Raw genomic sequence first — 142,471 nt, 5'->3', positions numbered from 1 at the left:
CCGAAAGCAGGGGGCCGCTCCCTCCCTGCCCGTGTTTGCTGGGGAAACCCAGCCCGCAGCTCTAGCCATCACACCCGGGCGCTCGGGGCTGCTCTGCGGGTGCAGCCTTTCGGGGCCCCTCCGACTGCGGAGCTGCCGACCGCAATGCAGACGCGGCCCTTCAGCCCTTTGAGCTCTGTCTCCCTTCCGCGGGCCTCAGAGATGCCGGGTCCACGCCGCTGTGGGCAGCGCTCCTCTCGCGCCCTGCGCGCCGAGCGGCTTCCCCAGTGGCGCGCCGGTCTGGAGCCGGGGTCCAGCGCGCTCCAGACGTCTCTGCTTTCGCCTCTCCTGGCGGCCGCCCCTCGGTCCCCCGGGGGGTGGGGCTTCCCTTTGCGCTCTCCCCCTCCCGCCCCTCACCCCTGGAGTGCCCTCCCCTCCCCCGCCCGCCCCTATGTATGTGTCACCGCGCGCCATGCCCGCCTGCCCGCCCGCCCACCTACCTCCCCGCGGTTCTAGAGGGGGCTCACAGAGCTGAGGACGCGCACGGCACCGCTCAAGGTCTCTCTCTCTCTCTCCGTACCCTCGCCTGCCGGCATCTGACGCGCCGGGCACCTTTCTGAGTATTCCTTCTCTGGTTCAGTCGGGACTCCGCAACCCAGCCGCTGCCGCTGCGGCCACCGCCCGAGGGGACCTGCGGACAGCACGCCAGCAGGAGGAGGGGTGCGCAAGCGCCCGCGCCGAGTGTCTCCTCCGCTGCGCAGCGAGACCCAGGCCTCCTGGCCTCAGGAGTCCCCGGCTGCCTCTCCAGGTGTACTGGACTGAAGTTCTTTGAGGAGGGAGTCCAACTCTTCAAGGTAACTGTCTCCTTCCCTCCAGAGAAAGGTTCTCTCTGGGCGTCCCGAATCAATTCTGAGGTTGTGCGCCTCTGCCTTGGGGATGCGCTGCCTTGGTCTCCCCAGTGTGTGTGTGTGTGTGTGTGTGTGTGTGTGTGTGTGTGTGTACCCGAGGCGCCCGGCATCACCAACTGCATCCTCAGTAGAGTTGAGCAAACTTTCTCACTCTTGCCCACTCAGAGTGAATGGGGCTAAGGAACACGTGAGAAGGGGCTCCTGTCCAGAATTAAGTAAAGGAACAAGGGAGATTTTGCTGCCAATTCCCTGTTCGTTTTCAAGTCCTAGAATCTGAGAGGATATATTGATGTGTAGTTGACAGAGTAGCAGCTTTAAAATCAAGAAGACATGGGTTCAAATCCCTGCTGTGCCTCTTTGGAGCTGTTAGAGGGGTGCATCTTCTGAGCCTTGGCCTGCGCTCTGTCAGCTGGGGAAGAGGAGGCCTCCTTGGTCCCATAGCCAGGGAATCCACTAAATGATGTGGGCAGCTTGTCAGGTATGCAGAGGTGCCAGAGCAGAGGCTGAGAGAACTCATCAGCTTCATTTCCTTAACCACTTAGCTTACTGCAGGGACCACAAGGCATCTGAGAAGTGAAGAAAAGGCTGGGAAGAGATTGGCAGAATCTGGAACAGGGCTACTGAGCTGCCCACAAGGGAGAGGAGAGCAGTGCTCTGAACATGCATTTGTCCACCAAGAAGGGGCATTTCTCAATGCAGAAAGAGGAGGAGACCAGGGACAGCTTTTTCATCCTGGGATACTCTGCAAATAAAGTCAACAATAGTGGAGCAGGAGCCCTTTCCAATACTAGGGTTGGGTAGGAGGTTGTCAATTATGTTAACTGAACCCACATTCTAGGCCAGTACAAGCTGGAGAGGTGGAGGGTTATCTCCGGGTGGGAGATAGGATTCAACCCCAACTTTTCCATTATTATCTCTGCAATCAGGAGCTGGCTTCTGACAGGAGGGATTCCACTAGGGTTTCACCATCAAGCAGCTCAGGTCCCTGTATTTTGATTGATGTGTAAATTCCAGTTCTGTGGGGGTGGCTGCCAGGAGGAAAAGAGGGAAACACAAAGCTGAATTGGGTTAATGCGCTGTTTCTGGTCCTCAGTGTCGCAGTGGGAAGGTATCTGACAGTTTGGGAGAACTCTTGGCCTTGGAAACACACCCACCTTATCTCATGATAAGGGAAAGGGAACCCAGAAAGGTGCAATGACTTTCCAAAGGTCACACTGTGTCATAGGGGAAGAGACAGGACCACAGTCTAAGTTTTCTGAGGCCATAGCCAGTCACTCCTTCTGATTTAAGAGTCTAAAAGTCTGAATGCTAATCCTTATATCTCTTTCTTGCCTTCTGGGTGCCCATGAACAAGGAGCAGTTAGGTTGCCCCATGTGCCCTAGGCAAGGCAGTTTAGCTGGCACTGTGAAGATGAAGATAGATGCGGAGTGTTGACCTGTCAATCACTGAACCCAGGAAGTTACAACCCAGAATCTGCAGGGCAATGGGGAAGCAATGGCCAAGGCTTGATAGGGGCAGGAGCAAAGGGTGGGGCAGGGGGTATTTCTAACCTATAAGAAAAAAAATATAAAACACAAGATCTCCCTAGTTTAAAAAGTTTTAGATGAAGGAATGGCCCAAAGGAAGAAGATATCTTTCACAGATGCTGGAATTCCTCACATTATGTTTAATTTAGGAAGGTTTGTGTGTGGTTTCTAGTGCCAGGATGTTATGTTCATTCATTCCCTAACGTCTTCTGAGTGCCACCCAGAAGCCAGACTCTGTGCTCAGTGCTGGCTCACAGTAGATACTGAATAAATAGTAGCTGAGATGACTCAAGCAAAGGGCTTAGCAAAGTGCCCACCACAAGACAAGCACTCAGTAGCCACTCAATGTTATTATTAATTTTAATATTAAGTAATTTGTCTTTCCCTAAATTTTTCTATGGAAAATCTTAATTAATTATACTTGCATTAGAATTCTTACTGTTTGGAAGCCCCACTTACCCTCGGGCACACATCCTGTCCGTGCACACATTCCCATCCCAGGCAATCCCCACCCCTGCATGCCACGGTGGTGTGTTCTCCATCCTCATGTGCCCATTCCCCAACTAAAGGGAAGCTTCAAGATAGAGCTCCCCTTCTAAGATGGTGGGGAAGAGCCATGTGTGTGGCATGCAAGACAGACCTGGGTTCGAATCGCAGCACAGCCACTTACCAGCTACATGACTTTGGTGAGGTTCCCGAGTCTCCCTGAGGCTCAGTTTCCTTTTCTCTCAAAAGGGGGAAAATACCTCCAGAAGTGGATATTTGTGAAGATTAAAAGACATACTGTGGGTGCCTTGTCCATGCCTCAGTAGGCACCGTACCCCCAATTCCTCCTCTCTGCCAGCCCCTTGGCCCCCTTGAGGTTACAAGCCGTAAAGTCAGGATGGTACCAAGTTCTGCCTATTCTGTCTTAGTCAGAGAACGCATGTCCCAACTTTTAGTGTGGGTTCATTTTAAATGATGCCTTCTAGAAAAAGATCCCCCAAGACCCTTCTGTTCAGGCACTAGGAGACCTCAGCTGAGCCAGGGGAGACCCATAGGAGACTGCTTAGAGTCTCACTTTTAGTGTGTCTGTAGGAACAGCTAGCACAGGCTTAGTCCAACCGCAGACTGTGACACCAATTTAGTGGGGGCTTTAATGAAATAAGAAAGAAAAATTTTATAGTGCTTCCTATGTAGTTAAGGGTAAGTATTGTTTCCAAAAAGTTTTATTTCTGTTAAATATTCTTCAGTTCTCTATGAGGGTACAAATATTACCATGTATGTGTATATGTGCAAATATATACAAATGTGATGTTTGCGTAATGTGGTTATTACTCCGAGTTGTGGTGGAAAAAGTTTGAAAGACATCAGTGGCAATGATGTTTCTGTCTCTGAGAAATCCCTGCCTCGTGCTCCTGGTAGCAGGCGCTGGGGTGTCCCTGGGGCAGCTATACCAGTGCCCAGCCTGACACCTAGGTGAACGGGAATGAAGGCAGCTAGAGGTGGAGGCAGGTTGAGGGTGTTAGACAAGCTCAAGAAAGAAGACCCAGAGTCAGAAAGGAAGCAGGGTATGGGGGACAGCTCTGCTTACCGATGGAACAGGGGAGGGGACAGAGCAATGGCTGTCCTGAGGGTGTCACCTGAACGAGGAAGCAATTGTTGGAGACAGTAGTGTTCCTCTCCTGCTGTCCCAAACCCATGCTCTAGGTCCAGATGGAAGCCACATTGCTGCCTCCTTCCACAAGAAAGCCCTGTTCCTTGGGGCACAGGGAGCTGTCTCAATGGCATCTCCTTTGGGGGTGGCTGCTCCCTTCCCCCAGATCCCAACAAGATACCCCATCCTTGTGAAGGGGTATGGACCCCTGGACAGGTTAAAAAGATGTCTGCAGAGGAGGGATTCTGGAGGAGGCAGCGTAGGGCTGGAGTATAGGCAGGAGGAGGACCAGAGACAGGGGAATTTGTAGGGGAACCGGTAAAACGGTTCCTTTTTTTCAAAAGTTGAATCCAGGGCAAGAACGGAAATGGTTGAGTTTACTTTTAAAAACTCAGAGCCTCCTTGTAAGCAGCTGTGTGTGTGTGTGTGTGTGTGTGTGTGTGTGTGTATGTGTGTGTGGGCGGGCCCTGCGGGCTGGCTGGGGTGTGTGAGAGGCAACTTCACTCCCTCTCAATAGCCTTACAGTGTATCCTAAAGAAGCTTTTTGTTAAACTCATGAATAGGTGGATTCGGGGTGTGTGATGCTGGGCATCACGATTTGGATATTTGGTTACCTTTGAGGTTACATGTTTTTCCTTTTAAGACATTCACCCAAAAAAAGGGGCCATGTCTCCTGAATAGGGTCAATATTGCAGGTAGGGGTTTGCCTGTCTCTATAATGGATTTGGCTTGAGGGGGTGAGCATAAGAAAGAGAAAGACAGAAGTAGGCAGTTTTGCACTGTCTGGACTGGGGGCAGTCCCTCTTCAGCCCCCTGGTCTCTGGTTGTCCCCAGACCATGGATGCCCAGGGTCTTTGGGGCCTGTGATGATTCTCACTAAAGAGATCACAAAAGGAACCTGGGCTCCAGAGAGGGAAAGGACTATACCCCAAGCCAAAGCAAATTGGTGAGGATCTGTACAGGACGAACCCAGACCTTCAGTCCCAGAATGTGCCAAATCCACAGAAACCAATCATCCATCCATCCATCCATCCATCCATCCATTCATTCATTCATTCTTCTCTCAGCAGTACTTGCTGTGTACCCAGCACTATGTTAGGTATGAATAACACAGCTGTGAATAAACCAATCCTCTCTTCTTGCCCCCCGCCTCCTGGAAGTCTAACAGTAGGGAGAGGCTATTATCAATTTGACCTTGATCCCTTATTTCTATAAAGCAGTGGTTTTTAATTGAGGGCACTTTTGCTCCCTGGGAACATTAGGCCATGGTCTGGAGACATTTTTTTTAATCACCAAAGAAGAAGAGGATGCTACTACTTGCTATGGAGAAAAGCCAGGGATGCTGCTAAGCATCTTACAATGTTTTGTAACACAAAATGTAAAGCTACATGTGCATGTGTATATATATATATATATATCACACATACACACACACAGCAGAGAACCATTCAGCCCAAAGTGTTAGCAGTGTCAAGACCGAGAAACTACTCCAGAACTCCCTTCTGTCATTAGGCCAGGCCACACCCTACTGTGTGCCTGAAGACTTGGGGTTGGAGAGCAAAAGGGCTGATTTGACAGGGAGACAGACAACATGCGGAAAGTGGGGAAAGAAGACAGGGCCACAGAGATAAAGTAGAAAAAAATTTGGCAGTCCAGATGTAGGCTGAAATCCTGGCTGTGTGCCCTTGGGTAATGCACTTATCTTCTCTGAACCTGTTTCTGCATCTGTGAAATGGACTTGTAGGGAAATCATGGGGGTTCAAGATAAAGCGAATAGTGAACCTGGCACAAAGTAGACAGACAGTTTTTAAAAAGCAGCTGTTATTATTACCTTTGAGGCTTTTCAAGGTCCTGCTATGGAAAATTACAGCATCAGCAATTGGGGACATGTGATCTTGAAGCCAAAGAAGGTTGCTGTTTGGGGCAGGGTTGCCATAGTGATGCCTTCTGCTGTGGGAGTGGGGGAGGGGAGTGGGTGCTGTCAGCACCTCCCCTACACACAGCTCCCAGCAAGGAGTGAGGAGCTGGATGTGTTCAATGTGTGCACTGGAGTTGGAGTCATGGGAACTGGTCACTGGGTATCTGCATGCTAGTCAGGAAATGGCTTTGCCTCTCTGAGCCTCTTGTTCAGTATCTGCAAAATGGAGACACTGAGGACCACTCTTCCAGATCAAGATCCATTGGAAACTCACTGTCCATGATGGTTCCTGGTGGGGATGCCTGGAAACCAAGGCAAGGACCTTTTGTATCTGCTGTGTGCTGTAGCTAACCCAATGCCAGGCACACAAAATAGAATAGTTGAATGAGTGAATGAACGAACTAACAGACCATTGCACTCTGAATTCCTTTCAGTTCTTGACAAGGAGAAAACTGACAATACCCCTCAGGCAATCAATCCTTAGCCAGGCCACTACTCCATTCCATACAGACCCAAAGAAACCCGAACAGTGGTTTCCATCAAGTGCTGGGTCTTCCTACAGCTCTGAGCAGCGGCGCCCTCTAGAGGACACTGCAGATATAGCAAATTGTGTGACAGTCCCAAAGCTTGGTCCTCATGGGAAGGGGGAGGTGGAAGGAAGGGGGAATATAAAGCCGTGGAAAGTCCAGTTACTACTAAAAAGAGGATTAAACGTATCAGGAGCCAAAAGACCATCTTACTTCAGGCACATCACTGAGTACCTCCATTTTCCCATCTGTGAAATGGAGTTACAATAAGCTAAGCCCTAACTGAAAGCCACTAGCCATAGGGGTGGAGTTTGGTAGGTCACAAAGATCCCCGAGCCTCTGTCTGTGTTTTTGTAGGTCACCAAGCTTCCCTGGGCTTCCATCTTACATTATCATAAAACATTAGAGCAGAAAGGGACTCTGGGTCACCACATTGCCTTCTCCATTATTCACCCAGGGAGAGGGCACCCCAGAGAGGGAAAGGGCTTGGACCAGGGGCACAGACCGCTCTTGCCAGAGCTGTGGCTTCAACTCAAGTTTCTGGGGCCATTTCCTTCTCACAGCAGGTCACATGCAAGCCAGTAAAGAGAGTGGCAGATCACAGAAACACAGTACCATCCCATCAGAACCCAACCATGGACAGATTCAGCCCTGAGGCCACCCATTGCCACCCTTGGGCCACCTTCTGGCTCTGCCCTTTATGTCCTCACCAGTTCCAGGGCCACTTTTGAGAAGAAAGCCTTTCATAAGAGAAGTGTCCAAGCAAGTGGAAACCCAGCCTCTCTCTCCCTTAGAGAACCCGACTTCCTTGTCCCAGCTGCCACCCTGGGCCTGGGGGGGGGATTTTTCCCAGTAAAGTCTGGCCCCTTAACCTGACTTCCCCCACTCAACCTCTACCCCATCAACCTCTCACTTCTACCTGCACATCCAGATGGCTCCAGGGAACAGCTGGATTTTAGGATGACTCAGGGACCTAGGGGATGTTATAAGAAATGAAAGCCTGGTAACCATCACAGGAGGTAGGTTTCATCCTAGAATTAGGAGTGTCTGAGGTGTCTGAGGCTGCTAGGTGCCTGAATCCCAAAGTCCTCTTGAGAGCATCTGTGTCAGTGGGATTGGGATTGGGGATGATTGTGGGGAATCTGTGTTTTTCAAAATCACCCCCAGGTGATTCCAGGACGATCTGATTTGTGGACAACTCCCCCCCCCCCCCAGTTTAAAGTCCAAAACAGTTCCTTCTGGGTTCTAAGCCATTCCCTCCAGCCCTGTGTCTTAGGGTCCCTTGCCCTTTCCTCCCTACAGGCAGGACTACAGCCTTTGACTCCAGTTAGGAGAGTGAGAAAGTCAAGATTTGCTTTCCTGTCTCCTCTCTCATGCCTGAGATAGGGGCCCTGCTTCCATAGCATAGCTGTTTTTGACCTTGGATTAAAATGCATTTGTCCTAGGAGTTAGGCCAGGGTTCCCCAAAGTGACTTCTACAGAACACACCTTCCAAAGGAGGACAAATAGGCATTGCACATATAAAGGGTCTCAACCCCCAAGGAAATGCAGAGTTAGACAAAAATCAAATGAGTCCCTTCCATATGCTGATTGGCTGGAAATCTCCATCAAGTTGCCCAAACAGAATGTGACCAGGGAGCTCTTTTTTTCTATAGCAGATTGAGGGACTCAGTCTAGAGAGATGCTGATCTAGGCAATCAGCCAGGTCTGATCCTGCGGCAGGAAAGAGGCAGCTGCACCAGAGCCCAAGGGGCAACCCCAGAGAAGGGGGAGACCCACCAGGGGGCCTTAAAATCCTCCATCTCAAATGCAGTGACCCAGCGAGTCCTCTCTACCTCTTTTCACACCAGCAGCCTTCTATTTAAAGGCTGGCTGTGTTGGATGCTCATTTTAGTTCCTTTCCCCACCCCCACTGGATTTAAACGATGGAGCATCCAGTGTAGTATTCTGGGATGGGGACTGTTCCCCTTAGCGGAGTCCTGCCACAGGACAGTTTCCGTCCAAGCCTGGCCACCCCTTTCCCTGCATGTGAGCCGAGGGCTCAACCCGGCTTGCTCTACTTGGGTGACTCTAGGGGTCACCAGTCTCCAGAAAGTCTCTGGGAACAGCACTCCAAGGGTGAGTGGCGGCCCCTGGAGTTGAGCAGGTGCCCTGTCTATTACTTGTCTCTGTCTCCTGTCCTAACACCCCATCCATGGGCTTCGTCCCCACCCCCAGGCCTCTAGGACCCAGCAGGGCCTTTGCCCCTTCCTCAGGCCTTCTGCCAATCCCTTAGCAATGTTCCCAGCTTCCCTTTGCAGTTAAATGACTCCAACAACCCTGGAACAGCCTGGTTCTGGGATTCCCACTCGTTTCCTAACTACCCCACACTGGCTTCCACTGGGATTTGTTTTGTTGATAATTTAGCAGAGGGTCCTCCAATCACAGAGGGCCTGATTACTTGGAGAGTTGCATATCTGTTCCTGAGGACAGGCTGGGGTGGGGATGGGGTGGGTTTAAGGGCCTAGCCCTGGGTTAGAGCTTTGGCTTTCCAGAACCCTCCAGGCCTCACATCTGCCCTCCTCTTGGGAGCTTCACCTGCCATCCCAGGGGCTTAGGGTCTCCAGGTTCAGCAGGACTCTTTCTTATATCCACCAGATAAGCCTCTGGCAATGTTTAATGGTTGGAATGGTACAAGTACTGTGTGGAAAAACCCACCCTTAGATGCAGGCAGCGATCAATCAAGGTTATTTGCATATCCCTCTTCAGCACCGGGGAGATTGCAGAAACCCTCAGAGGTCCTCAGAGATGACCCTGGAATGCTTACAATCCAGCCAATCCCCTCCTTGCCCCACAGGATCTGGTGTGCTTACCTGCCCCATCAGCTCCTGAGACTCCACCTTCCACTCCCCTCCTGCTTCCTTCCAACCTCAGGATCTTTGCCCCCTCCCCTGTCTGGATGTTCGTCCTGATTGGCTTTGCATGACTCATTCTAGTCATTCAAGTTCAAATATCCCTTGCTTCACGAAGCCTTTTTCTGACCACCCCATTTAAAGAAGGCAAACCCCCCTCTGAGCACCTATTATTGAATTTTTCACAGCTCATCACTACCTGGAAGTTTCTGGTTGGTTTCTTTGGTAGCTGTCAGCTCCCATCCCAGCCCCAGTCATTTGTGGATTAAACAAATAACTTCCATCCATTGCTTTTCAAACTGTGCCCCACAGAGTCCAGAGTAGGGGAAGGGGGTCACAGAGGTGGGTGGAAAGAGTCAGAGCCAGTGATTCTGGGGGTCCCTGTACCAGATTCTATCAGAACAACCCAGTTTTCTGTTTCTTAAAAACCAGTGACATGGTACATGCTGTCCTTGTCATAGATGAAAAAACTGAGACCCAGAGAAGAATAGGTCCCACCCCAGCCTCGGCTCAGGGAATACGCAGTCAGAATGGCCACCCCCTGGGCCATTTCATGTTCTGCCCCCAGTGGGAAGCGCAGGGATCCAGCTGAGAAGAAGGACAGTCATCTCATCTCCACATGCCAATCCCTTAGCCGTGTTCCCAGCTTCCCTTTGCAGTTAAATGACTCCAACATCACGGGAGCAGCTGCTTTCAGGAACCCGTTATTATTTTTAGGTTGTTACCCTAACAAATTCTACCACTGGGTTACCCAGCATGCACCATCTCTCATCTCATGGCCTTCCCATCTTCTGGGCCGCAGGGTCCTCTGTGCTGTGGTAGGAGGCAGGCTAGGAATAGGATGGAGAGTGACATGGTTTCCCCGGCTGCATGTAGCTCAGAGTCTCCATGACGACATGGACCTCAAAAGGCAGCACTTCTCACTGTCCATATGGAGTGACATTGCACCCCTAATCTCATCGGCATCCTTCCTTAGGGTCCACCTCCCAGGGGTCCTCCCAGAACCTCCAGGTCCATCTTGTATTTTTTTCAACTGTGATGGACACTCTTCATTTTCATTCCCAGCTACCTCCCTGAGAGAAGTTCACAAAAGAATCCATGAGGCCATTGTCTTCCAGGAGTAGGTTCTGAGCCCAGTTTGGCTGCTTGTCCAGGAGTGTGGCTGAGCTGATGAGTACTGCTCTACCTCAGTTTCGGGCTCTGTGCATTAAGTATAATGACACTCACTCCACAGGTTTTTTGGCAGGGTAACGAGATAATGTAGCTAAGCCACAGTACTTCACATGGGGCATCTGTTCCCAAAGCAGCAGTGCTATTAATCACAAATAGCCCCAGTCTGATTCCTGGTATTGCAGAACCTAACATTTTGTCGAATGATCATATCGTAACTGTGACTTCCTCCTTTGGTCCAAACCAAAACTCCCCAGCTGCTTCTGGCCTATTTATGCTCTTATTATAGCCTTACCATCTTAGGAAGGCAGGGACCTCCAGACTGATAAGCCTAGAAACTGCAGCAGGACTTGTTTACCCAGGGCCTCCATATTACATAACTCCAGGGGCTTCTGTTCCATCACAGTCATGTGAATAGTGACCCCTGAAATTATTCAGCGCACAACCTTTGCAACTTTACCAGTCCACCCTGATTTTACCTCACTCCTTGGTAAAATTCTCTTGGGACTGCACTACAGATGTTGCACTACAAAGGATGAGTTGGCAAGAATTTTTCACTGCTAGCTGTGTGGTTGCACTATCAGGAGTCATACAGGAGTGAGGAGCTGATGCAGAATTGGGAGCTGCCTCTAGTTCTACCCATCTTCCCCTCTGCCCACCATCCTCCTCTCTGGGGAATGGAGAATTCTAAACGTCCCAGAGGAAACTTTAATGATTCTGAACTGGTTACAAAACCAAAAGAGACACTGAGCCCCAAAGGTCTATCTTAAGGAAACTGTCACTTCTGAGGTTTTCCTTAATAAAAGGCAGAATCCAATTAGGATCTGGGATATGTTCCTCTCGTCCTCTGGTTGGGCATTAGGGAACAGCAGGGAAGCCAAGGTCCCATGATAGCCTGAAGGTCAAGGAGTCAGACCAAGGAAGTCCCAAAGAGGTGTCTTCCAGTAGAAGAGCACATGAGAAAGGTGTAGAAAGATCATCAAGAATGATCTCAGGGCATGAAAGGTCTGTCTCTACTGAGAAAAGACAGGCAGCAGAGACATTTAGATTAAACATTATTATGTAACGTATTAGTAACTTGGGCTGGGGTATAGCTCAGTGGTAGAGCACTTGCCTAGCACATGTGAAGCCCTGGGTTTGATCTCCAACACTGGAGAAAAGGAAGGGAGGGAGGGACGGAGGGAGGAAGGAAGGAAGCGAGGAAGGAAGGGGCTTCCCAGAGAATTTTAAGTGATCCTGAGGTTGACTATCAAGTGAGATTGGGGCATCTCTCTTTTTTAATATGTTAACTTCCTAGTGAGCCTAGGTGGCTTAAAACATCAGAAATTGATTGTCCTGATGTTCTGGGAGCTGGAAGATCAAAATCAAGGTGTCAGCTGGACCATGTTCCCTCTGAACCTATACAGAGAATCCTTCCTGTCCCCTTCCTAGCTTTCTGGTGGTGACCATTCATCCTTGGTGCTTCTTGGCTCCCAGCTACATCACTCCAGTCTTTATCTCTCTGTCACTTGGGGTTCATCCCTCTGTTTTCCCGTGGCCATCTTCCCCTCTTAAATGGACATCAGAGCTGGATGTTGCACACTTATAATCCCAGTGAGTTAGGGAGGCTGAGGCAGAAGGATCGCAAGTTTGAGGCCAGCCCTGGCAATTTAGCAAGGCCTTGTCTCAAAAAAGGGGGGGGGGGCTGGGGATGTAGCTCATTGGTAAAGCACTCCTGGATTCAATCCTCAGCACCAAAAATTAAAAAACATAAAAGGACATTGAACATATTGGGTTAAGGATCTATCCTAAGGACCTCTTGATTACATTTGCATAGACCCTATTTCCAAATAGGTCTCCATTCATAGTGCCAGATGGATAGGACCTCCATGTATCTTTTTTGGAGAAGACACAATTCAACATATGTTTACTGAGTTGCTACTGGGTTTTAGACCTGGGCTTCATCCAAGAGACTGAAAGAAAGTTCATCCTGAGAGACAGATTAAACCATTGATGTACTCCCCATCCAACAGTGCATTAATGCTAATGGGAGACTGAACAAAGAGGGAAGGAAACGCCCCTGTATGATCAGAGCTGAGCTCCCGTGTGCACACACTTCTCACTGAGGTTTGGAGAGTTCTAGAAGTAGATCTAACTATTCCAAGTTGATAGATGATGAAGCTGAAGCATAGCTGATAAATGGTATAGCCAGGACATGAACTGGTGACTGACTGATTCCCAGGTTCATGGTTCCTGTGTATTCCAAGCACTACACTCAGAGACAGGTGAATTTTCCCATCTTATGGAAAAGGAAAACAAGAAAAAGAAAAAGAAGCAAAGAGATCTTTTTCCCTCTCTGGTCCACTGCTCAGGTGTGTGCAGAAAGCCCTGTTTATTCTTACAGAGTGCAAGAACTTCAGGTACATTCTTTAGCTCAGGGTCAAGGTCATCTTCAGGAGACATAGCCATGAACTGGAAAGATCTTGGGCCCAGAATCAGTTGAACATTGTAACAAGAAATTTCTTTTCCCAGCAGATTCCCAATAGTTTCAACACATAGTGAACTTGCTCCCTCCCACACTGAGGCCCTCTTTCTCCCTCTATGCCACACTCCCTCTGGCTGCCACCTTAGTCACTGGGGAGTCCAATGGCTTTGACACACCAACCCCAGTTCTCCAGATAACCTGCCAGGGCTGGAATATATTTTCTCCTGTGACTGTCTTGAATGTAGATTTTTAAAAAAAGAATATAAAATCTTTATTTTTAGAAACATTTTTCCTTTAAAAAATAATAAAGGACATGGTAGAAAGTTCAGGAACTAAAAAACACTCAGATGGAAAAGTTAAAATTGACTCTAAATACAGTTAAATTTCTATTTTTGTTTTCCATGAATAGATATATACAAAAATAAAATGGAATTGCATTCTACATCTTATTTTGCAACTTGCTTTTGGTGCTTAATGACCTAGCATGAACATGTTTTGGAGTCAGTACACAGCTTTCCATGCTTGAATATCTATGTGTCAGGCTCTTTATAGGATGGAATGAAGAATACAAAAGGAAGAATAAGTTTTTCCTCTGCAGTGAAAACACCTCATCGTTGTGGTATAGAGAGCCCTAGCTCTTTGCCCCAGTCCTGCTGCTGATAATGCAGCTCTGACTGAATTTTTCCATCAAGGAAAATCAGCACAGCTGCTACCGCCAAGTTCAAATGCATCTGAGGCTCAGCTACTATGCAGTGTGGTGTTATGGAGACAGAACATTTTAGTGAGAAACTTGCAGGTGCTCCTCCTGTTGGGCACATGTCCCCTGTAAGCCAGAGACAAGAATCCCAAATCTGCTATTCAGAGGCAGCCCCAGTTTCCTCCTTCTTTTCACAGTGTGAGAAGCACCAAGCCACGCCTGTATTTGATGACATGTATTTCTTAGACAATGTATGCCCCTCAAAACCACCCAGATAATTCATCTGCTGCTTAGATAAAGAAATAATAGTCCAGCGCAGCAATGGAAGGGGATGGGCTGTGTTGGATTCATTGGGAGATAGCATGGGGGCCTCCAACATGGAGTCTTCCTAGAGGTTTTCAAGGGGAATTTCTATCATACTTGGTTTCTGCCTTGTGTGGGCTTTCAAACCAAACCCCAAGAAGACATAGCTTCTCTGTGGAGCATGCAAAACATCCTCTGCGGAGGCGGATGCTAACAGCAACAAGGCCTCTAGGAGAACTGCATGCCTGTGAGGGCTTCCTTGAATATATAAAGCACTCCAGGGGGAAGGAAATCTGGAAGCTGTCCAGTTGGAATCTCACATAAATATATCTAGCTACTGTGTCAGAGAATGCTATTGATTTCCCTCCTCAGAGGGAAATATTAGTCAGATTCATGGAGACAGAAAGCAGAAGGGTGGTTACCAGGAGCTGGGAGGAGTGAGTCGGGATGATTGTTTAAGGGATACAGACTTCCAGCTTTGCAAGATGAAGAGTTCTGGAGGTGGATGATGGTGACGGCGGCTCAACCGTGTACTATTTAAGGCCATTAAACTGTACACTCAAAAATGATGAAGATGGTAAATTTTATGTTATGTGTATTTAACCACCACTTCAGCGAGGGGAATGATCAATCTTTTTTAAAAGTCAGGGAAGGTCGCTCTTATGTGAGGTCAGTGTGGTTGAAGATCCCTGACTGGGAGGAAGTGGGAGGCAGTACCAGCCTGAGTCCCTTGAAGGCATCTTCTGAAGGCAGCAGCTTGGGTGACCTGTTGGGAGGCTACTGGGCACTGTAATCCTGACAGCCTTATAGGAGACAGTCACACAGCCGGAAAAGGCTGGCAAAGAAACTGGGGACATTCTGGAGATCACTGGAAATGGAGGAAACAGGAAGGGGCAACTTGTCAGGGTCTGCTGCTAACTATTCCAGGACAAGTGTGGGGGGGGGCTCTATAAGGGGCTCAAAGAGTAATTCTCTGCCTTTCTTGGGGTTTTAGGCCTTATTCTACAGCCTGAGGTATTTTGACCCTTTGCATCAAATTTTGAAGCTGAACCCAATTCAAGAAACCTTCAGTATCAGGCACTCATCAAAAATATCTGTTAATTCATGATTTTGAGGGGATGCTTGGAACCAAATCCAGGATTGTAGGCAAGCACTCTACCACTGAGCGACATGCCCAGCCCTTTAATCCATGACTTAAATAAAGCTGGGGTGACAGATTGTCAAGAGCTTTTTCATGACTGGAACAAATGTCCAAAGGATGCCATCTTCAGCACCTAATGCCATTCCTTGTACATACGTGGGAAACAGGGAACTGGTTAGTGTAGTAGAGTAGCTTTTGAAATCATTTTGGGTTTGCATTCTGGCTCTGCCACTCTCTGGCTATGAGATTTGGTCCTCTGTCCTCTCAGTTCAGAAATAGAGCTAGTGAGAATGTGTTCTCCCAAGACTGTATGAGCACTGAACAGGATGCCGCATATGTTTAAACTGCTTGGTGCATGCCTGCAATCCCAGCAACTCTGGAGAATGAGGCAGGAGGATCACAAGTTCAAGGCCAACCTGGGCAACTCAGAGAGATCCTCAGCAATTTGGCAAGACCCTACCACAAAATAAAAAATAAAACTATCTATGCATTTAGTTCAGTAGTAAAGAAGTGTCCCCTGGGTTCACTCTCCAGTACCAGAAAAAAAAAAATCCTGGTGTACTCCTGTAATCCCAGCAATTTGGGAGGCTGAGGCAGGAGGATCACAAACTTGAGGCCAGCCTTGGTAACTTACTGAGATCCTATATGTAAATAAATAAAGGGGACTAGAGATGTAGCTCAGTGGTAAAGTGCCCCTGAGTACAATCCCCAGTACCAATTAAATAAAATATTGCTAGCACCATGCCTTACATGGACTCAAGCCTCAATATATGGCAATCTATTTTTTTACATAATGTATATTTCTTCTTTCCCACATTTTCTAATGACGCATTATAGTCATGCATAATGGCAGGATTTGTTGTTACGTATTTGTACATGTACACAATATAATTATAATTTGGTTAATATCATTCTCCAGTATTTCCCCTTTCCCTTCCCCCTCCCTTCCCCTGATCCCTTTCCTGTATTCTATTGATCTCCCTTTGCTTTTCACGAGACCCTCCCAACACCTTTCCCTCTCTAGCATCCAAATATGAGAAAAAACATAACAACCCTTGACCTGAGTTTGCTTATTTCACTTAACATAATATTCTCAAGTTCTATCCATTTTCCTGATATAATTTCATTTTTCTTTATGGCTGAATAAAACTCTATTGTGTATATAAATCACACTTTTTCTATCCATTCATCCATAGATAGACACATAGGCTGCTTCCATAGTTTGGCTATTGTGAATTGTGCTGCTATAAACATGAGTATGTATGTGTCGCTATAGTAAGATGATGTTAATTCTTTAGGATGAATGCTGAGGAATGATATCATGGGTCATATGGTGATTCCATTTCTAGTGTTTTGAGGAACCTCCGTACTGATTTCCAAAGTGGTTGAACTAATTTATAAACCCACCAACAGTGTAAAAGTGTTCCTTTTCCTCCACTTCCTTGCCAGCATTTATTATTGTTTGTATTCTTGATGACTAACACAAGGTAATCCTTACAAGGAGTAATTGGGATAGGTCCTGAGGAGCAGGGATGACTAAGGATGAGTAAGATCCAATGCACATTCCCCCATGAGCACAGACTCCCTGCAGAGGCACACAAAGGCTCAGGGCAGCATGTGCTGTGATCCAGGAGGATGAACTCAATCATGATGGGGGGCTTTAGTCATTCTCTAAAGCCCTAAGTGCCTCCCCATTAATTAACAAATGGAGCCAAACTCATCAGCCCAATCATGGAGGCCCTTCAGGATCTGGCTCAACTGCATTTCTAACTTTATTTGATCTTACTATGTAGACCTACTCCTTTGTCCACACCTCTGTGTACGCAATTCTTCTTTCTTGGAAGGCACTTTCCCATCTCTACATGTCCATATTGCACCTGTCTGTTAAGGCTCAGATCAAATGCCATCTCTTCTTCGGATCTCTGAATCATGCACTCCCTCAACTCTTGGAGCCAAATCTCAGCTTCTCGCTGAGAGGTTCTCTTGGTATTGTAGGATTTATTCTCACAGCTCCACCCTTGCCTGGGCTAGATCCACAGCTGATCCAGCTGTAGAGCCCCTTGGGCACTCATCACAGAGGCTTCTGCATGGTGGGCATTCTGCAGAGGGCAACCAAGAAGTGCTGGGACTTTTCTAGATACATGATAATTGTTCCTGCCTCATAAAAGCCAGAAAGAACGCTCTACTGAAAAGGCAGCACCACTGGAGGGTGGCCGTAGGATGCAGAGGTCTTGTCTACTCAGTCAGTACTGACCCATTCTGGGCAGCACATGCTAACAGACAGGGATTTGGGGAGGACCCCAAGTCCACCTCTGGCTCACTGGTTTGCTGGAGGGACTCACAGAACTCAGCAAAGCTGATATACTGACAGTTTCAGTTGATCACAGCAAAAAGATAGTGACATCATTCAGCAAAAAGAATAGGCATATAGAGCAGGCCTCCAAATGGATATGGAGCCCAGGCAGGAACTTCAGGTGTCCTCTCCCAGTGGAGTCCTGGGAAAGCACTTACTTCTCCAGCAACAACGTGTGGGACACAGTTTCACTAACCCAGGAAGCCCATGGAGCTTTCAGTTCGGGGTTTTTATTTCAGGTTGCTTGTGTAGACATGGTTGACCATCACATAGCTGATCTTAGTCTGCAGTCCCTCCAGAAGTCAGATTGATACCTTATGGCCCAAGATCCCCACCATGTATCACACTGTTAGTCTAGACTGTCTGGTATGGCCCAAGGCCCCCAGGTAAATATTCGGATCAGGCAGATTATTCCAGGTGTTTAGAGTTCACCTCCTGGGAGCTTATGGCCAGGGCTCAGTCTCGCTGGACAAGGTTAATCCTTGACTGCACAGAAGGGCAGTTCCATGAATACTCTGAAATGATACACAAAATCCTGTGGGTGCAGGTAACATTTCCTAAGAATTATGTTCAGGGCTCTTGTTGGGTGTCAAAGAAAAGTTTGACCCAAAAGGAACTAAGAGGATGTTTCCTGTAAGGTCCTTCTCAGTCCCTGGACCTGGGGGATTCAAATTAGGTTCAAAAGATTGAGGTTTGATTCCAAATAACCCATCCCTTCATGGAATCTTAGGACTAATCAAGAACCTGAGCATCTGTCCCCAAAGTTAAGGAGTCGGGATAATTGCCCCCTCTTTTCTTTCTGCTGATACCTGACACCTGGCCTCTGCTTCCCCAGGAGTTCAGTTGTAGCCCACACGCCTATGGCCATTTCTTGCAAGGTGGTATTACCACCAGGACCGTCCGTTTCCAAAATCCTTCGTGGAAAAAAAAAAAAAATTTCGTACTGAGAATTGAACCCAGAGGCATTTCATTACTAAGCCACATCTCAGCCCTTTTTATTTTTAATACAAGGACTCACTAAGTTGCTCAGGGCCTCGCTAAGTTCCTGAGGCTGGCTTTGAACTTGCCATCCTTCTACCTCAGCCTCCCAACTGCTGGGATTACAGGCATGTATCATTAAGCCCAGCTAGAAGATCTTTCTTTCTTTCTTTCTTTCTTTTTTTAACTTTTTTGTAGTTGTAGACGGACAGAATGCTTTTATTTTATTTGTATATTTTTATGTGGTGCTGTGGATGGAACCCAGTGCCTCACACATGCTAGGCAAGTGCTCTACCACTGAGTTACAGCCCCAGCCCCACAAAGATCACTTTTTAAACCTGGGCTCAATTCCCTGTCAGGAAGGCCACCAAGGAGTCACACTGGGTCTCCTAGCCCATCCCCAAGCTCCTACAGGAGGGACCTCCCTGTCCCGCCAGGTTGGCAGTCAGCACAGCATAGAGGGAACTCAGCTCTTGGCCCATGATCCCTGACCCAGGAAAGGTGCCTGTGCCCAGTGGAAAGTTTGGACTGAGAGATACCCTTTTCCAAAGACCTCGGTCTAATATTTACACAAAGTCTGAAATTTATGCAGAGCAAAACTTCCAAGCTCCCTGGGCTGGAGCTGAAGGCTGAGCACAGGAAAAGGCAGGTCCTGACTATGAGGGTGTTTTCCACCGAGAAGACACAGCAGAGATGAATGTCCCTGGGTGAAGGACTCAAGAGCCATTAATCATGGCCCACTTCTCCATTTGAAACTGGAATTCCTGGGAATTTGCAACTCAGAGTGAGAAGGGTGGGAAGAATGGGGAAAGCAAGAGAGGACTGAGTATGGATATTCCCAGGGGCCACAGGTATGCCTCAGTCCATCCCTGGCAGCCCCACCCAGAGTTAGCCCCCCTCCTGGGGCTTCAGATGCTCTCCAGGACTGAGAGGGTAGGACTGTTTTGAGATCAGGTGACGCTGGACTGTTGTGATCAGTCTTTAGCTTACCACTCCTCCCGTTCCCAAACTGATCTAGAAGAGCCATCCACTCATTCACTCAACAAATACTCATTGAGTACCTACTATGGGCCAAGCACTGTTCTAGGCACTGGGAATATGTCAGTGAGCAAAACAGACAAAAGTCCCCCCCACACACCTTGTGGAACATGTTTTCTACACAGAAACAAACAAAAGGCAAACAGGCAGGAAAGGACGGTCATTTCAAATAATAGTGATGCCATAAATGAGCTGTAAGAGTACGTGATGTAGGCCAGGTGCAGTAATGCATGCCTGTAATCCAAGCCACTCAGGAAGCTGAGGCAGGAGGATGGCAAATTCAAGGCCAGTCTGGGCAACTTAGCAAGACCCTGTCTCAAAATAAAAAATAAAAAATAAAAAGGGCTGGGGATGGAGCTCAGTGGTGAAGCACCTCTGGGTTTAATCCCCAGAACCTCTCCCACCCCAAAAAAAGTGTACATGACAGGAGGGAAGGATGTGGGAGATGAAAGGAGGGAGCAGGGTGGTCAGAAAACGTCTGAACTGAGGCTGGGATGATGAGAAGTGCCCAGCGAGGGGCTGATGGGAAAGTGTGCCCTGGGAAGAAGGAAGAGAAGGTACTAAAGGACATGTTCAAGGCACAGCTAGGATGCGTCTGGAGTTAGGATATGAGGAGTGGAGTATGATGTGTGGTCCAGGCCGGGGGGTGGGAGGGGGCATCAGGTGGGCTGTGGGAAGGAGCCAGACTCCAGGAACACCTGCCCTCTTCCAGGAGTTCTGGGCCAAGCTTCCCATGCTCCTGCCACCCTTCTGACCTGGCTCACTCAAGACCCTTCCTCCCAACCCCACCTGCCATCCACCCAACAGGATCAGACTACCCAGGTCCATAGGGACCCCCTTGAATGATTTGGAGGGAACAAGAAGCAGCTCAGGACAAGCTGCCATGGGGAGTCATCAGTTCCTGCTGCTCATCCTATTTGGAAATTAGCAATTTCCAGAGTCTTCACCCAATGACCTTATGGCCAGAGAAGACAAGAAATTTTCCCAGGGTCACCCAAATAGCAAATTTTGAATTCAAGTTGTGTTCTTAAGGTACCCACCTTCTACCACACTATGTTGTCTCCTAGGGAACTTGATAAGAGGCCATTTCAGAAAATGGCACCAATCCTGGGTTCATAGTGGACCCCAGAGAGCAGATGAAGAACAGTGTATACCTCTTGTCACAACAGATCCAAGTCAAAGAGATATTACCAGCAGGGACATATGGCCATAGGGTGAGCAGCATTGAAGCAGAGAGACTAGAAGAGGGAGAAATAGACGTCATCTTCTAAAATATTTCCTGTGTTACACATCCGGAACCAGGGTCTGCTCCTTCCTCTTCCCCCCCATAGTATCCATCACCTCCACCTACAAGCCCACATATACCTTTAGCAAACCAAGCCCAGCTCTGGTTTTGTTGGTGGACACACATCCTCCTGGCCCCTGGCCAGGACAGTGAGGTTGGCCACAGGCTGGCGCTGGCTGGAACAGCTCCTAGGGCAGATTTCTGGAAGCTGAAGTTCAGAAATGGCTTTGTTCCCTTGGCTCCCTTCTCCTGCCTTCTGTGATCCACAGCTCAGGAAGTGGCAGGAGCTGCCCAAGGCCAGTGCTCTTACGTGGCAGGGTGGGACACTAGGAAGAGCCAGAAGCCCCTGAAAGAGTTCTGTGGACTCTTCCGGGGAGCTGGTACCAGAAGTCCAGATGCCCCCGAGCACAACATGTTCATACCTTGGCAGGTACCACTGAGACCTGGGCCATTTTTCCAGGAGTGTCTTGATTAGAGTTCTGTCTAAACCCACCCTGAAATTCCCTGGGAGGACATTAGCAAGGCCTGTCTGCAGCCCTGCCAGGCAGCAGTAGGTCTGTGGAGTGGCCTCCTTTTGCAGAGATCTTGAGCAACTTGCCAGATGGATGCTGGGGAGAGGTCCAGTGGACCTCTGGGGGAGCAGGGAAAACCAAGACTCTGAGTCTGGCAGGGCCCCTCCCTGGTGACAGAAGTTCCAAGAGAAAGTGAGGATTCCAGACTGGGAGCCACCTCCCCAGAAGGAGCCCTGCACTCAGCAGCAGCAAGATGCCCCCAACTCTGCCGAGATGACAGGCAGACTTGGAACAAGTATTGATTTTCTCTCTCCTGTAAACTAGTTAGGGATATATTTACCCCTAAATCTCTCCAAATCTGAAATATGAACATCCTCATCTCCTCCTTCATTGAAATGTTTGTTGACTAAATAGTGGAATAAATGAGTAAAACTAATGAACGTAGAGGGACTGGAAATGTTGAGGGAAACCATGGAATTTGTAATCATGAGTTCCGGACTCCAGATGAAACTCAGTCACTTACTATTTGTGTGACTCTGAGCAAATTACTTAACCCTCTGAGCAGCTATCTTATTGTCTATAAAGAGAGAAGAGCAATACCTATTTTTGCAAGCTTGGTTTCAGGATGAGAAATGGATTTCAGACAGCTCAGAACACAGTTCCTGACACAGAAGGCCCTCCATAAAGTGATCCGTAAGATTGTTCATGAGCCACTATTGAAGCTGATTTTGGCTATACTCACTGGTCACCTAAGGGTAGAGAGGGGACAATTGTCCTCAGTAACCCCAGAGAAGCTCTGGGACAAACCTGTGTCACTGGACATGGTGAAGACAGCATTAGGCTCTTACATTATAGTCCACAATTTTACTTTATTTTTTTTAAATCAAGCCAAAGTAGTAGTATCATTTATTGAGAGTTCACAAAAATACAAAGCATGCAGAGGGACAGAGTATTGGGATATGACCAGTATATTCTCCATTTATTCAGATCCAATACTTTGCCATTTAAAATTTTTTTTTAATTTTCTGTAAATTAATTTGTAGATGGTTTATATTTCATTACATAATGGCTTATTGTTTTCTATTGTGTTTTCTATGTGGCTACCTAGGATGGAGAGGAACATTAATATTTGTGAGATGATTAATTTCACAATTTTATTTGACTCCACATCCTATACCCAGCCTTGGGGGTGGATGCAGGAAGTGGTCCTAGGCCGGCCAATTGGAGAGGCATTCTCATTGTTTGATATCATTGGTTAAATGACCAATCATTTAACTCAACCATTTAAGTTAAAGAGAGGCACAAACTGTATTTGGGTGTGTCTTCTTAGCAAGTTAGCCCACATTGTCTGAGTGCCTACTATGTGCAGAGGCTCTGGGCTCCATGCCCACAGTAGGTGAGCTGTATTCTACTAGATTAAGCACAGTGATGGGTGTACATGATGCAGGTGTTTTCTCCTTAATGAGGAAGGAGCAAGTGGAAAAGATTTGGGGGGAAAGACAGCATTTCCTGAAGGCCGTAGAGCATCGCTCAGTTAATCCTGTGCTATGCGATCGATCCTGTCTTATCAGCACTTTAGAGGTAAGGAAATTAAGCCTCTTGGAGGTTAAATAATTGGGCCAAGGTTACAGCTCACATGTATGTATCAAAGCTGTGATTGAACAAGACCTATCTGACTGCAAAACCAGTCTCTTTCCCCCACCCAGCCCTGTCCCCAGCATGGCTGTCCCCACTCGCCCACTCTCCCCCTCCCCCGAGAATGTTAGCCTTATAGTTTCAGAAACCCTGAGCTAGGATGTGTTTGTGAGTAAATTGGTTCTAATAGCACGAAATGACAAAAGCCATGGCAGAAAGGTGATATTTCAGGTCATCTCAGACAGAGCCCAGGAGGCAGCATTTGTGCTGAGTCTCAAAGAAGGGTCAGATTAGGTCAGGTGTGGCGCTATGGAAAGCGTGTTCTGGAAGTAATGAAGTGTACAAGCAAAGGGGCCAGGGAGCCCAGGGAGCCCAGGCTTTGAATGGGGCATGGCTGGAGGTGAGACCAACCCCACATTAGCCAAGGGCTCCTGCAGCCAGTTGAAAGTATGGCCTGCATGTAGGCCAGCCCAGCCTGGTGTCACCCTTACAGGTCTTATTTCCTTTTCTCCCAGCTCCACCACCTGAGCCTCGCCCCTCCCAGCAGGGCCTCCCCACACCCCTTAGATTCAGACATGACCCTATGGCTTCCTCTCTGTACCCTTTGCCCCCAGCATATGGAGGGGACAGAGTCATCTTTTCAAGTTGGTATAGCCCTGGCTGTTGGAGTAGAACAAGCAAAAATGAGACAGTCCCTAGCCACAAAGGAAGTTGTGAGGGATGAGACAAGACTCATCCTGTCCCCCGATGTCAAAAAGGTCAAATTTGCCAGGCGCTGTGGCACATGCCTGTAATCCCAGTGGCTGGGGAGGCTGAGACAGGAGGATTGCAAGTTCAAAGCCAACTTCAGCAAAAAGCAAGGCACTAAGCAACTCAGTGAGACCCTGTCTCTAAATAAAATACAAAATAGGGCTGGGGATGTGGCTCAGTGGGCAAGTGTCCCTGAGTTCAATCCCCAGTACCAAAAAAAAAAAAAAAAATCAAATTCTCACCACCTCTACTACGCAGAGCTGGCATTGAGAATCTTAGAGAACTCTAGGACCAATTCTCCCAACCTCCCCCATTTCCAAGATGGAAAATATGAGGCTTAGGGTCATATAGCCAGTTTAATCAGGGTCAAGGTTAGGACTCAGGGCCCACTCACTCATGCAGGTGTGCTATTCCTGGGTGCAGATTTGCCTCCATCCCCAAGGCTATAAGCAGCTCCCAGGGAAACATTCCTCCCCTCACATTGGGCCCCTCTGCCTTAGCACAGAGCTTTCTGGGACCAATCCTAGGCAAAACTGTGGACTGGAAAGGTTTATCTGTAACATCCCCCACACCACTGTCAATGACGTTTTCAGAAAACCTACTTAATTACCTAGAAAGCAGGGAAATATTTGTGAAATTTGATTTAAGATGGCTCAGTGACGAACATTGGAAATAAGGAAATTAAGATATGGACAAAGAGGGAGAAAGAGACAGAAACAGAGGGAAGGAAGGAGAGAGAGAGAGAGTGAGAAAGTAGGGAGAGGAAAAAGAGGAACTGTAAAGAGTATTAGCATCCACAAAAAGTACCTTCATGATTCTCCTGGATGTGAAGCTTGCGTGATGCTTCCAATTTGCAGATGAGTTCCAAAGTGAGTTAGGACAGAACTGGAAGCAGCTTCCCCATACCCCCTTTCCTTGCTAATCACTGTGTCATTTAAAATGTGCATAAAATGAGCAACTGCAATTGAGACCACTCTAGCCAGCTCTGCCTTGGTGGTGGGGGGGTCCCTGTCCTTTCTGGGTGCTGCATTTGAAACCTCAATCTCAAGAGAAAACTTCAATCTCAACATGTCACCATTTGTATGCACAGGTGTCAGGGTGGGTCTTGTCCATGAGTGACAAGACAAAGGTTGTTGGGAGATTCACTTGCAAATAAGTAATGAGGTAGAGGCTGGTGGCTGGCTGGGCAGGGGAAGGGGTGGGTGGGACTTTGGTCCTTGGTCCTTTCAGTTCTTTCCTACAGGACTTGATCCAGGGACACAGATCCATTCCATCACTGGCAAATCTTACTGATCTACTAAATTCCACTGTCCACTAGCTTAGCCAACAAGGAGGTATCACATACCATTTTGTTGTTCCTGGCACTTACTGAATTTAACACATACAGTTTTGTTTTGTTTTAATTTAAATCCTGACTTTCACCCTCAAGTGGGACCTAATCTATGTGGTGAGGCAAAACTGGCACATAAAAAACAAAAAGAGAACATCAAAGTCTAAAGGAAGTAGAGCTGGGAGACAGAATCCAGGGCCAGAGCCCAATCCAGGAGGCTCCCATGGTGGAGAATGGGGCTCCAGGGTCTGGGAAGCCAGAGGGTATACATGCAACCCCCCGTCCAGAAATGCTTACCAAGTCCGCACTGAGGTGGCAGGCTCAGGATAGGCACATGACATGGAAACAAAAGGCCAGCTCTACCTTAGGGCTGGCAAACTATCCTTGGTTTCAGAGTTAGCTTCAGTGGCCCCAGGGACCCATGCAGGGCCATGCTATCAGTGAAGTAAGAAGCTTCAATAGGTTGAAAAAAGAAAAATACCCATTACCCTTCCCCAGCCTTTTTCTATATTTACTATGAGTTACTGTCAGTAAATGTCAAACACACTCTCAAAAAGGAAAAGAAAAACCAATTCTGACCCCGTTTTAGTGCCTGCTGATTACCATGGTGTAAATGCTCCTACCATGACCAATGCCAAGTGACTAGAGGGATATCACTGAATGTGGAGTTGGAAAGCGATGCTTCAGGTTGGCCCTGGTGAGCTGGTGCAAGTTGGCTATAGCACAGCACAGGTTCTCCCAGGAACCCTGGGAAGGGAAGACCCTGAATTTTTCTCCTCTATGCTGCACATAGATCATGACCTTCCCCAAATCACATGCCTGGTTTGGGGAATCAATACAGCCATGCACATGACAAGCAAGCAGTGTCTCCCTAGCCGAGATTTACTGAGTACAAAGTAGGAGTCTACCTCACACACAACACATAGGTACTCAACATATGAGTCCCACCTCTCCCCACCCAAGGCACAAGGCTAAAGGAGATGATGTCACTAAGTTGCCTGGGCTCTCACTTGTTTACGCATTAGTTCAGCAGGTATTTCCTGTTTGCCTTTCTTTGCCATGCTGGGTGCAAAGGAGGCCCAGGGGAAAAAGACAAACACAGTCACTATCTTCTGGAACTAGCTGGAAATTATGAGGAACAGGTCCCTAGAACTGGGGTCTGGTTCTGGCTCTACCTCAAACCTAATATGTGTCTTTAAGCAAAGCATAGTGACCTCCATGGGCCCTAGTTTCCATCAGTAAAATGAAAGAATTAGAGCTGGTGTTCACTAAGGTGTAACACATCTCTGACTTTCTGTGGCTCCAAGGAGGAAAGAAAGATCTGGAAGCCACAGAAGGAAGGGCTGGTTGGACACACCAGGAATGTCTCCTTGGGAGAACAGCAGGTAGAAGTGCAGATTGGAACCCTGGAGATCTGTCATGAGTCTGTGAAAGAGAAGGGGTTGTGTTTTGTGTGGCCTCTGATGGTGGAACCCACGGGCAGAAGTTATGATGGGGGTGGGCCACTTTCACCCCATCTTGGAAGATCCGGAGCAGAATTAGAGCTTCCCAGTGACTAAATGGGCCACCTTGTGAAGGAAAGAGCACCTGCCAATCAGAAAGAGGCTGAAGACCACCTGCCCAGGCCACCTGGGCAGGATTCCCAGCAGGGAAGTTGTGATTGTAAAGCCCTGTAATCATACATTCTGACGGAACCAAAAAAAGCCATTGGGTCCGCTGTGTTCTATGGAAAAGGCAAATAGGAGGCCAAATATGACGTTACAAAGAACAAATAGCCCAGTAAATGCCTAAGGAAAAAGACCAGAAGAAAAACTATGAAAATACCAGCAAGGATTGGATTAGGATGGAGGATTATAGCTATTCTTTTTTTGTGCCTTCCCCTGTTTTCCAAATGTTTGGGAAGATGGTGATGTTGTTTTTGAAACTAAAGCAATTTTATTCTTTATGGAAAGTTAACTGGTCCAACCCTCATCCCGGGACAGGAAACCTCTCTGCAACCGCTAAGCGCTCTTCCAATCCCCAGGCTCTGAGAGGCTCAGTTAGGCCCGACAGAGCAGGAGTCGGGAGGAGAGCGACCACGACGTGGAGGTGCCTGCTGAGTGCCAGGTCCTGTGTGGGAACAGCACCAAAGGCACCGTGGCTGTCCTGAACCGAAAAACAGAATGGCACGTTGTCTCACTGCATCTGTGAGACAGGCAGGGGGCGGATCCTGTGTTGTTCAGCAATAGGTGGGTGGCCTGCCAGGCCTGAGAGGCAGGACAGAGGGTCTCCACTGCACACATTGCTGGAAGAGGAATTCGAGGTGAGCCCATGAACTGCCGGTGCCGTCCTATACATCTGATGGCATCAAGGCCAAAGCTGTGGCCAGATCGACGATAATCAGGACATGGAGTTTACTTTGACATGGAGGGCTGGGTTTCCCTGTCTCCAACTATGGTACACACACACACACACACACACACACACACGCACACCCAGCCTCAGCTCAGGTGAAAAGCACGAGCAAGCTTGCTCCCCTGCTGCTAAGCCTCCTAGTAATTCTCCCTGAGGAAGCCAGCTCCTTCATGATCAGCCAGGCGGACACACAGCATCCACTCCTTGCACCCTGTGCTCCCCCTTATTCTCTATCTTAGCCCCTCCCTTTCTTCCTCCTCCAGGGGCCACATAACCCCCTCACCACCTACAGCCCCTCACCACCTACAGCCCTGAACACCTAGAGCCTTAATACCTACACCCCTCACACCTACAGCCCCTAACACCTGTACCCCTCACCATATACAACCCCTCACCACCAACAGCCCCTCACTAGCTGTAGCCCTCACCACTGCCTTCCTTCGCTTCCCATGGAGAAAGGCCTCCCTGGCCGCAGTGCTTGCGCTGGCAAAGTCAGTTTCCTCACATAAAAGACTCAGTGAGTCCCGGAGACACTTGGAACCCAGACAGAATGGAATTTCTCCCTATTTTCTTTACAGCTGAGAAAACACAAACACAAGAGCATATTTATTACCATATTTCTATCCCAAAGTTTGTCTAAAAAAAAAAAAAAGAAGAAATAAAATTAGTTTCTCTTGCCCACTCCACCGCTCCCCCCATCCCCCCCCACTCCCCTTTTCATTCCTTCCCATTTCCTGGTCTAGGCCAGGGAGCCAAACAGAGCGGACCCAAGCCCCACAGAGAACTACTGCATCCCCAGACAATGTCCGGCTTGTTCAGAGAGCGAGGGAAGAAACACAACTCCCGAAAACATACACAGAACTTCCCAGTGAGCTGTGTTCTGAGGAAAGAACAGGCGGGCCTGTGTCTGAACGCAGATCCCTGAGGCTCTGAGAAGAGGGGAGCCCAGAGTCTAGACCCCCTCCCCAGCCTGGAGAGGACACCTTGCTCTCTGACCCTCCTCAGCCCTCCAAACAACCGTTTCCTAGCAAAGGCTGGTCACACCAGGCTTGAAGAGAGCCCCATAACCCAGCAGCCCCTTCAGGGCCAGGCCTGGAGCCCCAGAGATGGATTTTAAAGGCAGCATCTAAGTAGAAAAATCCTTAAGAAGAAACAAGGGGCTACTTCTCAGAGTTTGGGAATTTTCCAGACTTTCTGTGGTATGAGGGCCATGTGCCTCACGTGTGCATCTCTATGCCCCCAGCAGCACCTACACAGAGAGCTCTCATTTCTCAGGAGACCAGCGTATGTAGCATGAGTGGAGGACAAATGGTAGAAGGATGTCACGCACCAAAAAGGCAGGAAAGGGTCACCCAGAGTCCTGGGTCCTCAAGGTCCCTCCTGCAGGTGTTCCTAGGCAGGACAACTGCAACCCCCCAGTGCCCCACAGGATGCTGCCCTCATCTCCAAATCCATCTTGCCACAGCCTGTGGGGACCGAACCAAGAGCGACATCTACTGGGCCAACAGAGCCGAGGTTGGGCACACCTCAGCTTAGCATGGCTCTCCGCCTCTGCAAACTCCCTTCTTTACCTGAGTTGCAAGTCCCCCACCCACTCCAAGGTTTCCTTTCCCTATGGTGCAAGTGCTCTTAAAAGAAAATGCTCATGGCCAGGAGCAGAGGGCAGGGTAGGTGCCAGCACCAGTCCATCCGACAGGACAACCTGGTGACCATCCTCAGGCACAGGTCATGGAGGGCAGGTCACAGGTGTGCATAGTGATTCCCATGTGCAGCCACTTTGAGAGACTCTGCCCTGGCTAGTGGCTTGTAAATTTAGTTGGGTCTTTTCAGGGTCTACCTGCGCTGGTAGACTAGAATCCCAGTCCCAATTGTGCAGGGGATGCCCTTGACATCAGCTGTCACTGATCTGTATACATGTCATGTCAGTTGTCCAGCACATGACAACGAGGAAGTCTTCTTTCTAATTCACATGAAGTTGTGTTTGGGCCAGCAGGAGGACTTCAAGAATCCTAGATTCCCATTTCTTTCCTAAATTATGAATCTGTTCTTCCCACAACCCACTCAAAATCTCTCTTGCCCTGATAGGAACCAGCCAAGTCTTGCCTGAAACCTTGGAGCACAGTCTATTCTAAAACATGTAGGATGCCTGGATTTTTGTTGTTGTTTTGTACTGGGGGGTTGAACTCAGGGGTACTATACCACAGAGCCACATCCCCAGTTCTTTTTATTTTTCGAGACAGGGTCTTATTAAGTTGCTGAGACTGGCCTTGCAATCCTCTTGCCTCAGCCCCCCAAATTTCTGGGATTATAGGCATGCACCACCTCGCCTGATGGATCCCTGGATTTGAAGTTGGTGGCAGGCTCCATTTCTATTAGGGACATTGGGTGACTTGTTACTTCTCTGGGCCTAGGGGATTGCATTAGAGTTCTCCAGAAAAATAAATCAGAGTGGGAGAGGGAGAGGTGTCTCTTAACAAGAACTCTCTTGTTGGGCAACTTTGTCATTGTGCAAACATCATACAGTGAACTTACACAAACCCACATGGTCAATACTCCACTTAGCCTCTTGATGCAATGAAGGGACACAGTGAAAACCAGATGTATGAAGCTGTGCTGATGTACCACAGCATATTGTTTTGCAGTAAACATATTTTCATATGTAGAAGTACATGCTAAAATACAATTGAAAGTATTATCCAGGAAATAAAAACCAGAAATAGTTATTTATTAGCCTTTTTAAGTATTATCTACCACGCATAGCGGTATTGCCATACTTTTATACAACTGGCAGCATGATAGATTTGTTGACACTAGCATCGTCACTAACAGGTGAGTGACATGCTGTGCTATGATTTTTCACTGGCTACAATGAATTTTTCATCTCCATTGTAATTTTATGGGACTGTCATTGTATATATGGTTCATTAGTAACTGAAATGTTATTATATGGCAGAGGATTCTTTGTGTATGTGTGGAGAAAGAGAGAGAGAGAGAGAGAGAGGAGATTGATTGATTGATTGATTGATGAATTATTAGGAACTAGCTGCATGATTATGGAGGCTGGCAGGCCCCAAGATCTGCAGGGACTTGGTAAGGTGGAAACAGGAGAGCCAATAGGGTATTTTAAGTTGAAAGCCTTTTGGCTCAAGACCTGGGAAGAGCCAATGTTTCAGTTCAAGTCTCTAGGGAATGAAAAAAACAAAAACAAAAACAAAAAACAGTGTCTAAGCTCACTGGTCACAGGAAAGAAGAATTCCCTCTTATTCAGGAGAGGGTCAGTCTCGGGCTGTAGTCAAGCCTTCACTGATTGGGTGAGGCCCATCCCTCTGGGGAAGGCCATTACTTTACATTACTTTATAGATTAAAATGCTCATCTCACCCAGAAACACCCTCACAGACCAGACATATCCTGAACAATGTTTGGCAAAATGCCCAGGCACCCTGTGGCCCTGTCAAGTTGATGCATAACATTAACCACCAAAGGAATTCACTGGAATGAGTCTTCGCTGACTAGAACACGGGAGGTTAGCCTTGTCGGTCCAATGCCTCCAACTAAACAGAAATCTGTAAAGGTGTCATGAAGAAAAGGTTCTTGCAGAGGGCCTCACACAGCACCTCCAGCTTCCTGCCTGACTGTGATTTCAGATCCTGAGATGGGAGGTTTAGCACCTTGCGTGGTAGATCACGTGACTCTCCTCCACCTCATTCATATGCATTAACTGTCCAAATAACGCCTCTGCTGCCCTCTTCCAGGTGAACTATGACCACTTTCCTCTTGCTTTTTGTGACTCTGAGGGTCATCGCTGCAGCCATCTCAGAAGAGGTTTCAGGTGAGGACATTCCCACACTCGTCTCATTCCTCAGTAGGTGCTGAGTACTCGTCTCATTCCTCAGTAGGTGCTGAGTACTTGTCTCATTTCCTCAGTAGGTGCTGAGTACTGAGTTCTGAACACTGGTTACCGAACATGGTGCTGCTAGTCCCAGGGACACAATTCCCCCTTCCCTGGCCTTTTCCTGGTCCTTCCCTTCCCTACCCACACAGTCTAATCACAGCAGGAGAGCACCCCTGTGTGTGTGTACAGACAACCAGGAGCTTCTCTCGGATCACCCAGCTCCTGGCTGCCTTCTAGCAAGGACAGCTGCTGGGGAGAGCTCCCAGCAGGGCCTCTTTCCCAGCATCCTTCTCTCTGAATCTCACCTAGAACTACACACTGAACTTGGGGCAAGAGAAAGGGAAAGCTGCCAGGGGAGGAGCCTCAGGAGCTCTGAAAGGGAGGAAATGCTTGAGAAGCAGAGAGGAGTCCCCAGGGAATGGGAAAGGTCTTTGCCTTTCTATCTCAGGGGTGCAACAGGTGCTTGAGAATCTTTCTGATAATCAAGGTCTTTTACCAAGTGAACAAAACAACCTCACTAACCCTGGAATGAGCTTGACCCCAAAGTAGAATGACTCTCCCTTAGACCCAGATAAGAGGCCCTGCCCTGGACCACACACTGTAGAGCCCTCTTCTTGAGGAAGGGGGTGTGTAGAGCCAGTGAGAGTCACCGGACTCTGGAGAGAAAGGATGCTCACAACTCTCTGCCCAAGAGGCACAAGCTACTCCCAGGGCCTGTATGCGTGCATCCTCCTTTGGGGAGACACAACCTGAGCACGAGCACCCCCTGGACCCAATGGAAGAGTCAAGCAGTGGCTGTTTGCTTGGGGTGTTGACAGATAAACTCAGCCTGTGCATGAGATCCCCCCACAGTGCAGAGTCCATGGGCCAAATAAAAGGGTACCCAGCTCCTCTTCCATCACCCAGCCACTACATCCAACGCAAAACTCTTAAGGAATTTGAATCTGGAAGCTTAGGTCATTTTGAAAGTTACCATGGTCAAATAGGAAGACACAACGTATTTTATTTAGTAATCTGTTAGTCTGCATATGGAGACATATGGCATATGAGCCTCCATTTTTACTGTTGCTTTGAGACCCACAAATACCTAGCTCCTGGCCACCACCTGGGGCTGGCATGTCCACACTGGCTAAGTGACCCACTAGCATTGGTTGAGAACTGTAACAACTGTGGAGCTGGACTCCGCAGTGGCCTTCAGCTGTCCCCTGAGGACCACCACTGTGAAAACCAAGCTGGTGCCAGAGCCAGACGTTAAGATAGAGGTGTTTGTGGAAGGGGCTGGTGGTGACTGTGCAGACTTCAAAAAGCCGGAGCCAGACTCCAAACATTCCTGGCTCCCCTGTTCTTGCCCTGCTATGTATCTACCACCCACAAATATCTGAAACATTTTTATTTTAACCTGTAGGCTCTACTGAAAGGGCTCCATAAATTTAGGACTCACCATGAAAAGTGTTATTTTTTGAAAAGCTATGTCTCTCCCATTCCCGACCAGATCTTTTCCTTCGAGCAGGATTTGCTAAACACACTGTAACTTTCCTATCAATAATCTCCCTGATTTTTGTGGAGTCTAGTTCTATCCCATCCCCAAACCCTCCATCTGACTCTTTGCATACTAAATTGTCTGATCTCTTATGCTTCTCCACTCAGCCCAACACCTGAAGACAAGAAGCAATTTGTTCCCCTTTGAGGTCAAGTAGACTCCAAAGTAGACCTCCCAAAATGGGACATGGCATTGAAGTTTCGCATCTTAGCTATAAAAGCTCTGTAGAACTCTTTTACACCCCATAATAACTTTTTATACAGCAATACAAATTTTTCCAAAATCTTTGAGTCAAACAGTCACTCCAAGAAGATGGGTCCTGTTTTATCCTGTGGTTTGGTGACCCAGGAGTACCTCAGCTTGAGAAATAAGGAGGTGATTTCTGGCTGTGCCATGTCCCTGCTGTCCTCTGGAACCCTTTTCTGGCTCTACAGATTTTGTCCTGAAGTGCAGAAACCAGGGGTCTTGAGAAACATTGCTCTAGAAAGGGTATTGCAAAGCTTTCTGGGAGTTTCCATACAACAGGTCATCCCATCATAGACTCAAACACATTGACTGAATTGCGGTCTCAAAAGAGTGCGTTTCCAGAAGGTAACAGGTCTGTCTTCTATCTCCCTGCCTCTCCCACACAGAGCATGACAACTCCTTGAGTGTGAGCATCCCCCAACCGTCCCCAGTGAGGGTCCTCCTGGGCACCTCCCTCACCATCCCCTGCTATTTCATTGACCCCATGCATCCTGTGACCACCGCCCCCTCCACTGCCCCCCTCGCTCCGAGAATCAAGTGGAGCCGTGTTTCCAAGGAGAAGGAGGTGGTACTGCTGGTGGCCACCGAAGGGCACGTGCGGGTCAACAGTGCCTATCAAGACAAGATCTCGCTGCCCAATTACCCGGCCATCCCCAGCGACGCCACCTTGGAGATCCAGAACCTGCGCTCCAATGACTCTGGGATCTATCGTTGCGAGGTGATGCACGGCATCGAGGACAGCGAGGCTACCCTGGAGGTTGTGGTGAAAGGTGAGGACCCTCACGGGGATGTCACTTCACCTGCAGAAAGGACCACAGTGGTGACCTCACCGGTGTGGAATCAGGCAGGCTGCTTTCAAATCCAGCTCCTCCACACACCTGTTTGCCTTAGACAGGTCACAAAAACACCTCAGTTTCTTCCTCTATAACATGGATCTAGTGAAACCATTCTCTGTGGACTTTGGGGCAGGGTGGATTAAGTACTTCCTGGCCACAGTCACAGGTAAATGACCCTTGTGCTTTATAGCAGCCTGTGATCCAGTAAGCCTGATTGACTGCCCTTTTTGCAGGTAAGCAAACTGAGGCTAACTGACTTGCCTTAATTACCCTGGAAATGAGTCAGAGCAGTCTCCTGACACTTCACCCAAGTATCTTTTCCCTTCTCCTCCTCCCACTCCTTCATTCTCGGTTCCAGAAGCGACTGAAGAGTCTTGGCCCCCTTTCTCTCACAGGGCCCCCACTAGGATACCTCCCAGGGTGGAGGTGCAGGGGGCTCTGAGTGTCTCTTTCCCCAAAATAATATAGGATCCTGGGGTGACAAGAAAAAAATATATGGAGGCAGATTTTAGTTTAGTTCAAAGAACATTCTGATTATCAGAATCATCATAAGTATTCAAAAGGGAATGCCAGGCACAGTGGCACAAGCCTGTAACCCCAGCCACTCCAGAGGATCGCAAGTTCAAGGCCATCCTTAGCAACTTAGACCCTGTCTCAAAATTTTTTTTTTTTTTAAAAAGGGGGATGTGGGGCTGGGGATGAAGTTCAGTGGCAAAGTAGGTTCACTCCTCCACGCAAAAAAAAAAAAAGTGGGGTACCTTATGAGGTAGTGATTCCCTGTTACTGTGAGTGTTCCAGCAAGATCAGGACCACACAAAATTGTGGAGAGGGGATCCGTGCCTCGACCCGGACCGGATAGTTCCTAAGGTCCCTTTGATTGTTTCCATAATCCTGGGAGGGCCTCAGTGATCAGAGGCTGCTCCTGACAGCTCTCCCGCCACGTCTGTGGCAGGCATCGTGTTCCACTACAGAGCCATCTCCACGCGCTACACCCTGGACTTTGACAGGGCTCAGCGGGCCTGCCTGCAGAACAGCGCCATCATCGCCACACCTGAGCAGCTGCAGGCTGCCTATGAGGACGGCTTCCACCAGTGTGACGCAGGCTGGCTGGCCGACCAGACTGTGAGGTGAGCTCATAGCCCCCAACAGAGCCGGCGTCTGGGCTGGGGGCCAGGGGTCAGAGGACATAGCACAGCGAGGCAGGTGCCTGGTAGACACTGAGCTCATGCCAACGTGACATTGTAGCCAGCCTTGGTTAGGGGCCACGGTCCCACCTTGGCTGACATGAGCACCCAATGTCCCTTCCCAAATCCTTGCCATTCTATCCCAGTGGAGTGGTGGCTAGCTGGCTTGCCCTGGGTTGTCATTATCCCTGCCCGGTTTTCCTTTAATCAAGGTTTCTGCGCGTTTTGCTTTTTTATTTTAACTTTGGTGTTTTATATATTTTTATAAGCCACCTTATATCCTTTTTGTTTCTAATAAGGCTAGACATGCATAAATGAGGCTTCTTTACATCTTTGGAATGCAGCCTGGGGCAGTGGATGGCAGTGCATGCAGATAGCTCCCTGCCCTCGGGGGATTTCAGTGCAGCCAGAGGCCTGTGGAGACAAGAAGTTCTATTCCACTCCAGGTGGATCATAGCTTAAGTTCCTAAAGCCAGAAACACGAAGCATCAGGAAGGAAGCCATGCGAAGCAGTTTTGCAATCTTGGGTGGGCAAAGAGACCTTGGGATACAAAAACTACTAATAATCAAAATAAATAAACATTCAGAGACTACAGTCTAGCATAGAGAAAAGCCCATACCTTGCTACACTCAAATTCAAAACTAGAATCAAATTCTAGCACTGGCACCTGAGATCAATGTGACCTTGAACAAATTGTTTAAGATCTCTGGGTCTCAGTGTCTCTGGGTCTCTGTATAGCACCTGCCTCATTAGGTTGACGTGAGACTCAAATGATATAGAGCAGGAACCAACTATGGCTCACCAGCCAAATCTAACTCACCCCTTTCTTCTGTAAATAAAGTTTTTATTGGGGCCCAGCCACACTCATTGGATTCCTTATTGATTATGTCTGTTTGTGCTACTATGGTAGTTAAGTAAGCATCACAGAGACCCTAAGGCCTGCAAACCTAAGATATTTACTCTCTGACCTTTTACAGAAAGTTTGTGGGCACCAAAGAGTGTATGTTTGCATCAATAAATATTCAATAAAGGGGACTGCCCTTAATCACTAATAACAGTAAAAAACAGTTCACATATTCAGAGCAGACACAGTCAAATGTAATATTACACTGCTGTTTCATCCTATAAGGAAGGAAGCTACAATAGCCCAAGCCCTGGGCTTCCCGCTGTCCCAAGTGACACTCCTCACTTTGGGTTCCTGGCAGGTACCCCATTCACACCCCCCGGGAAGGCTGCTATGGAGACAAGGATGAGTTTCCAGGTGTAAGAACCTATGGCATCCGAGACACCAATGAGACCTACGATGTGTACTGTTTCGCCGAGGAGATGGAGGGTAAGTGTGTCCCCCCACTAGGAGGAAGCTCGCCATCCCTGTCACCAAACTGACCAACACTCGTGCCCCCCCCCCCCAAGGGCCACACAGACCTGCTATGGGCCAGGGCACTAGCTCAGGGCCTGACTCAATCCTTCTCTGCCATGAAGGAAGAGTAGGAGGGGCCTACTGGTCTGGACCCCTCCATGTCCACTTTAGAGAAGGTCTCAGTGGCCCTAAGCTTCTATAAACTGTCCAGAGTCACCACTGGGCACCAAAACCCTTGCTACAGGAATACTCACCTGGGACTCCCCCTCCTAGCCAGAACCCAGTTGCTCTGGCCAGCACATCCCCATCCTAAGGACTGCTGTATCTTCAAAGCCCAACCCAGGGCTGGGTTGTAGCTCAGTAGTAGATTGCCTAATTAGCATGTGGCCCTGATTCGGTTGCCAAAACCCTTAAAAAAATAGCTCAGCCTTATCACCCTCATAAGAGAGCCTTCTGGCCAATCCAGGGTAAGCCCAATGGACACCTAGTTTTCAGGAGAGCTGGTCCCTCAGCCACCTTCTTTCTGCTTCCCTATTGCCAGTCTCTGACCCTATTTCAAACTTTCCTGTTGGGTTAATTGTGGGGAGGAACTTGGATTATTTGTTTTGTAAAGGGCATTAATTTTGGTCACAAAGGTCACACCAGCATGTGGATGACACTCCTTCCCCCATCTGCACCCATTTACCCCTCTGGACATTCCAGACTCTGTCACCTCTGCACAGGCACTTACATACATACCACAGCCCCCAAGCTCGCCGCTCCTTCAGGCTGGAGAGAAGAGCAGACATGGCCCCTTCCTCCATCTCACCCCAATAGCCAAACCCATCTATTAGGTAATGAGTACTTGTACTCTCACCTTTGTCTAACCAAAGACAGATAGAACTGCCAATAAGAACTGTCACTGTGGAAAAGCACTCAGAATGGTCCTGGTGAGTGGGTGTCCACAGCCCTACCCTAAATCTCCAATATACCCTTGATAAGTTTGGGTAAATATTTTTTAAGCTTGCAGGCCCCAAATTGTTCCATGATGGCCTCTTCACAACCTAGAGACGCCAGTTTGGGAAGCACTATTCTAAGAAATCAAAATCTGGTGCCTGTTTTTCCCATCAGAATTAGATTTTTTTTTTTTTTTTTTAAGGATTTACTGAGTGGGTAATACCTGAGCTCATAGGACAGCTCCCCCAGTGGTGAAAAATCGTACAGCAAATGGTGGGGCAAAGATGCTTCTGACCAGGAAAGATTTTCCTCCTGGATTTCCCGTTACCCCACCCTTGGGTCCACCCCTTGTGTTTTGGTGGACTTCTTTCTACAGCTCCTGTTTAAGAAATTAACATCATCCTTCCCAAAAGCCCAGAAAAATATGGGAAATGAAGGGCAAGATCTAAGATACGGACGCGTGGGTGTGGGTCCAGGGTTTTGGACCAAACCGTGTCAGAGGAATCTCTCTCAGAGGACATGGGACAGGGGAGGCAGGAGGAAGATCTTTACTCAGCTTGCTGTGTCCTTCACAGGCGAGGTCTTTTATGCAACGGCTCCAGAGAAGTTCACCTTCCAGGAGGCAGCCAACGAGTGCAAGAGGCTGGGCGCCCGGCTAGCCACCACCGGCCAGCTCTACCTGGCCTGGCAGGGTGGCATGGACATGTGCAGCGCCGGCTGGCTGGCCGACCGCAGCGTGCGCTACCCCATCTCCAAGGCCCGGCCCAACTGCGGTGGCAACCTCCTGGGCGTGAGGACCGTCTACCTACACGCCAATCAGACGGGCTACCCCGACCCCTCATCCCGCTACGACGCCATCTGCTATACAGGTGAGGCTGGGACTGGGAGCGGGAAGGGGAGTTGGCCACCAAAGAGAAGATCTTGGAAAGTGAGGGCTGGGTTTTACCCCTTGAAAAGGCCCCTGGGTACTTGAACTCCAAGCTTTTGCCACCCTTTTCATTGGTTTTGAAGGTGGAGACATTGGAGGCTGCAGTGTCTCCAGTCCTTTCTCAACAGATCTTCAGGGAACAGGGGTAAAAACATGTGCGTTAGACTCTGCATTTTCTCGGGTTTGAATCACAGCTCTACCAACTACTACTGCACAACTCTGCCAGAGACAAGGCCCTGACTCTCCCTCTGAGCCTCAATCTCACCTATCTAATGGGGAGATGGTGATACCGCGTCAAAGATGATGGGGGGCCTGTTATGAGGCCATGATCCCACAGGAGGGCGCTGTTATCTGCCCTTTTAAATTGCGCTTAAAAGGAAAACCAAGTGTTACTGAAAGAGTAGGAAAACATTGAAGAAGGGGACGTCATTTAAAAAAAAATAGATTAAAATAAGTTTTTATTTTATTGAACACACGTTAGGTTGTAATTATAATTAATTGCTAATTCTTGGAGAAAAGAAATGAATAATATGGATGAGGAGCTGCATCAATTTTACAGCAGAATTAAATGACAACTCAGTTCATATTTCACTTCCATAGCCTGATCTAACACAAAGAGGGTAGTTTTGCAAAAATAATTCATATTACACCCCCCCAAGCAAAGCTTTTCTTATCTTTTTGATAATCTATCCACTCTCTGGTAGTATTGGGAATTTTCTCTTTATTAACCAACTGGCTTCTTTCTGAAAACCCCTTATTTGTCTGTGCCAAGGCAGGCAGTTCCCTGGCACCACCTTCATCAATTTCCTGATCTCACCTTCTGCAAGATTTTTATATTTTTCCTTCACAACTGACATAAAATGTCCCGGTGGACACTCAGTGGGTAGTCACAGATGGGCAAAATGGCAACTGCTGATGAATAGGAAGGGATGTCCTGGTGGGAGCTGATTTTATGAAAAATAAGCTGGCAGGTCATTATCCTGCAAGTATCCATGGGTATCTGCACATTGAAAAAAACCTCAGATTGAAAAAAATGGGACAGGTATATTGCATCTGTTTTGAACATGTGCTGACATTTTTCTTGTCTTTATTCCCTAAATAATACAGTATAACCATCATTTACATAGCATTTACACTGTATTAAGGATTATAAATAAGCTAGATTTAAAGTGTACAGAGGATGTGTATAGGTTATATACAAACATTATGCATTTTATATAAAGGACTTGAGCATCTGCAGGTTTGGGTACATATGGGAAGTTCTGAAAGAAATTCCCATGGATACCAAGGGATGACTGTAGTAAGAGAGCTGAGGATGCCCCTGCCATGTGCTGCACAAGGTGCCTGGCACCCTGCGGGTATCTCCTTCCCAGGAGGAAAAGAGGCAGAGTGAAGCTCATCTCTCATCCCTCTCAAGCCAGGCTGAGCAGTTAAAGCTCATCTTTGCCCCCATCCCAGGTGAAGACTTTGTGGACATCCCAGAAAATTTCTTCGGGGTAGGTGGTGAGGAAGACATCACCGTCCGGACAGTGACCTGGCCCGATGTGGAGCTGCCCCTGCCCCAAAACATCACGGAGGGGGAAGCCCGAGGCAACGTGATCCTCACTGTAAAGCCCATCCTGGACGTATCCCCCACTGTCCTGGAGCCCGAGGAGCCCTTCACATTTGTCCCTGATGTGGGAGCCACCGCCTTCCCCGAGACAGAGAATGGGACTGGAGAGGCCACCAGGCCCTGGGACTTTCCTGAGGAGTCCACATCTGGGCTGGGCTCTGTCACGGCCTTCACCAGCGAGGACTTGGTGGTGCAGGTGACTGTTGCCCCTGGTGAAGCCGAGGTCCCTGGGCAGCCCCGTTTGCCAGGGGGTAAGTACCCACCTGTTCCGGGGGAGGCTCAAGGGCAAGCAGAAGGAACTTGGCCTGGGGACCCACCCAAATACCCTTTCAACTTAACCTGGGACCTGGGACAGCCTCTCTCCTCTCAAGCTTTTCTCTCTTGGTCTCAAACAAAGAGGTTAGAGCAGACCAGTCAAGTCCACTCTTTGCCACAAATCACTTGCTTCAAAGGAAGTCCTACGTGTAAAACAGGGTTATATGTCAAACAGATAAAAGTGCCACATGACCCTAAGGAAAGTGGAGAGGAGCACTGGGGCCCCTGCCCATCAGGTACCTCCACAGCAGAGGCCCCCTTAGAAATCCTGCACTGGGTGACCCTGAGGCCCCTCCTGGTCTTGTCCTCCCTGCCATGACAATGATCCGCAAACTGGTCAATGGTCCAAATCTTGCTGCTCTTATAAGCCCCATGAACTAAGAATAACTTTTACTCCCTAAATAGTTGAGGTGGAGGGAGTCAAAAGAAGAAGAATATTTTGTGATGATTGAAAATTATATCAAATTCAAATTTCAACATTCAGAAGTGAAGTTTGATTGGAACTAAGCCATAGCCATTTGTCAATGTGCTGTTGATGGCTAACTAGGACGATCACAGCTGAACTGAGTAACAGAAACCATATGGCCCACAATGCCTGAAATATTGACTACCTGGCCCTTTCCAGAACATGCTTCCAGTCCTGTGCCAGACTGATGGTGCTCCACGTGCTTAGTGAATGTTTGAGGAATTGGGATGTCACAAAGCAGAGAGCCCAGCTGCTCCCCAAACTCTAGTCCCTAAAGGAAGGCCCTTCTGGTGGTGTCCCTACCCAGGGGACTGGCAAATGGACCCTGCCATCCGCCATCACATCCACAGTGCAAATCCAACATATCAGAATGGAGGAGCTGGGCTTGGAATGGGCCTAGGGCATCTGACCCTGACGGCTCTCTCCTCTCCTTCTTCACCACCCAGGAGTCGTGTTCCACTACCGCCCAGGATCCACCCGATACTCTCTGACCTTTGAGGAGGCGCAGCAGGCCTGTCTGCGCACCGGGGCGGTCATGGCTTCACCCGAGCAGCTCCAGGCCGCCTATGAGGCGGGCTACGAGCAATGTGACGCTGGCTGGCTGCAGGACCAGACTGTCAGGTGCAGGGCGAGGCTGGGCAGAGCGAGGCTGGGCTGGGCCGGGAGAGGATGGGCAGGGCGGAGCCAACCGAGACGGGACCACCCCTCTCCCAGCCTAGCAGCCTCAAGAGGTCTGGCCTAAGGAGCCACATCCTGCAGGACACTCAGCACAGTGGGCACCCTCCAGAACCTTCAATGCTAATTACTTAGCCACTCCCTAGGCATATTTTCTCCCCTAGGCATATTCTGGAAGGATGGTGATAAGTTCCTGTTCATGGAGTCAGGTCCATGAACAGAAAGGACACTCTGGTGGTGCCCACACCTGTGGGAGAGGCAGAAAGACACTGCAGCCACCACCAGATCCTTAATCCCATCAAGTGGGATTTCAGCCTGAATTGCCAGGCAGGGGACATTCACCCCAAGAGACAGAGAGAGCCCCTGTTCTTGAGGATCCCCTTCTCAAGCATCCCCCTCCCCAGTTCCCTCCAGTTTGACCCAGTGTCCTTCCATGTAGCAGCTTCTCTTCTGAAGTCAGAGATTCCCATACCCTTCCCCCAGCTGCTCAGCAAACTTGCTACATGAGAGGTGGCTCCTAGTTTCAGCCCATGAGACACCCCAAGACACGTCCTGCCTACATCAGAGTGATCCTGAACCCCAGCTCCCAAAACAGGCTCTCATCCTCCCCTCATTTGCAGATACCCCATTGTGAGCCCACGGACCCCATGTGTGGGAGACAAGGACAGCAGCCCTGGGGTCAGGAGCTACGGTGTGCGCCCATCATCAGAAACCTATGATGTCTACTGCTACGTGGACAAGCTCGAGGGTACAGGCTACATTCTCACATTCGGGGCCCTAGATGGGCAGGGGACTGAGAGACAGACACAAAGGGGAGGGGGAATTGCTACCCACTCACCCCATTCCCACTCAGCCTTCCAGGTGGAAAGGATTCTGTTCAAGATGGCACACCCCTCTCAGTGCAAGTCCCTCTTTCCCTCCTTGATGGTGCATGTGGTTTCCCCAGCATTCACTCCTTTAAAACACAATGAGTTCTATGAATACATAAATTAACTTGTTATAAATAAATGCCATGGAGGTCATAGTATCCCCAGCCACTTGGGAGGCTAAAGAAGAAGGATTACAAATTTGAGGCCAGCCTGGGGAACTTAGCCAGACCCTGTCTCAAGATAAAACAAAAGGGGCTGGGGATGTAGCTCAGAGGCAGAGCACCCCTGGGTGCTCACAGATAATAATATTAGATAAATAAGTGTTACATATTTATATTAGATAAATACATTTATATTATATATTTATATTGGATTATATATTTATATTAGATAAATAAGTATTATATTGGCCTCTTATAGAGTCCCAATGCCCATGAATGAAACAAAGGCTCTAAGAAGTCCCACAGTGGAAAACCTCCTTAACCCTGCCTAACCCAGCATTGCCAAGCTTATTCAACCACAGACCTTTATTTTGCTTTATTTCATTTTATTTAATCTCAATGAACATCACCAAATTACTATTCCACTGGAACCAATTGTAGAAATGCTGATGTTCTGGAAAATTTTCAGCATTAGTACTCACTTGATCCAGGACCCTGGACACTCCTTGTCTATAATGAGGTTGGTTTTTTTACCCACACAAGAGGCTTTTTTGAGTATTGAATAAAACATATATGAAAAATTGATTGCCCAGGTAGGTGCTGGGTAAATCCTCCTGAACTATATAGGCAGCTAGGTGTAGCTGGGGTGGGCGGGTCCACAGGAATCTGTATCCAGCAAGCCGCTCCCCTTAGCTAGGGCAGGGGGTCCCTGGCGTGACTGGAGAAGCCAGAAAGGAGGGATGGAGTAGAAGCCCCTTCCCTGTGGAGTGACCTGCTCCACCCAGCTCTGCTGTGACATTGCCTTCCCATAGAAATCTCATAAAGTCCCAGGAAATCCCAGTCCCTTCGGTCACAAACCAGAGCAGTTGGTCACTCTAGTTCCGGTGTCCTATGAGATCTAAGGGGTGTGATCCGTGGCGGGTGTCCATCCTCACAAGCAGGATTGGGATGGCAGGGAGCCGCCGTGGGCCTGGAGGGTCACACTCCACCTGCTTCCCCCGCAGGGGAGGTGTTCTTCGCCACACGCCTGGAGCAGTTCACCTTCCAGGAGGCCCTGGAGTTCTGCCAGTCGCAAAACGCCACACTGGCCTCCACCGGCCAGCTCTATGCCGCCTGGAGCCGAGGCCTGGACAAGTGCTACGCCGGCTGGCTGGCGGACGGCAGCCTCCGCTACCCCATCGTCACCCCTCGGCCGGCCTGCGGCGGGGACAAGCCAGGAGTGAGAACCGTCTACCTCTATCCCAACCAGACGGGCCTTCCAGACCCACAGTCCCGGCACCACGCGTTCTGCTTCCAAGGTATGAGCCCTTACCTCTCGTCCAGCGTCCCATTCTGCCTCCTGGTGACTCCCTGAGGCTGGCACTCCTGACCCCTCTCCATCAATCTCCCATCAGAGCAAGGAGGAAAACATCCTGTTGGGACAGGGACAACTCTGAAGTTAGCTGACTTTAGGCTTTGACCCCAAGACAAGGCCATTTTTCTAAGTTTCCCCAGAGGCAAAGCAAAGTAGATAAGGAACCTTGACTGTAAAATACAGCAAACCTGAATTTCAATTATGGCTCTGCTATTTAATAGCTGTGTGACCCTGGGTAAGTGACTTAACCTCTCCTTTTCTCTGCTTCACCTAAAAATGGTGATAAAATAATTTCTGCTTCAAAGAGCATTGCATATGAATATTAGCTGGGATAGTGTATGCAATGCACTTAAAAATATACATGAATTTTTTTAATTTGTACACTCTTGTCAAATTCTCTCCTTCTTGTAATTATTTTTGTGATGAGGTTAATCAAATAATTCCCTTATTCTTTATTAAGCACCAGTAATTCACATTTCTAATTAACCCATGCTGTGGACACACTGCCATATCCATCATTAACAATTAGATTTCTAAAAAGGATATCAAGGAACAGCTGACGGCCAGGGTGTGGCCAAGCACATTGCTGGGCTCTGATTGGATGAGCTCTCACAGTGTTAATGTAGGGTCTAGGTGCACTGACCAGATGTAGATTATAGAAGAGCTTGGGTCATATTTTCCATAATATGCAAATTGAGGGTCTTTGCAACTTCCTGTGGCTCTATAAATTTTATTTCCAAATAAAATTAAGAGAAAAAAAAGAGGCCCCAAGTTTTAAAATCCTATTCAAATTTCAGCCTCTTTTGTAGTGTGGATGTCTCCCAAAGAACCATGTATTGAAGGCTTAGTCTCCAGGTGGTGGTCCTATTGAGAGGTAGTGGAAATTTTAGAAAGTGGGGCCCAGTTGGAGGAAGTCGATCACTGGAGATGTGACTTTGACGAGTATATTGGGAACCCAGGCCCTTCCCCACTGCCCACCTCCCGACTGCTGTGAGGTAAGCAGCTTTGCTCTGCCACACCCTCCCTGCCATGTCATTTCCGCCTCACCACAAGCCACAGCAGTGGGGCCAAGCAACGGAGGCCTAAAAACCACTGGAATTTTCTGTGTTAGTCAGCTTTCCTTTGCTGTGACAAAATATCTGAGAAAACCAACTTGAAGGAGGAAAGATTTATTTTGGCTCATAGTTTCAGACCCTGGTCAGCTGGCTCCACTGTTCTGGGCCTGTGGTGAGGCAGAACATCATGGCAGAAGGGCTCACCTCATGGAAACCGAGAAACAGAAAGCAGGAAAGGGGCCAGGGACAACAATGCCTTTCCAAGGCGTGCCCCCCAGTGGCCTCTGTCCTCCAACCAGACCCCACCTCCTACAGTTTCCACACCTCCCAGTAGTCCAGTGTTGAACCGGTCAGTGGGGTGATCCATTGATGAGGTCAGAGCCCTTGTGATCCAATCACTTGGATCTGAATGTTGCTGCAGTGGGAACCACGCCTTCAACACATGAGCCTGAGGGGGACATTTCATACCCAAACCATAAGAGCCCCCATGGGGTCAGGTTCAAGAACACCAGTCCCCTCCCCGGAGCTCATGAGGCTCTTGACCCAGGACCTGTCTCTACTCTGGGTAACAGAAGCCAAGCCAGTTGGTTTTCCAGTAAATTCCCAGCCATAAACCCTTCTCCCCTGACCCCTGACCCTCAGTGGACTTGGCCTTTTATATTCTCCTGCAGAGAAGTTGAATTTCCTTCCTACACTTCCCCAATCTGCTGGTTTCCCCCAAACCATAAGAATTTCCCTCACAGTTGATGAATATTTTCTTCCCTCCTCCAAATACCAGGATGGCTGCATGAAATTTTAAATGTCTCCTTCCTGTTCTTGGTCCTGACACACTTGGGACATAATGTCTCTCCCCAGTAGAAGCAGCATGGTCTGATACCAGATGCTTGGATTCTATCTGCCACTTCTAAGTCACTGACCCTGGGCAAGAAATATAACTCTGAGTTTCGTTTGTAAAAAGGGGAGTAGAATCTATTCCACTCTGATCTAGACCACCGATGGGTGTGTGCGATTATAAATGGTACACCTGGCTCTTATTAGCTGAGACGGCAGGAGCCATCTTGCAGAACTGAAGGCTGGGTGGCCAGTAAGTCTCTCATGCCAGCTGATCCACCTCAGTTTCCCCTAACTCCTCTCAAGGGTTTGGGATGGGTCACTGGCCAGCAGGGGACCCTCATCACCCACGTTCTCTTCAGGTGCATCAATGGTGACCTCTCCAGTAGAAGAGGAGGTCAGAACTCCCACAGCACCCACTGACGTGGAGGACTGGATCATTACCCAAGTGGGACCTGGTGTGGCTGCTGTCCCCATAGGGGAGGAGACAACTGCAGTCCCAGACTTCACCACTGAGCCAGAAAATCAGACAGAATGGGAACCAGCCTACACCCCAGTGGGCACATCCCCACTGCCAGGTCCGTGTGGGTGGGCTCAGGGCACATCCTGCAGTTGCACATCCCTATCTGCCTGGGTTGTGCCTGGGGGCAGGGGGGCGGTTACTTCCCCCTGGGACCTGGGTTCCTAGGACATGCCCCGGAGTGACAACAAGGCCTTGTGTATAAAACACCCCACACACATGTCCACTGTACTCTTTCCTTTATTTCTCCTGCAGACATCTCCAATGCCCAGCTCTGGGCCCATCAGAAGACTCTCAGTCATTCTGTCCTACCCTAACCTTTTCCATCTTTAGATCCTTTAGAAGGATTTCCAATAGGGGAGAAAGAACAAAGGAGAGGGTAACTACTGCCGGTCTGACTGTGACCTCTCTACTTGACTTTCGCCTCCTTCCATGTCCCTCCTCTGGATCAGGCCTCCCCAGCCAAGACTTCCTAAACTCTGAAATCAGATGGGACTTAGTAGGATGAAAGTAACAATCCCAAAACCTTGTCAGAAGTGCTTTGTGGTCACCAAGGTTTGGGAAGTCCTGGCTTACTGAAAGACTAACAGCTTTCCTGGCTGCCAACCCTCTCAAGTCTTTGATAAGCTAAGGTGCACTGTCATTCTCAGAGAAGAGGTGATGTATGCGGGGTGTCACAAGTAAACCTGATCACAGAGACTTTATTTTCATGGAAGCTTGTTAACATCTAGTGGCTCACAGCACTGGAACACGAATTGAAGTGGTCTACACCATGTGTGTGCCTAGTGCAGTCGGCTCCACAGGGACTGGTGCATCTGAAGAAAAGACCTTCAGAGCTTCCCAATAGTTCATTCAGCCACTCATTCTCCTCGTGGGTCCTCAGCAATTTGGCAGAGCTGGGCTCTTCTCTGGAGGCTGAAAATGCAAAGTTTGTTCCCTCCATGCCAAAAGATGAGGATTCAACTCTAGGTGGGATTCTGGCCTCAAGACTTTACCCAACAGCCACACCTGCCTATGGCCCTTTACTTGCCCCTCACCAGGAAAAGAATAGCTGGATCCTCTTGGACAGGAGGGTGTGGCTTGGCCCAGGACTCTGGCCACTATTCATGGGAAGTTATCCATGGGAAAGTGCTCCAGCAGTCTTGTAGATAAGTTTAACTTCAGTTCCTGACCACCTTGCTGATTTCAGCCATATCTGGGACTGTCTGTACTATTGTTCATGCCACGACTTTTTCTTTCAATTGACTTGCTTTTTAAAATGACACCTAAATGTATTTAAAAGAGAAATGTCATATTATGACTGCAAATGGTCATGCCAGTGGTTTCTGAGATATGTATATTGTGTGTGTGTGTGTGTGTGTGTGTGTGTGTGTGTGTGTGTGTAAATCAAAATAGAACTTTTTCTGGGTCCTACCTGTAATCATCCAGTATGCTACTGTATGTCACTACCCACGCCCTCCAAAGTTCTCTTCTGAGAAAGAGGGGACTGTGAGCCTACCCAGAGGACCAGATGCTTCTTTCCCCAGAAGCATGTATAAGGTTCAAACCTAGCTATGTTGTTTTTATTTTTATTTTTTTAGTTGTTGATAGACCTTTTTTTAAAATTTATATGTGGTGCTGAGAATTGAACCCAATGCCTCATACGTGCTAGGCAAGTGCGCTATCGCTGAGCCCCAGCCCCAGCCCCGCTATTTTGTTTTTAAATGGCAAAGAATATAAGACTAAAAGAAAAGAATGTAACCATGATTATTTAGAATGGTGAGGGTTTTTTCTTTTCTGTTTTTCAAATCCTTTGTAATGGGGATCTCAGAATTGAAAAGGGAATGTGTGTTTACAAATAGCACTACACCAGCTCTGCAGCTTCAGAGGGAAGCATTGAGATCAGGGGTCCTCATTCTGTAGTTCCTCATGTCCCGGCTTGTGGACATGATGAGCTGGGCCCACCCCAGAGCCTCTGTCAGCCAGGCTGGGCTAGGGTCTGCGAATTTGCTTCTCTATCAGGTCCCCAGAGGATGCTGGTGCTGCTGGTCCAGGGATCAAAATTACATGAGATGATAAAGTGGAAGTACTTGAAGGGTGACCTTGGCCATCTTCAGTGATGGCCCACACATCCAATGGTTTGAGTGGGTGGCAGCCTCTACAGTCTCACAAAACACAGGCTGTGAAGGCCTGGGTCCCTGAGGGTAGTGTGGGAGCTTCCTTGTGCCCCTGCTTCTCCCTGCTTCCTTCCCTCTCTTGTCCTCCCTTCCTACTCCCCTTTCCAAGACCCTTAAGGATTTCTGAATTCTGAGGAGGAAGGTTTTACTGTGGAAGGACTAGAGCTCAGTTTCAGAGTTACTAAGCCCACCCCTCACCTTGTTTCCTCCTCTCCCCCAGGAATCCCTCCCACATGGCCTCCCACTAGTGCAGCAACAGAGGAAAGCACAGAAGGCCCTTCTGCAACCGCAGTGCCCTCTGCCTCGGAAGAGCCTTTCACCTCGGAGGAGACCTACACACCTGCCCAGGTCATGCCAAGTGGGATGGAACTGCCAGGCTCTGGGGAAGTGTCTGGAGCCCCTGACACCAGCGGTGACTTCACAGGCAGTGGAGAAGCTTCAGGACGCCTTGACTCCAGTGGGCAGCCCTCAGGGGTCAGTGCAAGTGGACTACCCTCTGGAGACCTTGATTCCAGTGGTGTCACCTCCACAGTGGGCTCAGGCCTGCCTGTGGAAAGTGGACTGTCCTCAGGAGATGAAGATAAAATTGAGTGGCCTACCACTCCTCAGGTTGGTGGGCTACCCTCTGGAGGTGAGGGCTTAGAGGGCTCTGCCTCTGGAATAGGGGACCTCAGCAGGCTTCCTTCTGGAGAGGAAGTTCTAGAGACTTCTGCCTCTGGAGTAGGGGATCTCAGTGGACTTCCTTCAGGAAGAGAAGGTCTAGAGACTTCTGCCTCTGGAGTAGAGGAGGGCAGTGGGCTTCCTACTGAAAGTGAAGGCCTGGAGACTTCTACCTCTGGAGTAGAGGACCTCAGCAGGCTTCCTTCTGGAGAGGAAGTTCTAGAGACTTCTGCCTCTGGAGTAGAGGAGGGCAGTGGGCTTCCTTCTGGAGGAGAAGTTCTAGAGACTTCTGCCTCTGGAGTCGAGGAGGTCAGTGGGCTTCCTACTGAAAGTGAAGGTCTAGAGACTTCTGCCTCTGGAGTAGAGGACCTCAGTGGGCTTCCTTCTGGAGGAGAAGTTCTAGAGACTTCTGCCTCTGGAGTAGAGGAGGGCAGTGGGCTTCCTACTGAAAGTGAAGGCCTAGAGACTTCTACCTCTGGAGTAGAGGACCTCAGTGGGCTTCCTTCTGGAGGAGAAGTTCTAGAGACTTCTGCCTCTGGAGTAGAGGAGGGCAGTGGGCTTCCTACTGAAAGTGAAGGCCTAGAGACTTCTACCTCTGGAGTAGAGGAGGTCAGTGGGCTTCCTACAGAAAAAGAAGGTCTAGAGACCTCTGCCTCTGGAGTGGAGGACATCAGTGGGCTTCCTTCTGGAATAGGAGGTCTAGAGACTTCTACCTCTGGAGTAGAGGACATCAGTGGGCTTTCTTCTGGAGGAGAAGTTCTAGAGACTTCTGCCTCTGGAGTAGAGGAGGGCAGTGGGCTTCCTACTGGAAGAGAAGGTCTAGACATTTCTGCCTCTGGCACAGATGATGAACTTAGTGGTGGACTTCCTTCTGGAAGAGAAGGTATAGAGATTTCTGCTTCTGGAGTAGGAGAAGATCTCAGTGGACTTCCTTCTGGAAGGGAAGGTCTAGAGACCTCAACTTCTGGAACGGAAGAAACCTCAGAAGGATTACCTTCTGGAACAGAAGATTTGGTGGGGTCTGCTTCTGGAACCTTGGTCTTTGAAAAGCTGCCTTCTGGAACTGTAGGAAGTGGACAAGCTCCAGAAGAAAGTGGCCTTCCCTCTGGATTTAGTGGTGAGTATTCTGGAGTGGACCTTGGAAGTGGCCCATCCTCTGGCCTGCCTGACTTTAGTGGACTTCCATCTGGATTTCCAACTGTTTCTCTAGTGGATACTACATTGGTAGAAGTGGTCACAGCCTCCACTGCAAGTGAACTGGAAGGGAGGGGAACCATTGGCATCAGTGGTGCAGGAGAAATATCTGGGCTGCCCTTCAGTGAACTGGACATTAGCGGGGGAGAAAGTGGACTCCCTTCAGGAATTGAACTCAGTGGTCAAACATCTGGGTCTCCTGACATCAGTGGAGAAACATCTGGATTCTTTGGTGTTAGTGGACAGCCATCTGGGTTTCCTGACATCAGTGGGGGAACATCTGGCATTTCTGAGGTCAGTGGGCAGCCATCAGGGTTTCCTTACACCAGTGGGGAAACATCTGGAGTGACGGAGCTTAGCGGACTATCTTCTGGACAACCAGATGTCAGTGGAGAAGCATCTGGAGTTCTTTTTGGCAGCATCCCACCATTCGGTATAACTGACCAGAGTGGAGAGACATCCGGGGTTCCTGATCTCAGTGGGCAGCCATCAGGGATAACACCCAGAATCCCGGACCTGGTTTCTGGCACCATGAGTGGCAGTGGGGAATCTTCTGGAATTACATTTGTGGACACCAGTTTGGTTGAAGTGACCCCTACTACGTTTAAAGAAGAAGAAGGCTTAGGGTCAGTGGAACTCAGTGGTCTCCCTTCTGGGGAGACAGATCTGTCAGGCACATCTGGGGTAGTGGATGTCAGTGGACAATCTTCTGGAATAATCGATTCCAGTGGGTTTACATCCCCGGTTCCAGAATTCAGTGGCCTACCAAGTGGAGTGACTGAGGTCAGTGGAGAAACTTCTGGAGCTGAGATGGGGAGCAACCTGTCTTCAGAGGGATATGACGGCAGTGGACTTCCATCAGGTTTCCCAACTGTCTCTCTCATAGACAGAACTTTGGTGGAATCTGTAACCCAGGCTCCAACAGCCCAAGAAGCTGGAGAAGGACCTTCAGGCATTTTGGAACTCAGTGGTGCCCATTCTGGAGCACCAGACATGTCTGGAGACCATTCTGGATCTTTGGACCTAAGTGGACTGCAATCTGGGATGGTGGAACCCAGCGGAGAGCCATCAAGCACTCCGTATTTCAGTGGGGACTTTTCCAGCACCGCTGAAATAAGCGGAGAATCCTCTGTAGCCACAAGCACGAGTGGAGAGGCCTCGGGTCTTCCAGAAGTTACTTTAATCACTTCAGAGTTCGTGGAGGGTGTAACCGAACCAACTGTTGTTTCCCAGGAACTCGGCCAAAGATCCCCGGTGACATACACACCCCAGCTTTTTGAGGCCAGTGGAGAAGCCTCTGCCTCTGGGGACATGAGTGGGGCTACACCAACGTTCCCCAGTTCTGGAGTGGAAGCATCATCAGTCCCAGAAGCCAGCAGTGAACTGTCCGCCTATCCTGAGGCTGAAGTGGGGACATCTGCTGCCCCAGAGGCCAGCGGAGAGGTGTCTGGGGCCTCTACTCTGCAGGAAACCACCTCTGCCTTGCACGAAGCTGACCTCGAGAACGCCTCGGGCCTGGGGGTGAGCAGCAGCCCTTGGTCTTTTCAGGAAGGTTCCATGGAGGGGTCTGCTGCTCCTGAAGTGACCAGGGAGTCAACCATCACCTATGATGTGGGCACAGAGGCATCCGGCATGCCTTCAGCCACTCCTGTGACTTCTGGGGACAGGACTGAAATCAGTGGAGACCTGTCTGGTCAGACCTCAGGGATGGATATTGTCATCAGCACCAGCCTCCCAGAATCTGAATGGAACCAGCAGACCCAGCGCCCTGCAGAGGCACATCTAGAAATCGAGTCCTCAAGTCCCTTGTTCTCAAGAGAAGAGACCCAAACGGCTGGAACAGCCACCTCCCCAACAGATGCTTCCATCCCAGCTTCCCCAGAGGGATCAGGAGAATCAGAGTCCACCGTTTCAGGTATTGTTGTTTTTCATCCTTTAAATGTGTCTGGACAGCTGTCCTGTAGAAAGACACTGTGGAGCTTTAAGTTTCCAAGCACAGTTCCACCACAGATTAGCTGTGCAGCCTCAGGCAAGAGTTTTAACTTCTCTGAGCTTTCCTTCTATAAAATGAGAATAGTACCAAGAAAACTAAACAGAATATAAATATAGATAAAGCAAGCATTATATTTTGCACACGATACACCCTCACAATGACTAGTGACTGTGACCCTAACAGTGGAGTTACAACACATGAGCATTTATGTGTGAATTCAGCTGTGTGTACTTGGCACAGAGAAAAAAAGGGCGATTTAGAAAGTCCTGGAAATTCTGTTCATGCATCGTGCCCCAGGGTGAGTGTGAGAGAAGAGAGTGAATCTGCTGATGACATTTCTATGTCTGATTATGTGTTTTGTGTAAGACTAAAACCTGCCTAATTTAGGGAACTATGAAGTGCTATTTTGGCCATGTCCCAACTTTAGACTCTGAGTTCTCACCCACCCCAGGAAGGGACTCCCTAGATGACTGTGATTGCCTCACCTCCACACAGTCCTAGGAACCGGGCACCTGGCAAGTAGCTGCTCTCCCTTTGCTTTTTGTTTGGGGATTCCTTGCCTCTCCCACGGGGCTAAGAGAGTGTTCACAGTCAGCAAGAGTCCCCACCCCCAGACGCTGGGGGCCAAGTGCCCAGAAACAAGCTGACCCAAAAGCCACCCTCCTGGAGTTCAGGGATCTCATGACCCAACTGCACAGTCTTGGAGACTGCATTGGCCCCAGGTGGCTGTGTTCTTGACACTCAGCCTCTTCCCTGGGGTTGAAGCCCCTGCCAGGTCCTGTGCAGAGGAGCCCTGTGGCGTTGGAACCTGCCAGGAGACAGAGGGACGTGTCATATGTTTTTGCCCCCCTGGCCACACTGGCGAGCACTGTGACATAGGTAAGAGCCTTGTGGGGTATGGGGGTGTGGGTAGGGACACTGGAGAGACTGACTCCTTCGTCCCCAGAAGGGGCCACAGGCAAGAGGAGATGACCAGGGTCAACTGTGGCTCAGGCTTTGCAGACTAGGAAGGAGAGGTCTGCAGCAGCAGAGTGTCAGGGGTCACAGCCTCACAAACACAGCTTCCCAGAGCATCTAGTGGAAAAGACGGTTTAGGAGAAAAAAAAAAATAAAGCTAAATAATTAGGCAAGCAAGTAGTTTGTTTCCTATCAGGCCAAAGGCTACTCTATGAGTGCTTGAATTTTGAAGATAAAAAAGAGCCCTCCAAGAAATGTTGAACTTGGGGTGAGTATTGGTACCCCCGGACACGTCCCTCTGTCTCTCAAGGGGGCTGTTTTGTATCATGCAGGGTGAGCTCCTGGATTAAGCCTCTGTGGCTCCCTAGTGTTTGGGTCTGGATGGCATCTGGGTCCCCTTCCTGTCCTGAAGGAAATAATACAGTGCTTGTCACCCCCAGCAGTGTGTTTCCCACGGGCACCTACTGCCCTGGAAGCTCTGATGGTTCATTGCCATGGTCAAGCAGCCTGTGGGACGGGTAAGGGACCTGGGGCTCCTCTGATTGGAGGTGGTTAGAATCCACCTGTCATTCTGTGGACACATCCAAGGCCCGAGGCCACGATGACATCTTATCTCTTCAACATTAAAGAGGTACCCAGTTACCGCCAAGCTCCTGTGCTTGGGTTAGCTCTTTCCACAACCCAGTGCCCTTGTTCCTAGCTTCTCTCTCTAGTCAGGGTCTTTCACAAAAGGGCTTTATTCCTAGGACATGCACAAAATTGGAGAAGGGAATTCCAGGGGCAAAAAACAACCACTTCCAGGTTTGTCAGGCAAACACCTAGCACCCAACAGCCTTTACATCATCCCCAAAGGCTCTGAGTCTGGATATGTGACTATATGTGAAAATTAACATATCACTGTATATTAGATACTCGTATGTACTGTGTGGCTGGCACTTCTACAGTAAATATGTACAAGCATTAGGGCAGATAACATCTGTTCTTTCCCCCTCTGCGGTCAGTCTCTGCCCACAAGTCAGGGCTGGAAACTAAGGACACTCGGGCCTCCAAGACCAGAGCAGGTGAGCTCTCCTTACTGCCCAAGGGATAATTTTTTCATGGGCTATAGTGACCCCAGGAACTGAAGCCAAATATCTCAAACCAGGGATGACTCTATTCTTGTGGTCATGGGGCAGTTACTGGGGACTGAACTCAGCTACTTTCCACCATTGAGCTACATCCCCAACCCTTTTTTTTTTTCGGGGGGAAGCTCTTAATTTTGTACTTTGAGACAAGAGCTCGCTAAGTTGCTGAGGATGGCTGGCCTTAAACTTACAATCCTCCTGTCTCAGCCTCCTGAATAGCTAGGATTACAGGCATGCACCAACGTGCCTAGCCATTCCTTCCCAAACCTGATACTTGAGGCAAAAATGTGACACTAGTATCAGAAGTCAAGCAAGGCTCCTGTCCTCAGCAGCCCTGAAGTTAGTAAAATCAGATGACAGTAGAACTTAACTACTCTATTGTAAGGGCAGCCTTTCTCTGATCTTGCATATTTCCTCAGTGCTCTCCCAAGATTTCTTCCCCAACAGCTCTATGAGCAGGTTGGTAATTATTCCTATTTGAAACTGGAAAGAAGAGAGGTTAATTCATTTGCCTGAATCCACTATATGAGTTGAATCAAGGATCAAGGTCTGAGTTCACTTTTTTAGCACACTGGGCTAAATTAGAAACCGCCTCTTAAAAATAATAACAAGTTGCTGGGCATAATGGCACATGCTTGTAATCCCAGAACTCGGGAGGCTGAAGCAGGAGAATCTCAAGGCTAGACTCAGCAATTTAGCAAGGTCCCAAGCAACTTAGGGAGACTCTGTCTCAAAACAAAAATTTTTTAAAGTGGAGCTGGTAAAGTACCCAGGGTTCAATCCCCACTACCAAATAAATAAATAATAACAACAAGTTGCTGGTCACAAAAATCTGAAGGCAGATATCTGGGGAGCCAGAATGGAAAAGGGCTGTGGAATCAGAGTCAGTCTGATCAACACACACAGCCAAGCCCCTGCTTTCCTCATTTGACAACAGGAATCAATGATAGTGGTTCTCAGACCAGACCCATGGATTCTGATTGAAATGGTCCTGTGGCCTTTGGCATTGGGGCTTTTAAATTCCCAGGTAACTTCAATGTGCAGCCAGGGCTGAGAACACTGCAGTACAGGTCACCTGAATATAACATCAGCCAAGAGGCATTCAATAAAAATCGGTTCCCCTCCACTATCTCTCATGCCTCTAGTTAGGGAAACCTTAGCATCCCTACAGAGCAGGTGATGAGGATCAGTGCGGCACAAGCCTGGGCTGTCACTCCCCAGGCCTGTGCCCTGGGGTCCCCAGTCACTCCTGTTCAATGTAGCTCAAGGTTCAAGTGCTTCCAGGACTGTAGATGGTGTCTGGTCTCCATGGATGAACCACCTACCATCTTGCTCTAGAATCAGGAGCCAAAGGTTGTTAAAGAAACCATGATTTCTAACAGGAGCCAAATACAGTGTTTTGTGGAATGTATGGTAATATTTAATATTCAGGGGAGATGTTTGCCTAGCAATGGAATTAGAGGCTGTATTTTGTCCTAAAAGAAACATTTGAACCAGGTATTGTGGCACACGCCTGTAATCCTAGCAACTCAGGAGGCTGAGGCAAGAGGATCACAAGTTTCAGGCTAGATTCAACAACTTAACAAGACTGTCTCAAAATAAAAAGGGCTGGGGATGTAACTCAGTGGTTAAGTGCTCCTGGCTTCAATCTCCAATATAAAAAAGAAAAAGAAAAGAAATGTTTGGGAATCACTGTCATCTTATTTAGTCAGTATTCCATAAACAAATTCTTGATAAATTATTAATTAGTACTTTCTACTTCAAAATAAATATCTGATTAATGAATACTCAGATTCTTTAGCAATCAAAAGTAGGACTATTCTATTCTTACCCACTTAAAAATCATCATCTTCCTCACCTGCATTACTGATAACATCTATGGGGAGTGACTTAGGTTTCCCAGCTGCTGTTTAAAATCAAGGGAGTGCTTTTAAAAAGCATCATACTTGGGCTCCTCCCTAAGATATTCTGCACTAGCATTTTAAAAAATTAAAAATTAAAATTTAAAAAAAATTGTTTTAACTATCCCATTAATTTATAGTGTGCAACAAAGGTTGAAAAAGCACTGTTCTAATCAGATCTCACATCTGATTTTCAGTCATTGCTGAACTTCTCCTAACTTCTAGCTTAGAAAGATACAAAATTAAAGTTTAATCAGTCTTTTTTCTATTTTACTGAAATTGTTCACTTTTTTGGTTGGGAATTCTAATTTATGATCAGACACTGTCTCTTCTTCTAGGGAATACATTTAACTTTCAGTGAAACCTTTATGTCTGGGAAAGAAGTACTTTCACCGAAACTGAAAAATATAGGGCTATAAAATCTAAAAATTCAAAGTAGACCTTCTTGACTTGACTCAACCAAAAAGTCCATGGGCAGGTCTTAACAAGCAACTTAATTGAATTTAAGCAGGATATTAAAATTGCACTCAAAATCAACCTTTAGAATATAAAAGACTTTAAACAGTATAATAGTAGTATACTTTTTAATTTAATGGTTTTTATTTTAAAAGCAAATTGGGACTGACAAAAATACCCTCATAATTCCTCCCAACAAGAAAGTCAGTATCTATACTCAAGTCTGCCCATCCTTATTGGTTTTAGGTTTTTGCATGGTGCCCAGCAGCTACTGAGTTAAGCAATTTTCTCTATGCTTCTTGAGGGGATCCCCACCCCCAATCCTTATCCTGGAAAATTATGTCCTGGAAAAAAAAAAGTTCACTCTTGTCTTAGAAAGATAAGCATCCAGCTGCACAGATTGTATACCGAATAAAGAGTACCATTCATATTGTAGTCTTTATGAGTGGCAAACCATTTAGTCAAGTATCACTTGGGTAAAATCACTTGTCACTCTTTGTTCAGCATCTTCATGTGTCAAATAAACTCCAGCTCACCTGGAGGTCCTGGGCTCTGATCCAGGTGGACAAGACCTACTCAAGGTGGAGGCCTGATATCTCCAATTCAGACACCAAGAATTATTTCCAAGTATCTCCATTACTTTGGCCTTCACAAGGGAGCTCCCAATTCTTTCCTCTCCTAAGTTAGAGTACCACTGGAAGGCCCTGCTGAGGTATGAACCATCCCTTTTAGTTTTAGTAGTGGTAACAGAAGCTAGAGAGTCCTGACAGTACCCAGACTCCCTGCTCCGTGATGATGAGTGAACATTGGGTGTCTGTAGAGGAAATGGTAGCAAGGTCCCAAGATTCCAGGACCCCAGTGTCTCTCTCCCTCCATCATCCAGTCTCATTTTCTTACTCTCTCTCCCATCTCTTCTCATCTGTCACCCCTATTTGCCAGCATAAGCAAGTGCCTTCACTTGTTTCCCTATCTATAAATGGCATCATGTCTATACCCACTGGGCATTTGGAGAATAACATGTGTGTGTCAGAGAATCTGGCTCAGACAAGGTTGTTAGCAGATCTTGGTCCTCTCCTCCTTTCCTCTCTTCCTTTAAGATGTCTTCCACTGCCCAAAGCCCTTTCCTCCCTCTACCCCTCTATCACATTGTCTGGGACACCCCCAATCTGGGCTCACAACTGGACCCAGTCCTACTCCTCTCTTGGTTCCAGAAGCTGAGAGATGCTTTAACTGCCCTTCACAGAAAGAGGTGGACAGTCAGATCCAGAGTGGCTCTTGCAGACAGATAAAGAGGAGATGAGGTGCCCAGGACTGAGGGATTAATAAGAAAGCTACACACAGGATATCAGCCCTCTCCCTGCAGCTGAAGATGCAGACTCAGCCTCTCTAAACTGCCCCAGTGGGACCCACAGGCTCTTTGCTCTTCAGAATTGTGGCCCTTCTGACCCTCCTACAAAAATAATAAAATAATAATAATAATAATAATAAGCTTCTGATTCCAGAAATCGGTTCCATCTGTCCTTGCAACCTTCTCAGATTTGGTGCCCTGGTCAAACACAGGGAAAACAACACTGCCCTGGAGCTCACACAGCCTAGGGATGGGCAGTACAAGGTACAATCTCCAAGCCTCTGGGCAGCTGGAAGCTGTCTGGCCTGGCCTACTTCTGGGCCTCCCATCTTTGCCACCCTTTCTTCAGTGATTTTGACCAGGAGCCAGTGATGTCTGGCTTTTCTCCAAGAAGCCACCCCTGTCCCCTGCTCTGTACAACTGCTTTAGCGCCTACATTTGCTTCATTCCCCTTGCCCAGTGCTGCCCACTTCCCATAATGATGCTAATGGACAAAAGAGAACACCGCTTTCCTGAAGCAGGAGAGCCGCCCCAGCTTCACCCTGCTGACTGACCTGACCTATTGCTGCTACTGCTGCTGCTGGGAATCCTGGTGCATGCTGGGAATCCAAGTGCATGCTGGGATTTCAATCAGTTCCTCCATGCATTTTGAGTTTGCTCAGAACAGTTCCAAACTTGGAACTGTTGGTTTCTAATCTATGGTGTGTACTCCTTGAAATGAAGTTAAGAACTCTGTGGGACAAGAGAGATGCTCAAGAAACAGAGATTAGGAGCTTCACGGGATGAGCAAGACACCTGGGAACCAGAGATTTTCAGGCCACCCATTGTGCAAACCCAACTTTGGCCAAGAAGATGCCTATTATGCACAAACTTGAAGATCCAGAGGAAGATACTTTTGCTCTCATGTCAAAGGATTGACTTTAAGATCTTGTTTGCTCTTAATGGAGGCAAGAAGTCCTGGAACATATTGAGGATTCAGAGGTCCTATTCCCAGCCCAGGGCTTAGCTACTCACATGGATACCACACATAAACATGCCATTGGATCCTGGAGGTTGCATGAACCCAGCTGCACATACCAAGGCTTAGCATCTCCCAACTACATGGTGCCCCATAAGCCACTGGAGACCACTTGTTGCAGAATTTTATTGATGTGTTGGCAAGAGGATTTGCATAATACCTTCATCTTGTCCCCGGTCAGGGAAACCCAGGGAGAAAAATAAAAAATAGCAGGAGCTTTGGACTACAAAGACAGAAGAAGAATTCCTTCGTGTCTTCTGTTTTCTCAGAAAGGTTTGGAAAGACCATATTAAGAGATTCAATTCTCATCATGGCTAATTGAGGAAAGGTTGAGGCAAAGGCCAATGACTTACCAGCGCAAGTTCTACAAAGAAGTTTGACCAGAAAAACATCTTCGGACAAAAACAGAAGGAAGAAGAGCTGACCTGAGAAGAAGAGGCTGATGGATACCTGCTTGTATTTCAGAATTGAGTGGCTGGTAGGCAGCCACTCACTGAGTACCTGGTCAGCTTCAAAATGCTTGCCTCCCATTCACAGGATGGAGCCTTTCCAGACCATACCAAAACCATTTGCCACAGGAGAGAAGAGTCTGGAAGAGTCTTTACTCACTGGAGATATTCACCTTCTGTGGCCTTAAACTGGAAGATTAAATAGGGAAATGTTGGGCAGGATTTTAGTCCCTATCCCAAGAAAAAAGATACCAGCTTCATTTTTACAAGATATTTTTTTTTTTAGTGAAAGCAAAGAAGGCATCTGCAACCCAAGAAGTCTAGTGAGTTTCATGTGGATATCCCAAGTGGCCATTTTCTCATGGATCTATACTCTGCAGACCCCATTTCTAGTTTGTTCATTCTGGTACTGCATCACCTTGTCCTTTTTCCAGAGCTCAGAGCTACAGAGGAAAATAGGAAAAGAAAGAGTCCTAAACAAGCTTCAAGAACCCAACTTCCAGTGTCCTTGCTCACCACTGTGTTCATAGTTCAGACTCCATGGCTTCCTGAAACATTCACAAAAAAAAAAAAAAAAAAAAAAAGAAGACATCTTGGAGGAACTTTTGACTTCAAAAGTACCATATCTCTTCAACCCATTGGGAAACCTGACTTCAGGGCTCCAAGCTTGTCAATCAAGAATCACACACATCCAAGAAAAACCCTGTCAGAATCTTTGGTTCAGCATTCCAAGATGGCGGCAGCAGCAGCAGCAGCAACAGTTCTCAGGAAAACCAGCCACTCCCCTCCCCAGGCTCTGGACAGCAGCAGGGCTGGCTACCCATAAGGAGGCCACAGTGCTTGTGAGGCTGGAATTGCGGGCAGGAGTCCTAATGGTGGCCCTTGATTTCTTGCAGACATTGATGAGTGCCTCTCAAGCCCTTGTCTGAATGGAGCCACCTGCGTGGATGCCATCGACTCTTTCACATGCTTATGCCTTCCCAGCTACGGAGGGGACCTGTGTGAGATCGGTACGGCCGTCTCTGCTTCAGCTAATGTTACTAACAGTTGCACCTCCTCCTCTTTCCTCACCCTTCCCTTCTAATCCCAGACTCTAAGCCCTGACCAGGGCCCCATATCCATCTGGACAACCACCAAGAAGTCTGCTTTTCCCACTGATTCTCACTCTTTTTCTTGCTCTTCCTCTTCTGGAGCACTGCCTGATCTGACCACAGGAGAGACTGCAGGCTAGACAGCCTGCACTTTGGAAGGTGGGGCTCTAGGAAACTTTATACCACTAACTTTCTCCAGGACTCGCAGACTTGCTGATGCCACCACTGATCTTGGTGCATGCATCAGAGTAAGAGGATAGAGCCGATTCTGTGCACTTGTCTTGAAGGAAGCTATGGGTGGGAACAATTGTGTCTCACTCCAGTGACAGCCTCAGATCTTCCCAGTATGGTCATGGGCAGCATCTGCCTGCTTTATCATCTGTGGGCCTTTTGTGGCTCTTCCATGGTCGAAGGAGCCATGGGCCATGCTAGCCAAGCTACCTTCTCTTCCCCGGGTGAAAGCTGTGGTTGGTCTGCCTGAGAGCTCCTGTGTCACCAGCATGCTCAAGTCATGCATGAACAGGGTCTGCTGCATGTCACCTTCTCTCCTTCACATCATGACAGCTGCTACATTGGTCATGCTTTCCTTCTTCCTTCCTTGTTCAAGACCAAGAACTGGCCAGAAAGAACAGTCTCACTGCAAGGGGCAGGGGTTGAGTTGCCTCTCTTGGGTCTTGCCAACCCCTTTATTTCTCACCTATATTCCAGGAACCTTCCCAGGGCCAGACTGAGCCCCAGCTCTCTCCCTATGGACCTTCCTCCTCTCCCCCAGCTCCCCTAGATTGCATGGGCTTTCTGACTCAGAGGGGAGATGAGGCTTCAGGTGTCGGTAGCAATGATGCACACCTGGAAGTGTGCAAGACCTCAAAGCTCTTTTTCAAAGAACTCTCAAGGTGGATACCAGAAACTTCCAGAAAGCAGCTGAAATTCCTGGGCATAAGCAGTATGGGTGGTAGTCGAGATTTGCATGTCCCTCCAAGACAATGACAGTGTTACAGGTTAGTGGAGGAATTTAAGGCTTCTAGAAGAAAAGGCCTGAATACCCCTCCTCTCCTGCAACCTCATCTGGGTGGGAGTGGAGAGCTACAGGATTTTCTCCCCAGGATACCAAAACCATTTGCCGCAGGAGAGAAGAGTCTGGAACATCCACACAGACAACAGCTCTGGGGTCCCAGCATGGAAAGGGGAGGTTCTACAGGAATGGAGGCAGGGCTTTCATGGGGCTCTGAACTCAGATGGAACAGAGTTTGTTTCAGAGCCTCTCAGAGAGGCCCTGGGCCTGGGTACCCAGTGAAGCCAGGCTGCATCTCTTCTCCCACTCCAGCCCTCTGCCCTCACCACCCCATAGTGCCTCATTCTTCATCTCTGGCCTCACAGCCTTTCCCAGTCTCCCTGGAATTCTGTCTGTGTTCCACAAAGCTTCCATCGTGCATGGCCCCACATAAGCACCCCACCAACTGCTTCACCCTCCAGCTTTGCCTGCCCAGGTCAGCCCACAGGCACTGAGATGACCCAAGAACTGACCCCACAAGTCAGCACTGGGGTGGAATCTCTGTCTTCCTCGTGGTGCTGAGCTACCTCCGAGACCTCCCCAGTGCTTTCCAGACCTTTGCTTCATCCCCTGGGAGAGCATTGGTAGCAGGGGACAAGGCCTCCCCTCAGTTCCTCCTGCTACTCCACCTCTTTCTTCCCAGACTATTGGCCTCCACTCTACTGTTTTCACTCTTCCCAAGCCACATCCTCCTCCCTTGGCAAGCATCCACCGTGCATGCTAACACACCTTCCCCAGCCTGCCAGTCCTTCCTTCCTGGCATGACCAGATTGGTGGCATCCAGTGGGAGGCTGCCTACATCCTGAAGCATTCATGGCCCCAGGGCACTCCACCTGGGTGGGCAGTCCTCCACCTAGGAGGACCCCTCCACATGGGAGGCCCCAGGCAATGAAGGGCGAGAAGGACTTGAATTCCCTCTGTCCAGTGCTGCGCTGGCAGACATTTGACGACTGGATTTCACAGAGGAAAGAGGAGCCCTGATGGTGACATCTGTCAGCTCCTGAGGGGCAAATACTCTCACCAGGGCCAATTTAAAATTGCCAGTACCATGTCATGCAGGCGGAGTTAGGAAGTGACGCTTACAGTCACTGATCCTGAGTGACAGGTTCCCACATATCCCTCCAGAACAGCCCCTTCTCCAGAGCAGAGAGCTCATTACACATTTAGAAGTACTCCCCTCTTCCCATCTGCCACCAAAATATAAACAAAAATGAAAGCCAGGGCCCCTGGATCAGGGGTGGACCCCTGGCTGGCTGTGTCTCTCTCTAAGACATAGACAGCACTCAGCCGGAGGCCTCTCTGATAAATGGCCTGAGCGCTGTGAGTCTTTGCACCCAAAGCAGACTGATTTCTGCTCCTGTCCTCACTCACATTTCTGTGGGAAGGAGGCTGCCAGCCCCTTTTTCTGCCCAGGCCTGCCCCTCCTAAATCCTCCAACTGCTTCCCACAAAGCCTCTTGGAACCATGTTTTGCCTTAAATCTCAAAACCTGCCACATTTTTGACCTTTGGTCCACTGAGCTCTGTCGGCCCTCCAGGGCAGGCACTTGCAGGTGGAAAGTTGGGGCAGGGAGTGGCACTGCATCAGAGAAAGAAAGGTCCCTGGCACCAACATTTCCCAGAGATGAGACATAGAGGCCACTAGAGGAGCCAGGGCTTACTGGCTTCCCACAGGAGCATGTCCCAAGCTGGGCCTGCTCCTTCCCTTGAGAGCACAGGAAAGGGCGAATCTAAACCCATGTCATAAGACTGGCAGAGACCACATCCCCAGCTGGCCTGGAACTCCACTTCAAGCCCCTGACCTGTATTGCAGACCAGGAGGTATGCGAGGAGGGCTGGACCAAGTTCCAGGGACACTGCTACCGCCACTTCCCTGACCGTGAGACCTGGGTGGATGCTGAGAGACGGTGTCGAGAGCATCAAGCGCACCTGAGCAGCATCGTCACCCCTGAGGAGCAGGAGTTTGTCAACAGTGAGTGTGGTGGGGGCTGAGGAAAATGGTCATGTAGGCAAAGGGTCTCGCTTGTCAGAACTAGCAGAGTGGGGGCTGGGGGCGTGGCTTATTGGTACAGTACTTGCCCAGCATGCACTAGGCCCTGGGTTCCATCCCTACACCACAAACAAAAGAAAGAAAAAAAAAAGAAATTAGCAGTTTGGACCCAGTGAGGCTGTTAGGGTTGGGGAGCTAGGAGGGAGGGAAGGCTTTATTGTAGCTTTAGTTCCCCGAGAGCGCACAGAGGACCCAGGACAGCACTTCACCAAGACCAGCCTCAGACTCACCCTGTGGCTGCCATCTATCCATGCTAGCTTGGGGAGGTAGTCCAAAGTGCACCCCAGACATTCATATGCTGAGAAGCAGGTGGCTGGCACGCTCCCAAGAAGCCCACCTGCCTCCTTGCACACTGCATCCCCTGAGCTCCAATTTTCAGACATCCCCAGGGTGTCCAATGCCAGATCCAAACCCAACTTCCCTCTCCAGAAAACGCTCAAGACTACCAGTGGGTCGGCTTGAATGACAGGACCATCGAAGGGGACTTCCGCTGGTCAGATGGACACCCCTTGGTGAGTTCTGCTGGGTGCACCAGCCACAGTTCGTGGCCTGGAGGGGAGGGGTAGGATAAAGACCCCCCAGAGACGCATTCAAATCAGGTACAAACACTCACTGAGCAGTTGCAGGAGCCTTGGAGGACAGGGATTGTGCCTCGTTTGCCTCTGCCTTGGGGGACCAGCCCAGAGATGATGAACAGATTGAGTGAAAGAAGGCACGAAGCCAGGGAGGGAGCCAGAGAGAAGGGAATGAATGTCAGCAAACCACCATGAGAGGCCATGTGAACACTTCAGAGAGGTTCCTGGTCCATAGAGATGGGAAGCCAGAAGATGCCAAGTGAACACTATGGCAGAGGCGGGGGTCAGTGCTGCAGGTGTGACAGGCTGAATCCTCTCAGGGCTCCATTCGTGGGAGTTCTGAACTCCTGAGAAGCTTCCCAACTGTGTGCCCAGTTCCCCAGAGGACCCATGGTTTCCATGGCACCTCCAACAACCCTGACCAGACTCCCAGCAGCCTTCCCCAATGCCAGACAAGCCAGAAGTTGGGCTGAAAGAAAGGAAAGTGGGGGACAGGTCAAGCCATGAGGCTCCAGCCCTCTCCTCACCCCTTCCCCACCTCTGCCCGCAGCAATTTGAGAAATGGCGTCCCAACCAGCCTGACAACTTCTTTGCCACTGGAGAGGACTGCGTGGTGATGATTTGGCATGAGAAGGGCGAGTGGAATGATGTTCCCTGCAATTACCACCTGCCCTTCACATGTAAAAAGGGCACAGGTGAGCAGGGCCTGGGAGGGGATCCAGAGCAGAGAGAATCAGGACTTTCTGCACTAAGGGAGGCTCTTGCTGTGTGACCTGGGGGGGGGGGCATCCCCTGTCTTCCAGCTGCTGGTGTCTTGTGGGGACATTCTCTAAAAGCAGATGGAACCTGACTTGGGGGCTCCTTTTCAGCACCGGCATTCAGAGCCAATGGCAAAGGCAAGCTGGCTCCTAGGGACCGACCACAGGGACAGGAGAGTATGAAGGTTGCAGGCTAGAGGACAGGACTCTCCTTTAGATATCAGAGGCAGAAAGTCACCCGTGATGGCACCTGGGTTGGGAATCTCCCTCTCTTTGGGGTTCCCAAGTTTATCAGTCACAGAATCAGGGTTGTCAGGCCCTAATCCCTCAGCTTTAGATCTGTGGACATCCAGGTGCTCCTTCTCGTGGCCTTGTGTCCACAGCTATCCTTTGGGTCCCTCTTTCCCTGGCATTGGATGTTTTCATAAAGAAGCCACAAGTGTCTGCCTGGCTCTCCCCCTCTTTCCCCATCTTTCTCCCTCTCTTCCTTTTTCATGGTCTTACAGTCCCCTTTGTACTCTGCTCCTGTCACTCTGTACCACCAAAGAACCCAGGTGTTAGAACCAGAGGTCTCCCGATTCTTGACACTGGATAAAAATGCCCCTTTGCCAGCAACCAGGGCTCTCTGCCAGGTGTGGAGTTCAACGTCCTTCCCACAGAGCCTTGGGCTCTGAGCTTGTCACAGATCACAGGGTCATCACAGAAGACCCCACGAGACTCCTTTCTAAAGGGTGTTTGCCCCCTCAGTGGCCTGCGGAGACCCCCCTGTGGTGGAACATGCCAGGACCTTTGGACAGAAGAAGGACCGATATGAAATCAATTCCCTGGTTCGGTACCAGTGCACTGAGGGCTTTGTCCAGCGCCATGTGCCCACCATCCGGTGCCAACCCAGCGGGCACTGGGAGGAGCCTCGGATCACCTGCACGGACTGTGAGCATCACCCTCCGAGCACTAACAGGGGTTGGGGCTGGATTTGGCCAGCACGGCCTTCTTCCTATCCCTGGGAGGGGACAGCTGGGACTCACTGTCTCCTGGGGATGCTGCACCATCCTTCAGACTAAGCCAGGGTGGCAAAGTCAGTGAACTGTGACTGTGATCTGTGACTTAGGGAAGGCCAGATGCCTGACCCAGGAGAGGGCTCATATTCAGAGAGGGGAGGTAGCAGAAAACTGGTGGCCTGCTTTCCTTTTCAACAACAGCCTGCATGCCCATAGCCCAAAGAGGCTCTGTACAGCTAAAGGCTGGCTTCCTGAGCCTCCGTTTTGCAGTGAGGGGTGCCAGCGGAGAGGGGCAGAGTGGGGAACACCTCAGCTCGGCCTCACTTCTTCCTGGCTCACCGATATTTCCCATCTTCCTTTCACCCCAGCCACCACCTACAAGCGCAGACTACAGAAACGGAGTTCACGGCCCCCAAGGAAGAGCCACCCCAGCACGGCCCACTGAGAAGAGTTTCCAGAACGCACCCAGGATGCTGAGCCCAGGAGCCTGGCAGGCAGACAGTGCATCCCATCCAGTTGGTGTCCTCTTGTCACTTTTTGTCATATAAGGAATCCCATTAAAGGAAAAAAAATGAATCCCACATTGTGTATGCACCCACCCCCACCCCATCCCCAAGTCACCAAAACCTCATCTAATTTGTCCCCCAAATGCCAAAGCAAAGCAAACTTACTGTAACCCATGGACTGAGTTTAGAGACATTTCTTCAATCTCCCGTTGTGCCTTTCCAGGGACCAGAGCAGGGACAGGGGGAGAGGGAAGGGGTTAAGTTAAATAAAGAAGATTATTTTTTGTTTCCTGACTTTATCCAAGAGCAGTAGAGTCGTTGGTTATTTCACCTCCAGGGAGAGCTAGGGAGGAGGGAGGAGGGGTTGGAAAGAGGTGGAAGGGGCAGAGGCCTGAAGGACTCAGACTGGACCGCAGCTGAATGTATTGGACAAAAGGAGCCAGGAGGGCTGCACCATCTGCATGGGGTAGAAGCCTGGGGGTGAGGGTCCAGCTGACCCGGGGTCAGCGGGCAGGAGAGAGCCAGCAGAGGGATCTTCACAGCGTGGGGGTCGCCCTCCCTCCAGGGGTCCCTTTCCCAGTGTCCTCTCACCTGGGTCTGCCACCCTAGCAGGTGTCAATCTCTCGGCAGGGCTGGGTGGGGGCACTTCCTTCCAGAGGGAGTGCCACCCACCCCCTCACCCCACCCCACCCCCGGGACCGTGCAGGCACCAGGGTTCCGTGCACCTATTTATATTTTTGAAAACTAAAGATTATGATAATTATAATAATAAAGACATTGGAAGAGATCTCTTTCTTTTCTTTTCCCTTTTTTCAATTTAAGGAGAAGGCAACCGCAATCTAAGGCCTGTTGAAGGCTCTCAGGAATGGTGACAGTGGGGACATGTTTTGATCAAGTGACCCCACATTGTGTGACTCCTGTCTGTTCAGAGTCTGGGACAGTCATGTCTGGTGTGCTTTACTTTTACTAGAGTGAAGCTGTTTTGGATGGATTCTGCACATGTGTGGATAGGAATGTGGAGTGTGTGCCTGGGGGTGCCTGTCACATGCATGATGTGTCAGTAGGTGGCACTGTGGGTGGACGAGCAAGTGGGCACTGTAAAAGAACAAGAGAAACATCTGGTCATCTTGCATAGTTTGGTTCTTTGCCATCACACTGTGTTGGTAAACTAAATCTAAAAACTGGGAAACTCAGGATTTAACAAAAGGGAAGGAAAAAAAAAACAAATGGCAGACAATCTAGGAACAATAAATCTTGCTTATACATTTTTGGGGCAAATGGGTCAGCTGACTGCTAGCAAAAAGATCTGGACATTGTGCATTTAAGATAACAATGAAACCTCGGGAGTTATGGTGCACACCTGTAATCCCAGCCACACAAGGGACTGAAGCAGGAGGATCACAAGTTCGAGGCCAGCAACTTTGTAAGACTCTGTCTTGAAATACAATTAAAAGGGGCTTGGGATAGAGCTTAATGGTAGAGCACATGCCTAGCATGCATAAGACCCTGGGTTCCATCCCCAGCATCACAAAAAAAAAAAAAAAAATCAAATTAAAAGGGCTGGGATATAGCTTGGTGGTAGAGCACCTTTGGGTTCAATTGCCAGAACTGGGTAAAAAAAGACACCAACAAGAGCAATTTTTACTGTTTATTGTACCCCAAGAATTGAGCTGGAATGTGCAGGCCAAACACTGAGTGACCTTCCAGTGCCCCCTCGGGACCTCTCCCTCATCAACATGCCTTCGAGGCTTTGTCTCAAAAGTGTTTGTGTTGGAAGTGAATGCCAGTGTGAGTTTGTGTGCCATATATTTTTCAGGTGTAGGTATGGGCATGGTTGAGCCTTTGCAGGTGATATATACATGTGTCCAGGTTACTTACAGCTCTGGAAAGAATGGGTGAGCAAAGAAGCACACAGACCCTAGTCAAATAGTAGGGACTCAATAATTATGTAACTGATGGATAAATTAACTGACTATGGATGCTTCTTATGAGGTTATATCCCCATAAACCCCATCATAAATTGAAAATATCTGAAATCGAAAATATATTTAGAGTCAGGAGCACACCTGTGATCCCAGTGGCTCGGAGGCTGAGGCAGGAGGATAGCAAGTTCAAAGCCAGCCTCAGCAAAAGCAAGGCACTAAGCAACTCAGTGAGACCCTGTCTCTAAATAAAATACAAAGTAGGGCTAGGGATGTGGCTCAGTGGTTGAGTGCCTCTGAGTTCAATACCTGGTACTAAAAATATAATATATATTTATTTTATATATTTTTATGTTTTATATATATATATTTTATATATATATTATATATATATATATATATATATATATATATAGAGAGAGAGAGAGAGAGAGAGAGAGAGAGGCTGGAGGTATAGCTCTTACTTAGCTTGCACGAGGCCCTATGTTTGATCCCTAGCCCAATTTAAAAAAAGATAAATTAAATGCATTTTAATATATATATTCTACCAAACATCAGAGCTTAGCAACATAGTACACAGTAGAGGATCTATTGTGTCTCTTTTTGATTGAGTGACTGGGAGCCCTGCTTGTTGCCACTGTCCAGCATTGTGAGAGAGAATTGCACCACATTTTGCTAGCCCAGGGAAAGATCAAAATTAAAAATTCAAAGTAGCATCCAGGCACAGTAGTGGACACCTGTAATCCCAGTGACTTGGGAAGCTGAAGCAGGATGATCACAAGTTCAAGGTGTGACTCAGAAACTTTGCAAGACCCTCAGAAATTTTGTGAGACTGTCTCAAAATAAAAAATAAAAAAGGGCTGGGGATGTAGCTCAGTGATAAAGCACCCCTGGGTTCAATTCCCAATACCATACACATACAAAAAAAAAATTCAAAGTAAAGTTTATGCTGAACATTTATTGCTTTCATGCCATCTATTACAGTTTGGATATTGAACATTCTCCAAAGCACCATGTGTTGAGAAATGGGTCCCCAGGATGGTGTTATTGAGAGGTGCTGGTAGACCTTTAGGAGGTGAGCCCTTCTGGGAGGTCCATCAGTCACTGGGAACAGGTCCCTGAATGGGTATTTTGGGACACTACGCTCTTGGTCTTTTATCTTTGCTTCCTTGCTGATAAGGTGAGCCTGTTTCTCTGCCATCCACACCTATCCTGATATACTGCCTTATGCAAAGTCCAGAAGAACAAGAGCCACTCAATCTTGGACTGGAACCTCCAAAACTATGAGCCAAAATAGACCTTTTCACAAGTTACTTATGACTGATATTTTATTATAGGAAAGACATTGACTAATACAACGTTGTAAGGTCAAAAGATCATAAGTCAGCTGGACGCAGTGACACATGCCTAAAATCCCAGCAACTTGGGAGGCTGAGACAGAAGGACAAGTTCAAGACCATCCTGGGCAACTTAGAGAGACCTTGTCTCAAAATAAAAAAATAGAAGGGTTGGGGATGTAGCTCAGATTTAAAGCACCCTTGGGTTCAATGCCAAGTGCAAAAAAAAAATCGTAAGTCAAATTATCATACATCAGAGACTATCTGTAATTGGTAAAACAACCATCTATGCTAGTGGCTTTCAGAATCCCCTGGAGGATTTGTGATAACAAGGGGCCTAATCTCAACCCCAGAGTTTCTAACTCTGTAGGTAAGGCCCAGGAATTTGCATTTCTAATGCATTCTAAGTGCTGCTGCTGCTGCCGCTGCTACTGGCCAGACTTTGAGTAGCACTGGGCTGGTGAAAAACTGATGGCATTACTGAGAGGTAAGTGGCAGGGCATGCCTGTGAGAAGCAACCAAAGTGCCTTCCTTCAGGGTGAGGCCCAGAGGATCAGGCCCGAGAGCCTGGCTTCTGAGGCCCTCCAGAGGGCACCTTCCTCTCTCTTGCTGGGCCTCACACAGACACACTATCAGGGGCTGGGGGATGCAAGCCAGGGAGCCAGCTGCTGGACCAGTACCAGAGGCAGGGCACGGCCTGGGGCAGCACACGGCCTGGGGCAGCACACGGAGTTCCCTGCCCACCCCAGGTGCGCTGACCCCGCCACCTGTGAAGCATGGCACAAAACTGAACCTACCACATCCACCAGGCTGGGAGCTGAGCCCTGAGACTGGACGAGACAGAGAGACAGGCACAGAAGCAGGTTGGGGACAAAGGAAGGAGTTATAGCACCATTTATCATTCAAAGAAGGTGCACACACCCAAAGGCAGCTCTCCACACAGGGAAAATGAGAAGAAACAGAGTGGAGATGAGAAAGGGAGAAGAGGACTTCTCTCCCTCCCCTCAGATCTCAAGGAGAAGCCTAGGAAGCCACTCCAGAAATAAAAAGGACCCCCCCCCCCATCACCAACTCCTCTTCCTTCCCAGACCGAGACAGAGGGAGAGCAGCAGCCACCATGCCTTGACCCCTTGTGGCCAGGTCACTGCCCACTCGGGTATCAGCCTCCTCTGAGGAAGGACACAGGCTGGACTCAGAAATAGCAGGGAGCCCTCTAAAAGGCTCACAAACCTCAAATATTTGTGATGGGGAGCGCCTCAGGGTGTCCAGGGAAGCTGGTACTTGGATGCTGCTGGATTTACAAAAAATAATGATACTTTTAAAAAATATTTAAGTTGAGAAGTATAAAAACAATACTAAAATTGCCCCGACCCATTAGGAGAATGGAACCACTCAATAAATACACAGCCCCGGGGGGATGCAAAGCTGGTCGCCCAGATCCTAGCGGGGGCGGTAGCAGTAGACGCCATCCAGGCGGCTCTGAGGGTCTGGGAAGCCGAAACTCCGGACTCCAGGCTCTGGGGGCCCGCAGTTGGGACGGGGATGAGCCACAGGGTAGCGGGCGCTGCCATCTGCCAGCCAGCCGGCATCACAGCGGTCCAGGCCACGGAACTTCCAGGCAGCAAAGAGCTGGCCCACCTTGGCAATCTGGGCACCATCTTCCTGGCAGGCCTCCCGGGCCTCCTTCAGCGTCAGCTTCTCGGGGTGCTCCAGGTAGTACACCCGCCCTGGGGGAAGGTGGGGCATTAGTGCTGGGCAGCTGAGACAGTGACCCCAGCAGAGCCCATCCCAAGAACCTGACAACTGTCCAAGCCCAGGGGACCACGATGCTGTGGACATGTGCGGTGGACATTTTGGGAAGTGTAACTTCCCACACCTTGGCACCTGAGAGTCCCACTCTACTTGCCATAGGGCTGGGTCCCTCTGGTTATGTCTGTACTCCCCTGCCACCCTTCCCTGATTGTACCCCCAAGTGGGCATCCCACCTGGGCTGGACCAGAGTCTCTCACCCAGTCATTTACTGAGTACCTGCTATGTGCAAGACATTTCTCTAAGTGCCTAGGATACAGCACTGAACCAATTCCTGTTTTCACTTATCTTCTGATGAAACAGGCCATTTTACGAGGACAGATGCGTTTCCTTTGTCTATAATGCCCCTGAGCCTCGTCTAGGCCCCAGCACTAGAAAATGCTCGATGAGAATAAACCAATGTTTGCAAGAAGCAAAAGCAGCAAAACACTCAAAATCCCACCAGTATTGCTTCCAGATCTGCTGGGGCTCTAGACCTCTAGGTGGAAGTGTCAGCAGGGTGGGCAGAAGGGTCCAGAAGTTCCCTGCAGGTCCCAGGTGCCCATCAACCCACAGGCCTGTGCTTGGCCACTCCACTCACCCTTGAGGGCAGCAGCAAAGCAGAAAACATCGTAGCGATGCAGGCGGTGGTGGCGTGGGCCATAGCTGCGCACACCAGGCGCCAGGCCCAGGCCACCACAGGGCTCTCGGGGCAGCGTGATGGGGTACTGCACCGTGGCATCCTGCAGCCAGCCTGCGTTGCACCAGTCCAGGCCTTCCTCCCAGGCCCGGAAGAGCTGCTCAAAGGAGGCCACTACTGCATCCTGCTCCTCACAGGCCTGCTGGGCCTCATGGAAGTTGAGCTGGTAGCGCCCCTGAGGGGGCTGGTAGGGAAAGACCACGCCTGGAGAGGGAGGAAAGGAGCTTGGAGGGGTGGGCTGCACAGTCAGCTCTTCCTCCTCCACTGGGACACACGACCCCCGACACACACACACACTCACACGGTCACTCAGGAAGCTCAGCAAACCTCCATCTCCTACCCACTGCCCACATCCAGGCAGAGCCTATGAGCTTTACTTCCTGGAGCTGAGCAGGCAACAGCGGCATTCAGGAAACGTGCCTTGGCTTGTGAAGGTGATTAACCAGCCCAATGTCTCCAAATTTAAAATGGGAATACTGCCTTACTTATGGGGCTATGGAGAGAACCTCAGTGAGGAGATGCTATCATGTACAAGATGGGCACTGGCTTTGGACTCCAGAAGCTGGATTTGGCTCCCAACGTCCCTCCCAATAGCTAAGACCTAATCACACAGGCTTTCCTCAGTGTCCAAAGGGATCCGTTCCAGGGACCCTCCTCAAATACCCAAATCCAAGGATGTTCAAATCCCCTATATAAAATTATATAGTATTGCCAGGCATGGTGGTGCATGCCAATAATCCAGATACTCCAGAGGCCGAGGCAGGAGGATCACAAGTTCAAGGCCAGGCTGGGCAATTTAGCAAGACCCTGGCTCAAAAATAAAAATAATTAAAAGGGCAGGGGCTGAGACTCAGTAGTAGATGCCCCTGGGTTCAATCCCCAGCACTGAAAAAGGAGAAAAAAAAAAAGCATAGTATTTGCATAGAACCTACATATATCTTCCTGTATACTTTAAATCATCTCTAGATTATTTATGATGCCTTAATACAAAGCCTACACAGCACTTCATTCTTATGGATTTAGCATAGTACTTGGCATGCAGCAAACTTTAGTTTTGCTTTTTTTGGAACTTCTTGGAATTCTTTTTTCCAAATAATTTTTGAGCTGTGAGTTGGTTGAATTTGCAGATGAAGGGTCCACAGTTACAGAGGACTGACTGTATATGTCATTATGAATATGGAAGTTTCTTAGGAAAATATAAGACATTTTCCACATATGACAGATGTTTTGTAGGGGAAGGAGAGGCCCTAGAAGCTATGGGAAGAGGGTAGTGAAGGGCCCTTAAATAAAGGAGGCTTGAAGTCAGGAAAGGCTTGGGGCCCTCTCTTAGTAGTCAGGATACAATGGGGGCCACAAAGTCCCCTCAAAATTTGTCATGCATGTTTGAAATTTTACTATAATAAGTTTTTTAAGCATTGGAAATTCAGTTCCTAGCAAGTTGGATGAAATCTTAAAAAGTAGGCGTGACTCTAAGGGTTCAGAAGGGGACCCTGCTGGGCTTCCATTGTTTATGAGCAAGGCCCTGAGTAGGAACTCCTCCCTGTAGCCAAGGACATGGAATATGTCAAGCACCAAACCCAGTCTTGCTGGGGTACCGGTACCTGGGCAAAGCCAGTCTAAGAGGGCACAGAAGCCCAAGGGAGCTGGTCGTGGTGGTACACACCTGTAATTCCAGCAAATCGGGAGGCTGAAGCAGGAGGATGGAAAGTTTGAGGCCAGTCTTGACAATTTAGTAAAACCCTGTCTTGATAAAATTTTTAAAAAGGGAAGTTGAGGGAAGAAATTGGGGGTGGGTTGTAGCTCAGTGACAGAGTACTGGTGGATACAATTCCTAGTACCCTCCCCCCCAAAAAGAGAGAGAGAGAGAGAGAGACAGAAGACCATGGGCCTGACAATCACATCTTAACCTTCCTGTATGCTCACAGGGGGATTATTGTGCGCCTGGTATCATCTCAAATTCCTAGCCCTGGGTGAGGATTCCCTGCCTCTGTAGGCTGCTTCTGCCAATCCAGACAAATGAATCCTGCAGGCTCTCTCCCTTCCCTCCACCATATCCAAATCCAAAATGAGCAATGTGGCCTCTCTCAGGCACCATCTAAGCCACAGGGACTTCAAAGTTGGAGTGCTGCAAAGATGAAGCCAAGTTTCCAGGATGTGCATTTATTCTCCTGGCCTCTGAGGCAGGTAATGGAGGAACTACTCTTGTCCCCATTCACACCTCTCAGAACAGCCCAGAGCTCTGAGAGGCTGAGGCATTCATTCCCAGGGGTCACAGCAGAGATGGGCCAGATGGAGTCCAAGAATCTTCCTCCCTCCCTGCTGCCTCCCTAACAGGGCAGACCGACATCAGGACTCCCAGCCTTATCCCAGAGACAGAGGAGGTGAAAGGAACTTAGATCTTAAACTGGGGCCCACAAACAAAATCTGGCTTGCGGGGTCTTGACTAGTTTTGACAGTCCTGGGTCTTTTCCAGAAAAGAAGACTTTTGTGGGGCACGGTGGCACACACCTATGATCCCGGTGACTTGGGAGCCTAAGACAGGAGGATCACAAGTTCAAGGACAACCTGGGCAATTTAGCAAGAATCTGTCTCAAAATAAAAAACAAAAAGGGCTGGGAATGTGGTTCAGTGGTCGAGCAACCTTGGGTTCAATCTGTAGTTCTACAAAAAAACTAAAAAGTTTAATTAATTAAAATTAAAATAGGAGCCGAGTGCAGTGGCATACACCTGTAATCCCAGCTGCTCAGGAGAGGCTTGAAAGTTCAAAGGCAGCCTCAGCCATTTAGTGAGGCCATAAGCAACATAAGAATAAAAAATATAAAAAGGGTTGGAAATGTGGCTCAGTGTTTAAGTGTCCCTAGGTTCAAACCCCATATATATTTTTTAATATTCGTATTTAAAAAGGAGATTGTTACAAAAAAAGACAGTCATTTCACATAAAAAGATAAGCTCTCATCAAATTAGGAAATCTGATTGCACCGGGCCTGCATTCTGCCATGGCATCATCGGCTGGGCCTGAGTAGAGTGGCCCCTCTGGATGGGACAGGGCTCACCCCTGCCACTCCCTCTCATTGCATGCTGGGCCTGCCACATTCTTTCATTGCCTGCTAACCCTGCTCAAATCTCAGCCCTGGCTCTAATGAGCTATAATACTGGCTCCCACTGTCCTCTCTCTGAACGGGACATGAGTGAAAGAGAACAGAAGGCAGTAGATGCTGGAGGCTGCTGCCGGGGTCCAAATGCCAGCTTTGCCATTTATGAGCTGGGTAACCTCAGAGAAGTTACTTGGCCTCTTTGGGTTTCCTCATCTGTAAAATCAGGGTGGTAATAATAGTAGCTTCCTTATGAGGACATAATTTTCTACATAAAGCACAAACATCCGGATGCTCTCTCAGGGGCCTCTCCCCTCCCTTAGGTCCCAGCATCACCCAGTCCCGGTCAGGGCCTCACCCCGCAGCTCCAGCTCCACCAGGCCGCTCTCATCCTCTAGCCCATCAATGACCTCACAGCGGTAGCGCCCATAGTCTTCCAGCCGCAGGTCCCAGAGCTCCAGTGAGACTTCACGTTCCTTGTCCTGCCGCAGGTGCACGCGGCCTTGGTAGTCCCCAAAGGAGCGGTGCCTCTTCCCTATGGCCACCAGCACATCCTGCTCTGGGGCCCCGTTCTCTGACAGCTTCCACCACTTGATGCGCACGGGCCTTGGGGAGGCCAGCGCTGGCTCATAGTGGTAGTGGCAGGGCAGGGTCACAGTAGCCCCCCGGTGGGTGAACAGCGTCTCCTCGGGCGTCTCTACAACCAACTTCACCCCATTGAAAAGGCCTATGGGGAGAGGTAGGGGACAGGGAGGGACAGCTGCAGCACATCTCTACCTCCCTTCAGGGTCAATTGTTATGAGTGAAAAAATGGCCTCCCTGCTCAACCCATCCACCCCCCCTTGCAGTGTGCCTGTGTATCTCCTGCCATCAAGAGGTAATATCTATTCCCCTGTCCCTGGAATGTGTACTGGCCTTGCCACTGGATTTAACCAAATGGACATGGCTGGTATGACCGTCCCATAGTGCCTGCTCTGAGCCTCAGTTCCAGGAGATCTGGCTTCTTCCGGTTTCTCATGGGTCCTCACCAGCCCCCCATGAGCATCAAGCCAAGGCTTGCCTACTGAGCATGAAAGACCACCTGGAGCAGAAGCAAGCCTCCCCAGCTGGGGCCACCCTAAATCAACCAGCCCCCAGCCTGTCAGCACCCTGCGGGTGCATCTGCAAGTCTCAAGTGCAAGGCCAGAAGAAAGGGAGCCCCCTGTCAAATGCTGACCCACAGGCAGCTGAATAAATGGCTCTTGTCTTAAGCCACTGAGTTTTGGGGTGGTTTGTTACACATCAAAAGTTAACTGATGAGCCAGATGCACACCTGGAATCCCAGTTATTTGGGAGGCTAAGACAGGAAGATCACAAGTTTAAGACCAGCCTGAGCAACTTAGTGACACCCTGTCTCAAAATAAAATAAAAAGGGCTGGGGGCTGGGGTTGTAGCTCAGTGGTTAAGCACCCCCAGATTCAATACTCAGTATCAAAAGAAAAAAAAAAGAGAGAGAAGAAGTCTTCTGCCCAAGGCCAGCCAGTAAGAAGCAGAATTAAGATTCAAACTCACATCTATATGACCCCAAGCCCTCTTTTTACTGGGGAGCCCAGGAGAGATCTCATTTCAGCCAGATCTTGAAGAACTGGCAGGACTTTGGGGAAAGTGTAAAATAAGCAAAGTGATCATCCCTAAGTGAATATGGCCTCATGTCCAAGGAGACAGCAAACAGTAACTAAACCATCTCTTCCTCTTGTCTAAGAAGCAAGGCTGATCCACCCCAAAAGCCAAGATGGGGAAGAAACTACTGTGTCATACCCTGTCCCCCATCCCAGCCTGGAACCTGCATAGCACAGCAGGAACCAGGATCCGGCCCAGGAGGCCACCCACCTTCGCCATAGCCATTGCCTGGATTCCTGCCATTGGGGCTGTTGGAATAGTAGAAGCCGTTATAGAAGGGCAGTCCAGAAACGCAGGGCAGCAGGAACAGCAAGACCAGGACCCATGGTGCTGCAGCGCAGCACCCACAGCAGCAGCTCCGGTGCATCCTGGGCCAGGCTGGGGCCCTGGGGCAAACTGGGAGGAGGAGGGGGGAAAAGCCAATTAGAGACCCCCACTGCAGTGCCCTGGGATCCCTCTGTTCGACCTGCACTCAATCACCTCTCTATAGTTCATTATGAAGCATCTTCCAGCACCAGGCTCGGTGCTGGAAAAGCTAGAGGAATCTCTGCTCTCTGCAGGCAGGAGGGGCAATAGCAAACAAATAAACCCTCAGAGGAATTAGTAGGCAACAAAAAGAGCATGGAAAAAATTAAGCCAGATGATGTGACACTATCAATATTTCTCAAATCACGGGTTTGAATTTGAGAGGTCATGAGCAATTATTTTATTTTGCTTTATTTATTTATTTTATATTTTATTTTATTTGACATTGGGAATTGAACCCAGGGGCACTTTACCACTGAGCTACATTCTCAGTCTTTTTTACATTTTAGTTTGAGATGGGGTCTTACTAAATTGCCAAGGCTGGCCTTGAACTTGTGATCCTCCTGTCTCAGCCTCCTGAGCAGCATATTTTAATGAAACCAAACTGACTAGACTAGAATAAAAAATAGCAAAGTGCATTTCATGCTTAGTGAAAATAAATCCTGCAACAAGAAACTTTTGTTTCAGTCCAATGTCTGGGGGTCTGGAGTTGTAGGGGTCACAATGTGAAATTTATTTCTTACCCTAAGTCAAGGTTAAAAAGAAGTTTTTTAAACATCACACTAGAGCATTATTCCTGTTTAGGTGGATATTCAAATAAAATAGGCAGCTGGCCCATGAGTTGTAGTTTGTTGATTTGATTTTTTTTAAATATCCCATTAAGCTGGGCTCAGTGACACATGCCTATAATCCCAGCAGCTTGGGAGGCTAAGGCAGGAGGATCAAAAGTTCAAAGCCAGCCTCAACAAAAGCAAGGCAATAAGCAACTCAGTGAGACCCTGTCTCTACATAAGAATACATAATAGGGCTGGGGATACAGCTCAGGGGTTGAGTGCCTCTGAGTTCAATCCCAGGTACCCCCCCAAAAAAAATTGCTCTAAAATATCCTGCCTTGATTGCAAAATTTTTGGCAAACACACACACTTCCCTACTTCAAGTTTGCACCCAAGACTAGTGCTTCCTCAGCTCACCCTTGCTTTTAATGAGCGTTCTCAACAATTAAAAGACTGAAGGAGCTCAGTCCAGGGAGCATTGAAACAAGATTAAAGACAGGAATTTTCAAGGTGGAAAAAGACAGACTGATTTTTCTTGCAGAGACACAGTCACTGCAAAGGTGCAGAGGCTAGGGACAACACCTGGGGAATAGGGGTGTGCTGGGGGATCTCCATTTGTGTCCTCCCCCTACGCACTCCCAGGTCCACTCTCTGCCCTTCTGTGCCATGCATTGATCCCTGTGGGTCATTCCACCAGGGCCCACTGGCCTCTGGCCTCCAGATGGATTCAGTCAATGGGAAACACAGGAGATGGGTAGGAGGGAAGAGAGAGAAGCAGCATTTCTTCCCTGCTCCCTCCCCGCTCCAGTGGCTCCGCCATAGTGTCTACTGCTGCTTGTCCTCATTTGATCCCTACCTTCATTAAAGTCTCTTTGTCAGAACCATCTGGAACAAATTCCATTTTCTGCCAAGACTCTAACTGGTATAGAGGTTAAGATGCAAGAAGGTCAACAGGGTCTGTGCCTAGATGCCCTAATGTCCTGGGGTGCCAAGATGGCTTTAAGCAGAGGAGCAAAAGGATCAGACTTACATTGTAGAAACATCCCCTGGAGGCAAGTCGAAGGTGGACTGTGGGACAGCAAGACCAGAGTGACAGCAGGCATTTGTAAATATAACTATGATTATCCTGTAGCAACACAGAAGAATGCTGAGGGTGTCATTTAAAACAGAAAAAGCAGAACATACAATTGCCATCTGGCTATGATTGCAAGTGTGTGGTCTTATGAATGCCTGTGCACAGGAACCAGAAGGGGAAGAAACCCTAAAAAGAAAATGAGAGAGAAGGGAGGGAAGGAGGGAGGAAGGGGAGAAGAAAGGAAAGGAAAAACAAAGCAAAGCATTGGTCTATGAAGTTGACCAGACTTGGAGGAAACACTCTTGTTTTCAGAAGAGTCAGGAGCAGTTGCTGAAGAGGCTTGGACGTGGAAGAAGATGAGCGATATATCATGCCATTCTCTTAGACAGCTTGGCAGAAATGAGGCCCAGATTTGCCATCTGTGCTGTGCCCTGTAGCAGGAACACTGTCCCCTCTGAGGATTCAACTCTTGTTCAAGAGGAATTGCCCTAGCCAGGTGCAGTGGTGCACGCCTGTGATCTCAGCAGCTCGGGAGGCTGAGGCAGGAGAGTCATGAGCTCAAAGTCAGCCTCAGCAACTTAGCAAAGCCCCAAGTAACTCAGGGAGACCCTGTCTCTATATAAAATATTTAAAAGGAGTGGGGATGTGGCTCAGTGGTTAAGCGCCTCTGTATTCAATTCCAAGAGAGAGAGAGAGAGAGAGAGAGAGAGAAACTGCCCTGCTGAATTCCAGTAAGTCCCTGCACAGCATAACCAAAATCAGGCAACCTGGGATGGAGTTTGTGAACTAGAAGATTGAGGGTCAAAACCCACCTCCACTTCAGTAGTCCCTCAGTAATGGTGGGGGATTGTTGTTGGACCCCTGAAGATACCAAAAACCACAGATACTGAAGTCCTTTACTTAATCTGCCACAGTATTTGCATAGAACCTACACACATCCCTGTACTTCAAATTATCTCTAGATAATTTATAATACCTACTACAATGTAAATGCTATGGAAATAGTTGTTTCCTGAATAGCAACAAAAAAGTTTGTATATATTCAATGCAGATAAAAAATTTCCTAATAATTTCCATTAGTCATTGGTTGAATGTGTACAGAGTTGACTGTATTTAGTATTAGCTATGTGGTTCTAAACAGGTTTCCCCAGTTGTGACATGGAGGTCATAAACCTGCCCCCTGGCACATTTCTCATTAGTATGTTCTGGTTTTCTGTTATGGTAATGGAATTCTAGAGAGATGCATGACCACTCAGCTAAAGGCTGTATTTCTGGTCTTCCTTGAAGCTAAGAGGGCTGGGTTAATTAGTTTTGCATCACTATGACCAAAATGCCTGACAAGAACAACTTAGAAAAGGGAAAGTTTATTTGAGCTAATCGTTTCAGAGGTTTCATTCATGGTCCGCTGAGTACGTTGCACCAGCAGCACGCTGAGGCAGAATGTTGTGCAGAAGAGCAAAGGAACATTCCAGGTGGCTAGGAAGCAGAGATAGAGGGAGAGGCAAAGAGGCTGCAGCAAGATGCACTCTCCCAGGGCAGCCCCCAGGAACCCAGCTCCTCCAGCCACACCCCACCTGCCCACAGTTACCACCCAGTCAGTGCATGCAAAGTATGGTAGACCAATTAGGTTACATCTCTCGCCATCTAATCATTTCACCTCTGAATATTCCTGCACTCACACAGGAGCTTTGGGGGAGACACCTCATATCCAAATCATACCAAAAGCCAGGTAACTCATTTCTGGCCAATGGCAGCCAGCAGAAATAACATGCTCCAGGTCCAGGTCACACAGTTAAGCCTACTGAGGACACCTTTTGCAGGTATTCTTTCCCCTAATCTGCTGGCCACCACAGTAGAAAAGTTTAGACTCAGAAATAGGAACCACAGATTGACTGGCAGGGCTGTCATCAGCCTAGACCACATCCACCTCATTGTCCCCTGAGCAAATCCTGTTGTATTAAACCAACACATTTTGCGGCTACTGGGGAACACAGTTTAGCCTCTCTTGGCCAAACAAATCCATTCACAGCATTCTTAGCATCAGCATTAAGCATGAATAGCCAGGCTAGGAATGTAGCTCTTGCCTAGCATTAGTGAGGCCCTGAGTTTGATCCCCAATACTGCAAAAAAGAAAAAAAAAAGTAAAAACAGCCAACTTTAATGAGCATTTAGTATATCACTGGATCCCCATCCCAACCCCTAGAGCTGGGGCCTATTTGTATCCCCACATTGCAGATGGGAAAACCAAGATGTAGAGAAATTAAGTCTGGTGAGTGAGATTAAGCCAAAGGTCAACCATCTAGAAAATGGTAGAGCTAGAATTTTAATCTATACAGGCTCCAAAGTCTACAACCATCAGGCCAAATTCAGGGAGGTAATTGTGTGGAGTACACAGCCCAGAGTAGAGCGCAGAGTAGACCCTCCCTAAAGTCAATTTCCTTTCCCTCCTTGAGCCTTCACTTGGGGAACTGAGAGGGAAGCAGAGCAATGACTGAGAGGATTGTGGGTGTTGAGCTGGACGTCCCAGGGTCCACCCAGTCCCTGGGCACCTAGAGCCTTCCAAACAGAAGGGCTCCCTGCTTCTGCCTGCAACACTTCCAGCCTGTTAGAACAGCTCAGCCAGCACCAATGCTGCCCAGCAAGAAGGGCCTTCCTGAGCATGAACAAGTGAGGTGTTTCTGCCACAGAGTGACATTTGTATACCTGAAAAAAAATGCATTTTTGCAAAATCATGCCTCAAAAAATGTTAGACAAAAAAACAAAGTCAGACTACTCAGAACTCTGTCATCAGAGTATCAGAGTGCTAACCAAGACAAGAGCAACCCAGAAAAAAAAAAAAAAATCACCTTCAATTCTCTACTGATATATGCCCACAGGTGTTGCTCTGCCACCCTTAGCAGCCTTCGCCCCTGAAGTGAGTGCTGCCTTCTTCAAGATGTAGATCCTGGAGGCATTTGATTCCAGTGGGAACCAGATTTGCCAGTATTAAAAGTCGGACCCAGGGCTGGAGGCATAGCCCAGTGACAGAGTACTTGCCCAGCATGTGCCAGTAGCTGAGCTCCCCTGCTAGACCCCCAGCACTGCAAAAATATTAAGACAAAGTGTGACCCAGAATGAAATTATCTTCAATCTGTTTTGTCTTTTAACTTAGGGATCCATTTAGGCAATTTCTTCATTGGATTTTAATTTTATTTAAAAAAGAAGAAATATGGTGTTAAGTTCTGTTAAGCAGCTAAACCACAGGTATTCCTTCCTCACCAAATTTATGTCCCCCCACCTCTAATTTTCTGCAGTACTGGAGATCAAACCCAGGACCTCACTCAACTAGATAAGTGCTCTACCGTTGAGTCACACCCCCAGCCCTTATTGCATCCTTGAGTTGGGATGGCAACAGTTTGGGATATTGAGATTTTTGAGAATTCATGTTGGAAGAGATGCCACATCATCCAGATCTATTTGGTTCCTGAATCTTGGAGAGTGATTAGCAAATTTGGATGGCAAGGGAAATCTGTATGTATACTAAAGAAAGGCACTTTCTGGATGGAAGGCAATGTGGCTGCTACATCTGTCACCCCAGTGATCACCAGGGTTGATTCAACTGATCTGGCTGGCTAGGTGGATGTTCCCTTCCTCCCTCACTACTCCATGTGTGTTCCTCCTGAAGCTTCCAGTTTAGTCAAAGGACAACCTTCCCTGATAAAGAAGAATCATTCTTCAAGTGTACATAAGTAGCTGAGCTCCCCTGCTAGAACCTCCAAACAAAGGCACTTCCTAGCTGGGGGCAATGGTGCACACCTGTAATCCCAGCAACTCAGGAGGTTGAGGCAGGAGGATCACAAGTTCAGTGCCAGCCTCAGCTACTTAGGGAGACCCTAAGCAACTCAGAGAGACGCTGTCTCAAAATAAAAAGGGATGAGGATGTGGCTCAGTGGTTAAGCACCCCTGGATTCAATCCCTGGTGGGTACAAATAAAGAAAGAAAGAAAGGTAGGCACTTTCTGCAGAACTGTGAGCCTTTATTATAAGGAATCCATACATTGAATTGCTCTTTAAAGGTCAGAAATCTCCAAACATTCATGTGTTGGTAAAAGTCTCTCCTGAACCAATGCAATTCTACGTTATATGCATATTGTTCCCTCATCATTCTTACAATCAAGGAGGAGGTAAACCACAGTTCAGAAACATGCACTAAAGCAGAACAGACAGAACCCCTGGGTTCTCTGCAAGATCTGCCCTCTGGAGCTGCAAAGTGTGAGTCCCCAAGGCACTCTTCCCATCCCCAGAGACCCAAGTACCTGGGATTAGAGGCACACACAGCAATGCCCAATACACACACACACACACACAAAAAAAATATTTTCTGGTTGGTATTGTCATGACCCCTATTATGCCAATGAAGAAGAGGTACTCTGGAGGCTGAGGCAGAAAGATCTCAAGTTTGAGGCCAACCTCAGTAACTAACAGAGATCTTGTCTCAAATTTTTAAAAAGGGGAAGTGGAATACTGGGGATTTAGTTCAGTAGTGGAGCACTTGCCTAGCTAGCATGCGTGAAGTCCTGGGTTCAATCCCCAGTACTGCAAAATAATAATAAAGTTGAAGGAAGACAGTGTCTACAGAGCATAGAATACTACCGGTTTGGGGCAAGCACTCAACAATATTAGCTAGTATTACTGTTGTTATCATAAATGTACAAAATCAAAACTCACATTATCTCAGTGAGCTAAAAGAAAAGCCATCACCATTGCCTTCTCTTTTCATCTGGGGAAACTGAGGCCAAGTCCAAGCTTTATTTTTGGCAAATATCTTGGACTGGCTTTTCCCAGGCTCCACTTGCCTAAAGCCCCCACACGTTAAAGCAATAAACTGAGCGCTGTTGGGGGTAGGGGGTTCACCTCCCCCACCAGATTCACACCCTCAGTGGGCCACCCATGAATACAAGTCCCCCAGATACCAGCAGAGGGCAGCATTGCCCCCAGTTCTCCACCGGCCCCACTGCCCGTGAGGAATTTGACTTCGAGGGTCGGGGAAGACAAGGCTTTACAAGAGCCTTTGAACCCGCAGCCCAGAAAGTGCGAGCCCTGGGTATTTGTACCAGCATTCCTGGCCCTCTCACCAGTTCAGGGATGTGGGAGGAGCTGGGGAGCCTAATGCAGAAAGCAGAGGCACTCCCGAGAATCGAGGGTCGGCGGGGTCACAGGCTGCCCACGACCACCCAGTGAGCTGGTGGCAGGCAAGGGTCAAAATGTCCCGCACTCCTTCCTTCCCAGTCTAAATTCCTCCCTGAGCGAAGCCATCTCCCACCTAGGGCTCTGCCTCCCACCCTCCCTGCCTCTTCGGGTGCTGCTATCCAGGAACCCACGGATATCCATACACCCTTCCCCGAGGTGGCCAGAACGGGCGGCCGAGAGGGAGCGGCTCAAGTCCGCCCGTCCACCTCACAAGTTATCCCCAGCCCCTTCCAAGTTCCCGTGGCCCCGCAGCATCCAGCGGATGCCCAAAGCAGAGCCTGGCGCGGTGCCCTGTGCTGGACGCAGCAGGACCTGGACAGCACAAGACCGGAAGGGACCGGCACCGGGCTGGGGTCTCAGAGGCCACCTAGTTGGCTCCCGCTTTCCCCCTCCTGGTGCGCTCTCGCTGTCCGCACCCCACTTGCGCCCACGGCGGCTCCAGGGGGGCGACCGCAATCCAGTTCAGCCTGGGCCCCGAAGTACCCAGCCTCCTTTCCCTGAGCCTGCCTGAGAAGCCTGGGGGTCCGCAGGAGAGCCGAAGCGCGAGGAGTGGAACCTGCCCGCACTGGACCCCTAGGGACCTAGCAATCTCTGAGCCACGTACCGTCCCCAGCACGCTCTTCCAAGACCCAAGCGCTAGGGCCGCTGGCTGTGTGGGTCGCAAGCAACAGACGGATTTAGGGACCTTCAATGGCCCGAAAGGAAGCGGCAGCCGACAAACCTCCGCGCTCCTGCCGGGCCAGCCCCTTAAAGGAACACACCCTCCTTTCCCTCTAAGGCTGGGCCCCAAGGGAGGAGTTGTTGCAGATGCGGGCAGCCTCCAGACGTGCTGGGGACCACCCCCAAACAGGAGCTGTTGGCTGAGCTGTGGAGTGCAGGCTGTCTCATCTCGGGGAAGGAGATGAGAGGGAGATGGAAGAGGAGCTGCGGGAGGCGCAGATCCCATTAGAACACCCTAGTTTACCCCAAAACAGTAGGACTAAGCAGGGAAAGCCCCTCTCTAGCACTCTGCGGGTGGGCTATGGCTTCCTCCCAGAGGGAAGAAAGAGGGAGGAATTACAGTTCTCTATGCCTACTCCCCATAGAAAGCAAGGGATGCTGACATCCTCCTGCCCCTGAGTTTGACCATGGAGGCCAGCCAGGATGTCAAAGTCAGCACAAGGTAGTTGCTGCCCCTAGTAGGTGGGGCTTGAATAAGTGGCCCAGGGGAGTGGGGCTGGAGAGACAGGCTGGGGTGCCAGTAACATGAGCCACCAAGCTTCTGACTGGTCCTTAACAGAGGATTCTGGCATCTGTCTGCACAGCTATCAGGCAGCCCCTCTCAGGATGCCTCTGTTTGGACAGGTTGTTTTCTTTCCTGTCCTGTCTAATGGGGGCCCTGGCCTGGCAGGCCTCATTTCCTCAGCACAGAAACCCAAGGAGGTCCTTCAGCTTCAGCTGGGAGTATCACAGAGCCCGGACACTCTTCCTAAACACACCTCCAGACAGCCCACACCTTTGCCACACACAGTCAGGAGCAAATCAGAGCATGAAGAACTGCAGTGGGCTAGAGGGAAAACAGCACTGCAAGGGACACCAGGTTTATCGAAGGAGCCCATGAAGAATCGTCTGCAGGGAAGAGTGACGGGTCTGATCACTGTGCAGGATGGATCAGAGGGAATATAAACAGGACCCAAGTATGAACTAGGAAACTCCCAAAAGCCTCTCTGATAATGGTGGCCAACATTTTCAGTCCTCTGATGGGCCAGACTTGGCACTGGTGCTTCTGAGCATTTGGTCTTTTAGTCCCCACAGGCCATGGAGCTGGTCTTAGTATTTCCATTTTACAGATGAACTGAGATCCAGAGAGGTTGAGCACATGACCCAAGGTGACCCAGAGCCAGGGTTTGAGCCCAGGTTGTCTGACTTAAGACTTTTATCTAAGTTCCACCACCACCACATTTAAACCAGGAACCCTAGACCCTTGGAAGAAACAGGGCAAACAGATCCCAGAACCAACAGCCACAGGTGTAGGGAGAGGTGTGGACAGCAAAATGGTCAGTTTTGTTACAGGAAGGTGAGTTTAACATGCCAGCTAGGGGTGGGTGGCCAGCAGGTGAAATGCAGCACTACAGTCAGGAAGAAAACAGTGGGTTCCCTCTCCCCCAGCCAGGGTCTCATGCACACTAGGCAAGTGCTCTACCACTGAGCTGAAAAAGAAAATTTGTGGAGGTCATGGTAAAAGCCCTAAAAGTGGAGGAAACTGCTCAGAGAAAGGACCCCAAGTGATGAGACTTCAGTCTAGGGACTTTCAGAAAGCTGCAGCCACACATCCAAGGCTACAAAGATGAGAAGAAGGAGCTAAGAAGTGGCTTAGGCAATTCCAGCCAGAGTCAGGTGGGCACCTGTGACCACTGTCCACCAACCACCCATGGAGAATGACCCTCAGAAAATCCTCAATCTGGCTACTGTGGGCCACTTGACAGATGGAAGTGAAGCTCAGTGTCCCCACTGTGAAGACTCTGGATCTGGCAGGGTTCAAGCTACATTAGTTACTAGCAGGCAGAACCATCCCCAGCAGATGTTATTGGGAAAATGTTTCTCCTACCGTAGGTGGTCCTCAGAGGAGGCCAGAACGGGGGATGGGGGCAGGAAATGCTCCCAGGAGCACTTCCAGAGGCCAGCGAACCCCAGAAAGACTTGACCCCAAGCCTAATCCACACAGGTCCACAGAAAACTGGAAACAGGAGGGAACCAGATACATCTGGGGTGAGCATCCTGCATCCCCAGCTCCAGGGAGACTGCCCCCAGACCCTTTTACTTAGCTCTCAGAAAGGAGCCACTTCCAGTCCAGTGTCCCTGATGTGGCTCCAGCCAGACCCTTTCTTTGGCAGCCACGTGGCCAGCCTGCTGCCAAAGAGGCCCAAAGTTTGGTCAGGACAACTCACCTTGGAAACGAGGGTGAGCCGGGTGGGGATGTAGCTCTGACAGAGCTCTTGCCCAGCATGTATAAGACAGATTCGATCCCCAGCACCACCACCCCCCCCAAAAAAGTAAGGGGCTTCACTGACCCCTTCCCCAGCTGCTCAGCCCCACCTCTAGCTGCCATCCCCTTCCCAGATCACCAGGGCTCTGGCCTGAACTGCTCCCCCTAGCCACTTTTTAATGGTCCCTGCATGGAAGGGGGCAGAGAGAGGACCCCTTTCTTCCCAGCCCTAGTGTGCACTTGCCAGTGGCCTCCCAGGAACCAGTGTGCTCTGCCGGGAGGCCCCGAGCCCAGTTGACAGAGCCCAGCCCTCTCCTCCCATTCCACACTGCCCGCACCAGAGGCTCCCTACAGCCCGAGAGCGGCCCAGGTTCATGGGTTTCTACAAGTTTCCCCAGCCCAGGGCTCTAATTACAGAAAAGATGAAACTCGCCAAAGGGGGAAATCAGCAGCCAGACCTGGCACATCTTCCTGGGGCGGGAAGGGAGCAGAGCGTTCGTGGAGACGCCTCTGGGCCAGGACTGCAGGCCCCTCACCAGGCAGTAGCTGTGGGCCCCATCCTGGGGTGGGGGGTGGGCAGTTGGGTGTAGAGGTGGGGAACAGGGAAGAGGCGAGTCAGGCTTCAAGGACTAGAAGCCTGACCTTCCCCCAGAAGCCCTGAGCAGTCTCTCTCCTCCTGCTGTTAAGCTATTTGTAGTCAGACAGGTGACGAAAGAATGCTGGGCAGTGGTGGGAGCCAAGGCCAGTCAAGTTCCATTTCGACAGGACAATGATGAAGCATGGCAAGAATTCCAGTGGAGAATACAAATATATTTTGGAAGCTGCCTGTGTGCTCGCGGGTGAAGAGCCAGCACAGAGGCCCCCACGCCCACCCAGACTGACTACCTCCCTGCCCAGCTGGCTCCCCCATCTGTCCACAGAACGCCCCCCCCCCCACAACTTCTGTCTTCCTAGGGCTTCGGGACAAAGGTCCAGAGGGGTCTCCAGGGGGATAAAGGGGAAGTACTGTCGGATGGGTGCAGTGGCAGGCCTGAGGCAGCAGACTGTTACTTCCAAGCTGTGCCTCACGGCTTCCTCTGGGGACATGGGAGTGTGGTATGCAGAAAGGTGTTCAAGGTGACCCTGGCAGAGTGGACCCAGAGCCTGGAGTGGGGGACTCTGGAGAGGTGTAGGGAACCCACAGTCCTGAGCCCGCCCCTCCCTGTCCATCCCAGACCTACTCAACTCCACAGTGCCTGAGAAAACGAGATGGCAGGAGGGCTGGGCGCCAGGGACAGTGGAAGATGGAGGGTGGCGGTGAGGACAGGGAGGGAGGGAGGGGACTGCCTGTTGGCATCTCCTGTGAAGCCCCACTGCCCTCCCTACCCCCAGCCCCTACTACAATCAGAAAGGAGGTCCAAAGAGGCATGGCCCACAGGAGGCAGGAGGTTCTGGGAGGGGCAGGTGGCCCAGCAGCCTCAACGGCCCTCACTACTTCGGCTGGGCCTATCGCCACAGCCCAGCAGCTCCAGGCGCAGCGTGATGCGGTTGTGCCAGGCCACAGGCAGGATGCGCACATAGCGGGCAAAGATAGGTGTCTCAAACATATTCTTCTTATGAGAGTTGTTATCCAAGTTTCCAGGGAAGACCTGGAGGCAGAGGGGGTGTCAGGAGTACCCCAGAGTCAGCCTCCCTCCCACGGTGCCCTGGGAATAGTGAGGGGAAGGCCCTGGACAGACACCCACCTTGCTGTCCGCGGCCCCTTGTTCCTTGTACTCGGTCCAGTTCACACCATCATTACTGTAGGCCACCTTGTAAGCTGCCACGTACTGGATGTGGCCAAAGTCACGGGCCCCCTGGGTGATGATGCCTGTCACCTCTTTCTGGGAACCTAGGTCAACCTACAGGGAAAACCACGCACATTTTCTTGGCTTGCACCATCTCCAGGAAGGTGGAAAGAGGCAGGTGCACTGGGGCATGATTTGTTTGGGGAAAGCTACTTTCCTTGGCCAAGCTTCAGCTTCCTCATCTATAAAATGGGCACACATAATACCACCCATAGTGCTGGGCACTGCACTTCAATAAAGCTAGGGCTTAGCTGACAATACAGCAATCCCTGCCAAGGCCGGCAGCCCCTCCTGGAACCCGACTCCTGGCCAGCTCCTTGGATCCAGAGACAGACACCTGCCCCCATCTCTCACCACTGTGGGGAAACTGCCCCTGGACAGACGTCCCAAGATCAAGGTTGCAAAGGAAACTCCCTGCCACCCAGCACAAGCCCCAGCAGATCCTCATCCTGCCAGGACTCAGTTTCCCCATTTCTAACACAAGCTCTGGTTTTCCATCACTCAATATGTCTCAGTTACATAAGTCAGAGGACATCTGTCCTGTGTGCATATGGAAAGGTCCCAGGACACAGGGGTGGGGGTCCCTCCTCCATCCTGCCCTGCTGTTTGCCCACAGGTGGCTCTACCCTACCTACACACACGCACCCTCTCTCCACCAGGGGGTCTTCCAGGGAGCAGAAGCAAGAGAAAGGTGGGGCGTGTTGGGAGGAAGAAAAAGAAAAGTCAAAGACAAACAAGGCTTTGCAGAGAGTCTCTTGGGGAGCACAGGCCTGGGCTGGGTGGAGACTTGGCAGCCCCACCTGATCCCACCAGACCAGCCTGCAGCCCAGGAGGGGCCGGACCCACCTGCAGCCACTCGGAGGCATCGTTGGTCTGGGCGGTCCAGGCGTTGAACTTGCCCTGCCTGTCCAGCCGCCCGTAGAAGGGGTACCAGCCGAAGGCACGCAGGCCCCAGGTCTTAAAGCTGCTGGAGGCTGTGATCTGCTTGTCGGGGATGGTGTTGTCCTTCAGGCCCAGAGGTTCAGAGCATCCTGCCAGCAAGCAGACAGGGGGCTGTCACCCGGATCTGGGCTCCGCAGCTCCCCGGGGCATGAGCACAGGCAATGAAGGGGAGGAACCATGGACCCCGATGTGCCCTGGCAGTCTTTCTTTTATTTCCTTGTTTTTGTTTTTTTGGAGACAGGGTCTCACTGTGTTGCCCAGGCTGGTCTTGAACTCCTGCCTCATGCACCTCCACACCAGCCTTGGTATCCTGACAACAGAAAAAAGTTCCACCTGCCTTCAAGGGACAACTGCTGTACTTGTCATTGCCTGCTTAGCTCTCTTCTCATCTCAGCCGGTCTCAGCTCCATCCCAACATCACCCAAGACGTCCCCGCAGCCACGGCTCTTCTCCTTTGGCAGTCCCAGCTCCACCTTCAGACCGGACTAGAAAGACACCTCCTCCAAGAAGCCTGCCCTGACCACCTCACTGACATCTCCCTCCTCCTTCCTCTGGCACTCCCCCTTCCTCTGCATGCCTGCTGGCCACACTACTGATTCTGGGACTATCATCCAAAACATTAACCACCACCATGCCATTTACCCAGTGCTTCCTTCAGTCCTTCACTTACTTCAGCCACAGAAAAACGTGAAGGAAGTAGATATTAGCAACCCCATTCTACAGATGAGAAAATCAAGGCTAAGAGACATTAAGCATCGTACCCAAGGCATACACCACTCACAGACTCCTATCCACCATGCCCCCTGCCAGACCCAACCAAGGCCTGCATGGTGGCAGCTCCATGATGCGCAGGACAATAGTCCCGCCCTCCAGCAGTTGGAAAGTAGAAAAGTCAGAGAATCTCCGGTGTTCAGGGATGTTCCTGTACCTTCTCCAGCAGCACCTCATCTAATTTCTACCATAGAGCCTTTGCACACTCAAATGTTTTGGGGATGCTGTCACATGGGCCTGGGAGGGCTGGCCTAAGAAGGTGGCCTTTGCTGCACCCCGACCCACCCCAAACACCCAGGAATGTGCTGGAATATTTTGCATTCACATCTGCACCTGCACCTGGCCAGAACAATTGGGGATGGGCAAGAGATAAAACTCTCCAAAGAATGATGGGTGTGTCTCACACCTGGAGGGGTCCCTGCCCCACAACTGCCTGTCCCTTGGAGGAATTGGGAGGTGGAGGTAGGAGGCATGGACAGCCATCTGGGACACACCACCTCTGGCCATCCCTGGATGCCTACATCCTGGCCACTTGAGACATCTGCCTCCCAGATGCCCTGAGGAGCCTGCCAATTGTACCATCACCTCGTGAGGTCAGTGCTGTGCTCCTGGGCTGGCAGCTGGCTAGTCTGTTGTAACCAGAACAGAGGACCCTTGGGAAGGCTACAGCCTGGGGTAGTTTTGCGGAGGACACTGCTAGGAGCCACAGCAAAAATATTGATACAGGCACCTTTGGATTTAGTGACTGCCAGCCAGCCATTCAAATTATGATTATGTTAAGTTACATTCATATGCTAATTGGACTCCTGCTGTTTACCTGGGCCCGGGGACTCAGGTTACTCATGTCACTCTTGTAATGGGAGAGTTCCCATTGGTTGGGAAAGGATGGTAGGAGGGTGTTCCGGGGGAAGTGGAACACCCCCCCCCCCCCAGGTAGGAGACACGTGGATGGACCCACTTGTTAGGGGACGCACACGGCCTCTCACAGGACACCAATTCTGCATCCTTTGCTCAAGGCGAAACCATGCACAGACCACCTGTTTCTAGAAGGCCATGCTCATCTCCCTCTGGGCCTCCCCAGACTTCTAGGGAAAATGCAGGCAGGAGGGGTACCAGGGCAAGAGCCATCATTCACTAGGTGACCCCAAGATGTCTCTTCCCTTCTATAGGCCTCAATGTCCTCATCTGCAAAATGAGGTATTAAAGTAGTACTTCTCACTGGGCGTGGTGGCACACACCTGTAAACCCAGCAGCTCTGGACACTGAGGCAGGAGGATCACAAGTTCAAAGCCAGCCTCAGCAACTTAGCAAGGCCCTAAGCTACTTAGTGAGACCCTGTCTCAAAAGTAAAAAATTAAAAAAAAAAAAAAAAGGGTTGGGGATGCAGCTTAGTGGTTGAGCACCCCTGGGTTCAATGCCCAGTACCAAACGATAAATAAATAAAGTACTATTTCTCACAGGTCACCTGGGGATCTTGTTAAGATTCTGTATCAGCAGGTCTAGGGCAGAGCTGGAAGTCTGCGTGTGTAGGATGCTCCTAGGTAACACTGATATTGCTGGTCCATGGAGCTCCTTGCCCACCAAGCCACCACTCATTCTCTAGCCAGGCTCCAGTCCCACAGGCCTTCGTCTATCCTTCAATGCACCCCGGGGCCTTTGCACTTGTCAATCTCATGCCTGGAAAGCTCCTTCCATGCTTCCCCACTGGCTGCCTTTCCATCACTCAAGCTTCTACTCAAAGGCCATGCCCCCCAGTAGACACTGTGCTGCCAGCTCCCATCACCCTCCACCGTTTCCTTCAGAATTCTTTCTGCTATCTGATCTTTCTTTATTTGTTCCTTGTCTCCAATCTGTCTCCTTCATAAGAATGCAAGTTCCATGAGGTCAAGGGTCTCATATTGTTTCCTAGAGTCAGATATTCAGGGGGAGCTTAGAAAATGTCTTGAGTTAAATAGTTAATCAGTTCACCAGGGACATGGCACCTGCCTGCAAAGGCCAATCCAAGTGCAGGGCACTAGTCCCCTTGTGGATTCCTAGGGAACATGCAGAGCTTGGCGCCACCTGAAAACACACACACACACACACACACACACACATGCGCATGCACGCACATGCACACCAATACTCTCTCCAACCAACCAGAATGCCTGCAGGGAGAGAAGCCAGGCCAGACCTTGGGGGAAGCACCCAGGGCAACTTTGCCTCCTTATGTGTGAGGCCTGGCCTCTCCTAGCCCCAAGGGAAAGCCAGATTTGATGCATCACGCATCACAGATCCTCGTTCTTACACCTTCCTTCCTGGGTCAGCATGGGGCCCAAGGGTAAACTTCATCTTTTATTCAGGGCTACCTATAACTGATACAGTGCCTCTGCGCACATTAGGGAAAGACACTCCTTTCTCAAGATACTTTACTATGGCAGCCTTAAGAACCAAATCTTCAGGTTAAGACTGTAAGGAGTGAGGGACTCCAAAGAGAGGAGCACAGACCTGGCTCCATCCTTTACCAGCTGCTCAAATTTCCTTTTAGCAGAAGGCAGTCTCTAACCCCCACTTAAATGAGATGCTCAAAAATCTGTGACCCTGGGAGAGGGTCTTATCACTACAGTTTATCCTTTAAAAAAAAAAAAAAAAACAAGTGGTAGCCAGGTGCAGTGCAGCACACCTGCAATCTCGATGGCAAGGGAGGCTGAGGCAGGAAGACTGCAAGTTGAAGGCCAGCCTCAGCAACCTACAGACCTGTGTTCCAACATAAAAAATTAAAAAGGCTGGGAGAGTGGTAGAGCTCTCTTGCCTACCATGCACAAGGCCCAGGGTTCCACCCCCAGTACAGCACAACAAAGAGGAACCCAGAAAATCACAGAACTCAGTTCTGAGAAGTACTAGATGATATCTAAAGTGAGATAACAGGAAGAAGTGCCACAGAGAGGGGATGCAGGGCACAGGAGGGCAGGTCCTGGGTAAGGCAAAGAGACACCTCTCAGCTCTGTGGCTCTGCCTAGTGAGCTCTACAGTTCCACTGGTGACCAGAAGGTGGCACTGTGGATGCAAAGACCTCATGAAAGCTGAACTGAGCTGGGCTGAGACAGCACCCATCAGCTCAAGCCAGGCACAGACCTCTCCAATGGGGAGTTTCTCCTGGCTTATCAGAAATCTATTCCTTTCTGGTCCCCATCTTTCCATCTGGGAATCTGGAGAGGGCAGCAGAAAGCATTCACGCCCTACCATCCTGGTAGCCCCCGTGTTTCCCTTGAATGCAGACTATAGGAAGTTGGAGTAAAAGCACTGGACAGGTGGGGTCAGAAGCCCAGGGCTCTATATCCAGCTTTATACCTCCCAGCTGTGTACTCTTGATAAATCATTTATCTAGGTCTCACTTCCCTCATTCATTCATTCACTCACTTATCAAATATTTATCAGGCACCAGAAATACATCAAGGAACAAAGCAGACATTCTCTGGAGGTGACATCTGCAAAACAGAACTAATGCTATATATTCTAGGAGCTGAAGGAAACAACCAGAGTGAATGAAACTACTCTGAAAACTGAAAGGACGCTTTTTTCTTCAGTACGTGGAATGCCACAGGCACAGGTTGGCGGACAGTTAAAACCTAGGCTGATGCCTCTGGCATGTATGTCCTATGTGAGCTCAGGTCCCTAGGACTTGCTGTTGCCACTACCCAGCTTAAGAAAAGAGGGGACAGGAAAGGCCACCTCCAGAACTCACCATGGTCCCCAGCACTCACCATTCAACTCACAGCCAAGGAGCTCAAAGCGGAGGGTGCAGCCCCGGCGGCAGGACACGGGAAACAGCCTCACGTACTGTGCCTCCAGGGGCGAACTGAACACGTTGATCTTCAGGCCACTATTGTCCACATTTCCCACAAACACCTAGGAGGGAGGGGATCAGTGTGAGTGGCCCCCCTTCCTGGACTTCCACACCCTCCTCTTTAGGCCTGGTAGGTAGACAGAGGGCTGGGAGAGCAGGCAGGGGCTGGGAGAGCAGGCAGGGGCTCAGACAGCAGCGCTTCCTTTGACCACCCCACAGCCCTCAGCAGATTCTTGTTCTTACACCTTCCTTCCTGGGTCACTATGGGGCCCAAGCATAAACCTCCATCTTTTATTCAGGGCTACCTGTAACTGATAGAGTGCCTCTGTGCACATTAGGAAAAGACACTCCTTTCTCAAGATACTTTATTATGACAATTTTCTATAGACAAAAGTATACAAGCATTCAATATAAGTATTTTAAATAGTACCTGCTTAGTAATGACCTCCTTGAGCAGTCAGTATACAACCTGCACAGCTATACATGGTATCTCTGAAGGTTCAGAATGAAACCCACCTCAACCAGCACTACCACAACAAGTCATTGCACTACTTTAAGCCTCTCTATTCTCATCTAAAAAGGGGGGCTATTACTTGTAATCACACAACATGGACACAATCTGTCTTTATCAGTTTTTTTTAGGAGAGCAGGGATTGAACCCAGAGGCATTCAACCACTAAGCCATATCCCCAGCCCTGTTTTGTATTTTATTCAGAGACAGGGTTTCGCTGAGATGCTTAGGGCCTCACTAAGTTGCTGAGGCTAGCTTTGAACTCACAATCCTCCTGCCTCAGCCTCCCAAGCTGCTGAGATTACAGGCGTGCGCCATCGCGCCCCGCTCTGACTTTACCAGTTTCTAAAAACCAAGGCTCACCTCATGGCTAATCACCCAAGGTACTCTTGTCTCTCTGGGGCCCTCGGCCTGGGCTAGAAACCTACCAGGTGCTGACCTTAACCCCAGCAGGCCCACCTTGTCTCCAGACCGCTGTTCATCCTGGATGAACTGGAATTTGAGTCCATCAAGGCTGTAGGCCACCTTGAAGGTCTTTACGTACTCGGCATAACCTGCCCGGCTGGCACCCTGTGTCACCACACCTGTCACCCGCATCTTCCGAAGCAGGTTCACCTGCACCCAGGGAAAGAAGGATAGTACCCTCATCTCCCAGGTCTTTCTACCTGGGATTCGGGCTGGCCCAGCTCTTTATCACCCACCCAGTGGAGGACAACCCAAGCAGAACACAGAACGGGCAGCTGAGGAGTAGCTCTAGTGGGGGGTTTGCTCCTCGGGCCCTCTAGGCCAGGGCTGGGGAAAGCACAGGAGGCCCCCAGAGGCCTCATGTAGAGCAAACAACCCCTCCATAACCAGGACCTGCTCCCTACTTATCCCAACCATCTACCCAGGCCCCAAGGTTTCCCTACATTACAGATAGTTCACCAATGGAAACCTGTCACCTTGTTGCCTGGACCCCAGGAATGAGCTCCCCAGATGCAAACCCTCCATCTCACCTTCTCTCTTCACCCTGCCCAGGTCAGCATCTTCTCCATACCTGGATCCAGGGCTTCCTGTCATAGTTGCTGGCTGTCCAGGCGTTGACGATGCCCGTGCGGTGCAGGCGGGCCAGCTCCGGAGCCCAGCGCTGCAAACCCATGAAGCCCAAGTGCACAGAAGAGGCGGAGACCTGGAAGTCGGCGATGGCACCCTCCTCCATGCCCAGAGGCTTGGCACAGCCTGCAGGAAGGGACAGGACAGTGAGGGGGGCCACCCCAGCAGGTCCCAGGGCCCAGCTGGGACCAAAGGACAAGAAATAAGACAGTGTGACCTCTGCTGCAGAGCCAGAGCCAGAGCCAACCTCAGACCCTCACTCAGAGCAGAGACCACAAAGGGACAATGAGGGCAGAGTGCCAGGAACAGGTACAGAGGAAAGGTGCCTGGGAGGCGCAGCGAGGAAGAGAGGGGCCAGGCTGGGACCGCCATGACCGGCAGCTGCAGTCTCCCTCCAGGTTGCGGTGGGCCTTGTTCTTACAGGGAATCTGAGCAGCAACTCTTCTGAAGTGCCACGAGGACTGGTGGGAGAAAATACAGTGTGACCTCCTCTTTTTCAGCATGTCCCGCCCAGCCCCTGGCTTCCCCAACAGGGTGGCTTTAGGAGAAGGGGTACCTCGGACAGTAGTGAACAATACACACACCACACACAAAGCAATGAGCAAATCTGCCCAGAGTTTTCTAGAATCCCACTGGCAGGAGCTTTGTGGGTGGGGCAAAATGCCACCCTCTTTTCCCTTTAGCGTTTACACCTTCCGCCTGTGAGTCCTCAGCCATCTGTGAACACATCCCTGCCTATGGCCCCATCACCTACATTGTTACCCCAGCAACATGGTACCAGGGACCCAAGACAGCTACCAACCCTACACTCACACACACCCCCATCTCCCCACCAGTCTGGGACTCTCAACCCCAGAGATGTACAGTGCTTCCAGCTGCCAAGCAAAGGACCCAGGACAAATCTACTCTGTCCCCCCACCCACGCTAGGGATTGAACCCAGAGGTGCTCTACCACTGAGCTATACCCCCAACCCTTTTCATTCTTTGAGACAGGACCTTGCTAAATTACTGAGGCTGGCCTTGAACTTATGATCCTCCTGCCTCAGCCTCCTGAGTCATGGGATTACAGCCACACACCACCACACCCAGTCTGATACCTCTTAATCCAACACCCCAGGCTCATGCTCATGCTGAGCTTGGTACTATCACACTCACAAGGAAAGTGAAGTGCCAAGTGGGGCCAGATGCCTAAGATCCAAGCTATACAGTGGATCTTAGTGGCTATACAGGTGGGCCTCCAGGGCGATCCTCACACCCCACAGTGTCCACACCAAGGGACCCAAATGTGGGGATCTCTATGTGGGCCCTGAGGAAAGAGACCACCCAACAAACAAGGAGGAGCTGCAAAGTCCCTCTGGGGGGTCCCCTGCCTGTGTGGTCACCTCCTGCCTTCTACACCAGGTGCTGCCATATCCAGCCCCTGGCTGAGAAGCTGAAAGAAGGCTAGGTGGGTAATTCCCACTCAGGCACACCCGTGGTTACCTCCGCTCCCAGGACGGTAATTAGTGGCCCACCTGGCCCCACCCAGGGCTCATCTTCCTTGGCGACCTCCCCTACCCACACACACACATCCTTCCACCCAGAACCTCAAATACGTCTGGCCTCAGTGCACAGCCCAAGGCACAGGCCCTCAGCACCGCCTCCTCTGAAGTGAAGGGCATCCTGGCACTTTGCCTGCTTTTCGTCAGGGACCCAGCCCCATTTCTTCTGGAGGTCAGCAAGCCTCAGAGCCCACCCCAACATCTACTTGAAGGAGGACCAGTCACTGTTCTGCCCCCAGCTCAAGATGTTTAGCAAATGACCTGCTAGAACGTGGGACCCCCACTCTACCCAACCCTAAGCTCAAAAGTGGACCCATCCACCCCACAGAGGGCAAGAAAGGGTCCTGGTGTGACTGGGGCCCAAGGAGGGAGGGACTCCCAGTAGGCATGGAAAACTGTTGCCAGCAATGCCAGCTGGGCACCCACCCAGGCCATTCTGTGGCCATGTGGATAACAGAGTAGGTCAAACTGGGTCAGCCCCTCTGCACACGCCAGGCCTCTGGCCATCACACCATGAGAGAATGACCCAGCCTCCCCTCCTCCCCTCCATGAGGAAGCCTTAGATCAAACTTGGACCAAGCGTGATTTACTAAGCTCCTGGGTCCCTAAAGATTAAGAATGTGTTTGTTTTCCCTTAATGGCAGAAAAATCCCAAGATTTAATTCTAACACTGTGTGTCTGGTTTGTGGTGACTCGGGAAACAGCACTCCCATGACCTCGGGGGTCACCACAACCCCAGGTCAGGCCTGGCTGGCAGTCTAAGAGAACAGAAAGAAGCCTGGGGAGGAAAGCAGGTCCCTTTTTCGCCTTGGCCTAACTGAGATGCTCTCCCTCCCCTCAGTCTCCCCGAAGGCATCCTTGCCTCAGGAAATCAGGCCAGTTTATAGCCTGTGGCACAGGACAGGGTCTGCCTCAGAAGCAGGCACTCAGAGAACTCACTGGTCTCACAGTGGACGCCCACGTAGCCCTGCGGGCACACGCAAATGTACTGGGTGAAGACATCCCCTCGGTGCGCATCGCCAATCACCTGGCACTCAGCGTTGTGGTAACATGGGTTTGGGGAACAAGGACCTGGAATAGATAAGATGGGCAGGTGATCAGTGGGGAGGGGAGGGCATACAGGAAGCAGCAAATAGTCCAAGCCCAAAAGGACACTCTGCCCAAATTCAGCCTACTACCACCTCCTTCTCTTTTCTCCCCATCTGCCTGACGGAGCCTCAGTTAGCTTGGAACCAAGGAGGTTCCAAATAAGGTAAGCATCCAGCTTTCCTTATGACCTGGAAGTTCCCAGGGCAATGCTAGGAGTCATCAGGAGAGGCACTGGAGACCCCTGCCTACTTAGGGAAGAGCTATGGGCTGGGGTGGAAAAGCAGGCCCTCGCAGGCAGATACCTTTCTCGGTCTCGTTGCAAATGAGGCCTGTGAAGCCCTCAGGGCAGAGGCAGTAGAAGAGGTCGTTTTCCTGGCCCGTCAAGCAGGTCCCACCATTCAGGCACAGGCTGGAGTCACAGAAGTCACCTACAATGGCAGTCCCTACTTAATCATTCCATTAATGTTTGGAGGGTCAACTACCATGAACATGTGAGGCCCCTGAAACAGGAAAGCCAGATGCAGCCCAGTCCTTGAGAAGCCAGTGGGGAAGAGGAAGGCCAGTCAACAGATGATAAACAAGTGCCACACACTAGCAGAAAAGTGCACAGGGGCCACCAGAGTCTGATTTCTTCCAGGGAGATGTAAGTTTTACAAATGAGGGGACATTTGAGCTGCGTCTAAAAGACAGAATGAGAAGGTCTCAAGCTGGGAAAGGACAGAAGAACATTCTAGAAAAGCAGAAGCACTGAGGGCATGCTGTGTTAGAGAATAGTAAGATGTATCTGAAAGGGTAGTCTGGGCCAGACCAGGAAAGATCTTAAGAATGACAAGTGTAGGAGGACACAGTGGCACATGCCAATAATCCCAGCTACTCAGTAGATTAAGGCAGGAGGACAGAAAGTTCAAGGCCAGCCATAGCAACTTAACGGAGACCCTCTCTCAAAAGCAAATAAAAAGGGCAAGGGAAGTAGTTCAGTAGTATATAAAATTGCCTAGCATGTGGTAGGCCCTGAGTTCCAGAACCAGTACCACCAAAAAAAGAAAGAAAAAAAAAAGATTGCAAGTTTAGATTTTGCAATTAGTAGCTTCTAACTTTCCTTCAGTCTCCACAGCATTGTCCAACAGGAACACACACTCTCTCAAGTGTGAGGTTGGATGGGGGAAACCAGTTTTAATCCTTGGAAGAAGGCTGAAAATCCCACCTTCAGAGACACTGACAGGCTCACCTGAGATGGGGAGGGTTTGGTGGCTGCAGACAGATCCCTCTGGATGAATGGTGAAGGAGGAAGTCAAATCAAAAGAGTGAGGGGCAAGGATGGATTTGAGAGACACTGTGGAGCAAGAGTTTTTAGAGGTAGGAGGAAGGCTGAAGAGGCCATTACGGCTTTTGGATGGGGTGACAGATGTGCATTATCAGCTCAGATGAAGAACACAGGAGAAGGGGGAAAGGGGGAGGAAGAGGAGGAGAAGGAAGAGAAAGAGAAAGCGGCAGCGGCTATCTTGAGATAGGCACCTGGGTTTGTGGTCTGTAGGACTGTATGTAGGGTGGTGCTCAAATCCTGCTCCTATTCCCACACCCAGAAAGGAGCCCATTGAAAGCAGGGTTCTTGGCCCACTCCCTTGGAAGCCCTCCTTACTCCAGCACATCCTCAGTCTCTTGGCTCTGATGTCAACCAGTGAACTGCAGCCCTCCTCCAGGGTTAGCTGGCCCTAACCAGGGTCCTCTAAGGACGGTAGAATCCCAGAGGGCCTTCTCAAGACCGCACACCCAAACCTGCTATTTGGCTAAAACAGGAGAACCCCCCCCCCATAGTCACCCACCCCAGAATAAAGGGTCTTTCTGACATCTCAAAGCCCCAGGGAGCTCAGGCTTGCCCAGCTCCTCAGGCAACACCATTAATGAACACAACCCTCAGAGCTCCACCTCACAGGGGCCTGGGGAGCTTAAGGCGGCTCCCAAAGAGCTATTAGTCATTGGCTTTAAATAGCAGGTTAATCCCCTCCTCTGACCTGGCAGGCCACAGGCAAGCCTCACACAGAGGCTCCAGAAGCTGGGAATGGCCAAGACCTGGGTTCCCCCAACCCAACAGGGACTTCTTTCCTCCTTCCCTAGGGCACCTTCCCCCTATACTACTGGGGGGAGGGGTTAAACAGTGGTGTAGGGATGGGGGAGGGAGGGTGTCCTCTACCAGGCCAAGCATTAGACTGTCTGGGGCAGAGTAACCCGCACAAAGTAGAGGAGGTGAGTCCCCTCCTCATGCGGGTGGGGTGGGGGGACAGATCACCCTCTACAAAGCCATTTGGGATTTCAGGATGCAGCTCTTTGGTAAATTTCCACACGGTCATCTGCTTGGGGAACACTTAATTGGGGGCACAGAGGGGAGGTGGAACCCACTCATCTTGCCGGGTGGCTGGGAAGAACCAGTTCAGCTTCGGGAAGGCGGGGGTCCCACCCATTATAGGATGGCAGGGCTGTAGTCTCATTTCTATGAGAAAATGATGGAGGAGCTATCTGAAGAGCCCTTACCCTCACCCTCACCCTCAGTGGGCACCACTTTCACAGCGGTCCCACTGCGAAGGAGATGAGGCATCCCCAGGAACCGCGTGCCGGAGGCCCAGCTGTCCACTGGGGGCCTCTAAGCGGAGGAGGAGGACCACGGAAGATACAGCACCCGGCCAAGGCCACCGGAGGGAGGGAGTCGGGAGACTCCCCACCAGGAGGCAGCCCTTTCAAAGTTCCTCCCCAGTCTCTTGGCCCCCTGCCGGATCCACCTGGAGCCCAGGCGACCGCACCGACTCCCCAGCCCTTCCCTTATCTGACCAGACCCGGACAAGCAGGGGCGCAAAAATCCAAAGAACTGTCCAGCCAGGTGGAAGTTGCCGGGGAAAGTTGGTCGAAGAAAACGCTTCGTTTCAAAAGCGGTGGAAGGATTCGAGAGTCAGCCACAGTTAAAGGTCCTCATTTTACAGACGGGAAAAGAGAGGCCCGACGCAGCGGATTCCTTTGTTATGTGTATGCCGCATCCCTGAGGGCGCAGGGCTGTCACCCGGTGTCCCGCGTCCCCACCCAGCGCGCCAGCCTCAACCACTGGCCAAAAGTTCCAGCACGGAGAGTAGCGAGGGCGAGCGCTCCCCACCTCTCCGGCCAGGGCGCAGTCGGAGAAGCCTCCCGGAGCGGGTCCCCCGCGCTTTGCCCAAGTTTGTCAACAGGGAGGCGGAGGGAGGGCGCCGCGGAGAACTTCCGAGAGACGCGGAGAGGAGGGGCGAGCGCGAGAGGGCGGCGCGGGCCACTCACCCGAAGCGGCGAAAAGGCCGGAGGCGCAGAGCAGCGTGCCGCACAGCGCGGCCAGCACGCGGGGGTCCTGCATAGTGCGGGGGCGCGGGCGACGTGCTGGACGCTCGGGACCCGCGAGTTTTCCCTCCGGCTCCTCTGGGACCGGAATAAATCGGGCAGCTCGGCACCGCCCACAGGCCCACGTGCTCCGCCCCGACCCGCCCGGGGCGGACTCGGGGCGGGGCTTCGTGGCCAGGAAGGGAAAGAGGAGGGTCCTAGGGGTCCCGGCCACCCGCCTCCCTCCGGGGCCCCACCCAGCATCCCACTTGGTGGGAGCGGCCCAGTCCCGGGTCCTGAGTACACTGGACACTCAGGAGGAATTAAAATGAAAAATAAAAGATTTTTTAGAATTAAGAAGAGATGCTAAAGCTTATTCATAATCAGAGAAATGAATTAAAACTACAATGAGTACCGTGTTTCACTTAACAGATTGGCAAGTATCACATTATTATTACCGTGGTGGCTGTGCACTGAGAGAGTAAAACTTGGTTCAACTTCTCTCTTTGGTAATACCTATCAAAATGACAAGTGCTGACACAAGACAAGCTAACATTTCGGCTTATAGGCATTCATCCTACAGAAATTCACAAGTGCAACTGATATATATATATATATATATATATATATATATATATATATATATATATACACACACACACACACATATACACTAAAGTATCATGGCAGCATCATCTGAAATAGTAAAAAGACCAAAAAAGGAATCAGCAAACTTTTTTCTGTAAAGATTCCAAATAGAAAATATTTTGGGATTTGTGGGCCATAAGGTCTCCATAGCAACTACTCACCTCTGCCCTTGTCCCAGGAAAGCAGCCATAGACAACACTGAAGGAAATGAGCCTATGTGGCTGCCCAAGAGGCAAAACCAGACTGAAGGAAACTTGCCTGTCACATTGAATTTTTACTGATTCTTTTTTATCATGTGTAAATACCCCTTGTTTGGAAAAAACAATATTTTAATAATAATTTATTCCAGACTAGCAAAATGGGGGAGGGGGATACACACATCTCCCCTACTGGTGTTTGAGACCTAGGTTGAGATGAGCCCACTGGCAGGAGGCTTTTCTTAAAACCATTCTGAAAGGGGAAAATGTGTGATGAACTCAGTCACAGGAAAAATATTTGATAATATTCCACGACCTTCATGACAGAGCTCTCAACATGCAGAAATACAAGGGAACTTCCTCAGCCTGATTAAAAATATATATTTTTAATATATATATATATATATATATATATATATGCCTCTGAAAAACAGTCAATATCAGATGCAATGGTAAAAAATAATATTTCCTCTAAGATCAGGAACAAGATGAGGATGTCTGCTCTCATCACTTCTATTCAATGCTGAACAGGAGATTTGAGTCAGGACAACTAGATAAGAAAACTATACCAGAAAATACATTTTTTTTTTTTGTAGTGGGGATTGAATTCAGGGGTACTTGACCACTGAGCCACATCCCCAGCCCTATTTTTTTGTATTTTATTTAGAGATAGAGTCTCACTGGGTTGCTTAGTGCCTCACTATTTGGTAAGACTGACTTCTAACTCCCGATATTCCGGCCTCAGCCTCCTGAGCCACTGGGATTACAGGTGTGCAACACTATATCTAGCTAGTGGAAAGAAGGAAATAAAACTGTCTCTACCTCTATTCACAGATAATATGATATTATATATAGGAAATCCTAAAAAATTCACATGCAGCCCAGCTCAGTGGTGCACACTTGTAATCCCAACTACTGGAGAGGCTGAGACAGGAGGATCATTAGTACAAGGGATGAGGATGTAGCTCAGTGGTAGGCCACTTGCACAGCATGCACTGAGGCCCTGGGTTCAATCCCCAGCACTGGAAAGAAAAGAAAGAAATAGGAGGATCACTAGTTTAGGGCCAGTCTCAACAACTTAGTGAGATCCTGTTTTAAAATAAAATAAAATGGGCTGGGGATGTACCTCAGGGGCAGAGAGGCTTACCTAGCATGAGTTGAGGCCCTATATTCAATTTCTAGTACAGAGAGTGTGAGAGAGAAGCATCCCTTTGATAGCACTGACCCAAGAGGCACTAAGAGGCATCATGAACGTCGGACTGCAGGACAAAGTGATACAACAAGATCTTCCCAAAAGGCAAGGAAACGCCAACTTCAGCTGTGGGGAGCCATTCTCACACGTGATCGGGTGCCTCCCGTTAAGGGTCTGAGGCACTTTGGCAAAAGTCGAAGTTTTTCCCGGCCCTTTCCTGATGAGAGAGCCCATCCGTGTGGGGATGTGCCTGACCACTGACCCCGGGGACCCAATCACTGACCCTGACCTTGGAGTGCAGCCCCCCCTCAACCTTCATTGGATGGAATTCTCCCCTGAATCTCTTGTTCCCTAATAAAAGGCTAGTCGCTCTCTCTCTCCTGCTAGCCCTGAGTAATCCTTGCTGCCCTGCTGGGCGGCTAGAGGAGCGAACCAGAGAGGGGAGCGGTCTCGGACCTAGCAATAGAAATAAGGTAACTGAGTCCTGTGTTTTTATTTCGATCTCGTCTAACTAACTTTATGCCTAGAACCTCATTAATGAAACCACTGCGCAGGCCTCGTGGTAGATTCAGCCTAGAAAGTGGGTCCTAGTCAAATCTAGCTTCTGACTATACCCAGATCTCAAACAGGTTTAGGTCCTCCTACTTAACAATGCTGGAGCACATCAGCAATCAAGTAGATCAATATCATCTCAACTACTCAGTGGGCAGCTCCACACCATAGTTGCCAATGCTCCCATTGATGGTGGCAAAATAACCAATCAAAATAACCTTCCAAAACACCTAGGTTTTGGAAGACCACAAACATTATTTCCCTCCTAAGGCAATGATTGAGGTTCTTCTCTAGGGTAAATCCTACAAAAATAGGTAGTGACATCACTGCTGAGATTATTTCATCTAATTTTAAAGCAGTACAAAATAGTTTATCCTAAGTGGGCCGTGGAATCCTGTGTTTGTAATCCCAGTGACTCAAGTGGCTGGGCAGGAGGATCGCAAGTTCAAGGCCAGCCTGGGCAACTTAGTGACACCCTGTCTCAAAATTTAAAACTCAAAAGGACAAGGGTTGTAGCTTAGTGGTAGAGCAGCCCTGGGTTCAATTCCCAGAACCAGAAAAAAAATGTTTCTCCCATGTATCAAGGACAAATATTATAAAATATTATAATAACATTTTCAAAAGTCTATTACAGCAGTGTGTGTTTAAGATGCACAAGGCCCTGGGTTCAATCCCCAGTACTATCAAAAACTAATTTAAATACACACACACACACACACACACACACAAAAAAAAAAGCTATTCATTTCTATGTTTAAGCCAAGATAAAAGGGCAGTGGGGCATAAGAAACTATCCAAAGTCCTTGGAACAGAAAGTTCTTGAAGTCAGTGTGAGCACATTCACATGATGGAATTTGAGATTATGACTGTGATAGTTGTTTCTTTCCTTCTACAACTGGAACATCTATCTTAGGTTGCATGAAGGTGCTGGATCTTCAGCCATTCATGGCCTGAGCATAGATCAACACCATTGGAGAGGGCTCTTTTGTTTGCTTAAATGGCAAAACCACCTGAGTCAGACTTTTGGAGGGATTTTGCCAAAGAAGCTTCTGCTCCTTGGCATGGGCTGGGCTCATGCACAGGACTTTTCTTTTGTCCTCCCTCTACTCTGCAATTGCAGTTGGATGCTTCTGCTACTTGACTTAGTCCTTTGTCTCTTTGGCCCATAAGGCCTTTGTGGGTGTGTGGACAGTATCTCTCAGTGCTGGCTTGAAGCTCGAAAATCTCACCACTTTCCTGGATCTGTTTTGTGATCAGAGAGTTCATGATGACACAGGGAGCTTTAGCCTTCACCACTGGGATCCTGTCCACACTGTCCATGGCCATTGACAGGGTCAAAGCAGGGGAGAATACATTGGTCCCTCCTTCCTCTGCCTTGCAGCAAGGTGCTAATCCTTGTGATCTGGAATCAACGGCTTCCAGGGGATGCTACCTATGTCCCCTGGAGGAAGAGTCCTCAAGCGCACCATCATAGGTGTATGAGGTACATCTGATAAGCAGGAACCTCCTGCCTAGAGGCCCACTAGGCTCAAGAACAGGTACTCCTGGTTGTATTGAAGTCATTGAAAGTCTGTGATCCAGGTGATTTTTCCATGTAGAATTTGAAGCTGAGTTCCTGCTACCATTGTAAAATGATGTGATGACCATGCTGACAACAGATGTTAACAAGGAACATTGATTGTCATGCTGCTGCAGATCGGCAAAGCTTCCCAGAAGAGTCCCCAAAGGTTCTGTTCTTATACTGTTGTAAAGCTAACAGGGGCCCAAACTCTGGCACTTATGTGGTTCAGAGGATCCACAATTCCTTCGAAGTAGGTGTGCTGTACAGACCCAGCGATACCAGTGACAATGAGGAAGGCATCCAGTACCAACCAGGGAGCACTGGCCTCAATTGTTTTGTGTTGCTGTTTGTTTTTTGTGGCCCTGAGGACCAAACCCAGGGCCTCACACTTGCTAGGCAAGCACTCTGCCTCTGAACTATATCTCTAGCGCTTTTCATTTTATTTTGAGACAAGGTCTTTCCTTGAGTTTCCCAGGCTAGCCTTGAATTTGTGGTCCTCCTACCTCAGCCTGTAGCTGGGGTTATATGTGTGCACCACGGTGCCTGGCATTAATTACATTTCAGAATGTTTATTTCTTTTTTTATTCTAATTTGTTACATATGATAGCAGAATGTTTATTTCTAGTATAAGAAATACAACTGGGAGCAGTAGCACATGCCTATAATCCCAGTGATTCAGGAAGCTAAGGCAGGAGGATCACAAGTTCAAGGCCAGCCTCAGCAACTTAGACCCTGTTTCAAAATGAAAAATGAAAAGGGCTGCAAATGAAGCTCAGAGGAAAAGCACCCCTGGCTTCAATCCCTAGTACCACACACAAACAAAAATTTAAGAGTAAACTTAGCCGGGCACAGTGGTGCACACCTGTACCAGAGACTTTGGAAGTTGAGGCAGAAGACCAGTCTCAGCAATTTAGTGAAACCTTGTCTCAAAATAAAAAATTAAAATTAAATAATGTCTAGGTCTGAGCATGGTAGCACACGCCTATAATCCCAGTGGCTCAGGAGGCTGAAGCAGGAGTACTGCAAGTTCAAAGCCAGCCTCAGCAATTGAGTGAGGCCCTAAGCAATTTAGCAAGACCCATCTCAAATAAAAAATTTAAAAGGGGCTGAGGATGAGACTGGTTGAGTGCCTCTGGGTTTAACCCCTGGTAGAAGTAAGGAAGGAAAGAAGGAAGGAAGGAAGGAAAGGAGGGAGGGATGGGGAGAAGACATGATTGGGGATGTAGCTTAGTGATTAATGCACCCCTGGGTTCAATCCCCAGTATCAAAAAAAGTTTTTACCAAAAGAAGTACAAGACTCATACACTAATAACATCATTGAAAGAAATTAGAGGCCTAAATACTGGAAAGGCATCCCCTGTTCATGGATTAAAGGGCTTGTATTGTTAAGATGACAATGCCTGCCAAATGATGTCAGATTCTTTACAGTCCCTATCAAAATTCCACCTGCTTTGTCAGGCATGGCGGCACATGCTTGTAATCCCAGCGGCTCTAGAGGCTAAGGCAGGAGGATTGCGAGTTCAAAGCCAGCCTCAGCAGCTTAGCAAGGCCATCGGTTACTTAGCAAGACCCTATCCCAAAATAAGAAATAAAATGGGCTGGGGATATAGCTCAGTGTTAATCGCCCCTGGGTTCAATCAATCCTTGGTACAAATAAACAAAAAATTCCACCTGCCTTTTTGGTAGAAATAACAAGCTGATCCTAAAGTTCATTTGGAAATATAAAGAACTGAGAATAGCCCACACAATCTTTAAAAACAAACAGAAGAGAAAGCCTAAAGAATGGGAGAAAAATCTAGCTACTCCTCTGACAGAGCATTAATATCTAGAACACATAAAGAGCTCAAAAATTTTTACACCAAAAAAATTAAATAACCCAATTAAATAAATAGGCAAATGAATTAAAACAGACACTTCTCAAAAGAAGAACTATAAATGATCAACAAAAACATGAAAAAATATTCAACTTTATTAGCAATTATTGGAATTGAAAATCAAAAGTACTGAGATTTCATCTCATACCAGTCAGAAAGGCAATCATCAAGCATACAAATAGCAATAAATGCTGGAGAGGATGTGGAGAAAAAAAAAAAACACTTTTTACACTGTTGGTGAGACTGTAAATTAGTAACAAACACTAAGAAAATCAGAATGGAGTTTCCTCCAAAGACTAGGCATGGAACCACCATATGACCCAGCTGTACCACTTCTTAGTATTTATCCTGGAGAATTAAAGTCATCTTACTATGTGATACATGCATACCCGTGTTTATAACAGCACAATTCACAATAGCCAAATTATGGAATCAGCCTAGGTGTCTATCAACAGATGAATGTATTTTTAAAAATGTGGTATATATACATAATGGAATTTTATTTAGCCATAAAGAAAAGCCAAATGATGTCATTTTCAGGAAATGGATGTAACTAGAGACCACCATGTTAAGAGAAATAAATCAAACTCAGAAGGTTAAGGGCATGTTTTCTCACATATGAAGAAGCTATAGAGAAAAAAAGGAGAAAACACTGGGAGCAGATCTTAGGAAAGGGACCAAGGGATGGGAGCGAGGAGGAAGGCGGGGAGTGATATTGGCCAAATTATATTATTATAATGTGTATTGTGTACATGTACAAATATGTAACAACAAACCTCATCAGTATGTACAACTATAATGCAGCAATAAAAAATGTGGGGGAAAAAAGACTATTTGGCACTGATATTAAAAAAAAAAAAAAAAGCTGGGCAAGGTGGCACATGCCTATAATCCTAATGGTTCAGGAGGCTGAGTCAGGAGAATCTTGAGTTCAAAGCCTCAGCAAAAGCAAGGCATTAAGCAACTCAGTGAGACCCTGTCTCTAAATAAAATACAAAATAGGGCTGGGGATGTGGCTCAGTGGTCAAGTGCCCCTCAATTCAATTCCTAGTACCAAAAAAAAAAAAAAAAAAACAAGAAAAAAAATATATAAGGTCAATGAAATAGAATCAAGAGTCCAAAAATAAATTCATATACCTATAGTCAATGATTTTCAATAAGAGTTCTAAGACAATTCAGTGGGGAAAGACTTGTCTTTTCAAAAAATGGTGATGCTGGGGCTGGGGATGTGGCTCAAGTGGTAGTGTGCTCACCTAACATGAGTGAGGCACTGGGTTCAATTCTCAGCACCACATTTAAAAAAAAAATGAAATAAAGATATTGTGTCCACCTAAAAAAATAAAAAATACTTTTAAAAAAATGGTGCTAGGGCTGGAGGTGTGGCTCAAGCGGTAGCGCACTCGCCTGGCATGCGTGCGGCCAGGGTTCGATCCTCGGCACCACATACCATCAAAGATGTTGTGTCTGCAGTGAACTAAAAAATAAACATTAAAAAAATTTTTAAAAATAAATAAATAAATAAATGGTGCTGGAGCTTGAATTGTTAATATGCAAAAAAGAATGAAGCTAGACCCTTAACTCACAGTTTGTGTGTGAATTAACTCAAAATGGATCAAAGACCTAAATGTAAGAGCTAAAACCATAGAACTCTTAGAACAAAACAAGCATTAATCTTGACTTTCTTGACCTAGAGTAGGCAATGGTTTCATAAATATGAAACTGTAAGCATAAGTAACCAAAAAATTGAAATTCATCAAAATTAGTAATTTTCAGAGGATTCTGGGGGTGTAGCTCAGTGACAGAGCACATGTTTAGTATGCACAAAGCCCTGGGTTCAATCCCTAGCAACAAAAATAAACAAAACAAATCAACCTTTATACTTCAAAGAACACTATCAAAGAAGTGAAGAGATGCTGGGTGGGTGGTGTGCACCTATAAATTCAGCTACTTTGAAGGATGAAGCAAAAGGATGACAAGTACAAGGCCAGTGTTGGTAACTCTGGGTAACTTAGTGAGACTCTGTCTCAAAATACAATTTTTAAAAATATTTTATCCATCAATTTTTTTTTTTTATTCCTCCCCCTGACCCCCACAAAATTCAGTTTTTTTAAAAAAGGGCTCAGCGGTAGAGAGCTTGCTCCAGTATGTGTGAGGCCCTGGATTCAATCCTCAACACCACAAAAATTGAAGGAGTGAGGAGACCAACCATCAGAATGGAAGAAAATATGTGCAAATCATACATTTAATATGAATCTAATACCTAGAAAATATAAAGAACTCATAGCAAAAAGAAATCTCAATTTAAAAAAATGAATGAAGGAGCCGGATGTGGTGGTACTTGCCTGTAATCCCAGTAGCTAGGAAAACTAAGGCAGGAAGATTGTCAATTTGAGGCCAGCCTGGGCAACTTAGTCAGACCGTGTCTCAAAATAAAAAATAAAAACAACTAGGGGGGCTGGGGTTGTGGCTCAATGGTAGAGCACTCACCTTGCATGTGCGAGGTCCTGGGTTCAATCCTCAGCACCACATAAAAATTAAAAAAATAAACAACTGAGGATGTGGCTCAATAGTAGAGCACTTGCCTGGCATGCATGAGGCCTTGGGTTTAATCCCCAGCCCTGCAAGAAAAAAACAACAGTCAGCATCATTAGTCATCAAGATCAAAACCACATGAGATACCACTTCACACACCCCCTAGGATGACTATAGTCAAAAGACATATAATAACAAGTGTAGTGAGGATGTGGAGAAATTAGAACCCTTATAGATTACTGATAGAAATGCAATTTGGGGCAACCACTGGAGAAAACAGTTTGGCAGTTCCTCAAAAATTTAATAGTTACCATATGACCCACAATTTCACTCATATATATATATATATATATATATATATATATATATATATATATATAACCAAGAAAACTAAAAGCAAGTTCATACAAAAGCTTATACATGAAAGTTCATAACAGCATCACTCATAATAGTAAAAAGAAAAATAAATAAATTGTCAAAGGTGGAAGGAACCCAAATGTCTACCAACTGATGAATGGACAAAGTGATACAACCACATAATGGTATATTATTTAGCCCTAAATAGGAGTGAGGTACTGATACATACTGCAAATTGGTGAACCTTGAGAATATTATACCAGTCCGGTGCAGTGGCACATGCCTGTAATCTCAGCATCTCAAAAAAACAAGGCAGGAGGATGTCAAGTTTGAGGCCAACCTCAGCAATTTACCAAAATTCTGTCTCAAAATAAAGAATTAAATGGACTGGGGAGCTTCGCAGTAGCGACTTGACCTTCTCTCTCCCATTCATACTACAATATTCTCTTCTATTTTCCTCTAATACAGTTGTTTTGCAATTTATTTGTCTAATAAAAACACAACATTTACTTGAAGAAAAAAAAAAAGAACTAGAGGTATAGCTCAGTGGTGCAGCATTTCAGGGTTCAATCACCACTACCACAAAAAAAGTAAAAATGAATACACTTTACTGTGAAAAATGCCAGACACAAAGGCTACATGGCATATTGTTCCACTTATACAAAATGACTAGAACAGACAGATCTGCACAGATGAAAGGTGAATGCACGGTTGCTAGGAGCCAGAGAAAGGGAAGGTGAGGAACACTCTTCATGGATACAGGGGGTTTTGTGAGGGTGAAGATGTTCTGAATGATTTTTTTTTTCTTTTTGCAGTATTGGGGATTGAACCCAGGGTCAATACCACTGAGATATGCCCCAGCCTTTTTTTTTTTTTCGAGACAGGAACTCACTAAGTCACCCAGGCCATCCTTGAACTTGTGATCCTCCTGCCTCAGCCTCCCAAGCTGCTGGGATTACAGATGTGTACCACTATAGCCAACTTGAAATTAGATAGTGGTAATGATTGTATAATACTATGAGTATACCAAAAACCGCTGAACTTTTCATTTTTCAAGGGTGAACTTTATGTTATGTGAATTACATTTCAATAAAAAATAAGTACAATTCTTCAAAGATCCATCTGGGATGACAGAGCTTTGAGCATGGCACCCTTGCCAGTTCATTCCATTTTGTGTGTGGGTGAGGGGTGCTGGGGATTGAACCCAGGACCTTATGCATATGAAGCAAGCACTCTACCAACTAAGCTATATCCCCAGCCCTCTTTTTTTAGTATTTATTTTTAGTTTTAGTTGGACACAATATCTTTATTTTATTTATTTATTTTTATGTGGTGCTAACCCAGGGCCTCGCACCTGCTAGGCGAACACTCTACCACCAAGCCACAACCCCAGCCCCGATTCCACTTAATCTTGAAAGCAGATGTTCCTAATCACCCTCACCAGCTTTCTGCATGCACCTGGCACAACTGCACAGTTACCCCGTTATGTCAAATTCAATCACTGAATCATTCAACAAAGATTGAGCACCTCCTGTGGTGGGCACTGTGACTAGAAATAGCAACACTTGGAAGGAATTCTTCCTATTTACTGGCTAAATAATATACCCTTGTATGGGTGTATCAATAGAGATGCACAGGCCTCACCCCCAGGGCAGTTACATAGAGTCCTGGGGTGGAGGCTGAGCATGTGTATCTTTCTGTTGTTGCATTTTAAAATTTTTTATTAGTACATTATAATAATACCTAATAGTGGAATTTGTTGTTACACATTTGTACATTGGTATCTTCTTAAAATTCCCCAGAGAAGGCTATTGTGCAAAAAAGTATGAGAACCGGCTGGATAGATTCATTGAGGAGGGAAAAACCTAGGTATTAGGACTTTCATCTAACAGGGAATTTTAATTAAGAAAGAAGGGTTGTAGAGGGAGGGGATTTTTGTGTATAATACAGTCCAGTGGATGGCATACCCTTCGTCTGAACACTTTTCTTACCTTTACTAAAGTATCACAGCATCACAAGATTTGGTTAGATTTCCTAATAGCAGTACTACACCAACCAAGATCATATTAAACAGGCAGTCTGTTAAAACCCTTCAGATTTTTCTTTATAGAAATTATAGGAAAACTATTATGACAGGAAATGATAGGAAAACTTATTTTTGTTTGAATAGAACCCTAGAGCATAAGAGAATATATTCTGCTTTCCAGAAACGTAACAAAAATCAATTAAATTGATAAAATGCTAAGGGCATTGAGGAAAGTGAATACTTTAACACCTAATTGGTAAGGCACAGGCTGGTTCAATCTTCCTGATAACAATCTGATTACAACAAGACCTACAAAACCTGACCTGGTCTTTGCTTTGGGCAAATTCACCAAAAGCAAATTACCCAAATGAAAAGTCATATATTAAGATATGCATAGTGCCACTATTTATAGTTTTGAAAATTTGATAACTGTCCAGAACACCCCAAGGTAGGGGGCTAAGCAAACTTGACAGACCATGCTGTAGCTATAAAAAGTGCAAAGGATATGGGAGGTTGCATGTGAGAGAATGTGAACTGGCCTCTCTGAAGCCTCCATATTCATCCACAGCACGCCTGTGCAGCAACACCTCTGTGTAGAATCAAAAAGCAAAAGAGAACTGGGTCACAAATGAACAAATACCAGAGGCTGGGGAAGTGGCTCAGAGGTAAATAAAGCCTAGCTGGTGGGAGGCCCTGGGTTCCATCCCCAGTGTCAGGGTGGAGGGGGATTACTATATAGTTCCATGATTTTGCTTAGACGAGGTATCTAATTCATAGAAGTCAAAAGTAGAATCATAATTTCCAGAAGCTTAGGAGAGGGGGAAAGAAGGAGTCAACAAATGGGCAGAGTTTCATTTCCGTGAGATGAAAACGATTTGGAGATCTATTTCTCAACACTGTAAATACACTTAACACTACCACACTGCATACTTAAAATGGCTCAGAAGGTAAATTCTATAAAACTGAATTTAAAAAAAGATAATGTTACTGTTATTTCATTCCAGCAGCATTCTTGGAACCAGTTACCATACCAAGCACTAAGGAGCATCCATCCACCGCTGACGAGGTCTTCTATATACCAGAAAAAAAGATCATTTCGGATTATAGTAAGTGCTACAAAAACAAGGTGACAGGATGAAACAGTAGAACAAGAAGAAGGAAAGGGAGACAGGTCTAAATAGGGTGGCCAGGCACACCAGTAAGGCCAGCAACTCAGGCGGCTGAAGAAGGAAGATTGAAAGTTCAAGGACGATGTGGGAAGCTTAGTGAGACCTTGTCTAAAATTTTTAAAAATAAAAATAAAAAGGGCTGGCATGTAGCTCAGTCGAAAAGCACCCTTGAGTTTAAGCCCCAGAAGTGATAAAGGAGGTGGGGGCCAGGCAAGGTGGCACATGCCTGTAATCTCAGCAGCTGGGGGCCGGGGGGCTAAGGCAGGAGGATCACGAGTTCAAAACCAACCTCAGCAACTTAGCAAGAGCCTAAACAACTCAGTGAGACCCTGTCTTTAAATAAAATACAAAACAGGGCTGGAGATATGGTTCAGGGGACAAGTGCCCCTGAGTTCAACCCCTGGTACCCCCAAAAACCAGGTAGACAGACACACTACCATTTACTCTAAACTGAATGTTTAGTAAAAGAGGCCACACACAAAACAGTACATGTTCTATATTTTTTTTTTTAAAGAGAGAGTGAGAGAGGGGGGGGGGGGAGAGAGAGAGAGAGAGAGAGAGAGAGAGAATTTTTAATATTTATTTTTTAGTTCTCGGCGGACACAACATCTTTGTTGGTATGTGGTGCTGAGGATCGAACCCGGGCCACACACATGCCAGACGAGCGTGCTACCGCTTGAGCCACATCCCCAGCCCAACATGTTCTATATTTCTATGTACAAAGGTCAATGTCAGGCAAGACTCGACAATGGCTTGAAAGTCAGCATAGTGGTTACCCTTGGCTAAGGGGTAGTCATTTGTAGAGGTACAAGAGGGTCTCCAGATGATAGGGAAGGCAGTGTCAGAAATGTTCTGTTTGCTGATCTGTATAGCTAGCTAGCTACAGGATGCATTTGCTTTGTGAAAACTCCTTAAGGTGTACATTTAGGATTTGTGTAATCTTTTGAATACATGTTTCACTTGATAAAAATCTTACATTAAAAAAATTCTAAGCCAGGCATGGTTGTGTAATCCCAGTGACTCAGGAGGCTGAGGCAGGAGGATCGAAAGTTCAAGACTAGCCTCAATAATTAAACGAGGCCTAAATCAACTTAGCAAGACCCTGTCTCAAAATAAAAAATAAAAAGGGCTAGGGATGTGGCTCAATAGTTAAGTGCCCTGGGTTCAATCCTCAGTACAAAAAAATAATAAATCTCAACTAGGTGTGGTGGTACATGCCTGTAATCCCAGCAATTTGGGAGACTGACTCAGGAGGATCAGAGAAGTTCAAGGCTAGCCTCAGCAATTTAGCACAACAGTCAGTAACTTAAGGCCCTCTCTCAAAATAAAAAGTAACAAAAGTACTGGGGATATAACTTAGTGGTAGAGCAATCCTGGGTTCAATCGCCAGTACCACAAAAACAAATAAATAAAATTTTATAATTCTATTGAAGGACTTTAAGAAAAAGAATATCAGTGTTTCTAAAAGATGATTTTAAAAAAATTTTTTTAGTTGTAGATGGACCCAATACCTTTTATTTTTCTGTGATGCTGGAGGTCAAACCTAGTTCCGCACACGTACTAGGCCAGCGCTCTACCACTGAGCTACAACCCCAACCCCTAAGATGATTCTGACTACCATGTGGCAAATGGGATCTAGGGAGAAAGGAGAGAAACCCAAGAAAGGGATGATGGTTACTTGGGCTTGGGGAAAGGAACAGAGTTAGAAAAAAGAGGATGAATACTAAATGTATTTGGGAAGTTTAATAAACAAGGCGCACTTATGGATAGGATGTGTGGGGTTAGGCAAGAAAGGAATCAAGGATGCCACCCAGGTTCTAGCCTGAGCAATTAAGTGTATGAGATAAATTGCCTGTTATCTATTTGTGTCACACATACCAGATGATCTCCAGATGAACTCCAGGACTAGGTGCAGTGCCCAGCCCAAAGGAAGCATCCCTCAAATATTTGTTGAATAAATGAAATGACAGCCTTCCTCGGGCAGATTCAGAACCTGAGTGTGCACACGAAAAGAAAGCACATACAGACCAGGCGCAAGGTGCACACCTTCAATCCCAGCAACTCAGGAGGCTGAGACAGCAGGATCGTAAGTTCAATGTCAACCTCAGCAACTTAACAAGATGCTGTCTCAAAATAAAACAAATTAAAAGGGCTGGGGATATAGCTCAGTGGTAGAGCACCCCTGGGTTCAATTCCCAGTAAAAGAGAAAGAGAGAGGGGGGGAGGAAGAAAGGAAGGAAGGAAGGAGGGAAGGAAGGAAGGAAGGAAGGAAGGAAGAAAAAAAGAAAGAAAGAAAGAAAGAAAGAAAGAAAGAAAGAAAGAAAGAAAGAAAGAAGGAAGGAGAAGGGAGGGAGGGAAGGAGGGAAGGAAGGAAGAGGGGAAGGGAAGGAAAGGAGAAGGGAAGGAGAAAACAGATATACTCATGATGAGAGAGAGCTTGCAAATGAACAGAACAAGGAGTGGACTGCGATGATTGGGTGGGGGCTGAGTTCCCTGCGACTGGGGGATTTAAACACAGGACCTGTGTCAAGAGGACAGTGTGTGAGAGGGACCACAAGGACAGGGACCCCAGAAGTCTACACTATCTTCCATGCTTCTACACTATCTTCCACGCACATTCGTCTACACTGCCTGATTCTGTTACCATGGAAAGATGAAAAGCAGCTCACTCACACCCTCCAAATGCACACCCCTGTTCCCAAACCAGATGCTCTGGGCACACAGCATAATCTGTGAGCAAACATCCCAGCCCAGGGACCAAACAACCCCCTTTTGTTTCCAAGCCAGAGGCCAAGGGCTGGAGGCCAGTACCAGGGAATAAAAATGCATTCAGTTTAAAAATGTAAAAGTGTTTTCATGCCGAAACCAAATGGGTCGGTCAGTTTCTGAGGTTCCTTTATGTGATTTTCCATACTTTGGTTGAGGATTCTATTGACTACTATCCTCCACTGCTTTTCTCTGGCTCCTCCTTCCAGTCTTAGCTAATTTCCCCTTCTCTGAATGCTCGCCACCCTGAAACTTGGAACCAGCCAACAACCAGGCTCCTGTCACGGTTGAGAGGAGTCCTGATGTCTTCTCACCCAGTGGGTCTGTTACTCAGATTAGAGCCTGGGACTGGATTCAAGTTCCAACTTCATGTATTACCTGATGACTTTGCCAAGCTGCTGTGAGGCACATTTATGTTATTCATTCAAAATCACTGCACTTCCTTCCTCTCAGCTGGGCATGGTGGCACACGCCTGTGATCTCAGCAATTCAGGAGGCTAAGGCAAGAGGAACACACACATTCAAGGCCAGCCTCAGAACTTAGCAAAGCTCAGTCTCAAAAAATAAAAAGGGCTGGGAATGTAGCCCAGTGACAGAGGGCCCCTAGGTTCAATCCCCAGTACCACCAAAAAAAAAAAAAAAAAAAAAAGAAAAGAAAAAAAAGAAAAGAAAAAGACTCATCTCCTCTTCTATCTCCTCTCCTATTCCCAGACATTGATCAGCCACATCCATGGGCCCCAGAGGGATTTTAGAGGCTTGCATCTGCTGTAAAAAGGAACACACCCAGGCCTGGGTTGCATATTTGGTCTGCAAAGTAGACAGACGTGGAAGAAATGCCTTAGAAAGATCTATTTTTATAGGGCTCTGCTCAAAACCTTTCCAACCGGGCCAGCTGGACATCTGGACAGCCCATCTCATGTGTGAGTCCAGAGAAAGACCATTTCCGGAAGAACATCAAGTCCTCCTCGCTTAGAAATCAAAATGAGGGAGGGCTGGAGCCAGTACCCCAGGTTGGGCAGGGTTAGAGGTGGGTAGTGAACCCAGGCCCAGGAGAGCTTGTCACTGATAATCCCCACCCACCCAAAACCCAGCCACTCTTTATCCTCCAGCTGGTAGGGCCCTGCTTGGAGGGTGTAGGAGCCTTTGGGGAGCCGAGTGTCTTTCCCTGATCCACTGCCCCCCTTTCAAGCCCCCAGCCCCAGCAGAACTTGTCAAACACTCGTTTTTGCATTTTGTCCAAGAAAAAGTCAACCTTGTCAATGAACTCAAGAGCAGACTTAAAATCTCTGACTTCTTGCTCTGACTTATTGCTCTGTAGCTCTGGCTTTGAATCCTCTTAGGAATCAATTCCTGAATCATAGCAGATGTCAGCAGAGCAGAGTTGCCAGGTGAATGGGTTGGTGGAACCAGCCTCTGCCAGTTTTCAATTATGCCACTGAGTCCTGGTGGAGCCCAGTTCAGCTGTACAGGGCAACTTCCTCACCAGAGAGGGGAATTTGGACTTCATCTCTAACTCAAATGCGTGTGCTACTTCCTTGGCCAGCAAACAACATTGAACCTACCTAATTCCTATTATGTTCATTGATTTGTTCAATCATCTAAAAACATTTACAGAAGATGTAGCGTTGGTCCATGCCTGTAATCCCAGTTACCTAGGCAGCCAAGGCAGGAGGATTGCAAGTTTAAGATCAGCCTGGGCAATTTAGCAAGAAACTCTGTCTCAAAATAAAAAATAAAAATGGGCTGAGCATGGTGGTACAAGCCCTTAATCCCAGAGACTCAGGAGGCTGAGGCAAAAATTCAGGTTCAAAGCCAGCCTCATTAATCTAGTGAGACTGTAAGCAACATAAAAAGACCCTATCTCAAAATTTAAAAAATAAATAAAAAGGGCTGGGGATATGGTTCAGTGGTAGAGTGTCCCTGCCCCTGAGTTCAGTTCCCAGTAGCCCTGTCCCCCACCAAAAAATTATTGAAACCAGCCTAGTTGGCACACACCTGAAATCCTAGCTACTCAGGAACTTGAGGCAAGAGGATTACAAGTTCAAGACCAACCTGGACAATGTAGTGAGACCCTCTGAAACAAAAACAGAAAAGAGGATAAAGATGTAGCTGAGTAGTAAAGCCCCCCGGGTTTGTTCTCCAGTAACACATACACACAAATACACACACACACACACACACATACACAAAATTTTATATATATATATATATATATATATATATATATATATAGAGAGAGAGAGAGAGAGAGAGAGAGAGAGAGAGAGAGCACAACTGTCAAGCTGAACAGAACCAGGAATCACTCAGAACCTGAGTTTGTGTAATGATTACTGAGTTTCTATAATGATTATTGAGTTTATATAATGATTGCTTTAAGGTGAAGACATTTGAGATTAAACAGAAACAGAAAGAAGCCTTCCCACAGCTTTTCTTATCTGACCAAAGGCAGAAGCTTCTAAGAAATGAGGGATGGCATAAATACTGTCTTTGGGAGTGGGTCTACTTCAAGGAAAGAGATCAAGAGTTAATCTACCATAAATCCCCTCCTGGGAGAGTTTTATGGCCCTGAAGATGAAAGACCATTCATGCCTGTGTAGACAAACAATTTCACAAACTTTCTTTAGTGCTCCTAAAAATCCCATTTGTATTTCCTAAAGAAGCCTATTTGTTCCTCAAAAGGGAGTCTTCCTTCCCCTGTCCCTCTTCTCTACCAACTTAGGTGTAAGTCTCAGTCCCTACTGTACGGCTCTAACGGATCACCTGAGACTGCAAACCTTATAAAGAACAGAGATGAGTTTCTTATGGATCTGGAGGCTGGGAATCCAGTCAAGGGGCCCACATCTTCTTATTGCATATTGCATCATACCATGGCAGAAGGCAGAGGAGGAGAGAGACAGAGAGACAGAAGAGAGAATGAGAAAAGAGAGAAGTGGGGAATAGAGATCATATTCAGAAGAGAAAAGCCAAGAGCTCAAATTCACAGCCCTCTTATAATCAGCATTAATCCATTTATGAGGGTTGTGTCCTCATGATCTGAATCCCTCCATTACACCCCACCTCCCAACTCTGTTGCATTAGGGATTAAGTTTCCAACATAGGAGAGGTTGAGGGTCATTTAAACCATACCATTATATAAGCACCAAATTCTTTTTTTTTTTAAGAGAGAGAGAGAATTTTAATATTTATTTTTTAGTTCTCGGCGGACACAACATCTTTGTTGATATGTGGTGCTGAGGATCGAACCCGGGCCGCACGCATGCCAGGCGAGCGTGCTACCGCTTGAGCCACATCCCCAGCCCCATAAGCCCCAAATTCTAACACCTGCTGTGGTCTGGGTATGGTCTGAGTGTTCTCCAGGTACCATTGTGATTAAGGAAGGAGTCCCAAGGGTTGTGCTATTAGGAAGTCGTGGCAACTTGAAGAGGTGGAGCCTTATGGGGGTGATCCCTGTCCTGGGAGAGGGTGGTGGCTCTGTAACAGGGGCCTTGCTTTTTTTTTTTCCTCCTTTCCTATAAAAGCATTTTTGCACCCCTGAGTACCTTGTCCTTCATACACACACACACACACACACACACACACACACACACATACACACACACATACACACACACACACATACACACACATACACACACACACACATACACACACACACACACACACACACACACACACATAGAAGAAGGGCCTTGTGACAGAAGTCCCCCTTCCTTCTCCTGGAGTTGGACTCTCCAAATAAAGTCATTTTCCTTGCCTCAACATCTTGTCTCTCAATCTAAGTGGCCAGTAAGAGTGTGTCGTGTTGTAACAGGACCCCAGTCCCTTTTTCTGACTTCCTGTTTGTCAATGTGATTTTCCATACACATGTTCCCATCATGATGTACAACATTCTGCCACTCTCACCAAAGGCCAGCTGATCCCCACCCAAAGCCCTGGCCACCTAATCTTGAATTCTGAATCTCCCAAACTGTGAACTAAATAAATCTTTTACCTTCATAAAGTTAACCACATCAGGTATTTTGTTATGGTTATGAAAACTACCTAATACATGAACTCCTTTGAGTGACCACTGAGTACTTCTGAATGTGTTGCATGCATAAATAAACTATTTTTCTCTTGCTAATTTGTCTTTTATCAGTTTAATTTGCAGATCCTCAGGTACTAATCATAAGAGGGTAGAGAAAAATATTTTTCTCTCTAACAGTGGATTAGTGGTTTGTGCTGAATCTTCTCTCCACCTCCCTCAATATTTGGGATTGAGCCCAGGGTCACTTTACTACTGAGCTACATCCCCAGCCCTTTTTTATTTATTTAGAGACAGGGTCTCACCAAGTTGCCAAGGCTGGCCTCGAACTTTTGGTCTTCCTGCCTCAACCTCATGAGTAGCTGAAATTACAAGCATGTAACACCACACCCAGCTTAAGCTGAATCCTCCAGTTCTCAATAGAGCTTTTAAGTCCTCACCTAATACTTCCAACCGCTTGACCCTAAGATGGCTAAACCTGTCTCACTAGGCCCCTGGAAGTTGTCCCAGATCCTAGCCTTGTCCCACTCCCATCTTTACTAAGTGTCTCCAAACCTTAGAAAAGGAACTACCAGGGGACATGGCCTTGAGCTAAAATCTATTGTTTTTTTCCTCACCACTTTCTCAGTTCTACATTTTTTTATCTTTCTACAATCTAGAGCTTATACTAATGTCTCAGGTCCAGGTAGTGTGGTGACTTTTGTATGACCGCAAACCCAGACCCCTTCAAAATCTCACAAACAGCCAGGTACAGTGGTGCATGGCTATAATCCCAACTCCTGGGGAGGCTGAGGCAGGGGGATCACAAGTCCAACACCACCCTGGGGCAACTTAGTGAGATCTCAAAATAAAAAAGAAAAAAAAACTGGGAGTGTGGCTCAGTAGTAGAATGCCACTGGGTTCAACCCCACCAGCGCGCACCACATACACACACACACACACACACACACACACACACACAGTCTTAGAAGCAAAACAACTTATGGAACAGTTTTCAGTTTTCCAATGACCCAGTATATACTTTCTAAATCAGAAACTACCATATTCCCAAAGGGCAAAGGTCCATTCTCAGAGATAGTGTTGCTTGACCTTAAAGGAGAAAAGGAAAATGTGCCTAAGGGCCCTCTAATATGTGCCACTGCTCTCTGAATCTACTACTAAGCTAGTTCTTGCATGTCACACCACCATCTCATTGTGAAACCTGCCAGGTCCCAAGCTGAGCCCAGGCTCCTTAAAGGCTGCTTGGAGCTACCCCACAAAGACACAGCTGAAGCTTTGAAATTACCATGTGTGAAGGCACAAATTGCATTCTTAGCCCAGGATGAGGGTGGCCCTCCTCCTCTGCTGCTCTCTGGGGTGTAGAGGAGAGGTTCATTCCTTTGCAGTGTTGAGTGTTCGGGCATGTAAAGTTAAGCACAGGTGGAGGCATCCAGGAATTTGGAAATAAACTGCCCATGAGTCAGTGGATCCATACAGGGAGATGTGAAAGTGTGCTAAGAGGGCAGCCCAGACCATGAAAATGGGGGTGTTTCCTTCAGGGCAGACCCAGGGAGAAGGCAAAGCTTGGTGTTTTTGCTGCTCAGCAGTGCAAAGACACACTCCCCAACCTCTGCCCCTTTGGGTTAGTTTGTATTTGTAGTTGAAGGATTAAAAAGGGCTGGAGAGAACCACAAAGTTTGCATGCCACTAGTCATCAAGATAACACGAGGACATGAAGAAATCATAGTTTCAAGTCCTCCAAACTGGCATTGAACCTGACCCTGCCATTTTTGTAGTGGGACCAGCTACATAAAGTGCAAGTCTCTTTGTTCAGAAATGATTAAGAATTTGGGAGCACGGCTCAGTAGTAGAGCAGAAACGATTAAGAATTGTGTCCAGCACAGTGGAACGCTCCTAGAAACACAGCAGCTCTGGAGGCTGAGGCAAGAGGATGGCAAATTCAAGGCAAGCATGGGCAACTCAAAGAGAACTTGTCTTAAAATAAAACAAAAAGGGCTGGGGATGTAGCTGTGTGGTAAAGCACCCCTGGGTTCAATCCCCAGTACAATGTGTGGGAGTGAGAGAAGAAATTCTGGAAGGTCTCCCAACACCCTTGACCTTCAGAATTAGCATCCATCCTGGGCTCCTGCCTTCCTGAAGTGATGCCCCCCTACTGGTGGCACAGAACCTCCCAGGGCACTTTACAGGGTGCTGCCCTGGACTCCCCCACAGTCCCTTTCTTAGGAACCCCAAGCCTCCTTTATCCCTGCTGCACCTGTCAAAATCTCTTCCTATATTACTTCCCCAAGGTGACCACCAGTGGCCACATTTTTTTTTTTCTTTTGTACTGAGGGTTAAACCCAGAGGCACTTTACCCCTGAGCTACATCCTCAGTCCTTATTTTTTGAGGCAAGATGTAGCATGCAGCTGAACTGCCCAGGCTGGCCTAGAACTTGCGATCCTCCTGCCTCAGGCTCCCACTTTGCTGGGATTACAGGCATGCGCCACTGTGCCTGGCCCAGCAGCCACATTCAATGGCATCGTGCTGCTCACTTCTCATGAGACAAGCCCTCTATCCTAAACATGGGACATTCCCTCCTTTGCCATCTCCCAAAGGACAGGCCCATTGGTGATGCCCTGAGCCATGACTCCCCATACCAGGTTTGTAGGCCCCTCCCAGGGGATTAAGTATGGATCCCAGCAAACTCTCCCCTCCCCTCCTCCCAGTGAGCCCCTCTATTTCTGCTCTTCCAGCAAAACTCCTTCCCTTACAACCTTGGCTGCAGCCTGTCCCTCCCTATGCTCACTGACCACCCTCATCTTCACCAAATCGTGTACCCATTTCACAGTCGGAAGGAAGAGGCACAGAGGTTCCACAGGCTCTGAGATCAAAACGTAGAGTCTCTTGGGCACTGACTCCCCTGGAGAGAAGCCCCTCTGCTGTCACGGTGGGCAGCTCCCAGCACCCCCCTCCCTCAGCCCACTAGCTGGGGCAGGGGGCAGGGGGCGGGCACCCGGCCCAGGCAAGCACCCAGGCAAACCCCGGAAGCTGTGACAGCCTCCCCACGGAGCTTTCAGATGGAGCTGTTTTTAGAAGAGGAGAGCGTGTGACAGAGAGGCCACAAATGGGACTCTTTGTCGGGGAAAGCATAAATACACATTTAACTGCCAATGATGTTAACTCATTAGCCCTGGCTGGGCAGCCGTCCTGCTCCTAGCCCCCGAGCCGTCCACACCAGGCCGGCTGGCACGGAGCGTGGGCACGCAGCCTTCCTGCTCAGGCGGCGACGACAGCAGCATCCTGACATGGAGCAGATGCACATTCCCAGGGAGACCAGGTCCCAAGACCTTGGCAGGGACCCCCGCAGCTGCCCATCTCCAGCAAGCTCATCAAAAGGTGGTGAGGCGTGGGAGCCGGGCCCTCGGGGGGCCACCATGGGACCCGCCAGGCTGCCATCAGGTCTTGGCAGGAAGAGAAAACTTTTTGCTCTGAGAGAGGGCGGAGAGAGAGGCAGTGCGGCCTTATAGGCCAACCCCTGCCAGTCTTCAGGGGCGGAGAACAAAACCCTTTTCTCTCTAGGTCCTTGAGCCCTCTGCCAGGCTGCACCATTGATTGGTTCTTTCCCAGCTCCCTTGGCACCGGGAGGTGTGGCAGTCAGAACTGCCCAGTGCTCATTGAGGAGAGGCCCTGAATGGGCACATCCAGGAGGCCCGCCAGAGCCTGCCCCCTGAGGAGAGTGAGGCACGGGCTTTGCATTTAGAGAGCCCTGTATTCACCACCCAGCTCCTTAACGCTGCACCGGTGGGGTCCCCTTACTACGGGGATGGGGCATGTTCATAAAAATGGCAAGGTGCAGAATGCATGGCTTTGAATGCATGCCACCATTCAAAGAGGAGGGGCGTTTGCTTATGTGTGCATAAAGTGTCTCTGGAAGAATAAACAAAAGATGAGCTCTTTGGATTTCCTCTAGGAAGGGAAACTGGGCAGACAAAGAACAGAGGAGAAGCAAGACTTTTCAAAGTACAGTCTTAGTTCAAGCTCAGTTTCCTCATCTGTAATATGGGGGCAATAAGGCAAACAAGCATAATAGCTAAATCTTTTGAGTAGTCATCCCTCAGCATCCATAGGGATTGGTTTCCAAGACTCCCTCAACTACCCAAATCTGAGAATGTTCAAGTGTCTTATGTGAAATGGTATTCTATTTGCATACAAACTATGCATATGCATCCATATACCATTTTTTGAAGAGGTATTGGGGATAGAACCCAGAGCCTCATGCATGCCAGGCAAGTGCTCTACCATTGAGCTAGACCCCAAGTCCCCTGACCCTATTTTAAATTTTAAGTCATTTTAAAATTTAGTTTTGAGATAGGGTCTTGCTAAATTGCTAAGACTGGCCTCAAACTTGTGGTCCTCCTTCCTTGGTCTCTCAAGTCACTGGAATTATAGGCTTGTGTTTTTACATCCAACAATTTGTCCTCTTTTATTTATTTATTTACTTTTTTTTTTTTTTTTTTTGGTACTAGGACTTGAACCCAGGGGCACTTAACCATTAAGTCACATCCCAGCGCCCCACCCCTTTTTATTTTTTATTTTAAGGTATTGCTAAATTGCTGAAGCTGGCTTCGAACTTGCAATCCTCCTGCCTTGCCCTCCCAAGCTGCAGGAATTACAGGCATGCATCACCACACCTGGTTAGTTCTATGGACCAGATTACTTAACAAATCTTCTATAGAGGCAAGCTAACAGCCAAGAATTTGGCTATATTAGAAGTAAAGAATTCAGCTGGCATGGTGCAGCCCTCCTGTAATCCCAGTGATTTGGGAGGCTGAGGCAGGAGGATTACAAATTCAAGGCTAGCCTCAGCAATTTATCAAGGTCATAAGCAACTTAGTGAGACCCTGTCTCAAAACAAAAAGTAAAAGGCTGCAGATGTGGCTCAGTGGTTAAGCACCCTTGGGTTAAATCCTCAGTACCAAAAAAAGAAGTTAAGAATTTAGAGAAAGCATAAAACATGACACAGACTCAAATTTCTTTTTCAGAGCATTTTGGTACTGAGGGAGGCTGATTGAGCACCATCTACGTTCTGTTCACCCCAAACTCAAACTGAATGCCTTAGCAAACCAGTTTCCCTCTCTGTTCCTTAGGATTCCACATCTACTAGCTGTGTGACCTTCAAGTTACTTAACCCCTCTGTGCTTCAATGTCCTCATATATAAAAGTAAGGAATAGTACTAATAATGCCCATATCCTAGAGTTATTGTGAGAATTAAATTATTTACCATATATAAAGTGCTTAAAACCGTGTCTGTACTTGTCAATGCTAAAGATATTATTCTCATTCTCAGAAAAGGGTAGTGTGATAATGAAAAGCTGGGCAGTCCTGGCTGTAAACCCCCTCTGTTGACTATGAGCTCTGTGACTTTGAACCTGGGCTCTCAAGAAACTCCTTCTCTGCAGCTGCAAACCAGACCAAGAAGCTGAAGAAGCTTAAGCTTCAGGACTCATTTCTGGCAAAGGCTCTGCACCTAATTTTGTACATATAATGTATATAATTGCTATTTATTTATTTACTTATTTGTACTGGGGATTGAACCCAGGGTAAACCAAGTGCTCTACCGCTGAACTACATCCCCAACCCTTTTCATTTTGTTTTGAGACTGGGTCTCTCTAAATTGCTCAGGCTGGCTTCAAACTCACAATCCTCCTGCCTCAGCCTCTCAAATTGCTGGGCTTCCAAGTGTGTGCTGCTGCTCCTGGCTGCAATTTAACCTTTTTTAAAGAGCAACACACTCCTCAACCTTATAAGGCTCAGGATGTCATAAAACCTGGATCCACCCTTAATAAGAGGGATAAAATAATAGTACACACCACAGGATGTAGTTATAAAGTTTAAACAAGATGATATATTTAATGACTTAGTGTCTAGCTTGTAGAAAATACTATGTAATATATCGTAGCCACTTATTCAGAACATATAAGAGTAGAAATTACGTTCCTCCTCTTCTTTCTTCATATGGACAACCACATCAGGAAACGCAGTTTACAAAACCCCAAATTTTGGAAGACAGGATGAACCAGCGTTTGATACCTCTAGCTATAAAAACGACTCACTGGTCTGGCACAGTGGTGTGCTCCTGTAATCCCAGCTACCTGGGAGGCTGAGGCAGGAGGATCACAAGTTCAAGGCCAGCCTGAGCAACTTAGAGAGACCCTGACTCAAAATAAAATTTGAAAAAGGGCTGGTGATATAGCTCAACAGAGGAGCACCAGAGAGAGAGAGAGAGAGAGAGAGAGAGAGAGAGAGAGAGAGAGAGAGAGAGAGAGAGAGAGGAAGAAAGAAGAAGGGAAGGAGGGAAAGGAAAGAAAGGAAAAGGGAAGGAAGGAAGAAGAGACTTGCTGGAGCATGGCTCAGTGGTAGAGCACTTGCCTACCATGCATGAAGCCCTGGATTCTATCCCCAGTACAGAAAGCCAGAAGAGCCTTCTTATTGGATAGCTGAGGGCGCCACCTCCCCAGCTAGACCTAGTCCTGAGCCTCATACTCCTCTAACTTCAGTTTACCTCAATTCAATCGTTCACTTGGAAATTCCTAGAATTTCTGCCTGATCCTCAACAAAAGCCTGCAACACACCAAATCACAGCTGGAGATAGCATTTCCTGCCTCCTTCTCCTGGCCTGGCAAGGAGAGGAGCTGGGCTTAGATGAGGATGAGGGCCCTGAATCCAATGGCTTTCAGGCCCTAAGTCTAAGGGACAGGGCACAATGACCAGAATTGTACACTGTGGTCCTGGGCATCTGGGATGGATATCTCCACTGGTCCTTGAGGGCCCCTGAAGCTTCTTCCCATTCCCAGCTTCTGCTAGGACAGCTCCCAGGAGGGCCCTGTAGCCGGATGTTCCAAGATGCTAGAGGACCTGGCGTGAGTCCAGAAGTCTCCTGAAATCCTGGGTCAATCTCCAGTTCCCTGTGGAAGGAGTGTCTGCCAAGAGCGGAAGCCTGACTGACCACATCCGTTTGAATGCTGTAGAGTCTACAGCCATCCTTAGTCCCAGCATAAAATCCAGAACTGCCCATGGCCCAGCACACTCTGGGCTCACTTCAGCCCCTGGGAGGCAGAGTGGGAATGTCCCTTTGTCAGGCAGTAGCTAGCAATGAGCAGCGAGATGCGTGGCAAGGTCACAGGCATTCTTTAAATTACTTCAGGGTCAGATCTCAAAATGGCTGAGAAAGCAAAGGATGGCAGTTAATTTGTAGAAAATAAACAGAAGCAAAGGAGCTAATTGGAAAATATATCAAAAGAAAAGGATTAATGGGACTAACTCTTGACAGGGTCCACTGAGGTTGGTGTAAAGCTAGGAATTATGGCTATAGGTGTCTCCATCTGTCTGAGAAGGAAGAGTCCTTTAGTAGTGCAGGCACACTAAGGCAACTTCTGACCACTATTGACCCCAGTGCCCACATTAATAGGGGACTGACTTATAGACAAAGCCCCCTCATTAAATAGGATGGCCACTAAGACAGTTCCAGGGAGGGTCAACTAAGGTCAAAAACTCCATGCGAGGGAGGAGTTGAACACCCAATTGGCAAAGAGTTACAGAAGGTGGTCCCCAGTTCTCCTGGCAAACATCAAACAGTAATAAATCAGCATTGTCTCTTTTTTCTGCCCCCTCTCTTGAGAGTGCTCCCTGCTCGAGCCTCACACTTTCACTTATAATAAAGTTCTCTTGCATGGCTTCTGCCATCTGACTTTAAATTTTCTTCTGTCAGAACACAAGAACCGAGGTTTGGAGTGGTAGCTAACTCTTGAAGCATGCGCTTTGAGAGCCAGTGGCTACTCAATAAATTACTACCACCACCCCAGAAGCTTCTAACAACAAAATTTGGTTTTTCAGAGTTCTCAATCCAGCACTCAAAATCAAGGTATCTGGTTGAGCCAAGTTCCATCAGAAGGCTCAAGAGAGAGAATCCTTCCCTGCCCCTTCTGGCTCCCAGTGGCTCCAGATGTCCCAGGCTTGTGGCTGCATCACTCCAAGCTCTGTTCCTGTCTTCACAGGACCTCCCCCTCTTCTTTCTCCTCCCTGTGTGTCTTCTCCTCTTTGGCTCTATCATTGTTAGATTTACAACCCACCTAGGTAATCTAGGTTCATCTCTTCATCTGAAGAGCCTTAATTATATCTGCAAAGTCTTTTCTCCAAATACAATCACAAAGATTCTGGGAATTAGAACACGAACATACCTGGTACATGAACATGTTCCATGCTCCCCTTTCCACCACCTATTGTAAGTAAGGAGAAAACTGAATGAAGGAAATAGGAGAGAGGAGAGGGAGCTCAATAGCAACACAGATTTATTCAGGACAAACCTGTGGAGGGGCTCCAGTGTAGACTTGAGACTCAAGTCTGCTTACAGCCTCAGGTAGTTGAGGGGCCTGAGGACAGCAGGAATTTTTGCAGTTAGGCCATTGCTAAGGGGTTGTCAGGAAAGGGTTCTTGTGGTAGTCACCTCTACTCTTTGAGGTGGTTGCTGTTCCATGTCCAACCAGGATTTCAGTCCTACATAATAATTTCCTTTCTTTGTGCGATAATGGAGTATTGCTTGGGGTGACTCTTGTTCTAAAATGGAGGATATGTTTCAAAATGGTGCTGCCCATGTCAAGTTCTTCCTAATGCCTATGAGGAAGTTCTTGTTTTTTTGTTTTTGTTTTTTTAACATTTGTTTTTTAGTTATAGGTAGATGCAATATCTTTATTTTAATTTTTATGTGGTGCTGAGGATCAAACCCAGTGCCTCACGCATGGTAGGCAAGTACTCTACCTCTGAGCCACAACCCCAGCCCAAGTTCTTGTTTTTTGTAGATCAAGAACTCAGGGGCTGGGGATGTGGCTCAGCGGTAGCGCGCTCGCCTGGCATGCGTGCGGCCCGGGTTCGATCCTCAGCACCACATACCAACAAAGATGTTGTGTCCGCCGAGAACTAAAAAATAAATATTAAAATTCTCTCTCTCTCTCTCTCACTCTCTCTTAAAAAAAAAAAAAATGCCAAGGAACCAATTCTAACTTAAAAAAAAAAATTCTCTCTCTCTCCTCTCTCACTCTCTCTTTAAAAAAAAAAAAAAAACTCAGGCTGAGGGGTGGGTTGTGGCTCAGCAGTAGAGTGCTTGCCTCATAAGTGCAAGGCCCTGGGTTCAATCCTCAGCACCACATAAAAATAAATAAATAAATAAATGAAATTAAGGTATTGTATCCAACCACAACTAAAAAATAAATTTTTTTAAATTAAAAAAAAAAAAAAACTCAGGCTGAGTGCAATGGCACATGGCTATTATCCCAGCAGGAGGATGTTGGGGCAGGAGGATCACGAATTCAAAGCCAGCCTCAGTAACTTAACAAGACCCTGAGCAACTTAGCGAGACCCTGTCTCTAAATAAAATATAAAAAAGGTCTGAGGATGTGGCTCAGTGGTTAAGCACCACTGGGTTCAATCCCAGTACCAAAATAAGTAAATAAAAGAACTCAGGCAGTCAAGTGGGTTGGCCCAGGTCACACAGACAGGAGGGGGTACATCCACTATAGCATGGGGTCCTTCTCCTCTGTCTGGGGCCCCAGATACATGAGTCCTCCCTCAGTGATAGGCGGGAGGGGGTGTTGGGGTTATGGGACACAATAAGCCAAACTTGTCGAACAATATCACCACTCCATACATACCTGGGCATTTTTTATGGAAAAACTGAAATAACATGAGAATGGACAATGAGGGTGGCCTGGAGGGTAGTGAAAGGAGCCAGGAGGTGGGAAGGGCAGGCATGATGCAGAGAGCCCCCCCCCCTCCACTCCCTGGCAGGCCCTGGACCAGTCTGATCTGGTACTTTTGCCTGCCTTCTTCAGAAATGGCTTGGCACCACTCTACATGGGGAAACTGAAGCACAGAGACATTAAAATTAGGGTCCAAATTGTGCATAAAACAAATCAAACCAAGGATTTGGGAATGTAGCTCAGTGGTAGAGTGCCTGCCCAGCACATTCCAGCACCAAAAAAAAAAAAAAAAAAAAAGAAAAAGAAAAAGAAAGAGGAAAAAAACCCCACTGTTCCTCAGTAAGTTTTGTGGCAGAATTTACAATATAACCCAGCAATTCCACTCCTAGATATATTCCCAAAAGAAATGAAAACAAGTGTTCAAACCAAAGTGTGTTTAGGGAAGCATTACTCACAGAAGCTAAAAAGTAGAAACAATCCAAATATTCTTCAGTAGATGAATGGATCAATAAAATCAAAGGAAGATTATTCAGCCATAAAAAGGCATGCAGTCTGCAGTGACCTGGGGATGTGGCTCAGGGGCAGAGCGCTTGTCTAGTATGCAAGAGGCGCCGGGTCTAATCCTGGGACGTGAAGTACTACATGTTACAACATGAATGACACTAAGAAACATCATGTCAAGTGAAAGAGGACAGACACAAAAGGCAACACGTGATTTATTCCATTTGTGAAATACCCAAACTAGGCAAAGCCACAAAGGCAGAAAACAGGTTGGTGGGGCTTCAGGTGGAGCTGGGTGAGTGCGGGCTTAGCAGAAGCCAGGCCCCGGGTTCAATCCCCAGCACCAAAAGGAAAAAAAAAAAAAAAAAAAACGAGCTCAATCGGAGGGTTTGAATTCCATTTGAACTCATGGAATGTTCTAGACCTATACAGTGGTGATAGTTGTACAAAATTGTGAATGACTAAATGCTACTTGCAAATGATTAAAATGGTGAATTTTACATTATGCATACTTTACCATAATAAACAGGAAAAAAAATCAAACCAAAATCACAATTCTTCTCCCACTCAAGAACGTAACTGTTGGCCGCCCCTTTCCAAGCCTGGGTGACAGGAGTCCACCTCATTCCCCACCCCCTCCTCGGGAACATCCAAATGACTTCTTTTAAAAGCAAAAAGCCAAAAAAAAAAAAAAAAGTGTGAGACAAAGAAACAATGAAGGTAGGTAGATGTGGCTCCTGGTAAAACCCTGGGTGATAACTGAGACAATAATGAGAAGGTTGGGACCTCTGAAATAAAGCAAGGGTAAACAACACTAAAAGAAACAGCAGCCAACGACAGGCGGGAGGCTGAGCAGTGAAGAGCCACCTCTCCTGTCTTGGGGCATTTCCCACCTGGCTGTGCCTGCCCGCTGTTTTGCCCTCTTCCGAACATGACCATGTGGCCTCAGGCCACAAGCACATTTTCCAAACCAAAGGGAATCCTTTGGTTTGTCAGGATTCCACCACTCTCTCCGCCCCCATGCTGCAGGGTGATTCTGGGAGACAGAGTGGAAAGGGCACTGGCCCCAGCCCTCCCTGGGTGACCTTGTCAGGTCCTGTAAGTTCTCAGGGGCTTAGTAAAGTGCGAGGAGTAATGCCCACGCGGCCCATCTTCCCTGGGTGACTGTGAACATGAAATGAGCAGCTGTGTGGGAAACTCTTGGTAAATGGAAAGGTATGTAGCAAAGATTAATTCTCACAAACGTGGGGAATGTCAAGTCCCAGCCTGACTTGGCACATTCCCCTTCTGCAGTCTGCAGTGACCTGGAAATGATGGAGCCACCCATTCCCTTCCCCCCACCCCGGGTCTCTGCATCTCCTGGGCTGCTGCTCAGAAGGGTTTCCCCCCTGGCCTGGCTGGACAGTGCCTGAGCCCTTTCTCTGAGACCCAGCTCCGCCTTCTGTTGTCCTGAAGGACAAGCACCAGAGGCAGCTTTCTGGTGGCACAAACTCAGCTGGGTGAGCACCCTCCCAGAGAATGAGATTTTGCAAAGAAAGGTCTCAGATTTTCCAGCTCATAAAATGCTTCAAAGCAAACAAATGGGGCTCTATGGTTGAAAAAGTTTGGGAAATTCTGCAACCCAAGTCTAACCTTCTTCTCTTTCCCTTTCTTCTACTTATCTCAGAAACTTACAGTAAGGGAAGGGAAGATAGATAAGCAAAGAAAGACTGGAGTGAATCTGACATAGTTCTCCACACCCATGAATAAAAACACAGTGAATCCTACCACCAGGTACCTCCACAAGAATGGTGTTACCGCTGTTGGCGGTAACACCTTGCTTCCCCACCTTGCTTCCCCGGTGTTGAAGAATAACACCAGAAAAGCAGGCCAAGCAGGCCGAGGCAAGGTCAGAGTAGAAATTAGAAGTTTATTAAAGGACAGCAGAAAAGACTTCTCCCGGAGGAAGAAGGGGACCCAAGAGGTGGAATCCGTGGAAGTGGTGCGGTTGTCTCCCCTTTTTATAGTTTTGGTGATGGAGTGTAAGGGGGAAGGATTGGGACACAGGTAATCTGGGCAGGAAGGACTTCATTATCACTTCTTGGGATGGGCTATCTCCAAATCTGTTGGGGGCAGTTTCCTGGGTTCCATTAACATTCCTTTGGGGTGGACTTTGGCCTAGGGCCTTTCCAGGACTTCATTAACATTCCATGAGTTGTCCTGCGGTTTCATTGTCAGCATGGCCTCCATTTTAGATCTTACTCGATATTAGACCCAATTTACCTAACTACACTGACTATCTAACTTTAAATCTGGCTTCAATAGGACTCTAAATAAATAAGATAGATTCCATGCTTGTATATCAAAATGGATTCTGCTGTCATATATAACTAAAAAGAATCAATTTTTTAAAAAGAATCATAGAGTAACCTGCAAAGTTTGGACCACAGAGTGGTCAAAGGTGTTGTTTTTATTTGGTTTTGTTTTTAAGGCGGTTTTCAAATACACACAAGGAAAAAGGATTTGTGGAATAAACCCTTTGGATCCATCATCCGGCTTCAACAATTATCAACACTGAAGAAGCTGAGAGCGGAGGGGATTGAGAGTCCACTGAACATCTGTATTTCAGTCCCACCATCAATTAGTGCAGGACCCTGGGCACATGGTTCCAGCTCTCTGGGTCTGTTTCCTTCTGCATAAAGTGGGAATAACAGCTCATATCTGACGAGATCGGGCGCGTTCAGGGTGGTATGGCCGTAGACAACAGCTCATATCTGTAGTAGCTTTAAGACTCTACTTAATGCTCCAACCACAGTAAGTGTTCAATGAACAGTGATGGTCTTTGCTAAAGGCTATATGTAAGGAACTAAGATCTGGGTTTGAATCTCATCCCTTGCTGCTTGCTAGTTGTGTGATCTGGGACAAGTGACTGACCTTCCCTGTGCTCCAGTGTTTCCTTTCTCTCTTATTTATTTTTCCATTTGAATCTAGGGATTTGAAAATGCTAATTACAAGCTCTACCACTGAGCTATGCCCCAGTCTCTCCAACATTTTCCTTTTAATTTATTATTATTATTATTTATTTTTTAGTTTTCGGTGGACACAACATCTTTATTTTATTTTTATGTGGTGCTAAGGATCAAACACAGAGCCCCACGCTTGCCAGGCGAGCGCGCTACCGCTTGAGCCACATCCCCAGCCCCTCTCCAACATTTTCATGACAGAACCTGATAGGTGTTTTTGTTGGGACTGAAAGAGTTGGTATATTTAGAGCAGTCGGAACAGTGCTTGGCAAGTCACAAGGGCTCCATCAAGGTTGGTTTTGTTACTGTTAACACAACCTGTTGAATTTTATTTAATTTGGCATTTTGTAAATTCCATTCAACCCATAAGCATCCTCCTCTTGAAGTGGACTCCCAGAATCTGAAGTGTAGCTCAGTGTAACAGTTTATAGCAGTCAGTTTTGGAGACGTCTGCATGAAGTTCTACTTCCACCAGAAGTGTCAGATCTGTGGCCCAAGAGTGGTGTGTCCCAATTTGCTTGCTTGGCCTGTGGGCCATAGATGGCTCACAGGACACCTCAAAAGACTTCCAGGTCAAATTGGCGGAAAATGGAGATGCAAACCAGGAAAGACCGCAGGGCACCCTCCTGGCTACCTTAGGAACCAGAGGGATTCCAGACACTGGACCTTTACCCTCCAGCCTGGCCCCTCCCAAATGCGCACTGTCACCTGGAAATTCTGGGGTGGAACTGAGAGCTTGGGATTCACGGAAGAATCCATTCCCTTACTAGCACCACTAGGTGCTGGAAGCTGGCAATGGCAGGATGTGGCTTTCCCTTATCTGGGATTTCTTTTTTTCTTTTTTCTTTTTCTTTCTTTCTTTTTTTTTTTTTTTTTTTTTTTTGTGTGTGTGTGTGTGTGGTGCTGGGGATTGAACCCAGGGCCTTGTGCATGTGAGGCAAGCACTCTACTGAGCTATATCCCCAGCCTTCCCTTACTGGAATTTCTTTTAACATACCCAGGATTTCTTTTTTTGGATAGGGTATGTCCAGATGATTCCCACATCCCCTTCCAAATTTTGCCTTTTGGGCCAATCACAGTAGCATACACCTTTAGTCCCAGTGACTTGGGAAACTGAGGCAGGAGGACCCCAAGTTTGAGGCCAGCCTCTACAATTCATTGAGACCTTGTCTTAAAATAAAAAGGACTAGAGATGTAGCTCAGTGGTAGAGTGCCCCTGGGTTCTATCTCTAGTAAAACACACACACTCACACACACACACACACACACACACACACACACACATACACACACATTTTGCCTATTTGCGATATCCATTTATCTATTTTGGTGCTGAGGATGGGAACCAGGGCTTCCTGCACACCACGCAAGCTCTCTAGCACTGAGCTACACTATCAGCGCCTATAATTCTATTTCTGATCTGGAATTCTACTAGTTTAACAATCTGATTCTTTTGCCAAATGGACAGAAAGAAGAAATTGGGGCTTGGGCTTCTGAAGAGCATGTCTGTCTTGTCTGCCTGCACAATTGCCTACGCCTCTGCATCCAGATGTTTATAGCAGCCCAAAACCACAACACTCCAACTGCCTGCTTCAGACAGCAGGAGCCAGCTCATCCCATCTGACCCCTCACTTTGTTTATTAGTAGAAAAACACACACACACATATACACGGAAGAAAATACCCTGCCACCAAGGTCCCAGACAGATGAAACATAATCCAGGGAGGTGGTGACCTGGCTATCTCCCGAATATGTGCCTAGGGGAATGCCAGCAGCCCTGAGAAGGCTTGGCCTTCCTCTGACCCTGGCTGAGTCCCCTCAGCCCAGTTCTGGACCTTTTCACTGCAGTGCCTGGTTTATCCCTGTTCTCCATGGGCTAGCTCCATGGTGTAAAATGATTTTCTTGATTATGAGACACATTTATAAAATAATGCTGCCTCTAGCCATGAAACTTACAACCATAGTTGTAACTCTAGTAAGAAAGCCGAGCAGTTGTGGGACATTTCATGATGTTCCTCTTATCCACCGCCCCTTTCCTGTGAGAGATGGGCTTATGCTCACCAACCATGAGATCTGTAGTGCCTTCCTGAGGACACAGTGTATCTTCCCTAGCCCATCATCAGGCCTGGCCCTTGATTCAGGATGGTCCAGGAAATGAGTGTAGAAGTGACACATGCCAGCTCTGAGCAGAAGCTTTAAGAGCCATTGTGGTCAGGAACAGTGGCACACAACTGTAATTGCAGTGACTCTGAAGGCTGAGGCCGGAGGATCTCAAAGTTAAGGCCAGCAATTTAGTGAGACCCTGTCTCAAAATAAAATTTTAAAAGGACTGGGTATGTAGCTCAGTGATAAAGCACCCCTGGGTTCAATCCCCATTAAGAAGAAGAAGAAAAAAAAATGTCACAGAAGAAGAAAGAGATGCTCTGAAGAAGGGTCCAAGAAGAACTACCAGAGAGAAGGGGGAATTTGACTCAAGACCAGCAGGGTTCTTGACATACGTGATGGAAAAGAATCTCAGTACCCGCCAGTCAGAGGCCTAGACAGAAGTTTATTTAGAAAAGAAAATTCATATTCAAGGGAGAATGGGGGCAATCTCCAGGGGGTTGGTGTGAGGTGTTAGTATTTATAGAGGGACAGTTGCTAGAGGCTGAGGTAGGGGTGGAGCCAGGGTGGAGCTATATATCTTCACACCAGTTTTCCCTGCACTTGTGCATTGCCATCTTGTTACAAGGGCACAGGTCAAAGGCACTCCCTTTGAGACTCAGCATCATTCCCTGAATTCCCAAATTCCTATCTCAAAAAGAGCCATTGTGTGTTTCTTCCAATTCTCTTGTTCCTTCTCTTTGCATTGGGAATACCAAGTTCCATTTGGGGCTCCTCCTTCAACTCGGGTCCTAGAATGAGAGATCACATAGAGCAGAGCTACAGCCACCAACACATATAGTGAGAAACACACAAACCACTGAGATTTGGGAGTTGTTTGTTACTGCATCAGAACCTAGTGGAAGCTGACTAACCAATATTATGTCAACATAGTGCATGTCTTGCCCATTTGCCTGTCATACCTTATTCCTGTTAGATTTGAAAGCCTAAAATAAACTCGGAGTACTCATTCTACTATATTCAGCACCTCATTGGATACACCAAAGAGGAAAACATCAAGTATGTCTGAAACCAATTCTACCTAGTATTCAGATCAACAACAGCCAACTCTCAGGAAACAGCTTCACTTTCATTCAAAATTGTGAGTCATGGCCAGGAGCATTAGAAACCACCTAATAATCCCAGCGACTCTGGAAGCTAAGGCAGAGGACTGCAAATTTGAGGCCCACCTGGGCAATGTATCAAGACCCTACCTCAAAATAAAAATCAAAGGACTTAGGGGTAGCTTAATGTAAAAGGCCTCTGGGTTCAATATTCAGTCCCAAAACAAAAGGAAACAAAACACACACCAAAAGGTAAATTATGTGAGGCCTTCGCTCTTTTCCACTTCACATGATTCTCTCTGCCTTAAAATAGAAACAATGCAAAATTCAAACCAAATTTGACATCTGGCTTTTCTGTTCCTAACCTCACCTACTGTGATGGTTAGTTTTATGTGTCAGCTTTGCTAGGCTGCAGTAGTTAAAGTACAGTATTATGAATAACCTAGTTATTTCATGGAACACCGATTTAGGTGTTGCTGTGAAGGTATTTCACCAATGCTTTAACATCTCCGATCAGTTGAAAGGCCTTGAGACCCAAAAGTTGTTTTCCTGGGGAAGAAGGAATTCTCTGAAGACTGCAGCACTGTCACTCTCTTGGTGGCACAGCCTATGATCCCAGATATTGACTGGCCTATGATCCCAGCTACTCAGGAGGCTGAGCTGGAAGATGGCAAGATCAGAGTCAGAGCCTTGTCTCAAAAAAAAAAAAAAAAAAAGACTAGTACCAATTCCTGCCAAATTTCCAGCCTACAGATTTGAGATTTGCCAGCCATTCTTTAAAAATCTCTCTCTCTCCCGTCCCTCTCTCTTCCCACTCTGCAGAACCAATCCAGGTTTTTACTATATCCCAGGTCTACACTGTCCCCTATCTGTGGGGCTTCTGGGGCAGAGGCCTTGGTTCTCAGATACTATTCACACTGGGGGTTGAAGAGGACCTTGAGGAGAAGGAAGAGTCCCCCCCTCCCTGCCAACAATCTGTGCTCAAAGTGAACTGGGAATCCTGCCTCCGGGCCCTCTCTCCCTGACCCCCCTACTCTCTCCTTCCACTTCACTTCTTTTCCCCTTTAAGGCGACTCTTGAGTGTGATTTATCCTAACTACCTCAGTATAGAAACAAGCTCACTGATTACAGACTTCCTGGCAGCCTGGCCTCTCTCAGGGACATCCCTCGGGCTCTATCCTTTCCTTCTTCTCCTTTCCTCCCAACCTTCCTTTTCTTCCTCACTCCTTCCTCCCCTCCTTTTCTGTCATTTCCATAAAACTGAGGACCAGGAGGACAGAGAGACTACTCTAGGAGCTGATGGTAAAGAATAGGGCAGGAAGCAGCCCAACCCCTTGGGGTGGAAACACAGGAGCAGGTCCAGGAGTCATTCGAGAGGCACAGTGGACAGGCAGGGTGGACACAGTGGGGACCCGGGGCTGTGTCTGGAGGCTGGTTGGGCAGTGTGGCCATTTTCTGACACAGAGTATGGAGAAGTTGGTGACGTGGGGGCAGGAAAGTGGTTTGGTTGTCTATGGTGAGCCTGTGGGTATCTCCGAGACGCCTGGGTGGACGGCTGAGGAGGTAGAAGGGAGTTGGAGTGTGGAGAGAGGCGTTGTGGTTTGTGTGTTCCTCAGAATATGGGAGAAGCTGTAGGAGTGGATGAGATCACCTGCTCATCCAGAGAGGAAGTGGTGAGTGACAAGAGAGGCCCTGGCAGGAAGCTGGGGGAGTTCCAGCACTTGAAGGAGAGATAAAAGATAAGGGTCAGGAGGGGCAGTTATCTGGAAAAGACTGAGAAAAAGAAGAGGGTAGGGGAGACAAAGGAAGGAAAGAGGATGGAAGTAATAGAAGAAAATGTCCCTCAGTAGAAGGAAGGCCTGAGTCTTCAGATCTGAAGGGCTCTGGTGTCAAGCAAGATAAACAAACTCAACAAAGCCAAAAACAAAACTCCAGACACAACCTGATGATATTACATCACTCTATGGATAATGAAGAGATTCCTTAAAGTGGGGTGGGCCACTATTGTTTTTTAAAAAAATCCCGAAGTTTCCAGAGAGATAAAAACAGATCATCTGCAAAAGAATAAATATCCAACCAGCATCAAAGCTATCAACACTATTGGATTCTAGAAGACACCGAAAATAGTGAAACTTTGGGGACTCAGAGTTTTGATGCTATAATTATATGTTTCCTTTTTTTTTTTCTGGAAAGAAAAAAGTTTAAGGTTGTACTCTAGCAAAGTCAAAAAGGAATTCAGGAAAAAAGAAATAGTGACATCAACTGAGGGGCATAATGAAGAAGAAAATAAATAATAATCCCAGAATGATAGTTGTCCACAGACCAGCAGAGTTAGCAGTTCAATTAGAGTAGGGGGTCAGAGAGTTAATGTGAAAAATATTTTTGAGAATAAAAGGGTTCCAGTGGATAGATAATGTTTATGAAAGAGAATAATCTCCTAAAAGCTCAATCGTGAGACAATGTAGGAATGTTCAGAGGTGCAGTGATTAGATTATATGAGTTCCAATCTAATCAGTCGGTTAATCCATTCATGTGATGGATTAAAAAATTGAATGAGTTAATGGGTGGTAAAGCATGACTAGAGGCAGTAGGTCACTGGGAATTATATCCTCCCGGACTCCTTGCACTCAAACTTTCTCTGCTTCCTGACTCATGAACTGAGCAGCTTTCCTCCACCATGCCCTTCTGCCATAATGTTCTACATTACTTTGGGCGCAGAGCTATGGAGTCAGTCAACCATGGACTGAACCTCTGATACCATGAGCCAAAATAAACTTTTTTGCCTCTTAAAAAAAAAAAGAACAATCTTTGTTTTCTATTGATTTTTTTTTAAGGGGCAATAAAAACTCCAGGAAAAACAAAAACTAGTAACTTAAGAAAGTTGAGTTGGGCACCATGGCACATGCTTGCAATCCCAGCAGCTCAAGAAGCTGAGACAGGAGGATCACAAGTTCAAAGTCAGCCTCGGCAAAAGTGAGGTGTTAAGTAACTCAGTGAGACCCTGTCTCTAAACAAAATACAAAATAGAGCTGGGGATGTGGCTCAGTGGTCGAGTGCCCCTGAGTTCAATCCCCAGTACCAAAAAAAAAAAAAAAAAGAAAAAGAAAGTTGTGACCAACGTATGAAGCAAACTATTACAGATATAAATAGATATTTGAGATAAAATGTACTTATGAGAAAATACTCAGACCCTAAGAGTACCGTTCAGTCACTTTTGATAAATGCATACACTTATTTAATATACACCACTATCAAGGCAAAGAACATTTCCATCACCCCAGTAAATTCCTTCATGTACCTTCTCAGTCAATTCTCCTCACCCTTCCCCACAAAAACCATTGATTTGAAACAAGCTAATTTTGAGAAATAGATGAAGTATAAGAATTAAGAAGAGACTTGACTTTTATTCTTTTTCTTTCCCCAGTGCTGGGGATTGAGCCCAGGGCCTCCTGCTGGCCAGACAAAATGCTCCAGCACTGCACCACATCCACCTCTTCTTTTTTTTGGGGGGGAGATACTAGGGATTGAATTCAGGGGCACTTGACCACTGAGCCACAACCCCAGCCCTATTTTATATTTTATTTAGAGTCAGGGTCTCACTGAGTTGCTTAGCATCTCACTTTTCGCTGACGCTGATTTTGAACTTGGGATCATCCTGCCTCAGCCTCTCAAGCCACTGGGATTATAGGTGTGCATCTCTGCACTCGGCCCCACCCCCTTCTTATCTTTATTTTGAGATAGGGTCTTGCTAAACTGCCCAGGCTGGCTTCAAACTTGTATTCCTCCTTCCTCAGTCTCTGGATTAGCTGGGATTACAGGCCTGTGCCCTTGTACCTGGTTCTGTATGACCCTTGTAAGAGTCACAGGGCACTGATCTTTTGATTAAAACCATACTCAAATAATCCAGAATAGGCTCTTCATTTTAAGATCCTTAACTTCAGCTGGGGGTGTACTTCAGAGGTAGAGCATTTCGAGTATAAAGGCCAGGATTTGATTCCTAGCACTGCAAATACAAAAAAAGACCCTTACTTACATTTGCAAAGACTTTTTATCCAAATAAGGTCATATTCACACATAAACATCCAGACATAAATGTTATATAGTTTTATGGTGGTGACCACCAGAAAAGCCACAAACAGATAGTAAACTGATTACATCTGAGTAATAGGAATGGGGTTAGGGAATATGAGGGAGAAGTCTTTTTTATTTGTATTCTTTGATACTGAAAAATGAACCCTGGGGCACTCTGCCACTAAGGGACATTCCCCCTTCTTTTAATTTTTTATTTTGAGACAGGGTCTCACCAAATTTCAGGAGGGTCTCTTTTTGGAGGTAGTTGGGGTACCAGGGATTGAACTCAGGGGCACTCGACCACTATGCCACATCCTCAGCCCTATTTTGTATTTTATTTAGAGACAGGGTCTCACTGAGTTGCTTAGCGCCTCACTTTTGCTGTGGCTGGCTTTGAATTCACAATCCTTCTTGACTCAGTTTGCCAAACCACTGGTATTACAGGCATGTGCCACCATGATAGGCTACTGAGGGTCTTTCTAACTTTCGGGGGTTGGCCTTGAACATGCAATCCTCCTGCCTGAGCCTCTGGAGTTACTGAGATTACAGGAGTGCACTATTGGGCCCAGTAAGGCAGAAGTCTTTGATTTTTGTGTTATACCTTGTTATACTGAAGGAATTACCATTTCTTCATAGTATTCATGGGTTATTCTTATAATGTGAATTAGTATATTTTATGAAGCTAGGTAAAAACTATGATACAGGGAGGTATGTGACATAAGAGAAAAAGAAAGAATGGGTAGAATCATAAAAAGAATTACACACCATGACCAAGTCAGATTT

The 142,471-nt window shown here is 48.0% G+C and overlaps 3 protein-coding genes across 5 annotated transcripts; 1 reads left to right on the top strand and 2 right to left on the bottom strand.

Annotated features, from left to right (window-relative positions):
* The first annotated feature begins 31,196 nt into the window (after positions 1 to 31,196).
* Acan (aggrecan) lies at positions 31,197 to 66,440 on the top strand. 2 transcript variants are annotated; one of them, XM_077799432.1, is made up of 18 exons: positions 31,197 to 31,266; positions 33,502 to 33,885; positions 34,904 to 35,078; positions 36,342 to 36,469; positions 38,008 to 38,301; positions 39,819 to 40,223; positions 41,200 to 41,374; positions 42,049 to 42,176; positions 43,463 to 43,756; positions 46,061 to 46,276; positions 48,595 to 49,025; positions 49,080 to 52,143; positions 60,371 to 60,484; positions 63,428 to 63,586; positions 64,094 to 64,176; positions 64,790 to 64,934; positions 65,745 to 65,927; positions 66,364 to 66,440. In XM_077799432.1, the coding sequence occupies exons 1-18, from the start codon at positions 31,197 to 31,199 to the stop codon at positions 66,438 to 66,440; spliced, it is 6,525 nt and encodes a 2,174-aa protein (XP_077655558.1). The 2 variants fall into 2 exon arrangements, with proteins under 2 accessions (XP_077655558.1, XP_077655559.1); XM_077799433.1 differs by lacking the exon at positions 60,371 to 60,484.
* A 2,968-nt stretch (positions 66,441 to 69,408) lies between these two features.
* Positions 69,409 to 87,436, bottom strand: Hapln3 (hyaluronan and proteoglycan link protein 3). The gene is made up of 5 exons (XM_026388131.2): positions 84,986 to 87,436; positions 77,210 to 77,395; positions 75,699 to 76,067; positions 72,150 to 72,452; positions 69,409 to 71,487 (listed from the first exon to the last, which is right to left on the bottom strand). The coding sequence occupies exons 2-5, from the start codon at positions 77,364 to 77,366 to the stop codon at positions 71,201 to 71,203; spliced, it is 1,116 nt and encodes a 371-aa protein (XP_026243916.1). The 5' UTR covers positions 77,367 to 77,395; positions 84,986 to 87,436; the 3' UTR covers positions 69,409 to 71,200.
* Positions 87,437 to 88,065: 629 nt separating this feature from the next.
* Positions 88,066 to 102,392, bottom strand: Mfge8 (milk fat globule EGF and factor V/VIII domain containing). 2 transcript variants are annotated; one of them, XM_026388129.2, is made up of 9 exons: positions 102,242 to 102,391; positions 99,247 to 99,372; positions 98,795 to 98,926; positions 96,259 to 96,440; positions 95,682 to 95,837; positions 94,629 to 94,773; positions 90,019 to 90,203; positions 89,071 to 89,226; positions 88,072 to 88,974 (listed from the first exon to the last, which is right to left on the bottom strand). In XM_026388129.2, exons 1-9 carry the CDS (start codon positions 102,312 to 102,314, stop codon positions 88,804 to 88,806), a joined length of 1,326 nt encoding a protein of 441 aa, XP_026243914.1. In that variant the 5' UTR covers positions 102,315 to 102,391; the 3' UTR covers positions 88,072 to 88,803. The 2 variants fall into 2 exon arrangements, with proteins under 2 accessions (XP_026243915.1, XP_026243914.1); XM_026388130.2 differs by lacking the exon at positions 99,247 to 99,372 and having other exon boundaries at positions 88,066 to 88,974; positions 102,242 to 102,392.
* Positions 102,393 to 142,471: the final 40,079 nt, after the last annotated feature.

Source organism: Urocitellus parryii, chromosome 6, assembly GCF_045843805.1.
Source record: "Urocitellus parryii isolate mUroPar1 chromosome 6, mUroPar1.hap1, whole genome shotgun sequence".
Classification (NCBI taxonomy): Eukaryota; Metazoa; Chordata; class Mammalia; order Rodentia; family Sciuridae; genus Urocitellus; species Urocitellus parryii.
Note: the sequence above shows the minus strand (reverse complement) of the source record. Positions and strands in the feature narration are given on the sequence as shown.

Bases quoted from the DNA above. Each gene is read 5' to 3' on its own strand.
- Hapln3 (XM_026388131.2), bottom strand. From the start codon at position 77,366: ATGCACCGGAGCTGCTGCTGTGGGTGCTGCGCTGCAGCACCATGGGTC. The intron at 72,453-75,698 runs GTGAGGCCCTGA...CTCCCTCTCCAG, and splicing joins GGTGGAGCTGGAGCTGCGGG to GCGTGGTCTTTCCCTACCAG. The intron at 71,488-72,149 runs GTGAGTGGAGTG...ACCTTCCCCCAG, and splicing joins CTTTGCTGCTGCCCTCAAGG to GGCGGGTGTACTACCTGGAG.
- Mfge8 (XM_026388129.2), bottom strand. From the start codon at position 102,314: ATGCAGGACCCCCGCGTGCTGGCCGCGCTGTGCGGCACGCTGCTCTGC. The intron at 95,838-96,258 runs GTATGGAGAAGA...CCCTGGGTGCAG, and splicing joins ACAGGAAGCCCTGGATCCAG to GTGAACCTGCTTCGGAAGAT. The intron at 89,227-90,018 runs GTGGGTCCGGCC...TTTTCCCTGTAG, and splicing joins ATGCCTCCGAGTGGCTGCAG to GTTGACCTAGGTTCCCAGAA.
- Acan (XM_077799432.1), top strand. From the start codon at position 31,197: ATGACCACTTTCCTCTTGCTTTTTGTGACTCTGAGGGTCATCGCTGCA. The intron at 33,886-34,903 runs GTGAGGACCCTC...CGTCTGTGGCAG, and splicing joins CCTGGAGGTTGTGGTGAAAG to GCATCGTGTTCCACTACAGA. The intron at 36,470-38,007 runs GTAAGTGTGTCC...TGTCCTTCACAG, and splicing joins TTTCGCCGAGGAGATGGAGG to GCGAGGTCTTTTATGCAACG.